General features: G+C 31.9%; 13 protein-coding genes across 18 annotated transcripts; 7 read left to right on the plus strand and 6 right to left on the minus strand.

The window, feature by feature from the left end:
* Window positions 1-10,886: 10,886 nt before the first annotated feature.
* On the plus strand, window positions 10,887-17,855 carry LOC130808844 (uncharacterized). The gene is made up of 7 exons (XM_057674362.1): window positions 10,887-11,542; window positions 11,945-12,031; window positions 12,162-12,371; window positions 15,523-15,687; window positions 15,967-16,020; window positions 16,409-16,555; window positions 17,235-17,855. The coding sequence occupies exons 1-7, from the start codon at window positions 11,198-11,200 to the stop codon at window positions 17,610-17,612; spliced, it is 1,386 nt and encodes a 461-aa protein (XP_057530345.1). The 5' UTR covers window positions 10,887-11,197; the 3' UTR covers window positions 17,613-17,855.
* A 3,060-nt stretch (window positions 17,856-20,915) lies between these two features.
* LOC130808796 (pentatricopeptide repeat-containing protein At1g60770) lies at window positions 20,916-26,055 on the minus strand. Its single transcript, XM_057674301.1, has 2 exons — window positions 25,678-26,055; window positions 20,916-22,545 (listed from the first exon to the last, which is right to left on the minus strand). Exons 1-2 carry the CDS (start codon window positions 25,903-25,905, stop codon window positions 21,298-21,300), a joined length of 1,476 nt encoding a protein of 491 aa, XP_057530284.1. The 5' UTR covers window positions 25,906-26,055; the 3' UTR covers window positions 20,916-21,297.
* Window positions 26,056-34,566: 8,511 nt separating this feature from the next.
* Window positions 34,567-39,625, plus strand: LOC130808644 (uncharacterized). Its single transcript, XM_057674097.1, has 8 exons — window positions 34,567-35,555; window positions 35,665-35,759; window positions 35,850-35,953; window positions 36,231-36,331; window positions 36,426-36,526; window positions 37,267-37,704; window positions 37,901-38,032; window positions 39,230-39,625. The coding sequence occupies exons 1-8, from the start codon at window positions 35,304-35,306 to the stop codon at window positions 39,405-39,407; spliced, it is 1,401 nt and encodes a 466-aa protein (XP_057530080.1). The 5' UTR covers window positions 34,567-35,303; the 3' UTR covers window positions 39,408-39,625.
* A 3,891-nt stretch (window positions 39,626-43,516) lies between these two features.
* Window positions 43,517-44,891, minus strand: LOC130808609 (chromophore lyase CRL, chloroplastic-like). Of its 3 annotated transcripts, XR_009040707.1 has the most exons (4): window positions 44,770-44,891; window positions 44,650-44,685; window positions 44,244-44,294; window positions 43,517-43,874 (listed from the first exon to the last, which is right to left on the minus strand). XR_009040707.1 is itself a non-coding variant. In XM_057674060.1 (3 exons), the coding sequence occupies exons 1-3, from the start codon at window positions 44,379-44,381 to the stop codon at window positions 43,600-43,602; spliced, it is 306 nt and encodes a 101-aa protein (XP_057530043.1). In that variant the 5' UTR covers window positions 44,382-44,399; the 3' UTR covers window positions 43,517-43,599. The 3 variants fall into 3 exon arrangements, 1 of the variants encoding a protein (XP_057530043.1); XR_009040706.1 differs by having other exon boundaries at window positions 44,650-44,873; XM_057674060.1 differs by lacking the exons at window positions 44,650-44,685; window positions 44,770-44,891 and having other exon boundaries at window positions 43,517-43,674; window positions 43,782-43,874; window positions 44,244-44,399.
* Window positions 44,892-58,880: 13,989 nt separating this feature from the next.
* Window positions 58,881-65,695, plus strand: LOC130807845 (tryptophan aminotransferase-related protein 1). The gene is made up of 5 exons (XM_057673206.1): window positions 58,881-59,061; window positions 60,321-60,648; window positions 63,722-64,002; window positions 64,683-65,002; window positions 65,116-65,695. Exons 1-5 carry the CDS (start codon window positions 58,943-58,945, stop codon window positions 65,295-65,297), a joined length of 1,230 nt encoding a protein of 409 aa, XP_057529189.1. The 5' UTR covers window positions 58,881-58,942; the 3' UTR covers window positions 65,298-65,695.
* Window positions 65,696-66,641: 946 nt separating this feature from the next.
* On the minus strand, window positions 66,642-75,841 carry LOC130807844 (AP-1 complex subunit mu-2). Its single transcript, XM_057673205.1, has 11 exons — window positions 75,318-75,841; window positions 73,614-73,760; window positions 73,407-73,469; window positions 73,152-73,328; window positions 72,970-73,073; window positions 72,778-72,885; window positions 72,571-72,667; window positions 72,383-72,480; window positions 72,125-72,266; window positions 71,872-71,994; window positions 66,642-67,219 (listed from the first exon to the last, which is right to left on the minus strand). The coding sequence occupies exons 1-11, from the start codon at window positions 75,444-75,446 to the stop codon at window positions 67,121-67,123; spliced, it is 1,287 nt and encodes a 428-aa protein (XP_057529188.1). The 5' UTR covers window positions 75,447-75,841; the 3' UTR covers window positions 66,642-67,120.
* Window positions 75,842-77,076: 1,235 nt separating this feature from the next.
* On the minus strand, window positions 77,077-81,089 carry LOC130808631 (protein POOR HOMOLOGOUS SYNAPSIS 1). The gene is made up of 8 exons (XM_057674085.1): window positions 80,746-81,089; window positions 79,572-79,688; window positions 79,146-79,211; window positions 78,942-79,042; window positions 78,654-78,835; window positions 78,426-78,487; window positions 78,290-78,317; window positions 77,077-77,583 (listed from the first exon to the last, which is right to left on the minus strand). The coding sequence occupies exons 1-8, from the start codon at window positions 80,989-80,991 to the stop codon at window positions 77,525-77,527; spliced, it is 861 nt and encodes a 286-aa protein (XP_057530068.1). The 5' UTR covers window positions 80,992-81,089; the 3' UTR covers window positions 77,077-77,524.
* A 6,516-nt stretch (window positions 81,090-87,605) lies between these two features.
* On the plus strand, window positions 87,606-92,417 carry LOC130809166 (uncharacterized). The gene is made up of 10 exons (XM_057674824.1): window positions 87,606-88,149; window positions 88,790-89,269; window positions 89,440-89,597; window positions 89,871-89,954; window positions 90,064-90,116; window positions 90,813-90,894; window positions 91,173-91,280; window positions 91,484-91,607; window positions 91,705-91,790; window positions 92,032-92,417. Exons 1-10 carry the CDS (start codon window positions 87,768-87,770, stop codon window positions 92,251-92,253), a joined length of 1,779 nt encoding a protein of 592 aa, XP_057530807.1. The 5' UTR covers window positions 87,606-87,767; the 3' UTR covers window positions 92,254-92,417.
* A 206-nt stretch (window positions 92,418-92,623) lies between these two features.
* LOC130809167 (ribose-phosphate pyrophosphokinase 3, mitochondrial) lies at window positions 92,624-98,030 on the minus strand. The gene is made up of 7 exons (XM_057674825.1): window positions 97,586-98,030; window positions 95,688-96,003; window positions 95,512-95,607; window positions 95,335-95,403; window positions 93,586-93,714; window positions 93,236-93,335; window positions 92,624-92,971 (listed from the first exon to the last, which is right to left on the minus strand). Exons 1-7 carry the CDS (start codon window positions 97,948-97,950, stop codon window positions 92,838-92,840), a joined length of 1,209 nt encoding a protein of 402 aa, XP_057530808.1. The 5' UTR covers window positions 97,951-98,030; the 3' UTR covers window positions 92,624-92,837.
* A 1,154-nt stretch (window positions 98,031-99,184) lies between these two features.
* Window positions 99,185-106,079, plus strand: LOC130809168 (glutamate--glyoxylate aminotransferase 2). Of its 3 annotated transcripts, none has more exons than XM_057674828.1 (14): window positions 99,185-99,273; window positions 100,597-100,794; window positions 100,953-101,018; window positions 101,120-101,237; window positions 102,100-102,181; window positions 102,300-102,387; window positions 102,495-102,653; window positions 102,989-103,162; window positions 103,273-103,404; window positions 103,926-103,991; window positions 104,090-104,154; window positions 104,643-104,734; window positions 104,842-104,998; window positions 105,722-106,079. In XM_057674828.1, exons 2-14 carry the CDS (start codon window positions 100,675-100,677, stop codon window positions 105,849-105,851), a joined length of 1,449 nt encoding a protein of 482 aa, XP_057530811.1. In that variant the 5' UTR covers window positions 99,185-99,273; window positions 100,597-100,674; the 3' UTR covers window positions 105,852-106,079. The 3 variants fall into 3 exon arrangements, with proteins under 3 accessions (XP_057530811.1, XP_057530810.1, XP_057530809.1); XM_057674827.1 differs by having other exon boundaries at window positions 99,200-99,273; window positions 100,636-100,794; XM_057674826.1 differs by having other exon boundaries at window positions 99,211-99,273; window positions 100,590-100,794.
* Window positions 106,080-111,817: 5,738 nt separating this feature from the next.
* Window positions 111,818-112,987, plus strand: LOC130809169 (cyclin-dependent protein kinase inhibitor SMR6-like). Its single transcript, XM_057674829.1, has one exon. The coding sequence runs from the start codon at window positions 112,153-112,155 to the stop codon at window positions 112,501-112,503; it is 351 nt and encodes a 116-aa protein (XP_057530812.1). The 5' UTR covers window positions 111,818-112,152; the 3' UTR covers window positions 112,504-112,987.
* A 21,125-nt stretch (window positions 112,988-134,112) lies between these two features.
* LOC130807929 (F-box protein At1g70590) lies at window positions 134,113-139,780 on the plus strand. The gene is made up of 4 exons (XM_057673334.1): window positions 134,113-135,008; window positions 137,697-137,830; window positions 137,947-138,129; window positions 138,855-139,780. The coding sequence occupies exons 1-4, from the start codon at window positions 134,468-134,470 to the stop codon at window positions 139,020-139,022; spliced, it is 1,026 nt and encodes a 341-aa protein (XP_057529317.1). The 5' UTR covers window positions 134,113-134,467; the 3' UTR covers window positions 139,023-139,780.
* Window positions 139,781-139,785: 5 nt separating this feature from the next.
* LOC130807930 (uncharacterized) lies at window positions 139,786-143,185 on the minus strand. 2 transcript variants are annotated; one of them, XM_057673335.1, is made up of 4 exons: window positions 142,893-143,185; window positions 142,086-142,195; window positions 140,675-140,942; window positions 139,786-140,066 (listed from the first exon to the last, which is right to left on the minus strand). In XM_057673335.1, exons 2-4 carry the CDS (start codon window positions 142,167-142,169, stop codon window positions 139,921-139,923), a joined length of 498 nt encoding a protein of 165 aa, XP_057529318.1. In that variant the 5' UTR covers window positions 142,170-142,195; window positions 142,893-143,185; the 3' UTR covers window positions 139,786-139,920. The 2 variants fall into 2 exon arrangements, with proteins under 2 accessions (XP_057529318.1, XP_057529319.1); XM_057673336.1 differs by having other exon boundaries at window positions 142,770-143,185.
* Between the last annotated feature and the right edge of the window lie 994 nt (window positions 143,186-144,179).

The following is a 144,179-nucleotide window of genomic DNA, read 5'->3' on the forward strand; positions in this document are numbered from 1 at the left end:
TTTATACATGGAGATAGCCCGACAAACTTGGACGTTTGTTACATTAGTCAAGCTACCATTAGTAAAATTGTGTACCCTTTGATTTTTCAAAGACAACAATTAAATGAAATGTAAATTCATCAAACATTAATATTTTATAATTTTTTAGATTATAGGATATTTGAGAAAAGGGTATGACTAGGTGATGTTCAATCCCAGAATTTTACATGGAAAAATAGTACTTATACTAACTGAGATAAGATATGATTCTCATTAAACATTAATATTAATATTGATATTTCACCTTTGATAAAAACTATTTTTCTATTTTATTACAATATCAATTTTCTAAGGAGTTTACGTGTTTTTATAAGAATTTTAATTATGTATAAGACAACATAATAACAATTGTATAAATAGTTGAAACCCATAAGGGTAGAGCTACTTTTGTGAAAGACCTTCTCTCGGGGACACAACAGTAAAATAACAAGTTCATATACTAATTGTTGTGCGACAGCGAAAGCAAAGATCGAAAACAATAACGAAACAATAAAGATTCAAACAAACAATAAAGAAAGTCACACCGAGAAATTAACGTGGTTCACTATCAACGTGATAGCTACAACCACCGGCACCGAGAATAAACTTTTCACTATAAACCGGGAGATTACAAGATGAACACGAGAAACCACAACAATGGCTCTCCAAGCTTTTCTCTCTTAGTTTTCCTCACTTTGTGTTTTGCATTGCATCTCATTCTAATTCTAATTCCATGGGGCCTTTATATAGTATACCTCATAATAAAAAGAAATTATGGTAAAAAAAATACAAAAAACCGTCAAATACTAAGAGTAACCGGCCAAAAACGTGCCAAGAAACCGCCATTACGCGAGCCGTGTAAAATTACGCGAGCCGTGAAATGAAGACAGAACGCACTCCGCACCCCGCGGAGGTCCTACTGTTCGAGTCACTGTATTTCAACACTAATAGTTTGTATTATCGACTATTTAACCATGTATGAGACATGTCTCACATGAGGACAAATTCATATGTTAAGAATCCAAATTAATAAATAAAAAAAAACAAAAGCATTTTAATATCTTAAGAGTCAATTTTAATCAGTTTAGTTAAACCTTTTGTGACATTTAAAATTGATCTACGATGTGACTGTATGAAATAAAAATTTGTGTATTCACAATGCCAATCCCTCTTTTTTCTAAAAAAATTTTATAAGTTTAGCCCAGCCCAATTATTCAAAGAAAACAAGTCCTAACCAACAAAAACTTCAAAATTTTATTCTAAAAATATTTAAAGTTTAGCCTAAAGATATAAAATTCGTATACATAATGAATAAGGAGTACATGTGAATTAAGATCATGATGGTGATGAATGATGATGATGTTGGTGGCAACATCCATCAACGAATGGCGTAAACTATGTGGATATCGTGTACTAAGAATGAGTAACATCATCATGATATACTTGATCATTTACATTTGGCATGGTACCCTCATTCTATGATATATTTTCCTATATCGTGCAAAACATGAACTCCTTGATTTTTGAAAAAACTGATTTAAAGAAATTATTATTTAATCTACCATTCACCTAAGTTAATCATATTTTCCTTTTTCTTTAAAAAAAGTTAATCATATTTTAGTACTATTAATAAGCTTGCTAAGTTGGATGGTTCTGAACATGTGTAAGATGTCCAACTCTACGTGAAATCTCCTAAATTTAATTGCATTAAATATTAATTGATGAGCTAGTCTTTTGAGAGACCATCTCTTTGAGAAACGTATTTCAAGCCTAGCCCCATTAAAGATTAATGTCCACTTACCGTATTTTTAATGACCATTTACATTATCTTTAATGCTTATTTTTCATATCCTTAATACCTACTTTTAATATCGCAAATGTCTACTTACGTCATTCTTAATGCCTACTTACAATATTTAAAAAATATATAATAAGTCGGCCCAATTAGAAATAGTCTCTTACAAAAAATAGTGTTATTGATTGAAATTATTTTACAATGTTTTTATTTTAGTTTAACTACTTATTTTAAAGTCTTAAATTTTCAAAATAAATGTAAAACAAACTAACCTTGAATTTCTTGTGTATTTTTGCCTTTTGGTGTAAGCTTGATTTCTACTTGGATTTGGTGATAATGATGCCAACAAATCTTCCCTTCTAGTAGTCTGAGTTAGTACTACGACGTCCTTAGGTAACTAATTGCACTGTTTTTTTTTTTTTTTTTTACTTTTTTTCCTTTATGTGTGATATATCTTATTAATATTTTGAGTTTTTTACAATATTTATTAATTTTGATCTAAAATTGAATTACAGTAGAAGCCAAAACTTTAAATTAAAAGGGACCAATATCTAATATCCTTCTGTTCACCTATGTTTGTCGATTTTGAGTTATCTATTAAAGATTAAATATGTATATTTTTGTGAGATCTTGTTAAATTAATTTTAACTTATTTTTTATTATACACTTTGTAGAACATTTTATATTGTGTATTTAGAAATATTAAAATTTTAATTTTACTTTAAAAATTGTGTAAAAAGTAAAATAGACAAAAACGGAGAAAGTATATTAATTAGCAAATAACGATATTTAGCAAGGGGGTTAAATAAAAATACAATAGGTTGTAGATTTGGAGCACAGCCGGATTGCTTCGCACAATTACGAATTTCATATAACCATCTCCGTCTCTCATAACCATCTCCGTCTCTCAGTCTGCCCTGTAAAAATAATAGAGCAGGGCTTTGAGATTGAAATGTAAAAGCTGAATATGCTTTGTTTAAACACTATGATGGCTGCACATTTGCCACATTCCCTGTTGTTTTCCATCTATGTATATGCTTTAATTAATTTTTTCCGTTTCTCTTTTTTTATCCTCTCTTTTCTTTTCTTTTCTTTTTTTTATAATAGATTCTTATATAATCTTGTATATGTATGGTTCACAAACATGACCAATGATTGTTATTAGCTTACCCTCGTTTGTAAAGCACAAGATGGATTCATCTATACAAAAAAGGCTGAAGAATGGAGTGTTTTTCAATTAGCCGTTAGTTGTTGGCGGTTGACTTTTTTAATTGGCTTGTTTGACCAATTGGAAATGTTGGCTGTTTTTGTTTGGCTTTTAAGTTTGTTGAAAAAATCAGTTGTTTGTGAAGATTTTTGGTAAATTTGAATATTGGCTGTTAACTTTTTAGTAGAGAAAAAATGGACTAACAAGCCAAAAGCCAACCAAAAAGCTAGTTGGAACAACTTTGTCATTTTGGCTTAAAATCCAGCTTTTCAGCTGCTTGAAAAGTCATTTAAGCTAAGCCAAAAGTCATGAACCGAACACCCCAATGTCTTATGAGTTTGTAAATCTAGGTAACTAAGTACAAATACTGTTCATTTCAAATAAAAAATAGAAATATTGTTACTTTATTGTATTTTATTGGTTATTGGGTTAAATAAGCAAATTAGTGTCTTGTCTTATCGAAAAATTTAATACTCTCAATGTTATTTTAAACAATGAGATACGCATAATCGTATTTTAATTTTAGCTCAAAATCTGTAAAATATATAAGACAGTCTTGTTTAAGTAGAAAGCAATAAATCATATATTGGGTCACTCTTACAAAGTACATATGTCAAAACTATTGTTAGACGAAATGAAACAACACCAAATGCAGATTTTCAACAAATAATGGCTATGAACTAACCGATGAACTATGTTTTCTTAAGAAAATAGTCCTAGCAATATGGGAAATGGGATCATATAATTATGAGAGAGCCAATTTGTGCTACCAATTAAAGGCCAAAGTCTCTTTTCACTGTGAATTCAAATTGACTAATATTTGGTCGAATCTCACTAATGTCTATATATTGATTTGTTTTATTTCAATATTTATTTATATGGCCTTCTATTTGTTTCACTTCTCGTAATTGGTTCTTTTGGGACTGTCTTTGTCACCTTCTCTAAGTTCTTATTTTCTTCAACACTTATTGTTTTACGGTGATGCACCATTCATTAATTTTACGGTTGATTTGATTGTGGATAATAAATAGTGAGAATAATAATAAAGGTAAGTGTAAATGTGTAAATTAATAAAATAGTTCATTTTTAAAATTTACATTACAAATTATTTTCATTATTATTATTTTTTTACCAACAATCAAAGGGCCATTAAAGTAATAAAAAAGATCTTAATTCTATAATCACACGTATAAATTGCAGACTTTTTATTTATTGATAATTAACTTTTTTAAATATTGGAAATTGACTTTTTTCGACCAGAAATTACAATTTAGACTAAAGTAAAGAGATGAAAGATGACAATGTATGCAACCCTTGTTTTAGTTTACAAACTTTTACATATAGTAATATAGGAATTCACCTGGCTTTTTGCATTCGAAAATCACAATTTACAGTAAAGTAAAAAGGAAAATAAACTCAAAATCTCACATTTGTACAGTTTTCAAAGTAAATTTTGACCATCAATATTTCTAAATATGCATAGTAAAAAAATATAAAAATATATAATAAAAAAGTATACATAAAGACGAATCTAACGACATCTCACATAGATATATTTTATCTATTAAATGTGTTAAAAAAATTAATTAAATTTATTTCTCATCAAAGTAAAATATTTTAAACGGGGATAACATTATAGAACGAACTACAAACTTACAAATAATACAAACATAAAAGTATTGTTACATTTTTAGTGTGTAGATTTGAAGCATTGTCAAAGCAAGAAGTAGAAACAACATAACACAGCAGATAGCACAATGCTGGTGTCACAAAGCAACAAGGTATTTTCAGTGTGTTGCTATCAAAAGCTAAATAAATTAAATTACAACAAAGTGGGCCCATTTCTACTTTCTTTCTTTTGTTGGTATGACTTCACTTGACTCCAAATAAACTACTTTTGTCATTCAATTAATCATTGTTCAAACAAAATCTAAGCGGCTTTGATCACCCAAAATAAAGGCATGAATATAAGAAAAAGCATTTTCCTGTACTGGAGTCTGCAGGTAAACACAAGAAAAAAAAAATTATTTTTAAGAATTTGAGAATCAAAAAAAAAATATTATTAATTTTGTTACAAAGTAAAAGATGATTTTTTTATGTGTAAAAATGATGATTAAGTTATAGTCAATGCGGCAAAATAAGGTCAAATTACACCCAATAACCCAACATTACACCACACCTCAATCATGTCTATCTATGCATTATCATGTTGAATAGTACTCTATATGACTATTAAAACGTGTAATCAATTCTTATTGTTTCATTTTGTTGAATAGTACTTTATAATCACAATTGATATAAATATATTTTTTTCGAAAATTATGAAAATTATATATATATATATATATATATATATATATATATATATATATATATATATATATATTAAAATTATATAAATCAACACAAATTATAAACAAAATTTCACATAAATATATTAACTTTTACATATCTATGTACTATGATTCCTGAGTTCAAAAGTTGGTGAAGTTTAAGAGGATAGAGCGACTGAGTATAACTTACAACATATCCATGAAAATTAAACTATACTTGAATTTCTCTTTTCTTATATGGAATATTTACAACGTAATCAATAAAATGATACGATAGTACTAATATGTTTTATTTTCGAAAATAATATATTATATCATTTGGTTGCAATCATTGACTCAGAAGCCCTTAGATTTTTGATTCACATTTCTATTACAAAAGAACTTTAGACTTTAATTTTCACAAATTCTTGTATGAGACGGTCACCATGAATCATCGTGAGATATGTCTCATACTTGGGTTAATAAATAGCCCAATAATAAAACTTTTAGCTTATGGGCTCTTGTTTTAAAGTTGTCTTACCGTGAGACAATTTCACATAAGACGGGCTGATTAATTTTTTATTATAATTTAGTTTCTTGACATTTATTATTGAAAATTGTTTTGTAGGATTATATGTGATGTATGGTTACAGACAATATAATTAGTACTAAGGTCTAAATTCTAGGCAGATCAATGATTAAACCAGCAAACACTCATTATGTTTTAGTCTTGGAAATACTCATATTATACTTCTTACTACAAAACAATTGTATAGATACATCTATTTACGTATTCATCTATGTTTGACTACTTTGGTATTATAGTGTATACCAAAGCAACATACACCAATTGAATGAATGCCCAAAATTGAGCGAAAGTTGCGTATGAATCGACTTAATCCACACTATTTTAGTGTACATTAAATTAAAAATAATACAGATTAAGTGGGATAAATATATTATTTTAGTATATACTTAAATAGTATATACCAAACCTATACAAAAAAGTCTCGTTAGGAAGATAATAATTATGAAGGACCATTGTTATATGGTCCTAAAATTGTAAAATTGTTAACTTGTGAGCAAATTGTTTTGACGGAATACTCCATTATGCAAATAGCACACAGAAATATATAAAGTTCAATTCTTCTTGAACCAATGTCATCCTAATATATCCTCTAATTTAAAAAGTAGTCTAATCTCACAATTTAAAACATGCCCGAGCACTTAAATTTTAATCAATTTGACCCACAATTGATCAAGCTTAAATCAACATGACATATAATACCCAACCTAATATAAAGCTCATCCCTAATTATCTAATTAACTTAAATTATAACTAATTCGAACCATAAACTGTATTGACCCAACTTGATCAATTAATCCAAACGTGATCAATCCTAATACTGATTTAATGTATTTCAAACCCGAAATGACCTGGACTCAATTTAACATGGGCATATTTTTAAGTTGACCCCCACATAACTCAAATTTAAGACCTTCTACAATATAAAATAATGCTTTATTAATTAAACTACTTGTTCTAACACAAATTATGTAAAATACACTTCAAAGTGAAAACAACTCTTTACTAATGCATGGAAAAAATGAATGCCGTAGTAGGAAAGTTTCTAACTTTCTTGCTCAATAATCCTCCTCCTAACCTTGGCTTGATTGTGAGTGAATTGTTAGCAATTTACTTACAAGACACACTAAGAAATTACGGCTGAAACTATGTTCATACAATATAAAACACTACGCATGCCAAAATGACAATAGCATGCCTTCACCCAACACAAAACCAATCTCTATTACCCTTTTCAACTCTTTGTCCCTTGAAAAAGACAGCTTCAAAGTCCTTTGCTCTTGCGTAATAAGGATCGTATTGTACGGTCTCGTCTCCAAAAAATTTTCATTGTTATATATTGTAAAAAGATTAAAAAATAATAATATATGTGAATTGTGTGAATAATATTAGAGGAGAGATGAAATGTGTGAATCAAAATATAAGAAAATAGTGCAATAATTTCATAAAATAATATTATAATAAAGTAAAAGGAACAGACTAAAAAGAAATATGCAATATTTAGAGACATATGGAGAATAAGCAAAGCATCCTAGTTTCGGGTATGTGGCAAAGTTAATAGCCGTTGATTTTTGCCTTTTTTTAGTTTATTTCTTTGAGCAACGGGAAAAACTGATTATTTTGTTGACTTTTAAGCTATTTGGATAAGTTGAAAAACCATTTAGCAAACTAAACGAACCCACCATTTACTTTGATTTTATTCATACATTTCAACTTTCTCTCACACAATTTACACAATTCAATCTCTCTCTTTATTCATTATCAAATATCTAACTTTTAATTAAAAATACTTCAATTAACGCTTCAAGGCTAATTCAAAAAAATAGAACTCCGCAGTATTTTTTTGACTTTTTAATCAATTAATAAGCTAAAAACAAAAATCAACTAAAAAAGAAAACAACTATCAACCAACTCTTTACTAGATCACTAATTCTTGAATAACACAATTTTATAGTGAAATTATTTTTGTTGGGCTGACCAATATATTTTAATTTACTAAAATAATCACTTATAATTTAAAGTAATTAATTAATTAGATAAATAAACTAAATTACATAAATACACCTCATATTAAAATGATCTTATATAAGACGAGTTGTTATTAAATAAATCATTATAATAATAAGAAACAAAGCGTAAAGAGTGAATAGTGATGAAATTGTGCCTGGTTTACCGTCTTGTTATCGTAGACGTACGTAACTTACATGTACTATATTTGCAATAAATTTATTTATTTTTGATTAGGTGAAAATTGACTCTACACCCAAGTATACCAACTTCAACCACATAAAGATCATATTGACTCCTAGTACATACTACACTTAAAACTTTTAAAACTATCCAAATCTAGCTAATTTAACAAATACAAAAAAACAATCAGAAATCAGACCGTCTCTGTGAGAGACGGCTCCTCAAGTCTAGGCCCATTAGCTTTTATAAATTAATATAAAGCAAAAAAATTAAATAAATAAACCGGTTGCCTCAACAACCAAACAGTCTCCAAGATAACCTTACATATTCTAAGGCCATTGATTGCAAAACTCATTGGAAATTGACAACACTTTTCTAATTTCTCATACATTAAAGGAAAAAATATCAAATTCAAATGAGTATTCTCTTTCCATTTCGTTTTTTTCATCTTCAACAACATGGATGATTCATACAAGAATTCAAAGATTTCGTGACACAGACTCAACAGAATTCGTCTTTTAGAGACAGTATAAGTATGTTTGATTCTCTCTTCCTTCACGAATTCAATCAATTAGAATTAAATAAAAAAATGTGATGTTCTTTATCTGTTTCCGTAGTTCCATTAAATGATGAACATATTCAGTTCGAGCATGGCGATGGAAGTAATATCCAATTCGAGCATGGTGATGGAAATAATATTCAAAGTGATATTTAATACTTAAAAGTTGGTATTAGATATTATTCATTATAGTTTTCAAATTGCTCACTGTAAATTGGCATTAAATAATTTTCATGCGAAGAAAAAAAAAACTAAAAAAAAATTTTACTATACCTGTTTGTATATGAAAGAACTAAACAGTCGTTGCTTCAAAAAAATGGCGAAAAGCACGAGTGTACATGAGAAATGAAACGAGAGGAAGAAAGATAAGCGAAATGACGACTTAAATGGTTGATTGAAACTGAAACAGGAAGTTTTCTGAATATGAAAGTTTTTTTTTTCTAAATGATGATTACAGTTTTTGAGAGGGAAAATAACGCGTATTACAAGGGGACAAATCAAATGATGAGTTTGCATTTCCCAAATACAATAACGTGCCATAATTACATTGAAAACTGCCATAATTAAATAATTTCATTTTATTTCCTTTTTTTAAAAAAATTTATGCCGGCCCATGGAAGACAGTGTCTTCCATAAGAATTTGTGAAAAACAATTTTTAGGAATCACTAACAAAGTAGGTTAACTTTGTTTTGTAGTCGTCATTATTATCATACCCAGAGTATTGCACTCATAGAAAACTATGGTAAAGATCTATGGAGGAAAAAAAGACAACAGCTTATACCCATAGAGGAAATTGCGGTCAAAGTTTCCCTCAGCTCGAGAAAGATTTTTGTTTTGTAGTGTTAACTTAGTAAACTTTGTTTTGTAGTGTTATTCAAATTAAAACACCGTGCTACTTTTTTCATTATTTAATTAGTTGTCTCTTTTATTTATTGCATTTTCTTTTTTTTTTTATGTTTCATTTCTTCCCATATGATTTCCCCCTCTAATTTATCACTCCCTTATATAACTATAAATAACTAAATATAACAAAACTCAAAAGTCAGATATTATCTTGATTGGAGGAAATATCACGTAACAATTAATAAATGAAGGATAAAATAGATTTTTTTTAGTAAGAAAAAATAGATTTTTAAACCTATTTGACTTATATTGCAATTTACATTTTGAGTTTGACATTAAATAAATATTTCTATTTGGATAAAAATTTAAAACGTTATTGAGTCGTAATTTTATTTAATATGATTAAAGATGCTTAATAAAAAAATTATTTTATTTTTGGTACAAGCCAATTGAGAAGATGAAAAATCAAACTTAAGTTATTTCTTAAAAAAAAAAATATAATCTAACTAAAATAAAATTTAATTCTCAAATATTAATACAATTATAAAATTTTAAAAAAAATACATACGCCATGATTCAAGTATTTGTACACGAAGAAGTATGTTTGAGTTCTACTTTATAAAGAAAGAATGTCTAGGGAAGTGAGAAAGACACAATCCTAAAGCAACAATAAACTTTAGAACTCCAGAAAATCCCACTGTAATTCCCATCTGTCTTCATGACCCAAGCAAAGAATCACAAATGTTAACATGCAAAATAAATCTAAAATAAAAACTAATTAATAATTTATCTCCTTAGGACCATATTGTTATTGCCCAAAAAAATAGCCACATAAAAGCTAAAGTTTTCAGTGTCTGTATTCGAGACTGGAAACATTACCCCACGCCCATTCTCTCTCTTTTCCACCTTCTTTACACTCTTTCTCACGTTTAATCACAAATCATAATCACGAATCTAATAACATTTATCACGTAAATATTTTAATTTATAGATATTAATTAGAATTATATTATCTTTATTTTGAAATATCTGTTATGTAAGTATTTTTGGTTCTATTTGTCATTTAAGCTTATTATATACTCATATATATATTATGATTAATATGTAGGAAAAAATATAGTCATTTGAATCATCTAATTATGTATTTTTAGAACATTTAATTTTAATGACTTTTAGTTATCGATACTCAAAATATAAATTATCCAAATAATACATTAGGAAATAAAAAGATAAAAAATTAATAATATATGAATTCTCACTTGTACAAGAAGTAATTTTTTTAAAAATTTGGATTGATCCAATTGAAACCATCTCATTATAAGACGGTTTCAATAAAAAAAAATTAGTGTACTTTTTAAACATTAGTATAAAAATACATGTTTTGATCATAACACTAAGTATTAATATCTACAACCCATTTTCACATGGTCATAACTCCAACAATAAAAACCAACCCATTTTTCAATTGGGTTCATACTTCATACCATTTTAATAACCCATTTCCCCTTCTCTCTAAAACCAAGAACAATTAAAGGGTACAGTGATTCAGAAGCAGTAGAATAGAAGCAAGTATTCATTTTGTTTGTCATCTTTCCCATTCAAAACCTTGGAAATGGTGTTTTAAACACAAAAATAATAAATACCCATTATAAATAAATAATAATTTTCCTTTTTGGGTTCTTTATAATGCAATTAGGTGGATTTATATTGGAAAAATCAAGCAACAATTTCTATACAAGTAAAGAATTGAGAAGAAGTAAAAGACAATATCAATGTAGACAAGAAGAAGAGATAAAACAGAGTAGTAGCATGGAATTTAATTGCTTATTGAAGATCTATTCAATCATTTATATCTTCTTATTTGTTTCTTCTTCTCTGGTTTCCCCTGTTTCTTCTTCAATGGATTCTGATATTGACTCTAAACTAAGCAATGAAACGCATCGTTTTCGGCCTGGTGAACAAGTTCAGAGGTTAAGAAGAATCAGAGAACATCTTAAAAAGATCAATAAAACTCCTGTTAAAACTATTCAAGTACGTATACTTCTAATTTTCCTCTTTTTTCATCTTTTTTTGGAGTCAACTATTTAAGTATTGGATTTATTGTTTTTGGGGTTTCAAATGAATAGATGGTTCATACAATCACCAGTTAAATCATGTGCACATCGTATTTATCTAATATTACGATAAAACACCAATCAGAAACAACATTTTATAAGCTTTAATACTAACAAGGATGGGGTTATGTATATTTGAACTCAACCCCGATACGGTGACAAAATGCAAATAAAGGTTAAGAATATTAACCTAAAAATGGAATATCAATATTAGCTTAAGCTTTGATTTGACAAAAATAACATTTATGTTGTAATAAATTTGTAATTATTTGAATGAATGCAAGTGTTAATGTTATTATTGTTGGCTTTATGTTAATAGAGTGTAGATGGGGATCTTATAGATTGTATATTGGCACATCAACAACCAGCATTTGATCATCCTATGTTACAAGGTCAAAAACCATTGGTATGTTTCACTCTTTTCTTGTTTCTATGGAATTTGCTACATTATCCAACTAAATTAAATTTTTATTGCAAATTCAAAAGCAAATAAATTTATTTATTTATATTTTTTAATTTTTAAAAACAATTTTCAGGAAGCACCAGAGAGGCCAAAAAGCCAGGAAAGTAACAGTATGTTTGAAGAAAGCTTGCAATTATGGCATTTAACAGGAGAAGCATGCCCAGAAGGAACAATTCCAATAAGAAGAACTATTGAAGATGATATGATGAGAGTTAATTCTATTAGAAGATTTGGAAGAAAACCCAGAAGAGTTAGAAGAGATTCTACTGGCTCTGATCATGAGGTGATTCTTTTTTACTGCTTCCCTCCAAATTTATTTTAAATAATTAATATTAGGTAAATTTTTTCAAAATTTAATGTAAATTCATATTTAAATAAAAGGAATAAGAAAAGAAAAGAAAAGGCAAAGTACTTGAGCTTCACCATCATTATCACCATAAGCCTCTTAGTGAACACTAGGCAAAGGGGTCAAAAGACACTGGAAAAGAACTTATTAAAGTTTCAGGTTGTCCCTCTTCTATTTCCTTTTTTCATTCACCAATAAATTACAATTTATAATAATTAAAAAAAAAACTATTTCATTCATATAGTTATGGGCTTTGGTTTTATAAGCTAGAATTACTATTTACAATTAAAAGTTAATTTTGATGATTTAAAATGGAATTTCATTTTTAATTAATATAATATAATTAGTGAATAAGATATTAAAATTGATGTGGGCGATTTGGTCACAAATTACTATTTTATCTTACTTCGTTTTAAATATTTACTAACTAGCATATTTTTACTAAATATTATTCTCATGTTTCATTTAATTAGTTAGCCACATTTCAAATTTCGACCTAGAAAAATTATTGTGAATAATTTAATTTATTTTTTGTTACCTGTTAATAATTCCACTTTTTGAAAATTTTTTAATAATTCAACATTTGATTTTAGTTTGTTGCCAATGGATCCTTTAAAAAATGACCTGTTATATCAGGTTACCTCTCATCTTCTCTTTCTTTATAAAAGTCCAAGCTACTTTCCATTATCTGCCATTGCTAATAATTCCACCTTTTTAATTTTCTTTAATAATCTAACTTTTACTTTTAGTTTGTTGTCAATGGACCATTCAAAAAGCTAAATGAAATTGCTATTATTTCTTAAGCTTATGAAGTTTTGATTATTGAATAAATAGTAATTGTCTTTACGTACATATCCCATCAACTAGGGGTGTTAAAAAAATTCAACCCGCCTGACCTGACCTGCTGACCAACATCCTAAACTACGGGTCAATATTTTTAAAAATAATGTAATCTGGGTCGGGTACCCAATCCGCCTTAACCAAGTTGAGTCATGGGCCACAAAATATATTGAGTCGGATACCCCCCACCCGTTATGTATTATCTTTATCAAAGTTGAAATTTACGCGTTAAAATTTTATAATCAATATAATTATAAAAAACTAATAATAGTCGTATGTTTTTCACTTCTTTTCAAAGTATACTAACCCCTTTAAATGAGTGGCAAAGAGAAATTGAGTATTTAAAAAATTGTTGGATTTTTTGTTAATAAAATTTAAACAGACTTAATATTTATGGATGAGATATGTTGGATTATTATAAATTAGTGATAAAGAGAAATTGAGTATTTAGCTTCTTGAAAAGTCCATTGGCAACAAAATGAAAACAAAAGTTGAATTATTAAAGAAAAATTCAAAAGATGTGATTATTAGCAGGTAATGAAAAATAGGTTGAATTATTATAAAGAACTAGAAGATGAGAGATAACCTGATATAACAGGTCATTTTCTAAAGTGTCCATTGACAATAAACTAAAAGCAAAAGTTAGATTATTAAAAAATTTTCAAAAGATAAATTATTGACAAGTAATAGAAAATAGATTAGATTATTCACACAAATTTTTTCTATTAGAAAAAGTAAATGTAATATCAATGCATTAATGGGTCAAATTGTGTAGTATATATCCATAACCTTTAGCAAAGAAGTAATATAAGTAATAAGCATAATTAGTGGTGCAAATAAAAAGTAGGCAATGTACCCTTTGGAAATCATAGTTAGTACCTACTCTTTTAAGTATTATTTATTAGTATAATCCATGCTTTGTAGAATTATAGTCATAATTCTGTTTTTCCTTTTTGAAACTTGAAGAAACTTAAAGCAACAAATTTAAACCTTACAATAAATTAAGTTTAGAACACAACTACCAACTATTTTGCTTTTAGGGTGCTACCTATGTTAAAAGGGGTTAGCCATTGATGACTTGCACTTTTTAATAAATTCTAATCCTAATACAGTGTCGTTTTGATGTTTTGGGAAACTTTATGTAAAACTATCAAATTACTAATTAGTATGTAATGTACCTATGTGAATAATGAGGCAGATATATGTTAAATTGCTATTTCCATCATAAAAATATAGGCAAAACAATATGTTCCATGATTTTTTATTTTTTTTTTTTTGCTTTGAAGGGTTTTTTTTAAAGTTTTTACATTTGTTTGGTAAATGGCTATTAGTTATAGCTGCTGTTTTGTTTGATCTACTAGAGCCCAAAAGTATCGGTTGATAAGTTAAGATGAAGATGGTTGGTTAACAATTAATAAAAAACCTAAAGTCAAAAAAAATTCTTAGCAAAGAGTCATTTAGCAATATTTAAGATATATATACTAATCACATTAGGTAACAATTTTTCCTTTAATACTTTCCAATTTATCAAAATTTTTGTATGCTCATTCATTTTCTTAATTATTTTTACCAATTTAATCCTTTTTACTTATTTAAGAATATAAATATGACTATTAAACAATGTGATATCATATCAAAATTTACTAACCAGAAAAAGTTTAAAAAAAAAAAAAAAAAAAAAAAAAAAGCATTAATGTAAAATCAGAAATGTTTGGTTTGGCAGGATTAGAGTTAAGCAACCTCAGTGAATGATTTTTATGACTGAAACTATAAGAGAAATATTTATGGTAGTTGGTTGTTCTTTAACTTCCCCCCAATTAATTTTGTACAGTTTATTGCTTCTTCTAGTAACTCCTTACTTCCATGATTTTCTTCATTTAGTGTTATTTCACTCACTTGTATTTAATTTCCCTGATGACATATTTCTGCTATCAAAATATTCCATGATTAGCATGCTTTTGGATTTTCTTTTTGTATTTTCTAATCCTCATTTGTCTTATTTTCTTAAAATAGAATACATGACATTTATTTTCTTATTACCAACGTTACCTCAAATCTAACTTTATTAGAAGGTTAGAGTTTAGACAACCCTTTAATTGATCACGGACTGTTTAGTTGTTAGTATTAAAATACTTAATTTGAGAATTTTTATGGTAAATTTTATAATCTAGTTTAAATTGAAATATATTTTTTTGTTGGACATATTTCTAAGATTTTTTTTTTTTTTTTTAATTTTTTTATTTAACAGCATGCAGTGGGATATGTATCCGGACAACAATATTATGGAGCAAAAGCAAGCATAAACGTTTGGTCACCTAGAGTTTCTAATCCATATGAATTCAGTTTATCACAAATGTGGGTCATTTCTGGTTCCTTTGGTGATGATTTAAACACAATTGAAGCTGGTTGGCAGGCATGTTATTTTCTTCATTTTATTAATATTACATTTTTTAAAAAATTATTTAATTATTAGAGTAATTTATTCCTAGGGAATAGAATTTATTAATTATTATTCACATTAATTTATGATATGGAACTATAAATAGAGTATCAATTAATTGCTTATTAAGTGTTGATTGTTGTAATTTATTGTTGGCTACTAACTAACTATTATTTCTCAGTTATTAATACTTGTATGAGTCAACAAATGTGGCTAATTTAGACTAACTAAATTAATTATTTTCTGTTTCAGGTTAGCCCTGAGCTTTATGGAGACAACTACCCTAGGTTCTTTACCTATTGGACTGTAAGTTTTTAAATACTAATCTGTCTTTTTAAATTTGTTATTTTTAATTATTTTATGTGAGAGTTTTTTAGTTAAATAATTTAGATTTTAAAAGGGTACACAATAAATTGTTGTGATTCAATTTGACGTATATATTAAGTCTTAATATTTTTAATTTCATTTAATTAATAGTATAAAAATTAATATATAAAAATATATGCTTAGAGAAATCTAATAAATTTCATATAATTATATATTTTTTAGAATAAGGGAGAATAAAATAAACTAGATAAATGAATGAATAGAAATTATGTTATAAGACTACGGAAGAAGTATTAAAGATGAATTAGAGAGTATAAAATAATTAATGCGACACTTAATTAATTAAATATTTTGGTAAATATGGCAGAGTGATGCCTACCAAGCGACTGGATGCTACAACTTGTTATGCTCTGGCTTTGTTCAAACTAATAGTAGGATTGCTATCGGGGCTGCTATTTCACCAACATCTTCATATAAAGGAGGACAGTTTGATATTAGCTTGTTAATTTGGAAGGTAAACTAACTCGTTGTTTTTACAGTTTTCAAAAGTAAATTTTAAAGCTCAATATCTATAACTACATATTATAAAGAATATATAATAAAAACTTTATTAAAACGAATCTAACGAAGTTTCAAATAGTTATATTTTATCTTCTATATAGTCTCAAAAACTAATCAAATTTCTCTCTCCTTAAGTGGAATATTTTAACCGTAAAGCACATGAGAAAACAGAAATAGTACGTATTTGTTTAAAAATATATGATAATTGCTACCAATAGTAAAGCAGAAATAATCTTTTCATTTGATTTATGATTAATAAGGTTGAGGTTATTAAAAATATAATAGATGAAAATACAAATTAATTTATGTTTATCACTTTAAGGTACGTATATATGGTACCTTAAAAGATACTCCGGATATAATAATACTGAAAACTTGCCTACTTAGTTTGTACGGCAAATCACCTTGATTAAAACATTTCTCACAACTTTGCCGAATTATTTTTTCCATATGCACATGGAAATGCATAAAAAAATAAAATTAATGGGATTACGTATAAGGATTAAAAATAAAAACATGGTCTTTTATGATAGAATTACAAATAATTGAATTAATTAAATGTTATTATTATTATTTTTACTTTTATATTATTCTCTAAAAAATCATAATTATATTTTTTTGGTACAATCCAGGATCCAAAGCACGGAAATTGGTGGCTCGAATTCGGATCAGGTATTTTAGTCGGGTATTGGCCCTCATTTTTGTTCACCCACCTAAGAGACCATGCAAGTATGGTTCAATTTGGAGGAGAAATAGTGAATTCAAGGGCACAAGGTTTCCACACTTCAACACAAATGGGAAGTGGTCATTTTTCAGGGGAAGGCTTTGGAAAAGCTTCCTATTTTAGGAATTTACAAATTGTAGATTGGAGTAATAGTTTAATTCCATTATCTAATCTCAAAGTTTTGGCAGATCATCCAAATTGCTATGATATTAGAGGTGGGATTAATAATGTTTGGGGTAATTATTTTTACTATGGAGGTCCTGGGAGAAATGTTAGGTGTCCCTAAAAATTAGGGCACCTAAATTTTCCATCACATATTGTATTTTTTGGGGTGCCTTAAGTTGGGGTTTGTCGTAATTGTTCATGGGTTTGGGTTATTTTTATAGTTTTTTTTTTCTCTATTTATATAAAAAATTTTGGGATCTTAGTCTAATGTGTGATCAATTAATTAATCACATTGTTTGTAGGAAGCCTTTGTATAAATTTTATCTCGGAAAGGAAAAGTGAATATAGTATGATTTTCTTTTTTATTTTGATTTTTTGTCTTCGTTTCCTCTTATTTTCTTTTCGTTATCAAACAAATGAACAATCCATTTTATTTATTACACAAGCCTAATATTTTATACTAATATTACAAATCTATGGAGCTTGGTTGTCAAATTCAACAACTACAATGAACCAATATTAAATACAATATATATTTTAGTTGGACAAATTTTTATTCCACAAATTTTGATATATTGATTAGCTTTGAAAACATATTCACAGTCACTATATTCGTCACTTTAGTTATATATATTTGTCACGTTAATTCATACGAAAAAATCTTATATTAAATTAGTACATGATCTTTTGTCCCTTGAATTTGTTATATTAATGTCTATATTAAGGTTAGCTAAGTTATGAAAAGAATAAGAAAAAAAAGTATGAATTGTTGATATAGTATAAGGGAAAAAAATATGAAGTTTGTTTGACAAATGGTTAGCTCGTTAGGGTTGTTGTCTAATTTGGTCAACTAGAAGTATTAGTTAATAATCTAGATATTAAAGCAAGCTATTGACTGTATTAGGGAAAAGTAAGCTAAAATTTAAAAGTCAATGTAAAAATTATTTTATTAATTGTTTGACCAACTAAAAAGTCAAAGATAGCCAATTAAAAAACTAACAAAAGTATTAATTGTCAAACACTGCATGAACAACAATGAATGAAAGTAGTGAACACATTATCATGAAATTTAGCAAGTTAAGTAAATCAGATAAATAAAAAAAATTTAATAAACTCGGAGGAACAAAAGAAGTATTACTTGAGTATGAAATAGAGAGCCTAATGAAATGATTGACCGTGCAGAACGAGCTTGAGTCACTTAGAAGTTGGAAAGTAATCCTTTATTGAATGCCCATATGAATGTGAATGCCAAGAATTTTGAACGTATTGTCCGAACACGATCATTATTGTGCATAATTAATGTTATTTTCAAGAGTACACTACTATAATAATGCATTTCACTTAAAACTTTTCAGGTAGATCAAGAGTACACATAATTAATTTTAAATTTTTTTTGAAAAAAGTATTACATACTTCAATTGAAATAATACGTAATTTTTAATTTTTGTAAATTTTCTCAAGATAGTTTTAAAATAGGAAGATGGGCTACGAATTTGAAGGTCAGCATTTGATACTAGCATGATGTGCATTAGATTTTTGTAGGGTTCATAGATAAAAATAACATATAAATGAAGGATGAATGATTATCTAAAATAAGAATAATTTTCCATATTCATTGTCTTACTTTTCGTGAGATGTTATGACTTTAAGCATCGCATTTCTAGCCACTCTTGAGAATCAATCTAACTACTAGTTGAGTTTAATCTAAATTTAGGTTAAATTAAAAAGTTATCTTGATATATGTTACTAATGCATGTATGATCACGTAAACGACCCCACTAATTATCTAATTAGCTAACTAATAATATAATAAAATGATTTCCTAAACAATGCTTTGTATGATCAAGGAGGATAAGGTTTAAGCTAAGCTTGTTGCAAGTGTGAAAAGAAGGTATAATCAAAGAGATAAATGAGAGAGACATGTAATGAATGCAAAGCAGTAGTATTAATTAATAAACCATGTTCATATTTGACAGCAAAATGATAATATCGCAATTAATTAGCATGATGGATCTTGGTGATCATAAATTGACGACGAATGAGATGGAATGAATGATTTAATACTTAGTAATTTCGTAAGTCAATCTATAGCATATTAGCACATGCATGAGTTTTAATATCTCCCACCAAGATATAACAAACTCTAATCGTCTGACAGAGCATACGTGATATTGATAAAATATATATTAAATTTAATTGCTATAATTATCAGCTTAAATTTTTAATTTAATTAGTGATTTAACATTAATCAAGATTTAGTATGAAATACAAAAATCTAAAAAAAAAAAAATTATAAATATTTATCCTTTTAACATATCATAATAAATAAGTTCAAATAGTATGAACACGCAAGTACATAACTTTGGACAACATCAAAGAATATGAGTATATGACCCCAATCGCATCTCCGTAACTTGGAAGCCAAGTTGCTCTTGAGTGCTAAAGTCTTCATCTAAGAATGATCTAAAGTCAACCCTTCAAAAAAAAAAAAAAAAACAACACTAAATGATAGATAGGTATGCTAAATTCTAATAATTTTAACTTAGATCCTAAGTTAGTGCATCGGATCATGCATGTAGTACAATTTATTAAAGGAATCCAATATAATCTAAATGAGATAAAAAGTAGATCAATTTACAATCTATGTACATGAATAAGCTCCATATATATATTTAAAAAAAAAAAAAAGCAATATATACAAGAATACAATACAAGCATTGGGATCAGATGATAATGCAGCTAGCGCAAAATATGGGTGGTACAATATTTTAACCGCGGCAAGGGAGATGTTTATTTTGGAATATGATGTGGTATTCACAATTGTTTTAGATCAATTCAACTTCTTGTCATCATAATTGTGTTTGACCAAAGCTACTTAACATTAACCAAGTAAGAAATGAAGTACTAAGCATTTCTCCTTGCCCTATAGGCTATAGCTATCTTCTCTCTCAATTCTAACTTTATGCTTAAATATTCGGTTTATAGTTATGACTATGACCGTAACCCACTAGATTATATATAAGTTATATATCTAATTTTTTAATGTGCAGTTACAATAATAGTTTTCCAACAGATTTCATGTTAATCTTCATTTTTTATTTCGCTATTGCTTTCTTTCAATTGTTCCATACAATGTGATAATTCACTAGTACACATTAATTCATCATTCAAAAATATATATTTAAAAATAGTAGTATTTCGAAAATATGACTTTGCCTCAATTAAAGCATGTAATACCATTTAGTTCAATTTTCAATTTCCTCATCTCTTAGTCCTCCCCTTCCGTCAACCTACTTTGTACTTGTCCCTTAAGATTGACTCGGTTAAAGCAAATTTTAAAAATAATAGTATTTCGATGATATGAACTTGTTTCAAATAAAGCAAACTTAAAAAAAAAAAAGTTAACTGAAAGTAAACTAAGAAGAAAACAATTAAAGTGGTATTTGATTAGAAGAAAAACGGTTTGCTTAAAAACTATTTTACACTTTACTGTTATTACTTGTACTTAATAAGACAAGGAATTCAAAAATGACATTTAAGATGAATTTGAGTTTTCCATCCCTTTCTATCCTCCCCTCTCCAATTCCTAACATCTTAATTTTTCCAATTTAACTTAACTTAAGGATCTTCCATCAAACCGAACATAGCAAAACTCGTTTACATACGAGAACTAAGGTTCTACCGACATCCAAGAGAAATACCACAAAAGGAGGCCTTAATCCATTATTGAAACATCAGTTAGCTTAATGATCAACTAGCCAAAAAATTTGTAAGAGCAGGAATCACAGTTGAAACCCAAGAAAAAATCATTCTGCAATAACCACTTCAAGCAACTTCTTACATTCCTCATTCACCTCAACATTTTCCATCTTCAAACGACGACCCATCGAAGGACTAGTCCTTCCAGCAGCAGCGTAAGTTCTTATCAACGATTCAAATACTTCAGCACCCAAGTTATCCATGTTTTTCTTCAGAAGCTCCAGAAAACCTTCAGCACCATCAACATCCTTGTTCTGTTCAAAGAGTTGCATCATTGCACTTACGACCTCGGCTTTAGGGATCCACTTTTCGGTTCCACCTACCCTGCCAGCGGTTATCGCGTACTCGACACAATCGACTGCTGACTTGATTTTCCCTTTCTTCACATGGTAATCTAAGAAAATATCCCATGTTTTAGCATTAGCTTTTGCCCCTCTATTGTCAGCACGCTGTTTGAGCTCTTTAGCCTTGTCAAATAGATCGTCTTTGATGTAAGCTTCGATAAGTGCGTTAACTATCCGAATATCATAAGTTAAACAGCCAGATTCCCATTCCTTGAAGCATTTCTCAGCACCTGGCATATCTTTTAAGTTGATCAACGCCTGAATCATATTCAAGTAAGCGATATTCGGAGTTTTAGGGAAGGCAAGCCTTAAAGAGCGCCAAATACGATAAATCTCGACCACATTTCCAGTTTTTCCATATAAAGTAATAAGGAATTGGTAAGGTAAAAGCTCTTTAGAAGTATTCCGCTTCTCGAGCTCCTTGAGAGCATTCTCAGCCTTGTCAGTCATCCCTGCATCAGCATAAATGGATGCTAAATTGCTGTATGTAGTCCAGTCTTCTGCAACCCGTCCATCCCTCTTCATCTCATCCAAAACCCTTTCAGCCCCATTAATGTCATTAACAGCTGCTAGAGCTCTCATCCATATATTATATGTGAAAACTTGTAGCATGATATTCGAAGCCTTCATTTCTTGTGCCAGACCAGGTACTCTTTCAGGCTGACCATTTTTTGCATACATGGTCATCAAGCTATTATAAGACATGGCTGTAATAGGGAGGCTGAGTTCCTTCATCTTCTCCATGAGTGCTTCAGCCTTATCAGAGATGGACTCCTTACAGTAAGAATTAAGAAGGGCACCATAGCACTCTATGTTTTTTGATGACTCAGGAAGATCAATGAAATAGTTCTCAGCAGCAGGAATGCCATGAGTCTTAGCAATTAGATCAAGGTGGATAGCTTGGTCACTTAAAGTCATGTTCATGCCTCTTCTAGCCATAGTGTCTGAAAGCTGCATACGATTTATCATATGAATTAACTGCTCAGTAAAATAGTTGACGATGGAAATTGTTGAAAACAAGGAAAAAAAGGGAAAATAGCAAGTACTCAATAAAAGTAACAAAAAGCATTGCCAATACTATAACAGGAGGTAATTAAGTACATCCTGCATACTGGAAAGCTAAAGGAAAGGAATGCCCTCCTTGGATACAATGTCAGAGAAATCTACTTATAGGGAGAGGATTCATGATTCAGGGCTCTCTCAAATTTACTACATTTTTAGGTCTTGTTGAGGACTAAAAAATTTAGAAAACCATCATCCACACATTCATAGTGTAATTTCTTAAACTGTACAATATAATCAAATGTATATGTTTGCACCTATCAAACACCAGGATAGCCAAACTTAAAACATTAGTACATTTGGTAAAATAGCTAGAGCAGAAAGCTCAGAACATCAGTCCCCAACTCCCACCACAATTAACAAAGAAATCCAAGAAGCGACACAAAACCTTATCCTTTAAACCATAATTGATAAATTGTTGACACTTCCTACTATGCTAAAGAACTCAACACATTTGAAAGGTAATTCAGCAGAGTGAAATGCCAAAGCTTTAATGCCAACAATATGAGGCATCTAAAAGTTTAATACATAGTGTATATACCATAATAAACACAAAAAATATTTTATCTCACAAACCCAAGTTTCAGTCAAGCAAATGTAATCATCAATTCTAATTTCAGAATGTTAGTCGGGTACAACTCACAAGTTATAGCTCCTAGCTTTGACATTACGGGATTGTCATACTTTTAGGCTTCAATCCAATAAATCCAAGAGAAATTCACGAATCATAGCTTGAACATGCCCCAAAACCACAACCCAATCACCCACACTAGCTAAATTTCTAGGGGAACATTGCCTCCGATTTATTTCAATGTCTTTTCAGCATTAATAGACTGTTGTGTTACCCGGACTTGAGAACTCGTATCTGACATGGATATGAGCCCAAGTATAAGACTCGGCTAAATTATAAAAAACACCATATTTTTCAGTGCTGAGAATTTGACAAGGCCACACGGATACTTCAGTTCATAAAGAGTCCAAATGATATAAATAAACAGTACAAAACCAAACAATTGTTCAAAGAGGAAGCAATTTTTAGAGGGATCAAACTACAATTATATAAAAAAAATCTGGAATTTTACATTCATAAAGAAGGTCGAAGCTTGTGCCCAACACTCCCTCACCCCAAATCTTCCAACCTTGCTAATAAGCTCATTTTCAGTTCAATCACTCATTTTAAGAACTCACAAGTTCAAAAAGGTTCAGCACTAACAAGTTCAGACTTCAAAATACCCCTAACTATGACTTTAGAACCAATGCATTCTTTACTAAAACAACTTGTACGCCAATGGAGAAATTTAAAACAACCTTGCTCTATTGAGTGATCAATTCATAAATCAGAAACAATATCATTTTAACTTGATTTCACAAGTTACTTAACCGTCCAACACAAAAAATAATAACTTTTTTACCGTAAATCACATACCAAGTAACACATTTATTGGAAATCCAATTAATAAAAGCTTAGAACAATCAAGTCATCAAGACCTAAAAAAATTAAGTAACAAATAACAACATCCATTCACAATTTTACCACTATTTAAGCTTGTTAAATCATTTCAACAATTCTGAAAAAAGATCCAGAAAGCCCCTCAATTATTGTAGAAATCACTTCAACACTTCAAAATGATTAACGATAACTAATAATAACACACATTTTCATTTTTACTACTATTTAAGCTTTTAAATCACTTCAACAATTCCAAACAAAAGGAAAGAATCTTGGACATTCCGATTGTGAGAAGAGGTGTACAAGGATGAAGAAAACGGAGCATACACACACAAGCAAAAACATCAATCAATGCTTCGACACAACAATATAAAAGGTGTCTTGAACACCTCCCACTAAAAATAGATTATGTTTCATTTACAATTCAACAACACATTAATAAAATACCACTACAAAGCTGAAATTGTTAAGCATATTGATATTAATAATGGGCATATTGTAAAAGATTCTGTTACGTAGGGTATTTCATACCAAAGTTTGTTTTAAGTTTGTTATGCACTGTGCCGCCTCATAGTTTGTTACTTCCCTCTTTCTTTCTGTTTTATGCACTGTGCCGCCTCATAGTTTGTTACTTCCCTCTTTCTTTCTGTTTTACACTGTGTATATATAGGACCTTTTGTCCTTTGTGTAATTCATTCAATTGCATTCAATGAAATAATACAGTAGAACTTTTCCTTCTGCTTTCTGTACAAAAGCTTCTCTTCATCAATGGCGTGCTTCGTTTAGCACCTCCTTCATCACCATTTTATCAGAAACTCTCACACTTGAGCTTAAAGTTCACTCCTTTAATAGAGATTTCATACTAATACAAGGGAGACACACTCTAGGCTCTCAAACCCCATTTCTCTATATATTAGCCACCACACGCACTTTCTAATACTACTTTAGGCCATTTATATAACCCACAATATCAGTAAAAGACCCTAGCAAAAGACATGGCGTGCCCCAAACCTCGCAACCAAAACAGGAAAAAAAAAAAAAAAAAAAGAACCCTAAAGGGCCTCTGACCGAGCACACTGCATTAGACTCTTTGATGTTTGTTGCTGCACACTGGGCACTCATCACCTTGTTCAAGGCGCCTCTATTGCAACCCTCTCTTTGCTTACTTGAAGCACCATGATCAAGCCACTCAATCCCTTTGCAGTCCCCCATCATCTCTCTCAATGAGAGATGCCATGGATATCAACATCACCTCCAACACTAGGTGATTTGGCTCTTGCTTTAACACCAAAACAAATTCCAAAAATCCCCAAATTATTGTTAAAATCACTTACACAATTCAAAATGATAAATGATCAATAAAAATAACGCCCATTTTCATTTTGACTATTTAAGCTTTTAAAATCACTTCAACAATTCCAAAAGAATCCAAAATACCCCAATTATTGCTAAAATCACATCATATAGCATTCAAATTGATTAATAATTGATAAATAACAACATTGAATCACTTCAACGGCTCAAAAAACAAAACCCCAAATTAATTTACAAGAATAAGAGCAAAAAATTACCTTGAGAGCAGCAAAATAGTGCTTGCGATCTCGAAGCTTCTTTATAGTATCCCCAACTTCCCATTTGTAAACTCTCTTGCGACTTTTGAGGAACTCATTCAAATTATGACGAACAGTGACTTCATCACCGCCATCTTTAAAGAGTCTACGGTACAGAGCTTCTTCCAGATACTTTTTAGACCTGTTTGCTATGTTTTTCGTTCTTCCTTTCAGTGAAAGCGAAGCCATTTTTGCAGACTTCTGAGTTTTCTTCTTGGATTTGAAACTCTGATTAAAGTTTTCAGTTAGTGTAGGGTTTTAGAGGATTTTCATTTCATTTCATTTCGTTTCGCTATAGGGCCATTCGAAAAGATGTTTGTTATTGGAAAATGACTTTACGCTTGGGTTGGGTTTCTTGACCGGCCCTAATTGCAGTCCATCTCGACACCCAAACTTCTATGAAAATTTGAAATAATTAAGATAAATTAACAACAAACTGAACAAAATAAGATATGTTTCAACTTATTTTTAAAAGTAAGCATAAAAATTTCAAACTTTTAATTTAGGGCTGTTCGCAATTAGTAACTGCAAACAGGTCAAAAAAAACAAAATAGTTATTCGCAGTTATAGCTGTTTGACTTTTTTTGACCTATTCGCAATTAGTAACTGCGAACAGCTAGCTCCACAAATATGCACAGCAGCTCACTTTGTGCTCATTTTCCCTAATTCTCAAAACACTATCTTATTCTACTCGACTTTCTCCCTACAAAACCAATATTAGACTAGCTTCAATCCATCAATTCTTGCGTTCCTCTTTCAATTTAGCACTTTAAAATTAGTCTAGGATACTCAAGCTTGCACAAAGGTAAACTTTTATGCGTTTTTTTGAGTATATGTATTGTTTTTTAGGGTTTTGATGAAGTTTGTTTATTTTCTTAAATGTAGGTTACTAGTTCTTAAATCAACATTCTTCTTAATCATCCATAACTATTCAAGATAATGTTTAATTGTTTTCATAGCTTTATGTTGTTTTTTGAAATATTGGTGTTGATGAGCATATTGAATTAGTTGAATTTGATGTGCATTATGTATTATTAGAAATGTTGATGTTGGTATTAGTAATATCATTTATGAACTTATTAATCGATTTATTATTTGAATTTTATGTGCATTATATATATATGAACTTAGTTACATTATGGACTTTATTATTTTGTAGACCAAAAAGATTATAACTAATGAATATAATATACTTGTATGGGCATGAAGTTGATGATGATGTTGATTTTGTTTGTATTCATGTAGAAATGACATCATTTCGCATCACTATAGTATGTTTTTAGAATGGTTGTATTCGAGAAAGTAGTGGCAAAGTTCATTATGTTGGGGGAAGACGTAGGTTGTTTGCATGCAACTCGAACATGGATTTGAATCAATTTAAACGTTTTATATGTTCTAAGATTAGATTGGACGCGACTAGAATTACCGTAAATATAAGCTTTAAATATGACATGAGTGGAGAATTGAGAGCCTTTCCTATTGAGGATGATGAGGCTATAGATGCTATGTGGGAGCATTCAAAGTCCACCTAAATTCCCTCTTTGGAGTTATACGTAGAAGAAGTACCCTTAGGGAATGTAGTTGCTTCTAATCCTACTTCTACCCCTATGCCTATATCAACTCAAGAAACTGTAAATCCTTTCGCTCCTTTCGCATCTTGTACTTTTTTTCAACCCCCTACGAATCAAGTTCCAATTAATTCAATGGTTAACTTAGGAGAAAGTGATGAGATGGGACCTAGGGATGATGGAAATGTGAGTAATGATAAACTTACAACACAAATGTATGATACATAATTACATAATAGTAATATTAACTAAAGTTACTGCGGACATAGTAGTAAAGAAGATGGATTCAGCAGCTCCAGGACCCCAAGACCCTAGTGTGTTAACTATGCAGCAAGAGCACATGAGCACTCCTCTTTGGGATGCCCAGGTTAGGTGTACAATAGTAATGATTTGCATTTTACTAATGATAACATACAAGTAACTTATTTATATGTCTGTATTCATAGGTGTCTGATACAGACACGTTAGGTACTAGACATCAAGATTTGGTGAATTACATACTAATTACATTTGCAATCCTTAGCCGTGGGCGTGAGAGCATATTCTTATCGGCCAACCTTACAGAAGCGTTGGTCGTGATGTTGCTCCTTTGCACCCCCATCAGATGCTGCATATGGTTCAAGGTGGAATTTTGCACACCGAATGCGCAAACATACCGGGACCGGTCTCGGATTCTACCGAGATTAGTTAGACCTGCTACGACCCAACCAGGTAAATATTTCAGTACTCATTAACATTACTGCAATTTCATTAATACATCATTTACATTTTCATAACATATATTATAGTTTTTGTGGGACCCATACCCTACCGAAGCCTACGCATTTGTTCCCGAGCACTCGGGGATTCAGTCAGGTGTGTGGAAGGCTTCTGTGCCATTCATATGCTTCGACATTGTCGAAGTACATCTACCAGAGCGCGTACTGCGCCAATATGGGTTGTTACAGGGCATTCCACCGCCTTGCGACACTGAACCCAAGTTACACCTGATTTCGCGCAAGAATCAGGGTACGGCGAACTGGATGGAGATCAACTGGCACCACATCGCTTGTAAGGATCATAGACTTGAGTTGCTGGCCCAAGGTGCGCCGATCGATGTTCATGGCGCACCTACTACACCGGACTACATGCCGGGGTTCCTCTCCATCACTCGCCGATGGATGACACCACGTGGCATCATCGCAACATCACATTATGCTCCTGCTGCGCCTACGATGATCCAATTGTAAGTCTTCATTTCCATTTAAATGATTAAGTTGCCTATTACATAATATAATATTACACTAACTAAATATTAATTGCAGGCACAAGGTGCGGTAGCAGTGATGCTGTACAGCCACGAGGAGCCGATGAGGGAGTTTGCGCAAGGCATGCTCGTCGGCACGTAGTTTCAGCACTTTATACCAGAAGTCACTGCGGATTTCTCACCGGCTACCGCCGATGCACACATCTCATCTCTTGCTTATGACTATCAATTGGAGGAGATGGACCTTTCATACCCCGTTGATGTTGCGGGGACCTCGCAGGTTGGGCCATCGCAGCCATTACAGTACCAGTCCCCTCCTCTGCCAGAGCGACAACCGAACGCCTCTTACTACCGTAGGAGGCGTAGGAGACCAACTCAATTGGATAGGGTAGATGAGGGTCATGAGCGTTAGCGTTTCGTTTTTGTGTATTTGGATTGACTATGTATATATACACCTATATGTTTATTTAGTTGTATATTTCAAACATTTGTTTATATTTAGTTGTATATATATGTTTGTTTACTTTATCATAGCCTCTAGGCTTTGGCTTACGAATGTTCGGAGTTTTGGCAATGAATCATCCCGCCTGAAACATACATTGACTTGTAATAACTTATTCTAATGTCTCGAATGCAAATACAACAAATAACAACTCAATAATTAGGAAAAAAAAAAAGTAAAGTAGTTGTTCGCAGTTCCCAAACCACAGGTTTGAGAATTACTTACTTTTGGAAATAAGTTGAAACTTATCTTATTTCGTTAATTTTGTTGCAATTTTGTCTTATACATTTCAATTTTTAAACTTTTGTCTTTTGGGTTAGGCCATATCTAATAAGCCTCTAAATTAGGAGTACTTTTTTAGGGTGGGAACTTAGATGAGTTAGCTTCTTTACAAATTTTCAAATGAGATGATTTTATAGTGATACAATTTCTATTGGATTAACTCAATATATACATATTTTTTACAATTAAGTAATTAGAAAAATTGGCTAATTATATCGACTCGTCTCATTATGATCAGTCTCATACAAACTTGTTGTAACTTGTTTCATATTGAAATATTTATTATTGCTCACCAGAAAATTGTTGAAATTTACAAAAGATAAAAGTAAATAGCATTTTTAAACTTTAAAAGTAAATAATATTGTTACCAATTGGTTTAAATAATAGTAGACCTTTTTTTGTTTTCATCCTTCATTAAATTACCCGGGGTTATAGTTTCAAAATCAATCACTTGTTAAAGTGTTCGAATTAGTGTTTGTTAGAAGTTAAACTTTTTAAAAACTTTTCAAAACTATTAGAATTTTTTTAGTTATTTGTTAAACACAAAGAAATTCTCAATACTATGCTAATATAAACAAAGGGTTAGTATGATAAATGAATTTCTCCAAAGTGCATAAAGTTTCACTTTTAATTTTGAATGTCGATTCTTTGACATTATAACGTTAACAAACAAAACTATACTACACCACTTTCCGAGGAATATGGAATTCATGTCTAGTGTTTTAGAATAATCTCAGTCTAGTCTAATCTAAAATTTTCAGACTTTAATTTTTAATCTCAATTTTTAAAAATGGTCATCATTCATTGTGTTGCCATTCATTTTAATAAAATTATAAAAATGTCTTTAAATCTATTTTTTATTATAAAACCAAAAACTATTATCATTAACTAAAATCATTAATAATAATTACATCAAATCCAAAAATATTAATTATAAAAAAGAAAAAAAAAGAAAAATGAACCTAATTGCATGTTTTGTGCTGAAATTTGATATATATTCACTTTATTGGCCATAACATTTCATAGAAAAATCACATTAATTCAATGTTTTTTGCATTCAAAACTAGACTTCAAGATTCCAACGAATGATTATATGCCCGATTCCGATTACCGAGCCAGAAAGGACGTGTAACACCCCGGCCCCATGAACCGTTGGTAACTACTCATGGAAACTGTAGACTGGCCCCACAAACCAACACAAGTCTTTCCAGCGCACTTTGGCTTCACTCGCGCGCACCCGGGAATACTTCTCAGGAGGTCACACATCCTAAGATTACTCCCCACCAAGCACGCTTAACTGTAGAGCTCTTAGCAAATGGGCTCCCTAGAAAAGAAGATGCACCTTGTTGATATGAGTAGTCTATCAATCCTTTTTCAAGCTAAATCTAGGGTATTATAGGACGATCATTTAAAGTTTGCTTGTGCTGAAATTTGATACATGTTTACTCTTTTGGCCGTAACTTTTAATAATCGCATTAATGCAAAGTTTGTTGTATTAGAAATCAACAATATATTATATGTTCAATTCCGATAACCGAATGAGAAATGACGAACGTTTAAAGTTATGGCTAAAAGAATTTTTAGTGCATCCAGTCGTACATAAGGCACGATTGGACTGCAGTAGAGTCGCGTAAAACACGCAACTGGGTGTTGTAAACTTTAAACGATCGTCATTTCTCACTCGATTATCGGAATTGGACATATAATATATCGTTGGAAAACTCTTGAAGTCTAGTTTCTAATGCCGCAAACCTTATATTAATACAATTTTCTTATAAAAAGTTATGGCTAAAAGATTGAACATATATCAAATTTCAGCACAAAAAAGCTTTAAACGATTTTCTCGCTCGGTTATCGGAATTGGTCATATAATATATCATTGGAAAAATCTTAAAATATAATTTCTAATACCACAAACATTACATTAATGTGATTTTTCTGTCAAAAGTTATGGCCAACGAGTGAACATGTATTAAATTTCAGTACAAGCAAATTTTTTTGAAATTAACGGTCGTTATTAATGCTTACCGAATTATTTTGGTGATCATTTTCATTCGCTAAGAGAGTTTTTTTAGAGAGAAGCTAGAGAGATAACGTTATGAAATTTCATTACGATAATATTTTGAAATTTTAATATATAAAAAACGGCGATACAATAAAAAAGATGACAATTTTTTAATAATGGCTTTTTAATTTGTCAAATTAGATTAAACTGAACTGTTGGACCATGTAGCCCTTTGATTCAAGCTCTGGTCAAATTTTTAAATTGATGCAATCCAACTCCAACTCAGCATAATTTAATTTGCTAAGATCACATAATTTTAACCGAAATTTAGAGGTAGAATTAAGACGGTGAACTTGTGCGAAGCATCATGGTGTTTACGTTTGCACAAAGATTGTTTTTTTCTTTATTCAATTACTTTTTAATTAGTATATATTCAGGATGCTTAACACACGTTTTAAAGACTAAGCAAACATTATAATTAGGTTATTGACTTAGATAATGATGACAATTGACATGTTTAATGTTTGATTAGAAGAATAGTCGTGCTTGTATATAATATGGAGTAATTAGGTGGTCAAATTTAATAGGCCATTGAATCTAAGTAGCATTACTGGTCTCACCCCTCTACAACTTTCTCGTTCATGACAACACGTTTTCTATTTTTTCACAAGAACAAAAAGTTGGAGCACGTGAGATTTTATAAAGAGGACGAGGAAGATCAAAAATAAATTAGGAATATAAATAAAAAAATATACGAAAGATTTAAATTAGACCTACAAATTAAGATGGTAGAAAATTAAAACGAATGGTGAAGAAAATTCATGTTGAAGACCATTGTAAATGATATATGGTTCATATAGCCAACTCCAATCTTTTGGGATAAAAGCTCTGGCATATCGTTTTCAACTTTAGTCGGTCTCGTAATGTCCAACCCATTAAAGTTTAATGTCTACTTGTTGTATCTTTAATACCTACTTATATAATCCTTTATACATACTTAGCTTATCATTCATGTCTACTTATAATATCCTCAATGCCTATTTATAGAATCCTTCAATATTGTGTGCCTACTTACCGTATAATTAGTCTATTTCTCTAATTGATTATTTTAAAATTACTTAATCTACAGGTATTATCATTTGTTTTCTCCCGTCGGTTTTGAGGTTAGAATAAATGTAAAGGTGGTTCAAATGGACCAAGTCCATATATAGTAAGAGTGACATGTCTTTATGGCGTATTAACTCAATTTGCCTAATCCGGGTATATTTTGTGGACTGCCTTCTCTCTCTTCCATGATTGTGCATATACCTACTCCTTTCCCCATGATGGTCGGTGGCGCGTTTGCATTTTCAACTTGTTAATCGTTAGAGCAAGAGATTTCAAAACAGATCCAACACTTTTATATTTATTCCTTTTTGTAATTAAGTTCAATTTGATTCGCCTTTAAAAAAGAATTCACAATTATGAAATAACCAATTTGGACAAAAAGGTCCATTTCAAATAATCTAAAACATCTAACTCAAAATCAATCTTATAACCCGAGTAAATGAATACAAGTAAACATAATCCAAGTAATAGTTATTAGAAAATAAGAATGATGACGCGTGACACATAGGAGTAAAAGAGTGTAAGTGTTTAAAAGTTATACTACGCCGAACATAAAAATAGTGATTATTTATTAGTGAGTAATTAAGGATATAATTACTCTTATAAGAGACTGATTCTTACTAAAATAGCTTTAAAATAATAAACATAATAACTCATATTAAATGAATATTAAATGAATTATTTAACTGATATATGAGATGATGTCACGGTGACCCTATCATCAATAGTTTGTGTTAGGGAACTTAGGTATGTAATCCAAAAAAAAGGTTATATTCATTAATCAAAGATTTGGATTATAGTGGTCAGTAATTAGCAAAGAGAAGCTACCACCTACCAGATTGCTGTTCAGCAAAAATCCAGCCCTCCGTCAATAAAAGAACCTCCTAGAATCTCTCACCCCACCCAATTATCTCCTTCTACCAACTTCTATTTCTTTTTAAAAGTTTTTTATTCTCCAGACATTTGGCTTAAAAGTATTATAAGGCAATTAAGAGTTAATTTTAGTAGTAAAAAGACTTCTTTTTTATTAATTTAATTTAATTCTCATCATCTAAAGAAGAATTAATTTCTCTCCTATTTGATATTTATCTACCCAGAGAAAATATATCTAAAATTTGAAATTAGAAAATTTCATTTATTTATATTGATGATTACGTCTCAAATATTCCGTACATAAAGAAAGATTTTAAATATAATTTTTTAAAGATATAAAAAAGTTAAAATATATTTATATAAAGTTTTTTTATATTTCGACGTAAATAATTTAAATGCATAACTTTTTAACTTTTATAAAGTGTACATACTAGCATTAAACATAGGAATTATACTTATAAATGTGGAAAAATATTCAAATGTACCTGATATGTGATAGGTAATACCTTCCATTTACTAAAGTTCTTTCCGTTTAAATATTTTGTTTTAAGCGTAGAAAAATTTGACTACAATTTTTGAGAGATATATATTATATAATATATTAATGTGAGATTTATTAAATTCATCTTAATGTGTATTTTATTATTTATTATTAGGTATTGTATATATACTCTCTTGTTCTGTATTGTCCCTCTCAATTTGCACCTCTTTTCATTTTAGTTAATGCCACTCATTTTGCACCTCTTTCTATTTTAGTTAAAGCTACTCATTTTGCACCTCTTTCCATTTTAGTTAATGCCACTCATTTTGCACCTTTTTCCTTTTCAGCAATCATGCTACTTTCTTTCTTTAAATCTCATCCACAAACTTATTTTCTCTCCCATCTTAATCACTCATTTTTATCATCCACTTATTTATTATCTTAATCTCAAACTAAATTTCATTTTGCACTAAATTTCACACAAAATAATTTTGATGAATTCTCATTGAGACAGAGATAGTATTTTTTATTATTTTTTATGATATTAAAAGATAGTAAAATTTAAAATTATTTAACCGTGTTAAAAGTAATTAAGATAAAAATCTTTATTTGGGATGAAGTATGCTTTTGTATTATCCAATGAATATTTATTTTTCAAAATCAATAGGTGGACACAGCGTATATTTCTCAATCAGTTGATTGCTGGGACCCACGAGAAGAATCATGCATTTCTTTCAACAAATGAAATAAGGCCACGTGTAATGGCTCTAAAACCCATGTTCGTCTAAAATGGATGAATTCAGAAGAGAATGAGAGGAAGCATTGGTTGGTGTCTTGGTGGTTGTGTTTCCTTTGTGTAAAAACTTGTGAGGTTGTGGTATGACTTTTCAAAAACTCATTTCTTTCCAAATTTTCTTACCAAAAACACCAAACAAACCTTAACAAAATCAAAGGGGAGAAGAAAGGAAGGATAACATTTTCAATTTCTTCATTTTAATTCTCTTTCTTTCCTTCTTTTCTTCTCCAAATTCCCTCTTTTTTCTTTAATCTTTTGGTATCTGAATCGTTCATTTCATTCAAGTGAATTTAGGCTTGAGAAAGTTTGAAACTTCAGCATTTTTTTGCACTTTTAAGGTAAAAAACAAGGAAAATTAAGGGCTTTTTATGAATTTTCCCCCTCAAATCCATTTAAGGGGAATTAAGAGGAAATTTGAAGCTTTTACACCTTCTAATCAATATCTTGTTGAGAAAGCTTGAAACTTTAGCACTTTTTCATTGCAAATTATAGGTGAAAAGCAAGAAAGAATTGGGCTTTTATGATTTTATATATACCCATCAAATTCATTTAAGGGGGAAGAAAAGGAAATTTGAAGTTTTTTAAAACTTTTTTTATCTTTATATTGTGACCATTCTTTTTCCAAATTAAAGGAGGAAAACAAGAAAGAATTAAGGGACTTTTCCCCCTTAAATACTTTTAAGGGGGGTATAATTCATTTTCTCAATTTACAAAGAAAAAGGGAAGAATGATAAGATTGTGGGTGAGTTCTTTGCAGTTAGTGGAGCTTTTTGTGAGTTCTTGGGTTCATTTGCTATATGGGTTTTACATATTTAGCACAGCTGTTGCATATGATTTGAATCAAGCTTTGTGTGATTACTTTAAACCAAATACCAATATTGAGGTCAAAGAAATGGTACCTAATACTCAAGAATCATCTTCTTTTGATGATTTACCTCCCATTGTTTTGGTTCATGGAATTTTTGGGTTTGGCCAAGGGGTGAGTACTGTTGTAATCTTTTGTGTTGTTTTGATCATTTTCAATTGAATTTTTGGTCATTTTAAGCATATATCTCATGGGTATTTTTTTTCTTTTGTTGTTTCTTCAGAGATTGGGAGGATTATCATATTTTGCTGGGGCAGAGAAGAAAGATGAGAGAGTTCTAGTGCCAGATCTGGGTTCTCTTACCAGCATTTATGATAGGTGTGAATTAATTCTAAAATCTTTTAAAATTGCATAATTTTTTTGTAAATATTGATTACAAATGAAAATTTGTGGGTGTTTGATTTTCAGGGCAAGGGAATTGTTCTATTACTTGAAAGGGGGTCAAGTAGATTATGGCGAAGAACACAGCAAAGCTTGTGGTCATTCTCAATTTGGAAGAATTTATGAACAAGGTATCACTGATAAAATTCCCATTGCAATTCTGCTGTAATTAGTTCATAGAAGTACTCCATATTTTTGAGTTATTTGTAAATAATATAATATCATGGCCTTGTCATCATCCTACCCAGAAATCTAGTATATACTGCTCATAAAAGCTATAATCAGGGTCTGAAGTGGGTAGGATGACTTTTTTCAACGGGGTTGCGGTCAAAACGTCTGTGAGTAGACTATAATATAATATAGTTACCTATTAAAATGGGAATATGATTTTAAAAATGTAATATGCAGGGCATTATCCTCGATGGGATGAGGATCATCCAATTCACTTTGTTGGACATTCAGCCGGAGCCCAGGTTGTTAGGGTTTTGCAGCAAATGCTTGCTGATAAGGTCAGTTTCATTACTGTTTTTCTTGAACTTCAGTTAGTGTTTGGAATTTTTTGACTTTTCCTATGTATCAATGTAGTGATTTTTGTGATTTTAGGCATTTAAGGGTTATGATACTTCTCCAAATTGGGTTTTGAGCATCACTTCTTTATCTGGAGCATTTAATGGGACAACAAGAACTTATTTTGATGGGATGCAGTAAGTTCCTTCACCCAAGTTGATTTTAATTGAAAATTCAGAACTAGTTATATGTCAATGTTTCAAGTTTCGACTTGTCAAAGACTTGATTTTTCCAACTGTTAATGGGAAAATAAGTCTATATTATTGTGTTGATGTGATAATTTGATGATAATTAGTCTAAATTTTGGCATGCTTGTCATTTCAACAATAGGGGCAGAGCAAACTTGACAAATAATTTGATGATAAAAATGCACTTTTCATATTTGAGGTCCCATATAGCTTTATATCAAATCCCTCTGTCCGTTGCTCTATCTTAATATACTCGAGCATATTATTTATCATTTCCTATTTGTGGCGCTTTATTTTAGAGACCTCAGAACCTTTCGTGGTGCTACTGTGCTCGAGTAAATTGTTAGGAGTTTCGAATTCTTATCCATAATAATCAACAAATGTCAATCCGTCATTGTCACTCTAGTATCTTTCCTACCATGCATTATTTGTTTGTAAATTGCAACGGGTGCCTCTCTGTAGTTTGAAGTCCGAACTACTTAATATGGTGGGTCGTAAAGGTATGGACTTTCTGGAGTTACTGGACCATCTATGTATATAATCAAGAATGATGAAAACACTATTTTGTTTATGATTCTTGTTACTAAATTGTCCATTCATGTTGGGGTTTCGATATGTCTATAGCCCACTTGTCGCGGTAAATTTAAATCCTAAATGCTTTCAACATTCATTTGCAAAATTGATTACAGGCCAGAAGATGGAATGAGCATGAAACCCATATGCTTGCTTCAGCTATGTAGATTGGGAGTTATCATATACGACTTTTTCGACATTCCTTGGCTGAAGGCCTATTACAATTTTGGGTTTGATCACTTCAACATGTCGTGGAGGAAGAAAGGTGTGTGGGGTTTAGTAGACTGCCTCTTGGGGAATACTGGTCCTTTTGCTTCAGGAGACTGGATCCTTCCCGATTTAACAATCCAGGGATCAATGCGACTTAACTCGCACATAAAAACATTCCCGGATACGTATTATTTCAGTTATGCTACTAAGAGAACTCGACAATTATTTGGGTTCACAGTTCCTTCTGGCATACTTGGGATCCACCCCTTGCTGTTTATCAGGGTGTTGCAGATGTGTTTGTGGCGCCACCCTTCAGATGTACCCCCTCCTTACAAAGGCTACAGGTATTACATTCTGGATTTTGAGTCATGATTTAAATTCTTTACGAAAGTTGGTTTCGTACAAGATGTTCAAGACGTTTTTATGAACTAGTCGATGTTTAGATGGGGCTTGGAGCCTTGTACTCCCTAGTCAGAAATGTCGCTTTTCTGTTTCCTTTGGAACACAACGAGGCTTGTGCTAAACGAAAGTGTGATGCAGGGATGAAGACTGGTGGGATAATGACGGAGCCCTGAACACGATATCTATGATGTATCCTCGAATCCCTTACGAACATCCCCATCGTCTGGTCATAAATGATTCTGATTGCCGGCCTTTGCAACCTGGTATCTGGTATGTTGGCATAAAACTTTATCTTTTTCATAGTAATTGCAGTATAAGTGTATAACCCTTCACTTTGATTTGCTGTCTGATTATTTTGAGTGTCTTATGATCTTGTTATTATTTTATTGCCTGTTTGAATCTAAATGGAGAAATAATCGAATTGTTACAAGTCTGTCATGAAAACTCTTGTCCAATGGTCTACAGTCTGCATCTGCCATTGTTAGGAACAAGGGTCTTGAAGCATATCGATTAGGCGATAATACTCAGCTGTCTATTGAAAGATTCCTTATTTAAATTTTTTTTTTTCTAAAAACCTTTACAATGTTCCCAATGTGATGCGACCTTGTTTTTCTGAAAACCTTTATACATGTGGATGATGCGATATAGAAACGGACATAAAATGTGTGTTGGATTCGACCTTGTGCATCTGGACATAGCTACCGTGTATATATATCGTTTATCTTGGACCCGTTTCCAAATAAAATAGTTTAGCAACCCTTTCAGGCCCTTATGTTAAAACTCTATTTTCTTTTAACTCATTTTGCAACATTTTCCATTTAAAATATGATCAAACTGTTTTTCATTTTTTCCATCTCATCTGATGAAGTTATTCAATGATTGGCAATTTATGGAAAGCTGGAAAGTTCTTAGTTGTTATGGTAGACCCTACATATATGCTGGAGACATTATTGAGTTTCGGTTTTAGAAGATAATGTTAATATTTTGTGCTATCATATTTTAATGGGCCGCAAAAGATAGGATTTAGTTACGTTAGAATATCTACTTTAATTGAATCTGAATCTGAGCAATTTTGAGATTTTCTTAGTTTCTTTTGTTTTTGCTGCATCATGCAAATTAGTTATAATTTCTTGTGTGATAAATTTAAAAGGACAGAGAAAATAATTAGCTTTTCTCGAAGGCAATTTGCAACCTTGCCCATGGTAATCCTAATTCTTCATTTGTATATGTTGTGATCTATATGCAAGACTTTTTTCTCGATTTGTCATGTTTGTCTATTTTCATTCAGGCCAAAAATTTATAACAAAATACAAATGATGTAAGGTTTAAGGTTAACCGAAAACAATCTCTTTGTTATCACGCAGAAGGGTCTCCTAAATTTGAGTTACGTGAATGTTTCTTAACAGTATCGGATCATGGGTTTTGTATGTCTAACTTGGTACCATGGATCAAATGAAAAATGTGCAGGTATTACAAAATTGTAGATGGAGATCATATTATGTTCATAGTGAATCGGGAAAGAGCAGGAGTTCAATTCGATTTGGTATATGATAGCATCTTTGAACGTTGTAGGAAACATGTGTTTAGAAAGAACCCACAAACTCTACCAAATCATGCACAATCACACCAAAATATTGTCACTTAGTTGATGTTTCTCACCAGATTTAGGACTAGTAATATTCTTTTTCTTTTTTATTTTGAATATTTTTAGACCAACTTCTCATGGTCTGAATCTGATGTAAATGTAATATGTTGAAGGAAAAAGAATTCTTCTTATCACTCATTAATCTGCATAGTGTAACAATTTATAGGGAAGCTATACAATTTTTCCTCATTTTTATTGTATTTTTTTGGTGGCTAAAATAGTGTGCTGCTTACTTGCTTCTCTCATTTTACTCTATTTATCTTCATGAGTGTGCTACTTAATATGGGAGTGAATCGGGCTGCGCACAGCCACCCAGCACAGCATGCACGACCTGACCGGTCTTATGGCTTAGCATGGCCGTTCCCATGGGATAAGTTGGACGTTGGCAAGCATTTGGCATGACTACTTCAACATGACCTATGACACGAGTTTTAGACACATAATTATTATTTTATTTATATTTCTTTGTTATTATTTTTATCATATTATTATAATTGCTGATATTATTAGTTATAAATAATTATAAGTATGATTGTTCAAGTTATAAACTACTTCGCATCGAAGTAAAAATATTTAATCGTCTAAATTATAAATAATATAAATATACTACAAATCTACAAATAATTACATGATACATATATATATATATATATATATATATATATATATATATATATATATATAATCATCTACTTAATGTAACTCAAAACGATACAATTTTTAGAAAACAAAACATGAATTATTAGAATGGCACGTGGCATGAACTGTGCTATGTGTATGACATGTTGGCACATTCATTTGGGCTATTATATGAGCCAAATAACTTAACACGACACGACACAACACAACATGACACTATCCAACAGATAATTATTTGACACAATATGATTTGAAACGAGATATAAATCTTTAACATACACGTAGCATGAACAACCTAACTTGACACGTTTTTCATGCTTATATTGTTAATAGAAGTATATGCTAGGAATACATGTAACAAGGGAAATTGTTATGTTGATTTAAACTTTACATGTTCACTAATTTTTAAATGAGACGGTCTCACGGTGAGACCGTCTCTTTTGGGCTGGCCCAATATACAATTTTTGTATAAAAATGATCGTTTATAACATTAAAGTGATTACTTATAATTTTAATATAATTATTTTTTAGTCTTAAAATGATTATTTATAACCTTAAAACGATTACTTATGATCTTAAAGTAATCAATTGAAGAAATAAGTTATTATATGGACCCGTCTTATAGTGAGACGGCCTCATACAAGACGAACTATTTGCATGTTTTATCAGTTTAGAATGCACAATAAAAACTGGGCCCTTAAATGCGGATTTGATTTATCAAACCATGACTGTAACCGGTACCAGCTACAAAGGCCTTTATAAAGGGCCTAGTTAATGGACTTTTGAATTTTTATTGCTGTACTTCGTGGATACTTCGGGTTCGCACTTTAAGGAAAATTTGAAAAAACTAAGACAAATAAACAACTTAATTCCAAAAATAAGCTTCGTAAAAATTTATTTCCCAAAATAAGCGTCCGTACATCCAAGCCTAGCTTCGGGTAAATCACTGTTAGTAACAGCGAAAGAGGAAAAGAAAAAAAAAAAAATAAAACCCCAAAGTCGCTGTTAGTAACAGCGACTGAAGGAGTTGACCAGTCAACTCCTTAAGTCGCTGTTACTAACAGCGACTTTGGGTGTTTATATATTTTTTTTTTCCTTCTTCCTCATTCTAGTATACGGCCTACCTTAGCACACAACTCACGACATTTGTTTGTTTTTTCCTCCATCAAAATCACATTCAATCCTTCAAATTAAGTGATAAAATTCGAAATTTGTACCACTAACAGCGATCTGTAAGCTTCCTACATCGACCTAAGGTATTTTTTTATGTGTTTTTTTTCAATTTTAGAAAAATTAGGGTTTATTTTTGAGTTTTGTTTTTGCTGAATTTTAATCAAATTTCACATTAATGTAGGTTCATAAACTTGCAATTTACTAATTCTTGTTGATCTACAGGTTATTGAGGTACGTTTTTACTATAAATTTTTTTATTTGGTGTTGATTTTAAAATGTATAGTGGTCATATATTTATGAACATGATGGTGATGTTGATTTTGTATGTGTTGTTGTAGAAATGGATTCTTTTCGTGTGACTGTTGTATGCTTTTGGAATGGTTCAATTCGATCAACTAGTAACAATGTTAAGTATGTTGGGGGAAAACGTAACATTTTGTATATATTGAACACTTGTACATATTTAGTATTTGTAACATATTGACTTTTGTGTATCATTTGTAATATATGTGTACATGTATATATTTTAATCGTATTATCAAACGTGATTTTGATGGAGGAATAAGGAAGGAAATGTCGTGCGTTGTGTTTTGTTGCTTGAAAATGTCGTATACTGCAATGAGGAAGAAGGAAAAAAAAAATTTAAACACCCATAGTCGCTGTTAGTAACAGCGACTTAAGGAGTTGACTGGTCAACTCCTTCAGTCGCTGTTACTAACAGCGACTATGGCGTTTTATTTTATTTGTTTTTTCTTTTCCTGTTTCGCTGTTAGTAACAACGAATTACCCGAAGCTAGGCTTGGATGTACGGACGCTTATTTTGGGAAATAAGTTTTTACGAAGCTTATTTTTGGAATTAAGTTGTTAATTTATCTTATTTTATTCAAATTCTCGCACTTTAAGATGCTAACCATTTCTGTAAAACGGGTCTACTTGAGGTCTTGATTCGCTTTTTGTTTAGAAGAATTGGGCCGGGCTACATTTAATGAGTCAAGCCTATTTGAGCATCCTTCCTTTCTTTATGAAGCCCAAAGCAACCCGACCTGTTTTTGAATCCTAACTGGTTCATAGGCTCATAGCCAACTCATTGATAGGCCTAGCTACTAATAGTCACAAGGAGCATGTATTTGTTGTTTGTGCCGAACAAATATTTCTGTATTTCTTTGAGTTTGCTGCTGAAAATAACATATTATCAATATATATCATTGATAGGCTTAGCTACAGCAAATAACTGGTTCATAGCCAACTCAACTGATATATCATGAGGAAAGATGTCATTTTCATTCAAAAGAACAAAAAGAGTATAACTCGATTATATTTGAATATATGTCCTATACATATATACATACTTATATACTTGCTAGGGCCAGTATGGCCATAGACATTACAGACACGACCTACTCACAGTCTAGAACGACACAACATGAACCGTCATTCTCTATGATGGGCCAAATTCACAATTTTTGGAAAATAGCACGGCATAGCATTGATCGTCATTTATAATGGGCTACTGACGGGCTACATTCACCAATTTTGGAAAATAGCGTGGCATTATATGTGGCCCATAGTGTATTATGAATCAATCAATAGTTGCTTTTAATATAAGTCAATCAAGAGATTATGTTATAACTGGAATGGATATGGAAAGATTGAAAAAAATAAGATAAATAAACAATTTAATTCCGAATATAAGATTCGGGAAAACTTATGTCCCAAAATAAGCTTCCGTACATCCAAGCCTAGCCTCGGGTAAGTCGCTGTTAGTAACAGCGAATGAGGAGAAAAAAAAAAAATTAAAAGGCCCTAAGTCGCTGTTAGTAACAGCGATTTAAGGAGTTGACCAGTCAACCCCTTAAGTCGCTGTTACTAACAGCGACTTAAAAAAAAAATAATAATAAAATTTTTTTTTTTTTAAAATTTTAATAGTACTGAACTTGAAGTCGCTGTATTATTTTGTTTTTGGAGCAACTTGTTTTTTAACCTTCAAACAATTATTTAATAATAGATGAACTAACTATATAAACTTGTTATTATTTGATTAATCTTCCGATGTGGGATTGTTTTCTGGAACACATCAAAATAAATGAAACCAAAAATTAGCTCACGAATAGAGCACCGATGTGGGACTGATACTTGTCTTACCAGTTACCACTTACGAAGGCACACTCGATAACAATTAGAAACTGCTCTACAGAACCATACAGAAAATAATTGATGTAAATATTAGTAGGTTTTAGTGACTAGCTGCACAAAAGGTTTTTAGGATGATGAATACAATGACATTGCAGATTCGCAGGAGTAAAATCTCTAAACAATCATGATAAACAGATTACTTTCAGCCAAGTGGAAATTTCTTTTCTTTTGTTGATCACAAAAAGGCCTACAGCTCCAATACCATAGATATAATTTTAAATCTACCATACCACTTCATAGAAATTAACATTTCAGCATGCTCCTGAAATAACAAAGCTTAAATTTTCTATTCAAGAAACTAGCATAACTCAAAGGAATTGAAGATTGATGTTCCATACAGAAGATTATATCATGCTAGAGCAGACTCACCCGAATCACTTCTTCTGGAAGTGGACGTTGATCCTTTGGTCGATCACAGAAATTCTTATACTCTTCCATGTCTCTAATAGCATATGTACTTAACTGCCATTGTCAAAAAAGATGGCATATTAGATCTAAACTTTTCGGAGGAAAAAAGTGATGGTGACATAAGTATGAATTGTCGCCTTCCTTCCTCCTTAGACCCCGATCATAGTTCCTATGAGCATGATACATTGGGTATGATGATGATGACAGAGAAACAAATTCTTCCAGCTTCCAGTAAGAGAAGAGGATATGATGATGATTTATTTTGGGGTCACAAGTGGTGGAAAGAATAGAGCTAATATACCAATAGATCTCTACTTTCTGTCAACTGTCAATTTATCGATGTCATCTTCTTAATTTACACAAAGTTTTATCACTTGGCTTGCTATGACAGAATTCTCGATTTACATAAGCTAAAAAACTTACCTCCACATCACATTTCATCTCCTTGGAACAAGGTTTGACCATATAAAACCTCTGTAATACAATGCCCACAATTAGCAACATGGGAGAATCACCATCAGCAAATTCTAACAAGGCAATATCTAAAAGAGTAATCAACATTGAATGTCAATGAAGATTGACGCATTTAAATCCACATCCACACATTTAGAAAAAAGTATTTGTTTAGTACAGACTGACAGAGGGTAAGAAGGAATCTTGTCTTCTCCAATCAGATATAGTAAGTTATATCTTTCGACAAAATTTAAAGTTCCAGACTCTGAAAGTGCAATGAACAACTTGAGCAAGTAACACAGGTCATGGAGAATAAATGAAATTAGACAACTTTTGATGATCTACTTAAACTTTAAAAGATATACGTGAGGCATACCTGTCGAAAGGGTTTCTGAGGAGTTCTCCAGAATGCCTGTTGATAGATTATAACAGCTCTTAAAACAAAATGTTATCATATGTGAGTCTAAAGCCAGATAATACACATCATATATATTACCTGCTCAAAGTATAGTGGATTACATAAAGTTCTAATGAATCACTACTGATGTGTTTTCGACTTAAGATTGTAGCAGCACAACAGTGTTGTGATACATATCAACATCAACCCATTGAAAAGACAAGTATCGTGCATCCTAATGCTGCAACTTTGTAATTGAATATGCTCCACAAAATGGTGTACCTTCGTAAGTGGTAATTGGTAAGACAAGTATCAGTCCCACATCGGTGCTCTATTCGTGAGCTAATTTTTGGTTTTTTTTATTTTGATGTGTTCCAGAAAACAATCCCACATCGGAAGATTAATCAAACAGTAACAAGTTTATATAGTTAGTTCATCTACTATTAAATAATTGTTTGAAGGTTAAAAAACAAGCTGCTCCAAAAACAAAATAATACAGCGATTTCAAGTTCAGTACTATTAAAATTTTTAGGTTGACTGGTCAACTCCTTAAGTCGCTGTTACTAACAGCGACTTAGGGCCTTTTAATTATTTTTTTTTTCTCCTCATTCGCTGTTACTAACAGCGACTTACCCGAGGCTAGGCTTGGATGTACGGAAGCTTATTTTGGGACATAAGTTTTTCCGAATCTTATATTCGGAATTAAATTGTTTATTTATCTTATTTTTTTCAATCTTTCATGGATATGCGGAAGCGAGGAGGCATGAGCTAAGAAGGATTGTATTGAAAATTGTGGTTTTAAAGGTGGAACAACGAACTAATAAACAATTATGCTATTAATAAAATGAAATGCAAAGTATTAATAAATTAATAAAAAACACAAGATTAATAAGGTGTATATGCCTACAATCTCCCTTTGGTTAACAATTTTAAATTTATATGTGTTTAGAGGATAAACAAGAACATAAAATTTAAGCTCCTCTAAAATATATTAAGACCCTATGATTTTGATATTCATAATTAAGGTTGGTCATGATGTAGTATTCAATAGAATTCACCATAATCTTGATTCATAATTAGCAAGTGATAAAATAAAATACGTAATTATTAATATGTACTGCTTGATGGTGGAATAAAAACTGTAAGATAAAAAGTTCATTTTAGACCCATACTAATTCAGATTTAGATATAAATTTAAATATTTTAAACCTTAAATGTATCGATTAGGTTTAGATTTGCTCAAATAATTAAACACAAATCTGGATACGATTGAAACTAATTCAAATTCAAGTGATGATCATCCTTTTTCATAACATTTAACTTTCATCACTATGCAAAAATGGGAAATTAAGGGAAAATCCTCGTATACAAAAACCTTTGGCATATGCATTAAGTTGTAAAGCATCTGTCCAGAAGTTCATCCATTTTAATGACACCACACTTAGCATACATGGCAATTATCCACATTTTTGTGGATTACTCATTTAAACCTTTGTTTTTTAGTACTACTATAACGTAAGATCCTCAATTTTAACTTGCACATTGCTTACCTAATCATATTATGTCTTAATTTTTAGCTATTTCCAAATTAATACAACATTTGATTATAATGATTTGATTATCAATATAGTACAACTAACAAGTTTTCATGCACTTCCATTACTTACTAAATTGAAAGTTCGATTCTCATCACTATTCGTTAGTTAGCTTATTTCACGTATAATACTGTACGTATTGATATATTTGTTACGTTTTTAAGTGAAAATTTAGATTTTTATCCTTAAAAAAGTTTCTTAATGTCCTCAAACGATCATATTAACTCTCTTAAACATCTTTTAATAGTTAATATTAAATGTCAATAACAATATTGTATATTACTGAACACATAAGAAATATGATATATCATTCGAATTCAATTTTTTCCACATATTTCATCAATCGTTATAACATTTTTAGGTGTTAATCAATGAATAATAAATAATTTTATACTTTAGACAAAATTAAATGATTGATGAATAAACATCAATATGTCTTATGATTTTTTATTTGATGTTTACTTTCTTTTAAAATTATAATCATACGAATTAAAGGGTTAAGACATTGGCACCTTTGATGATTAAGAATTGAATTTTATTTAAATTAAATATAATTTTTTCTCAAGCAATGTCTTGGATTTAATTCTCACTTCGTATTCTTTCTTTCTTCAATCTATCATTTAAAAAAAAGAAAAATTGTCCTGAATAATTCGACCTAATGCCCATCTGCTGTGAATAATCTCAACTATTGATTATTTCTAAATAATCCAACATTTGTATATTTTTTGCTGATAGCATCCTTTGCCACATTTTAACTGAATATTGTAGGTACCTTCTAGCCGTTACTCTCACTTCTTCTTCCTCCTTATGTATCTTTGTTGGTCTACCCCAACTCCTATTTGGTGATAAGTAGCTATAGTAGTCGGTTAAAATGTGAAAATGGGTGCTGTGAGCAAAAAAAATTCAAAGGTCGAATTATTTATAAATAATCAATAGTAGGAATTATTCATAACAAATTGACAATAAATTGTAGTATTAAGGATAATTTTTCCTAAAAAAATTATTTTTTTTAATAAACGGTGCTATTTAATTTGATGGGACAAATAAATTGCCGTTTGGAAAAACAATAAAATGAAAACGGAGACTTGTGTTGACCAGAAAGGTGCAATGGCCTACGAAGCAATCACTATTCACATGCACTCCACATGCATCATCAATCGTCGTTGACTCGTCGGTTATTTCATTCAGGAGTTCTGCATGAATTTCTTTTCAATTAATATTTTTGAAATACATGTAAAACAGTAACAGTCCATGCATGACAGCAGATTTCAATGTGAAATTTCTTCTGTTATTACTTATTAGTGGATTTAAATACAGAAAGTGGTTTTCCTTAATCCTTATTACATTAATAAATAAGTATCACATAACCTATTTAATAAAAATTTAACTGATGCAGGTTGTAGGGTTAGTGCCAAACTTAAAAATTTAACAGTTACTCCCTGTGAGAAGGCGTTAGCCGTGCAACTAGCTCAAGCCCAATAATTTTTTAAAAATATTATAACATATTAATTTTAATACTTAAAAGGACAACTTCAAGAGTTAAAAATCTAATTTTAAGACTTAAATAGTCAATTTCAAAGTTTTTAATATCAGATTTAATGTTTGAGTCATTCTGTTTAAAAGTTGAAATGAGAATTTAATGTTCTGTAATTGGTCTTTTAAGTCTTAAAATTGGTTTTTTAAGTACTGAAATTGACCTTTCAATTCTTAACTCTTAAAATTGACATTTTAATTTGTAAAATTGGTAAAAAAATACAATTGAATCGGCTCAATAAGACACGTCTCACAATTGAGAAGGTATCACCCAAGTTTTTGTGAAAATTTAATGACAAGGGTTTTTAACATTAATTATGATAATTAGATAAAAATAAAATAAAATTGCGTTAGAGGGGATAAATTTTTAATATTTAATATTTTTTCATAATTTTTCTCTAGAAATCAATATGCAATTTCTCATTAACGACGATGGGGACTAAACACTCCCAAACTCTTTAATAGATTCACTAATGGATGTAGGCTTGTAGCCTAATACAAATTAAATATGTTACTATCTCATTACATAAGAACGCCCTTTAGACTAAAAATTATTATAAATTCATTACAGATTTCCCCCTTAATAAAACGATAAATTGTGAGAGAAATAATTATTTATTGATCAGCTCAACATAAATTGAATAGTAATTCAAATTAATAGAACACCTGAATTGAATATTAATTCAAATTAATAGAACAAGCCCTAGTTAAACGAAAATATAATATTTATTTAATTACTTTGGAAATTTCTAGAAATATCATGATTTGAAGTGTATAATAGATCATGAAGTGTTGGACTTTTGCCTACCTTTGCCAATTATTTGGGTGTTAAATAGAAGTTAGAACAACATGAAGCAATCGAATCCTGTCTCCATGATCTAGTCAATTATTTTTAGATGTCAAAAGTTTACAGAATCATATCATGTAAGTAAAATATTTATGATTAATGATATTTTTTGAAATGATTTTATGATTAATGATTAATTATTGGATAACAAGACTTATTAGACAGTGACTAACTATTAGTTAATCATAATCAACTAAACATGTTATGCTGACAGATTATGACATAAATACATGAAACATGTCTATAATCAAACGTTCTTTTAATAAATTTTTTTATATAATTTGTAAGCGCCTCAAATTATGAAGACCAACACTAATTGGAATTTAGTATTAATCAAGTGAAAGTTTAATTTTGCCAATACAATTAAGGAGTTACTTAAAGAGTAAATCAATTTCCTTGTAGAATAATTGAACCAAAATCAAAGCAATATAGCAGGAGTCTTTAACTGTCTAAAATGGTTTCAGAGCAATTCTAATTATTCAGTTGGAGTGATGGAGATTTGAGGAAACAACACAGTGTTTATGGCCAAAAACTTTATCAAAATCTTTAATTTGGGCCTATCTAAAGAGCCATCAGACTATTTCTAAATGACTTATCTTGGAATCAATATACTACCTTTTAAAATTAGTTAATGATTGAATAAAACATGAACCCTAAAGAAAATGTTAAAAATGACAAACAAATCAAATTGACTTATTTTTCTCTTCAGTTACACACCCATTGTTAGGATTCGTAGCCTTGATTGTTTGATGACCTAATTTAAATTCGTATATTTTGGACGTGTAATAATGATTAATGACGATAGCAGTATTTATTTCACAACACTATATATCATAAGATATTCACTTCACAACGTATATATCATCTAAAGTGCTCGGTGGCGCTCTCAAATCGCCAGGTATAATTCTCCCTAATTACCTTATATTTCTGCAAAGGTATTATTTTTTAATCACTTATCTAAAAATAATGCCATCTCAAATTAATTAATTAATTGAATAACAACATTAATTAACACAAAGATGATGAGATTACCCACAACTATAATGAGGTCAATTGTAATAAATAAAGAAAAATTTGTGATAATCATCCCAACCGTGGATCATTCGCTGATATCTGTGTAGATGCATTGATTGTTTGATGACTTAAATGCGTATATTTTAGACATGCAATAATGATTTATGAGTAACAGTATTTATTTCACAACACCATATATCATAAGATATTCACATCACGACGTATATGTCATCTAAAGTGCTCAGTGGCGCTCCCAAATCGTAGGGTATGATTCACCCTCATTACCTTATATTTCTACAAAGATAATAATTTTTAAATTACTTATTTGGAATTAATAATGTCATCTTAGATTAATTAATTGATTGAATAACAACATTAATTAAGATAAAGATGATGAGATAACACACAACTAACTATAATAAAGTAAATAGTAAAAAATAAAAGAAAAATTTGTAATAATAATCCTAACTATCAATCATTCACTCAAACTAATTCTTAATATTGATTAATTCATAATAATCTACACCATTGTAGTAACCTTCTCATAATAATAAAATATCATTTATATTTCAACATACTCTCAATTTTTAGTTAAAACAATTTTGAATTATCATGACTTAGAGGAAATTTATCTTAATATTAGTACATATAATCACTAGTTAATCTATATTAGAGATTATTTTGAGTAATTAAATCATAATTGAAATTATTTTGAACTATCTTTTTCCTAACTACAAAACTTTAAAGTTGAACCATAGTAGATTTTGACTAGCCTTTAAACTCAAATATACTTATTACACTAATTAAAAATCAAATTCAAGAGCATTCAAATGCCAAGAATTATATTAACTTTAGTTATTGAAAATTAATTTGGAGATGTATATTTAATTCTAATAACTTAAATAAATCTTGTCTAATAGTAATATACTAATTTATATAGAAGTATGAATGGTGAAAACAAGAAAATAGTTCAAGCTTATCACAAACAAGGAATTCAAGAAATATATGTAACCTCCACTATAAATGAACAAACAACTAGAAATATATTATATTGGAGGAAGTTACACTCATCATAAACACCATGAATCCATGATTTTGACAATTGGATGATGGTAGAAATAAAAGGAAAAACAACCATTGGAGAACGAATTAAAATTTATAATAATAAGAAAATAAATTATAACTGTCCATTTCAAAAAAAATAATAATTTATAACAATCAATACTTATCATCACAAAAATTCCCTTTATATAAAAAAACCATAAACTTCAGTCTCCTTGTCCAACACTAGTAGTCTAGTAATTACTCAGTAAAATGAGAAACTTCTTACCAATAATCACTCATCCCTCTCATTATTGAAATTCCTATATTTATTTTCGTAATTAATTATCAATTTTAATTAAATTTAATTGGATGACAATATATTTATACAGTGAAAATTGTCATTTTTTAAATTTATTGTCATTTTTCAAATTTATCAAAACAAGTAAAAATATGCTAGAAAATTAAATCTTATTACTTGTATGAAATTAACTATTCACAACTTTTAGTGTTTTATGATTTTTTATGCAATAATTAGCCTACAAGTAATTGATACAAAAAATCAACTCAAGATATATAGTATTATAACTTGACTTTATTCAAAATAACTCATATATATAAATTAAGTTAAATTCTCAAAAAATTAACATACGCACAAAATTTAAAATTAATCGACTTAAAATATCATATCTAAAACTAATATATATGAACACCCTGTTGAACATATTAATACAATATAAATAGATATTCTTTTTAGATTCAAAATATATTCATATATATACATGTATTTTGTACAAATGTGTAATAATGTTTTTTTCTGATTTCCTTTGATTGAAATAAGACAAGTTGTTTTTCCTTTTCTCTCTTCTTCCTCATCTTTCCTCTGCATCTTCTCTCTCTGCTCCGTCCTTTTTTGATCATCTTCAAGACTTTGTGGCAAGGTTTAACATGGTATCAGACTAACCTCTTGATCCTTCTTCTTTTCGTCTCTTTCTTCACCATTTTTTTTTCTGCAACCCTAATTTTCTCGATATCTTGATCTTCTTCTTGATTCTCGATCGGCTCGTTTCCAGTATCTTCATACATCCGTAAGTGTTTCTTATCCTTTGTCCCTTGTTTCTTTGGTATATGAAACTGTTTTTCAGACTCTTCCTCTACTTCAATCTATTATGTCTTCTCATTCTGAAACTCAACAAAACATCGACCCTATCACTAATCCAACCTCTCCATATTATTTACATCCTAGCGATGCCAGTTTCATACTCGTTTCTACTCCTTTTACTGGAAACAATTTCATTGATTGGAAAAGATCTGTTACAATAGCTTTATCAGCCAAGAACAAACTCGGCTTCATCAATGGCAACATTTCAAAACCTGCTGATTCTTCTTCTCTCTTTCCGGCCTGGGAAAGAATCAATAGTACTCTTATCACCTGGTTCATGAAGGTGCTAGATCCAATAATCGCCAGAAGTGTTCTACATTTTGATTCTGCTTCCGCAATATGGTCTAATCTTCAAGAAAGATTTGGACAGACTTCTGGTACACAAATTTATTCCACTCTACAGCAACTTGCTGATATGCAACAAGGAACAGATAGTATTTCTTCGTTCTACACAAAAATGAAAATACTATGGGATACACAAGATGCTACTCAACCTTTGCCAATATGCACTTGTACAAATTGCACATGTAGAATCACTCAAAGAGTCTTGACTCTTCAAGAAGAACAACGAACTATTTCTTTTCTAATGAAGCTCAACCCTAAATTCTCACATGTCAGGGCCAATATCCTTATACAATATCCTCTGCCACCTATATCTCATGCTTACAGGCTCCTGGCACAGGAAGAAGAACACAAGGCTATCTCTGAAAATATTCCAGAAGACTCTCATGCCATGTTTGCCAACAAAGGGAGACCTTCTGAACATAGAAGTAACTCTGGCATAATTCCATACAGACCTCCTCATTCTAGTGAAAAGTCCTCCTCTCAAAGAAAATCATCTTACTTTTGTGACTATTGCAAGAAGACTGGTCACACTAAAGATAGATGCTACAGATTGCATGGCCTTCCTTCAAACTCTGCTACTAAGTCCAATTGGAAGAATAAAAAAGTAGCTGCTTTGGTTGATTTAGAAAATCCTGATCCACACAAGCTACAATCTACACCAGCTGGTTCCAATTCTTTCACCACTGAACAATATAATATGCTGCTACATTTGATCAATCAACAAAAGAAAGAAGCCTCTCCAATTCTTGCTGAAGATTCAAACACTGCATGCTTCTTAGCTGGTGAGCAATGTCTTTTTTCAACTAATAATGCTCTTTGGATAATTGACAGTGGTGCTACCAATCACATAACATACAACCTTGATCTTTTTGATTCTTTTCAACCCTTTCCTTCACATTTTCAAAATCACATTACTTTACCTGATGGCTCTCAAGCTTTGATAAAACACCATGGCAACATTCCACTAAATTCTGAAATTATTTTTCAAGATGTGTTGCACGTTCCTCAGTTCCACTTCAATCTTATCTCTGTCACTAAACTTTGTAGAGATCTATCTTGCACTGTTTCTTTCTCAAATAACACATGTTCTATACAGGGCCCTTCTCTTAAAACTCCAATTCAGCTTGGTAATCTCAAACATGGATTATATTACTGTCAATCTACACCAGTTCTTTCCAAGCCATCTGTTCAAGATCAAGCCTCCTCACCACGATCATGCTATTCAGCTATATCAGATTCTAATAATGCCAAATTATGGCACCTCAGACTTGGTCATCCACCTTTCAATGTAATAAAGAATGTCTTGCCTACTCTAAGAACTTCTAGTTATGAACATAGTTCCTTTTGTAAAATTTGCCCTGCAGCTAGACAAAGTAGACTATCCTTCCCCACCAGTCATATCAAAATTATAGTTCCTTTTGCGCTTCTTCATTTAGACATCTGGGGTCCTTATAAGCATTGTACTCATAATGGTTGTACTATGTTTCTCACTATAGTTGATGATTTCACTAGAACTACTTGGATTTATCTTATGAAATACAAAAGTGATGCTGTGTCTATATTCAAATCTTTCTATTCTTATGTAAAAACACAATTTAATGCCCTTATCAAAAGTATCAGATCGGATAATGCACCAGACCTTTGTGAGGGACACATGAAAGATTTTTTGCTTACTAAAGGTATCACACACTACAAAGCCTGTTCAGCCACTCCACAACAAAATGGAGTGGTGGAAAGAAAACACAAACATCTTCTTGAGACTGCCAGAGCCCTATCATTCCAATCCAACTTGCCTAAACAATTCTGGGGTGAATGTGTGCTCACAGCTGCTTATCTCATCAACAGAATGCCCCTACAATCTTTAGGCCTCATTTCTCCTCAGGAAAAACTTCTTCAAACTAAACCAAATTTATCACACCTCAGATCTTTTGGCTGCCTCTGTTTTGTTTCAACTAAGAAAATGCACAGAACCAAGTTTGATGCAAGGGCACAAACCTGTGTTTTCATTGGTTATCCAAACTTACAAAAAGCATACAAAGTATATGATTTAGTAACAAAAAAGGTTTTGATATCCAGAGATGTAATTTTCTATGAAAAACATTTTCCCTTTCATTTACAAACAACAACATCCTCTCATTCCTCTCCTTTCTATCCATTTTTTTTACCTCTAACAACTAATACCCTTGATTACACTGAGGATGATGTTCCTCCTTCAACAAGAACACATCACATATCTACTACTACACCTACCTCTTCTTCTAACCCTTCTGACCATTTAATAGACATTTCACAACATATCAGCCATCAAAATACTACCACTACTCAACCTTCATTACAACCAACCAGACACTCAAGTAGAATCAAACAAACACCTCAGTATCTAGCAGATTATGTTTGTTCTCATGCTACCATTTCCTCTACTTCCCCAAATTGGTGTAATATTCTAAGTTTCTCTACTTTACCTGATTCACATAAGTGTTTGATAGCTTCCATGACATCTCTATTTGAACCACAATCATACAATGAAGCAAACCAATATAAAGAATGGCAAGCTGCTATGCAACAGGAATTACAAGCTTTACAACATAATCAGACTTGGGTTATGTTTGATTTGCCAAAAGGTAAAAAGGCAATTGGTTGCAAATGGGTATACAAGATCAAATTACAAGCTGATGGATCACTTGAACGATACAAAGCCAGATTAGTAGCAAAGGGTTATACACAAAAGGAAGGAATAGACTATGAAGAGACTTTTTCTCCCGTAGTAAAAATGACAACTGTAAGATGCCTTATTTCCTTGGCTGTTTACAAGCAATGGGATATTTTTCAATTAGATGTTAATAACGCCTTTTTACATGGGGATCTAAATGAGGAGGTATACATGAAAGCTCCTGAAGGTTTACCAAATTCATCAAAGAAAGTTTGCCTCCTAAAGAAGTCCTTATATGGCCTTAAACAAGCCTCAAGGCAGTGGTTTGCAAAACTTGTTTCTGAACTTCTTTCTCAAGGTTTTTCTCAATCCAAAAATGACTACAGTTTATTCATAAGGGATCAACAAAACTCATTCACAGCAGTAGCAGTTTATGTAGATGACATCCTTATTACAGGTAATGATCAGAGTGTCATCTCAACGCTCAAAACTCATCTTCATCAGGTATTCAGCATAAAAGATCTGGGTAAACTTCACTATTTTTTGGGCATTGAGATTGGATACCTGCCAAATGGCATTGCTCTTACTCAACAAAAGTTCACCAAGGACTTATTACAATCTTCTAAAGTTGATATATCCAAACCTGCTGTTACTCCTCTCCCTCAGAACCTCAAACTACATCAAGATGAAGGCGAACTTTATTCTGAACCCAGCTACTACAGAAAAATGGTTGGCAAACTTAATTTTCTAACTCATACCAGGCCTGACCTAGCCTATACTGTGCAACACCTTAGCCAATTCATGCAGACACCAAGACTCCCACACATCAATGCCTTACACCACACATTAAGGTATGTGGCAAGCACTTCAGGCCAAGGCATACTAATACAAGGATCAGACAAGCTCACTCTACAAGCATTTAGTGATTCTGATTGGGCCTCATGTCCTAATTCCAGACGTTCCATAACTGGCTACATTCTTCTACTAGGTGGCTCACCAATTGCATGGAAATCAAAGAAACAAAGCACTGTATCAAAATCATTTAGTGAAGCTGAATATCGTGCAATGTCTTCTGCAGCAAGTGAAGTGGCTTGGGTAGTTAGGCTCCTAGCAGAATTACAAATACATTCCTTACAACCTGTAACATTGCATTGTGACAATCAAAGTGCAATACACATTGCTAAAAATCCCATATTTCACGAAAGAACAAAACATATAGAGGTGGACTGCCATTTCACAAGAGATAAAGTCCTTGAAGGATTGATTCAGCTTACCTATCTCCCTACTTCCTCTCAATTGGCAGACGTCCTGACCAAAATCCTTCCATCCTCACAGCACAACACTCTCATATCCAAACTAGGCATGTTACACAACCCTAGTTTGAGGGGGGGGTGTTGAACATATTAATACAATATAAATAGATATTCTTTTTAGATTCAAAATATATTCATATATATACATGTATTTTGTACAAATGTGTAATAATGTTTTTTTCTGATTTCCTTTGATTGAAATAAGACAAGTTGTTTTTCCTTTTCTCTCTTCTTCCTCACCTTTCCTCTGCATCTTCTCTCTCTGCTCCGTCCTTTTTTGATCATCTTCAAGACTTTGTGGCAAGGTTTAACACACCCAAATATATCCCTCATCAAGAATTACCTATTAACGGACTGATAAGCTCAACAACACAAACAAAATGAAGTTGCAACATCACTTAATGATTTCTATAAAGTATGACCTCTACATTATTTCTCACTATACTTGTGATTATTGGTGGATAATTATTACGTCATCTTTTTAAACGGAGTATAGATATAGTCTGTTATTTTTCTTCATTTAAACTCTATTTTTGACTGTAATATTAAATTGTTGATGATAAATAATTAATACTTTAATAGAAAATTATAATTCACATAGATTAATCATTGTTTTTTAACTTCAAAAATTTACTTAGAATTAGTTTACCTTGTAATCGTATAAGATCAACTAATTAATTTGCAATTTAAATTGGGCATCCATCACTAATGCCATGTTGTGATACCTTATGGATATTACTAATAATTTTATCATTCACACGCATTGAAAGTTTGTATTTGTGCGTTTTTGGCAAAAGGAAGCTAATAAATGTACACATGAAATCATGTGAACAACTAAAATAAAGATTTAATTCGTAAATTTTCAATTATAATGTCAAGACCAAAGTTTTATATAAACATATATATGTACCTTTTTTTTTTAAATAAAATGGCAATTTATTTGAGAATTTATTCTACAAGGAAAAGAAAATTAACTTTTTTCTTATGTGTTTAGAATCAAACTCATATCACAAATGGAAAAGTCCCTAACTTTATGTGATAACTATATCTATATAGAATTATCAATGAAATTAATTGTTTAATATCAAGTCAACATTATTTTACTAATTAATGAAATTACTTAATTTTGTAATTAGATGAGCCAGATGTCTAATATGTGATAATTATATCTATTGAATAATCAATGCCTTTTTTTTTTTCAAAATTCACTAGTAAATGAATACTTTATTGATTTGTAAAGGAAAATATAGATCAATTTTATTCAGGAAATAAACTTAAAATTACGAAAAAGTATGATATATATCAGAGTCATCTCCTACATTTTAAAGGCCCTGAGCAAAATTCAAATTATGGGCCACTAAATTCTAAATTACGTTCTATATATTACAATTTTGTATTTATAAATTTGTTTAATACTTTAATTAGTACAATTATTTTTTATTAATATATTAAAATTATATTGCTAAATTTTATAATTATATGAAACCTACAACTATTAATCTTAAATTTCAAATAGCCATATAAGTTTAAAGTTTAAACCACTATTATCACTTATCTTAATTGAACTAATAATAAAAGTAGTAAATTAAAAATTATCAAGAGAGATTATATTGCTCACCTAAAATGATTTACTAATATATCCCAATCATTCAATACAAGTTGATAATACAAATTAACCAATTTATCTAATCATCCTTTAAAAAATAGATTGGATGTGAACTCAAATTAAAATTTAGTACTCTCCCTATTTATTTAATTTTACTACACAATATACAAAAAGTCTTCATTTTAATTTTAAACATATAGAAAAAATATAAACCCCTATAAATCAAAGCCCTAAGCACTAACTCATGGTGTTCCCCTTATAGCTAGCCTTGATAAATATCACTAATAACATCTTGAAATAGTTGTTAATGAACTTACGTAACTAAACATTTAAATGGATAGTTAAAACTTACGAATATATATTATATATGTATTTAACGATGGCTAAATTTTCAGTAAATTGTACATCATATTTAATAGTAGCATATTTGTCTTGATGTTATTAAAGTAAACAACTTGTTTTGTATATGGTCTCATCATGAGACGTACCCATATAATTAGTCAATTTTTCAATTGATTATCGCAAAAAAGCACTTTAGTAAATGACTAAATGTACATAAACGAACCCAATAAAAAATGTCACATTATGAAATCGTCTCCTTTGAAAATTATATATATATATATATATATATATATATATATATATATATATATATATATATATATATATATATATATATATATTCTATAAAATATTTCGAAAGTAAATAAAATGGTCACTAATATTATCTTATTCTAATACTATTTCGATTCATGTACAAATATAAACTTTGAATTTCTTCAATAGTAATAAATCCCACTGATCTCTTTCATATTTACAAGGGTTTTTTTTAGAAAAAGACTTGGTAAGATTCACTTTATGCCTCAGTATTAACGTGGCAAGTAAATCACGTGAGATACATAAAACAATTAAGCATTAATAATTGTTTAATTAAGGTAATAAATAAATGAGAAATAATAATACTAAAATTAATTAAATGGTTTAGAAAAAGGCCAAAAATTGTTGATTTCATAAAAGTTTACGAAGTAACTGACTGTGTTCTTGATATACACCTTTTCCCTCTTATAAATAATGGAGAGTTTCCTCTACAAAAACATCAATAAACATTGAAAAATAGAGAGAGAAACAGAGAGAGAGAAAGAGAGAGAAAGAGAAAGAACACAAAAATGTGTATTACAGAAGTTAAGCAGAATTCCAATCATAATAATAATGGTGATGGCGTTGTAAAAAGCAATGCTAATTGTAACAATGGTACTGTTCATGATGCTTTCATTAGCCTTGATAGGTGAGTGTTTTTTTTTTTTTTTTTAACATAACTAACAAAATTGTTCGTGTACATAGTGTTTTAAAGTTAGATTTCAAATGAGTGTAAGGTAAAATCACGATAATATATAATCCATGTTAAATTTGATCAAGAGTATATGGTTAATTACAATAAATAGAAAATTTTTTGTGTATAAACTGGAAAGCATGTACGTTATTTTGATGGTAATAAATTCATCAATTTTTTAAAAAAACATACAGTGAACAAAATTTTTTCACATTCCGCGTATTTTTGACTAAATTTTAAACATTTTATGGGTTTATTAAAAATGATTTGAAAATCTAATTTTATGTCAGTTAACGAACAAAATCAATTTTCCATATAAGGTTATGAATTTGATTTTCATCTAACTCTCTCCTTAAAAATTACTTGTAATATAAAAGAACATACACTAATTTCACCAAAAAAAATTTTGCAATTTTTTGATTAGGTTTTTTTTTTATCTTCATTTGTTTTCATCTCCCCCTTCCAAAAAGTTCTTATAATTATTTAATTAACTAAAGACACTTTTTTTGAAAAAGTAAAATTACAAAAGTAAATACTTATATATACAAAGACTCAAAAGAGTCCACTTAGTTAATATACATATACATATAATATGATATTTAAAACGTTTTATAAAATAATGTATATTACAAAAGAAAAGCTTCCATCAATTCCATGCATCTTTCAAACCACTCACAAGTCACAAGTCACAAGTCATTCACAACACCTATATAGAGAGAATAAGTCACGTGCATGCACGAGATCTTCAATCAACTCAACTTTAAAATGAAAAAAACTATTTTTAGATATCCCATCAAATAATTGAAATTAAAGGAAACTTTTTTTCTTAAAAAAATTAACTTAGGGCATAAATTTCTTTTCTTTTTCGATCATTCCATGCATTAATAGTATAAATAAATAATCACTCAATTCCAAGCAATAATTGAATGATCTTGTATAATTGAAATGCTTTCAACATATTTGGAAATTAATAATTCAATTACCAAACAAGAAAAAGAAAAATAATTATTTTGCAATAAATTAATAAGTAACCGTTACCATTTCCCGCTTAAACAACTTTTTTCAAAACAAACAATAAAAACCCTAAAAATTAATTAATTGAAGATTTTTCCAATTCTCTTACGATATTAGTTAAAATCATTTTTTGTTTATCATTTTTGTAACAAATTAAATTATCTTTATTCTAAATTTTGATTAAAAAATAATTTTTTCAGGGGTGACCCGAAGATGTACTACATGTATTGGAAAAATGTGGATGATAAATGTTCAGTGACAATAAAAGCGTCAGACCTAATGAGTTACTTTGCTGATCATGACGAGGGCGGTGTGTTCTACCAGTTGCCTGAATTCAGTAAGGCTGTCCATCGGATTCATAACGTCGTGGGAAACGCCGTGACCAAAGGTCGGTACATCATCGGAGGGACGGGTTCATCTCAGCTGTTTACGGTCACCCTTGCGGCGTTGGCTTCTCGTATCAATTCTTGTAATCAAATTAAGAACAAGCGTCGTATTCCGGTTGTTTGTGCACAACCCTACTACTCGGTAATTATCTTATACCCCTATTATATAGTTTTGCATGGTCAATTCATACACTTAAATATGAAACTAAATATTTATATTAATTATATATATATATAAACACATAATATCTTTTGCTTTTTAGTTGATGTTTTTATTTTTGTTTGTTTTATATATTATTTTTTATTCATTTTTACCTAGTTTCTATTTATTTATTTATTTATTTTTGATTTTTAGAGGTGCTTTTGTCTGTTTAGGTTTTTTTTCTTGTGATTCATCTATAGATCTATTTCGAGCTGAGGACTCTTTAAGCACACTTTTCTTTTTTATTATGAGTTGTCACTGTCTTTTTTCTTCACAAACCCTAATTATAATTTATTCTATAAGTGAGATACACTTAAATATGATGATTATGACGATGATCTAATCACATAATGTACTATAAATAAAGTACCAATTGTTGACTAAAACATATAAGATTACCATTTGGCTTCCACTTGTAATGTCCATAATATTACATTTTATATTATTGTTTTAATTTTGATTTTACATGATTAGGAGTTCACCTTTAACCAGTAGGGTCACTATATTTATGATTTTCTACAAATGACTTTCAATTTAATTAATTTATTTAAAATTGTTTCTATTAATTAGTATTATTATTTTTGATAAATACAATATATATTGATTTTTAATTATATATGGACCTTAAAAATTAAAAAAGTTGTTTAAGATTCTCATAAAGTCTTTTTTCTTGTATATCAAGTCCTTATAGTTAAATGGAGTGTAATCCTAGTAGTAAATTTTTTATTAATTTTAATAATAGTAAGTTGAGGAAAGAGATTTAGAGGAGAGTGGTAAAGATTAGACTCTCCCTATTTATATAACTTAAATTAAAAATTAATAAGTCAATATGGTTTATTAATTATGAGAAGGAGAATATAGGGTTTATGGAAAACTAAAATTGAAATTAATTGATGGAGATCATACGTGCAACAGGCCGTGTTTGTTGCTGGCACCTTTGCTTACTTTATTCTAAACATTTTCATCATACATCATGTTCCTATTTCTTCCAACTTTTTGCGTCAAATATAAAGGAATTAAAATTTTCAAAAAAAAAAAAGAAAAAATAGATATAGTAGTAAATAAATGAATATATATAAAGGAATTAAATTTTCAAAAAAAAAAAGAAAAAATAGATATAGTAGTAAATAAATGAATATATATAAAGGAATTAAATTTTCAAAAAAAAAAGAAAAAATAGATATAATAGTAAATAAAATGAATATATATAAAGGAATTAAATTTTCAAAAAAAAAAGAAAAAATAGATATAGTAGTAAATAAATGAATATATATAAAGGAATTAAATTTTCAAAAAAAAAAAAAGAAAAATAATAGATATAGTAGTTAATAAATGAATATATATACAATATAAAACTTCTAACTTTTGAGTCAATTAATTTCTCAATTATTCTTCTAATATTCTCTTTTTAGCTGGAACCCAAAATCATCCACCAAATAATTATGAGAAAAGTTCATTTGATTTGTTTTACCGAAAGAACCAAACATTAAGCCAAATTATTTATTAGATATGAAATGGAAATTAAACTACCACCACACAACTAAAGCAACCCCATACACCCAAAGGAATAAAATTAATTTGAGATTAGATTGAGATTAGTTTGAAATGATTTGGTGAAGAAGAATTTATGTGGATGACGACATTGGAACTGATATATTGGTTCATGCAGTTATCTTTAATCTTTTAGGGATAAGGCTCTCGCATTGTTGTTGATGTGAGATTCAATTAGATTAGAAAGAAAAAATAATACAGTTTATAATAATGTGTTAGCGCATAAAACATTTTGAGGCTTCAACCATTAGCATAATTTTTTAATTGAATTGGTTCCCTAACGTGGTATCTGAAGTCAACATGACATTAAAAGCCAAAATGGTATTTGAAAGCAATATATTATATCTAGTGGCGAACCCAAGATAGTAATAGTATAAAGTTTTGAGTTGAACACTAACTTATGTACATATAATGAACTAACACTAACTTATGTACATATAATGAACTAATTAATTCGACTATCATTTTTTGTGTTAAATGTTAAACAATTTAATATTAAGTTTATTTATTTAATAATCCAGATCATGTTCCAAGCATACTAAATCTAGATTCTCGAATTATGTTAGATGGGTCCAAAGCATTATACAATATATTAATGCCTTGTATTGTGTAAAATAGACCAAAAATATATATGTTTTGTAGTTGTTTGTCTAAAACACCACACTTATGTCTGATGAAATAAATATATTTTGAAGATTAAGAAATTAATCAACAGAAGAAAATATTGATCATGAAATTTTTTCTTCAAAAAAAAAAAAACACATGCAAATAACGATGTGTGCTATCCTTTTGAACAACCATGAGCACATGGTCATGTGTATAGTTAGACGAAGCATTGATGGTCATTATGCCAATGGCAACCGACCCACCTCCTTCTAATATATATTTTAAAATTTTTAGTTTTTCCTATTTTGTACACAAACTTCCCACTACAAGAAAATTAAAATTAAATTATAGCCACTAATTAAATATCTTAATTTATGTGATGGTTTTTAAATGAATTTGATGCATAGAATAATTTGCCAAGACTTGTAGAGTATTATTCAGTTGAATTCACTATTGATTAGTTTAATTTAATTTCACTAATTTACTTCAGTATCATCAATAAATTTTCTTTAGCTCAAACTGAAACTAATAAATACCTAAAGTTTGAATCGTCCCTATAAGAGGGTAAAAGTAGTGTATATCCCGGGTCCATCCAAAAGAATTAAAAGTAGGACGTTTTAATTTTTTAATAGTTATTAGTCAATTTCCATAATAGAAATATATTTTATAGTTCACAAATTCTGAGACAACTATACTCTTATACGACGCAATCCTAATGTTAATTTTTTTATTGAGTCGGTTAATTAGACACACATGTAGAATGACATGTTCAACCTGGCTTATACTAGTATCGTGGATTTCTCCCTTAGATAGACCCATAATTAACAAAACTGTTCCATTATGTAACAATATGCAGTGCTATGAGGAAGCGTTAGAGGAAGAGAAATCAGAGATATACCAATGGAGAGGAGATGCAAACAAGTTTAATGAGGAAGGGCCATACATAGAGGTGGTGACAACACCAAACAACCCAGATGGTAGGCTCCGCGAGGCGGTGGTGAAAAAGAAAGGTGGGGTTGTGATATGTGACCTTGCTTACTACTGGCCTCAGTACACACCAATAACTGCTCCTGCTGATTATGATGTTATGCTCTTCACCTTATCTAAGGCTACGGGCCATGCTGGTTCTCGTGTCGGGTAACTTTCTCTACCTACTTCCATTGTCTCCTTATTTTATTTTGCATCATTATTGCTTCCTAGAGTTCCTACACATGAATACATGCATTTAAGTAGATCGATACAACATAGGGATGACCGAGTCGAAATTGCATCTTAGGACCCTAGATTCTACTTGAACCCAAACCCTTTTTTTTTTACCTTAACTTATATCTAAACTCAGATGTTGATCCAAACCCATATGAACTAAAAAATTAAACCCAAACCCTAAAATGAGTCATTGTACATTTTAGTATATCAATCACTAATATATCTTTCTTTTGTGGTGGAGATATTTCGACAATTAAAACATTCACCTTTTAGATTTTGTACCTACTATTTTAATCTAATTGAATTTGCTCTATTAATATTTTTAGATATAACTCCACCTATAATATCTAACTCACTAAAACTTTTTCTCTTTCCTACATTTACACTTATATTTACCCCACTAGTATACACACCCACTAATTTTTTCTGATTTTTTATGCCATCTTTCGAGGACGGAGGAATACTTGATAAAGAAGTTTGCCAATTATTGCATAATAATTCATATGGTATCAGCTTAAGCTTTAATATCATAAAATCTAATAGTAGTATGTTAAATAAAGTCATTATCTCAACAAAAATGATTAATTGTAGTTTTGTTAATAATACTGAAGGTGGGCAATCGTTAAGGACAAGGAAATAGCACTAAGGATGATAAAACTTATGTCATTAGTCACCATTGGAACTTGTCATGAAGGCCAACTTCGAGCAACAACCATACTTGACTTTGTTTCTGATAACTATGAGCAACACCTTCCCAATGGTAAGCTTGTGGTGGAACACCAGGAAGGGTTCTTTGAGTTCAGCCACCGCGTGTTAGCTGAGCGTTGGAAGAGGCTCAGAGCTGTTGTCAATCGTTGTGGTATCTTCAAGCTACCGGATTACTCTCCTGAGATTTGTACTTTCATGAATAAGTCCACTCCTCCTAATCCTGGTATCTCTCATCTAATTATATACTATACTCTGCTTTTTTTTCAATACCTAAGCTTTACTTAGCTCATGCAAACTTTTTTGTTTGTGTGTTTCATGAATGTGCTCTTATCACAGCATATGCATGGATGGAGCTGAAAACGGGTGAAGATGCAGAAAAGGTGATGAACAAGCTAAAGATTCGAACAAGGGCTGGACCGAGATTTGGAGTCTCATCAAAGTATGTAAGGGTTAGCATGATGGAAAGTGATGAAACCTTCAACCAATTCCTAGAAAGGCTCTCTACTCTTCAGGATTAGATTGACAACTTCAAGCAACAAAACTAGTAGGAGTATATAACATATCCCTAGGCTTCATCCGATATGTTAGGTATTCTATCAAGAATAGTATAATAATATGACAAAACTATACATCGATGGACAGAAAATGTAGCTAGAGAAACCAGTAACCGTCTGCTATGTTTCTCTGTTAGCCTTATGGTAAGAACTAAGAAATAGTGTTAAGAAATATAGTACGAAATATGTTCATCCTGCAGTAACAGTGATGTCTAGTATTAGCCTCATGATAAGGAGCAAGAAATAGTATAAGAAATAAAATATGAAACATGTTCATCCTGCAGTAGAAGTGATGTTTAGTTATAAAGTTGTAGTATGTATGTACCAATGTGTTAAACTTGAATTAATAATAAGTTTTATGGCCTATATCTTTTCTTGTATAGCTGGGAAAAGGGAATTCTTGAAGAAGACAAAAGAATGAACATCAATACCTAAAAGTGAGTAGAAGATGAAAGAAAATCGTTTAAGATGGCATTATGCATATGCAACGACAGAATATCATTGAACCAGAAAGAAAGTTAACAAATTGAAATCTATTAATTTATGTAGAAGACTCAAATACTTTGGAATTAAATTCATTAAGGAAATATTTAAGATCATGATCTTAGAACGATGAAGTGGAAGTCAAAATAATAGGTTGGATTGAGTTACAATTAAATATGTGACCCACTTTTTCCAAAATTCCGAGTCATATTCATAATTTGGCATGGGACTAGGGTTAAATGATGTTGGGTAAAATTTGCGATCATCAAATTACTCAGCAACCAAAGTCACATTCTCGTCAAAATATTAAGCTCAGATTGAATTTTGATAATTCAAACACAGCCTATAATGTTAGGCTTTAGTCGAAATACCATCGTATAAACCAAACTGTAATAGTTTTACACAAAATATATTTACGATTTTATGAATATAATTTAAGCTAAATCTTTAAAAAGTAAGATGTGCGCGTCAGCCCTAAAGTCATATCGTGGGAAGGGTCGATTTAAAATCAAACCAAAATTTGACTATTCTAGTTTTAGTAATCGAACAAAAAAGATTTAAGATAGCATTACTCAAGTTTGGTTCAAATCATCTGGGACTTTCAAGCTTGACAAATTTCTTGTCAAGTCTAAGCAGAAGAACTGCTCGAGTTAGAATTGACAAATTTATTTCAAGTAGTCTAGTCAAGCTTAGCTTAAGCATGACTAATTCGGTTGATTATCACCCTTGAAGATGAGTGATGACCAATAGAAGCATTCTTCTGTAAGGATTATAATGTCCAAAACAAAATCTAGTTTATAACTAGTCTTTAATATGAATGAAATGTGCAATAATAGGCCCTCTTTCTCTTTGAATCAACAGAAATGTTCACATTATACTGCATTTTTCAAAAAAAAATCATCTGTTTGAAAGCATAGAACATAATACAGGAAACATACACAATATCAGATAAAACTACAAGTTTCAGAACGGGAAATTCTCTTACAGCCAAGATTCATCAGTCTTGGTCTCTTGAAATCAATAATTTGAAATCTAAGTGCAAAATTCATTTCAGAGTAGAAACTACTAACACAGCACAGTTTTCACATTAGTAAAGAAAATTCTGCACATGAACTAAAAAAATTCATGCCACATGAACTGCAAATGTAATGAATGTTTAACAAAGGCTGGAGAATGATGACATGCCACAAGAGACTGCTTGCCCATAAGAAACCAAAAATTCATGAATCACTCTTGTTCAATTATCCAATTTGTCCCTGAAGTGCAGATGAACATACCTTTTGGCACTTGGATCACTAATTGAGTTACATTAGCCTCAACTCATACTCGCCAGCCATTGTTATGTACCTCACCCATGGCAGAGCCTGGTACCCACTTTTCTCAATGATCTTAAGATAGCGAACCTGCAGATCAAATATTACAATTCATCATCATCTTATTGTCTAGAGTTTGAAAAATAAATCGCAAAACAAATAAAGAAAATTAGGCACACTCAGGCACAGTACACAGGAATGAACACAAGTAGAGCATTGGCCAAAATATGAATCATACTAAGGTTCAAGGTTTACCATCAAAATTTCAGGTCAATTAATGAAGGTAACTTTAAAAAATACCAAGGCCAAAATTGAAAAAAAAAAATGCCAAGGCCAAGCAAATCAATGAGAAGATAAAAGGCCAAGGCCAAAGACATTATTTTTTAGAGAAAAAGCATTATATACTACTTGAAGTAGCCAAGAGCGGACTCATTATTCTCTTAATTCTAGAACAAATGTCTGCTTGCAAAGCTCTAGAAGATTCCTTTAACTTTTGCTTCTCAACAACTAGAAGTAATTATCCTCTTCTTATCTTCTAGGGCCATCAAATTACAGAAAAATCCATACGAGGGAACTTGTGATTTGTGAACACTTGTTTGGAAAGATGGACATAATCACTGGGACTACACCAAATGGAACAGAGGACCTTTGCTGGGAAGGGCAACAAAGCTAAAGTAGCTATCACAAATCAATAAATCGACATGAATGATCCACCATACAGCTAACAAATCCATAACAAGAAAATGTACGATTTCCATTTCAGTTGGTTGTCTAAGCCCACCCTTCACAGGATCTGCACTAATTTATATTACATAGTCATTTTGTATAGCGTACCTGCCCCGCAGTAGCAACTACTACAGACATACATTTATTGATCACATGCCACATTAATTCGAAAACTATCCACCTTCACCAGTCCGACCACCACACTTCCACAATGGTGTTCATAGAAAACCTCTTGGTTTCAACCAGAAATATCAGCATAAAAATGACCATAAAATCAACTAATAAGACCGCCCTGAGAAAACAAAGGTTTTTGAAGAACATTTCTACATTGAAACGGTGAAACCCTCAATTATGCCAACACAAACAAGCAAACTGGAGGAAGGTGGATAGAGTCGCAGGATGATGATGGGTCAGAAGTCATCTTCATGTCAGAAATATTCTAATTTTGAAGACAGGACCTCACGTATATGCCTAGTTGTTCTAAATTGTGGTTACTTTGATCAGCTATCTATTTTGTTATGGATCTCTACTAGCCTTGAATATTCAACTTGAATTAAATAGTTTCAGAACAACCCATCTAAGTCGGCATAGGTTACATTCAACGAGGACTCACTACCTTCACATTTGTCTTGTACGTATAATCAATAATTTATAGTTCGGTGCGGCTAAAATGTAAAAAGATGGGTTTCAACTTGATGGATCACCCAAAAGGCTGATATCATTTTTAGCGATTTTCGCTATAAAGAAACCCAACTCAAAAAACATAAAACTGGGATGTGAGAAAACCTTAACTAAAATCTTTGCCAAACAATTTTCTTAAACATTGTACAACTAAGTTGAAAACAGAATCAACTTCGACATATAAGATTCTACTTTCAATAGATCTCTTCTGCTTGCATGCCTCTTGAAAATCTTCGATCTTACCTAATTGTTTTACTCAACAAATACAAACTACTGATTCTTCCTTTGCACAACAGCAAGTACAACCAGTTTACTTCTAAAAGACATAATGCCTTGTAGAAAAACATAAGACAATGAGAAACTCAAGGGAAATAGAGAATAATTCAATCTTGAATGATATCAAACCATAAGTTGCTCCAAAAGAGGAAAAATTCTCCCATTAAATATTTTTTTCTCTGTCTACTTGATCTCTAATCTTAAGGAAATAAGGCTTTTGGCATAGTAGTTGTGTATTGCTCTATCTACTTGATGTCCACAGCTCTAGCCAAAGACCACCTAAAACTCCACGTGTATTATTTGAGCAATCGTCGGAGTATCTGTGTTCTACCAATGGCCTACATTTCCATTGACTGCATATTTGTGGCTCAATCAATGATAGAGAAAAAGAGGCCTAATTGATATACAGGAGACTTCTTCATTGCATGAGACTAAAGACAGCGTTATAGAAAAATATAACAAGGGTGAGCAAAACGAAAAACCTCTGTATCTGCCACTTTAATCTTCAGGGGAAGCTGGAACAGGAAGAAGAAAGAGGTGCCTTGAAACAAATGGTGTAAACATAAAGTACAACAGTATTCATTTAAAATCATGACACCTAATACAGGATCAATTTAAAAGATAGAATCATAGTGCAAAGCTGAAGTAATAGTTGCGATTCCGCATTGTGGTAACGGAATGGTGAGGAATGATGTGGGTCATCATACCGAAAGCATGATATATTCCTTGAAACGACCCAAACATGGTTTTTTACACCTTTACAATGCGGGAAATATGAGTTTGATTTTTTTTTTTATGTAAACCTTTACAAGGCGGCCGATGCGATGCGGCCTTATTTTTGCACTATGGATAGAATGAGGAAGACAGCTTCAAAAAAGGAGAATCAATGACAACCAGGTTGGCATCAGAGGATTACTTTTAGTTATTTATTTTTTGCAAGTCTATAAACAAGTTAACAAAACAACACTTTTGCCATTTATAATGTGCATATTATAGCCATTTTATTAATTTATAATCAAAATTATTTTGACAAGCTCGCTGAACCATATAACTTCTTTCAAGAAGCCAAAATGTAGACACACAGTCCTCCCAAAAGAGAGGTTCAAAACTATTATTCCTTTGTTTTATAAAGTACAACATATTTCCCATGAACCTCTCACATCTTTAGGAGATATGGTGCAATAAAACGACAGAGGAAGTATTTATAAATTTCCCCACTAGTTAGCATCAAGTAAACTGAGTTTGAGACTTGAGTCATTATGGTCAAATGGAGACTCTTAGGGGGTCTTTGGTATAGAATTTTTAACGCTTGGAAACAGATTGGATTAAGTGAATCCGTTATTCTTTGATGATATAAGACCTAGGAAATCCAATCCATTACCGAGGTGTATCCTAAAACGTTACTTTGTTACCTTTCAAAACTCACTATAAAACAATTTTCATTTCCATATTACTCGAGCCAACTCTAAAATGAGTAGAAGCTTGACTTTAATTGTTCTCCATTTCTTCCTTCACCCAAACTTCTTCATCTTTCCATCTCACATCTTTGATTTTACTTTTGTTTCTCTCTCACAACAATGCAACTGCAAAGATCAAACATTTGTTTTTTCCAGAAACCATTGGTCTTTAATGGTGGATTTGCTTTCTATTTTGCAAATCATTGACTATCATTTTGAGACCAGCTTTTCCCTTCATGGAGGTAAAACAAAAGACAAAAAGATAACTTTGCCAAAACAACTCACATGTGTCCAACATGTGTAAACCATGCTAGGTTTTTAAAAGTTTGTTAAATTTATTCAATAATTTTTTGTTGTTTTCATCCCATTATTTCTCTTATACTAATAGACTATAGTATTGTACTACACACGCCATACAAAGAGCAAAAAGATGAAATTAAAATAATCGTTTCCATTTCTTAGTTATACCAAACACTTTATAACAATAACACTTTACATTACCATTAGCTCTTCTTATTTGTTTCCTTTCCATTACAATTTCACTCTTCATACCAAACATACCCTTAGTCTCCGAGTCAAAATCAATCCGAAAGTACTTGTGTGTTTGTGAACGTGTACATAATTTTACAAGCCAAAACGTCCCACCCTACTGCCAACATTTGCTATCCCATGCAACCTAAGTAAAACATATTATAGCATGTACTCATCCTTGGGATTCATAGACCTCCTTTTCCTCTCATGTTGTTCAATTACACTCTAAAACTTTTTCCTCTGTTAACTTATATTGACTTTTATGGACAAAACTACATATATTGTTTCCAACTCATAGATACACCATAATATCAACGTCAAATACCACCACAGAAAATACACAGGCTTCCATCAACTATCTGATTAACAACAACTTGATTGATTTAATCAACTCTGCTGAGGTTCAGATCCAGATTTCCAGCAATTTAACACTTAACGTAACCAGAACATATCTAAAGTTCGATATGGCAGAGAAACGAAAATAGGCGAAAAAAATAGTAATTTGGAATTTTCATTACGCATATGAAACCTTGATGTATAAGATTCAAGATCACAAATACGAGAGAAAATTTTCAAATTCCAATAAGCAGAAACCTATTGGCTAATATCAATTCAGGACATGTGAAAGGATGGATAATATAGGATCCAACAGTCCTAACTATAGAGTATAGACAATTTGGACACCCTCGCTCATCCAATTCAAAGAGGCATGAACGCTTTAAGACGGTAAAGTGAGGCAGTTAAAGTCACAGCGATTACGTAGAGCTATGCTAGAAAAATTACAAATTTTATAGATGATCAATCATAACAAGAAAGGAAACTTTGTAAAAATCATACAATTGACTAGTATGTATTTAAGTCTAACTCATCCAAGTATACTGGTAGTCACACACGTATAGCCCAAGTAAATCCCACAAATACCCCCCATAATATTATACAATATTCAAACATCTCCTTCAATTGTGACAAAAGTAATAAGTGATCACATGGCAAGCTAAAATATAATAAAGGCCAGAACACAACATAGATGGAAATTTTTGCATGCAATTTTCAAAGGATAAGAATCAATACCTGAATTCCTGACACAGTAAAGTAAGGGATTTCAAATTTCACCCTTATAGGAGCTTTTCTTTCAGGAGGTGCCTCTTCACTTGTAATGCTCGGAAGACTGAACTCTGCCCTCAACATGTATTCCTATCAAAAAGTTCATTGTAGAAATGAAGGACTAATTGCAGAAGAATTACAAAAAAATTGCAAAATTCTATACATTAGATGTATCATTTTTGTGATAATAAGGCAGTGCGAAATTCCGAAATGTTTCTACCTTGCCACCAGGGAAAGATTTTATCTTCCAAACTAAAGCATCCTTCTCGGGTGCATAAGCTGCAGATCCCATTGATGTGCGAATATTTGGATTGGTGGCATCAGATGGCACTGGCAATTCAATCTCAACATTTGTTGCAGTGCTACAGAATTCAAGCAAAGAAGACAAAACAAGATAGCACATGAATGACACTAATATAAAGGATAAAATAAAGAACAAGATATAATTGGCTAATAAAATCCATCAGCACAGTTATACCTTCTCTCCTTAAACTGGCTTCTAGATTTCACCATTAGCTCAATACGGCTTCTTGAGTGTCTCTCAATCTGGGCTTCAACCCAAATCAAAGGCTTTACCTAAAGCAAACAAAATCCCAACCACTATTATAAGAGTTGTCTCTAGAGAAAGAGGTAAAGGAGATACGCAAAGAGAACATTGAAGTGAACCTGAGTGCTGAGCCTATATGTCATGAGATCAAAGGATCCATCAGGAGGTATAAATGATATGGTCCTATCATTTTCAAAACGAGCTAAACGCACACACCTTAGTAACAGGAAAAGCAGGAAACATAAGAACACCACTGGCTTCCAAGTTTCAAAATGAACAAAACTCTAGTAGTAGCAAGAAGCAAACATAGCTAATCTTAAACATACTGGTGAAATTTGATGTCATCCAGGTCGATAGCCTTCCCCTTAGATGTTCGTCCTTGAGCCTCCAACAATACTCTATCATTCAGGCCTAGTTTACATTCAGGCATCCCACTGAGACAGAGAACATATTATTCAGTATGGTAGAAAAACCTAAAATCACGAGCAACACAGTAAATAAATACATTATATTTATACCTCAAATATGTTCTCATTTTCAATGCCCCAACAACATCTGATCTAATTATTTGTCCATTGCTGTTTACAAGTATATTGACACTCTCAACAACATCTAAGAACACCTGCAATAAAAAGGGTGAAACACTTCAGTATTTGTAGATAGTAAATGCTGATAAAAAAACTCGAAAATTCCATTTCACCTCATTCTTTTTATAATTTATTCCTTCACTACGCCATGAAACGGCATTTGTCACGGCCATTGGAGGCCTCTGTGTGACTTCCATCCTATAAGCATCAGTTTTGATAAATTCACTTAGGATCTTTGCCTCTGTGAACTGAGGGTAACCAAAATCCATAATTTCATCGAGTAACTCATACTGCAGAAGACACATGATATCAGCGCATCAATCTCGACTATACCAGTATTGTCTAAAGTAAAGAGAAATACCTCTTACCACAACAACAAAGTTATCCCTAAGCGATTCCTCTTCTAATTCTTCAAAATAATGCTTGAATACCTGCACAGGGAAATTGTTAAGGAAGATAGAGATCAACTAGGAAAGGCAGAAGTTTTACATTGGATGAAAAACTTACAGAGACAGAAGGAATGAGTATACTCAAAAAAAAAAAGGCTAAGTACAAAAATTACCAAAGGAGCTTACATCAACTACACGATGGAGGAAAAGAAGAACACTTGCAGCATTGCAGTTCTGCCGTGTAGCAACAAGTAAATACACATTGTTGTGTTGTATAAACATGTATGTAATCCCATTATCATAAACAACTGGATCTTGTGATTGTGGATCACCCTGAAAAAAAAATCAATTGAAAAACATAAACAATGAGATTCATGAATCCATCTAACAGGGATACTAAAGACAAAGTACATAATCCAAGAAAACTTGAGCAGACAGTCATTTACTATGACGTAGTATTAAGTATGAAGTAAAAAGTGCAAACCATTGTAGTTTATCACCACATGCAGAGAAACTCCATCCAACTCTTATATTTTACTTGGAGAGAATGAAAGGACAGAAAATACGAGAAGGTAAGAAACTAGAGTAAGCAAAATGCCTTGTTTGAATCACAAAGTAGGAGAGGGAGGGAAATTGACAATAGTTGATTCAGGAAATAAATTCGACAAAAATCCCGAGATTTGAAAGGAAAACGAGAAGGAACTGAAAGTGGTGCAGCATCAGCGGACTGGTTCCAAGAAGAGGCTACATTGAATCGGAACGATTACGGCCAATTGTCAAGTACTTAGATTTGATGTTTTAAAAGCGGAGGACTTTTTTTAATATATTACAGAGCAGTAAAAAGCAGAAAAATATCCAAAAGCTCCCCCACCCCTTCTCCCTTCATTTTCCTTACTATCCTAATCGAAGGAAACATGGACTCCTCCCCTCCCTTCCCTTCCCAAGCCTTCACTCCTAGTCCAATTCTGGATAAAATTCAGCATTGCTGAGCATTGCTTAAGTATCAAGTGCTCATCAATAACCCCAAACATATCTCATATGCTATCAGAGTAGAAATTTTTCAACAATGTTATAAGTACAAAAGTAAGTCTTTGCAAATGGGCTTGCTGGAACTTGCAAAGAGTCCCACCATCACCATGTCCCTCATCCAAACTAAAAGTAACATAGAATACTACAAACCTATTACTCGAAACTATTCATTTTACCTCAAGTACACGAGCCAGATTCTCAATGATTTCACATGGGTATGCATTTTGGTCGAATACAAAATAGGGTTTTCACAAATTAGTCGAGTGAACATTTGAACAGTGTCTGACATGGGTAAACAACTTCATACCTACACCCAACTCCTCATAGACCCAATTTCCAGTAGGCTGACACTTCAAACGGTTTCAAAAGCCAAATCTACATCTTCTAGTGCATAATTATGCCTGAACTTGATGAACATACCACCCTATGACTATTCTGATTATCCCAACTATAAGTGAGATAGATCACTACACATAGTACATAACCCCCAAAATCTAAGCATAACATTGTTCACAGTTCGAGATAAAAAAAATTATCCAACAATGAAAATTTGCTCTAATCAATCAATCAAATTTCAAATTTATCAAGCTCGGACAAACAACAGTCGGCGGCACAACCAATCAAAAACAGTGAGCACACGAAAATGCATGATCAAGATCTTACCACCTTATAAATTCAGTTTGCTATTCGAATTACACCATCACATCTCAAATTTTACATAAATTCCAGTGAAACAGATTTAGATTAGCGATTTCATCTCAATTAAACCTCAATATATTCAGATCAAGTAAACAATGATGCTAAAAATCAAAATCAAAATCAAACTTTAAACAATAATAAATTAGAGAGAGATCAAAAAACCTCTTTCTCAATGAGTTTAGTAAAGAATCGCTCAGCTTGAACAGCGGAAACATCGCCACGATAATCGCGCCATATAAGAACTCTACCTTTAATGTCGAGAAGGAACAGCGCTGAGGCCGCTCCCGACATTGTTTCTTCGATCGGAGAAACTCAGTAGAATCCCTAAAAAATCTTTCTACTATTATTATTGACGATTGAAAAAATTTAGATCAGTGGAGAACGAACGAAGAGAGATCTGGTGAAAATTGTGAATTAGTGACTGGTAAATTAGGTTAAATTGATGATTAGATGGAGATTTTCTGATTTACGCCATTAAAGAGTAATTGGAAGCTTTTGGGTGTGATCGTGAATATAGGAAGTTTTAGAAGGGAGTATATCAAGCTTTGCGATCTGTACAGAATTGCTTTGTCGGGATGATAAAGAGAAGAAAAATGGGAATGGCCGAATGGGAGGTATAAAAAAACGAGGATTTTAGCCTTGTCGGAATTGGAAGGTTTTCTCTTGTTTTCCTGCAAACCGTATGATTTTGATCCTCTTTTACGATCCGTTTCGTAGGCGATAATTTGAATGAAAAATTAGTGTGATTTTGGTTGAAAAATCTCTCACTTATTTTGATGGTCAAATTTGTCTAACATCAATTATTTTATTTTATTAATAAAATTCATTTCAAATTCCAATGCATTATCATTGGGAGGGGTGATATTAAGTGGTAATAGAAATTTGTAAACAAAAAAATTTTTTATTATAAAAGTTTAATTACCATGGGAATAATATGAAACTTTTAATGAAATTTTACACTATAAATTATTATCATTACCACCCTTTAATATCACTAACCAAACGGGTCGTTAAGTGTTTGGAAATTTACTAATCTTACTTTATATTGAAAAGAATGTCGGGAAAAAGAAAAAAATAAAATTAACTGACGAATTTAAACATGAATTTTAACTTTAAAAATAATTTTATTGAGAAAATTTTAAAATTGAATTTAAACTTGAATTAAACTCAAAGATATGATGTTATTTGTAATTCAAATTGACATAACTCAATTCATAATCAATTCAAACCAGATTGAGTTGAGCTTGATATGAATAAAAATTTGCCTAAAAAAAAAACTATACGAAAAATAATTTTAATATTATAGGTTAAAGTACTCAACATTATTCAACTCAATTTAAATTGAAATGAAGAGACTTAAAGATCATATTGCCCCTCATAATTTATGGACGATTGTATAGTCCAAGTAATTTATGTAATCAATAATTTTGATTATATTCAACAAAAATTTGTAAAAATAGCACAAGGGTGTTTTTCTAGACATTTTAGTCAATATTATTGTTTCATGCTAAAAAGTGTGGGTTACTATGTGGAATTAAAATACTTAAATAAATGCAATTAAGATTACTCTATTTTTTATGTAATGCAATTAAGATATAGCTTACTTAAGGGAGTATACTTTATAATTATCAAGATAACATTGATCAATATGCACTTAATATATTTTTTCACATGCTTTTAATAGTTGCTCCCCTTTACAATGTTTTTCACACTTCATTAATCACCAAATCGTAACTCATTACTTTTTAATTAAATACTTTATTGCCTTTTCTCCTTTCTTTATGCACCATCTAGTGGTGTTATTGCAAGAGCTATTAATTGTGTGGTAGAATCTCTCGATAGTTCTTACAAATTTAAAAGAAGCAGAAGTATTCTAAAATTTTATGAATTGATATTTTGTATTGATCATCTCTGAGTCAAAACTTGTAAAGCCCAATTCAATCATAGTACTTCCAGTTAGCTTACATCGAAGTTTCTTTCATTTGCCTTACAAAGTACTCCTAGTACAATGCGAGCTAAATTAAAAGTAAACCTAATCAAAGTATATGGTAAGATTCATTTCAAAAAAGTATGTAAGGTAAGATTTGGGTTTTAAACCCAACTCCTTGCATTGAGAAAGTTGGATACTTCTACTTTGAGACTCAGTTTCAGACCAAAGCGAACATTGTATTTTGTACCAAGAGATGTATACAGCATGTGATTATAATATATGTAACGATATATAGAGTATAGAATCGATTTAATCCACTTTTTCCAAGCATCATCTATAGTGATATCATACTACTGCATAAGAATATACTGCTGCTATGAGTAAGGTTGAGGTCATATTAAGTATATAATTTGAGCTGTTAAAAACTGTGCAAGTACTTCTAGATCGCATAGTTGCCTCCGAGTTCAGTGATAACATCATTCACCTTATTCACCATATCTGAAACAAAACAATTGGCACAAACAGATTTAACATGACTTGGGTTATTGATCTTCCTTGGCAGTTTTAAATCATGAGATGAACTTTAAAAAGGAAAAATGTAAATAGCCATGGATTCATGGCCAAGATAGAAATCATGCCTAGTAACATACTAACATCATATAAATATATGTATTTAACACTCTTTTTAAAACTAGAATACGGAAACTTGTCAAGATGTCATTATCCCAATGTCAATTGATTTCCACCTAGGTGATATTTGAAGGTCAAATGTACGCAACATTATCATTGTAATAACAAAGTTGTTTTCAATTGACTCTTGACTGCAAATATCATCAGCAACTTCACATATAAAAGACATGCTAAGATCTAAAAAAGTACAGGGACTGGAGTACATGGAAACTTCAAGAAACTATGCTTTAATATGTATAAAAAAAGCCCGAAAATATGAATATCACATGAATAAAATTTTAAACAGAAGAGAAATAAACTACTAGGGTAACATAAAAACACTGTCAATGCTCAATTGCTTACTGAAGCCAAAAATTAAGAGGCTCGAAGGTTACACAGTGGCTCAGGAAAATCATTGAATATATAACAACCACAAACTGTGTCTTTTGGAGAAAGTTCTACTAAACGATCGGATGCTGAGCAAAATCAAATAAGTTCAAAACCAGCTAAAAGGCATATAACAAGAGTTACTTACCAAGAAAAGATGCATCTTGCATATATTTCTGCAAGACATAAGTTGACGAAAACAAAAATATCAGGAGCCATAATGAGATAAAGTAGTGACAAAGTTTATCAGGAAAAGGGTAGCAAACATGTTCAAGAAAAAGTACCGCAATTTGAGTTTTCAGATCAGCATCCTGCTCCCCAGCTGCAAGTGCAAGATCTAAACTACCTATAATATAAAGGAAAAAAACAGCATATTCATTAGTACATGGATAAGGTTGCGTATGTGCAACCACTTAATGGCACTGGGATCATAGATGTTGTTATATAGAGGAAAGATACATCATGCACTGTCGAAGGAACATGAAGTGCCATCTCTAGGAACAAAGGAATACCTTGTTCCAAATCAGCAGCGCAACTGGACACAAGCGATGTGAAGGCAGGAGGAAGTGCTTCAACTTTGCTTTGAGAATTGGCATTTGTTTCTTGAATCTGTGAATCCGGCTGATCTTCCTTGTTCAAGTTCCGTGGGGAGATAGAATCATAAATGGGGGTCATAATGCTTGATGTGTCAGGTCTGCAAATCCATTTCATATTCCAGTCAATATTATATTTGTGCAGAAATTTGTTGATCAATCTGTCTAGTCTTTAGAGTAAATCTTCAAAATGTATGGTAGCTTTACCTGTATGTAGGAATAAAGTCAGAGTCAGAGGATACTGCAGAATGTGGCGATATCACATTAAGCGCTTGAGGTACATAGGAGATTTTATTTGAAAGCAAATCCTGCAAGTGGAATATGGAAAAGTTTGTAAGAAAAGATAACTCCTTCAAGAGGTTTCCTCAACGCTAAAACTCCATATTCAGAACACTCAATTTAGATTTTTACCTGCAATGAGTTTATGAAGTGTTCTACTTCTGAGAATTGAGAAAAGCCCAGTGCAAACTTCTGGTTCTGCAAACATTCAAAACCTTTCAAAAATAAGAGGCAGACGCACTATCCCAGCATAAGCACATTCATTGATGGGAACATATCAAACTGAAGCCACAACAAGTTTCCTTATGTTTATTAGTACTTTTAGCTGTGGCTAATGAACGTATTCTATCTTTTCAATGTCATTAATATCTCGATCTTAAAAATAGATGAGTGAGAAGCTATTTTCAGATGCAAACTCGTATTTCATGATCAAAGAATGCAGCTCCGTGTTACAAAACCTAGAGTCTAAAAAATAATCAATCAACTCAAAAGAGCAATTTGTTTCTAGGAAAAGAACATCGTCTGAGGATTTGGGGAGCAATTAGATAGTTAGCATACCTCGTCAGAGCTATCAACATAGCTTGCAATGACTACTAAGCTACCACGAGTAGGAAGCCCTGACAGATATGTCACCTGAGGCCAGATGAACTGCAGCTTGGAGATGAAATGCTCTTCCTTCAAAAGGAAAGGGTGATAACCAATTAAACTACGTGATTCAACCAATTTTTCACAACTTCTAAAGCAAAAACATATAATGCTTTAATTACATGTGGCTTGAGTAACTTTTGATACTCAACTTAGCTTGCAGAAACATCAATAAATGTGAAACCAATTGATTTAGCTAATCTTGTGATCTTGTCATGAACTTTAAAAGTTCATCATTAGAGACCTAAAACGAAATTGGTGGCAAACTTCTGAAATCCATCCTTAACAGCTTTAGAGGTTTACAATTTGTGTAGCTATGACATGTTTGTAAATTCCTAGACGAAATTCCCTAGTCTCTCCTACCTATTCCATCAGGAATTTTTATAATTTTCATCCAGAATTTTCAATAGCAATGAAAATCGAGGAATCAAATCATCAAAGCTCAAAATAGCCTTTTGCAATGAATTTTTCACACAGTTCGAAAAAAACATAAGCAAGAAACTTGAAGAAGCAAAAATTACACTGGAAACGTTTCTCGAAAGTGCGAGTGTGCGTGACTACTAGCGAATTTGATCTTTATTATAAAATGGAAGATCAAATTTCAAATATCAACAAGAAGTTGAAAGAGATTAGTATTTAATCAGTCATCACTACTAAGCCTTTTCTCAAACCGAAATCAAAACCATTACTCAATAGTTAATTTAGTACTACAAAATACAAATCATAGAACAAACATATTCTCGAATTACAGCATCAATAATCAATAAAATTGAACAAAAACCCCCAAAAAGCACATCTAAATTTCTAGTAATCAAAATCAACAGTATTGACATTGCAAAAACGGCAACTAAATTTGACCTAAAAAAACTCCGAATAGCGAACAGTAATCACCAGCAAACACCAAGAAATATTCTAACAACAAAATTTTACTCAAATATTAGCTTAATCAACTTCAATAACATAAATCAAGTTGACGAATACACGAAAATCATCATCAATATCAGAATTGCAAAAAGAACTACATCTTAATAAACCTAGCAAATTAAATTTCAAAAACTCATCATTTTAGAGAGATAAAGAGGCATACAATAATAGTTCCTTGTAAAGATACAGAGAGAACGGAATCAACAGAAGAAGAGACATCAGATGAAGGGTGAATAGAGACGGTGGAGATTCCAGAAGAAGGAAGCCAAATCGGCCTAAATTGATTTCGCTTAAAAGGAGAGAGACGCGAAGGAGAAGAAGTTGTTGTTATAGATTGGTAATAAGAAGGAAATGTGAAGTATCGAGCGTACTGAACTTTCCATTGCCATTGATCTCGTGCTCTTTCCATCGCCAATTTAAAATTCCCTGTTTCTCTCTTGCAAAGTTTTTGGTGCTCCCGCCATTTTTGTTTCTGTTTGTATTTATAGGCAAGTAGTGACTTTTTCATTTCCGTTCCGAGTTCAGGTGATGTATGAATTTGTTATACTTCTTTAGTTATTTTATTTGGGTCAAAAATCAGAATTTTAATTTAATATTTGTAACGGTTCAAATTGATTTCATTTTGACCCATGTATCTCACTTATTGTTTTTTGCTTGAATTTAAGAGTTGTTAACAGATTATATCTTACTTTTAGGATTTAATTTAAAAGTTTTGTTTATAAATTATCTATTTTAAATTTACTATGAAATATAATAAAATATTAATTGAATAAAACTTAGGTTATATTGATTTAATGAAATCAAGTTGTTTAATTAATTGGGTTATATAAGTTTGTTTTAATTTTTATATTTTAACCTTAACTTAACATATTTAACAATAAATCAGATAGAGTCAACATATTTGGATTAAAAATCTCAATCCAAACCTACTTGCTTTAGTTAGATTCAATTCAAGTCGAATTAGGACAATTGTAATTATCCTAAATGCTTAATGATATTTACTATCTTTGTGACACAATTTATTCTCACCAATTAAAATTTTTTTTCTCTCTTTTTAATGTTAAGAATTAAGATATTTGTGCCAACAATGTACTCTAGCCTACCTCCGATAAGTTCTTTTTATTCTAGTTTTAGTATTTAATTCTCTAATTTTTTCGTCTTAAAGGAGTAAATTTCAAGGAAAAGAGAATCTAACTCTTATTTTGGAATTTGGATAAATATTTAACATATTATCAAAATGTAACGAAAATTTGCATTTTTTCTCTCAAAATATTTACCCTGAGTATAATTATAATTAGTACCTATATTAGTTTACCTAATTTTTACTGCTTCACTTCTTCAACTTTAATACTTTCTCCGTTCCACACTAATTACTACATTTGAATATAATACTTCATTTGTTCCACATAACTTGTACATTTCAATAGTAAAAACTTTTAATCACTATTTTTGTTTCGGTAATTCCAACTATGCATTGCATTATTTCATGTTAGAAATTCGAAATTTTTTTTTTCAAAAAATATATATACATCGTCTCGTCTATTCAATTTTTCAACATTTAAAACTTTGTAAAGTTTTTTTGCTGAACATAGGGAGTACATTATTTGATCTAGTACATGATGTACCTAGATCAAATCCCAACCGACTAAATGAAAAATGAATAACTCGAACAACATCTGAATCGATTGATTAGTAAGTACCATATTGTACTGGAGTCTCATACAGGACATCTAAACATATAAACATATAATCCATAGCCTTATATTTCATTAGCTTATAATATATACAATCAGATTACAAAAAATATATTCCCTTACATTCCATTAGCTTATAATATACACAATTATGTGCAAAAATACACACCCTTGCATTACATTAGCTTATAATATATACTATTACGTGCAAATAAACATATCCTTGCATTACATTAGCTTATAATATATACATTAGGTGCAAATGAACATACCCTTGCATTACATTAGCTTATATATACCTTAGGTGCGAAAAATTATACCAAAATATACGATAAAAGGTCAAGTTTTCACATTCCCGTAATGCCACATTCGATAACAAAATAAATGGCCAAAGTCGTATATGGTTGAGGTTATGTATATCCTTTTTAGCTTAGATTACGATATATAAGCATATTTTCACCATAAGTAAAATTAGCCCGATTTTCTTCATTTTGAACCTCTTGACTATTTCCATATCCGTATGAGCTTTTAGTATAATACATAGGCTATACATATGGCATTTGACATTGAATACCTCCAAATAATTGGAAATCCAAATTTTCCATCGATTGTTGCACTTGGGATCTTCCGACGTTCTTGCCTTTAGTGTTCTTAGCACCTGTAACACCCGAATACAGCACCCTTCTCGTGAGCACCTTGTAGTTGATTGGTCACAAGCCTACCTCTTTTCTTTTTATATGATGGATCCTTTAGGTGGTTTGTACTAGTGTTAACACTTTATATACCCATTTGATGGTTGTTGACAATGAATCCAACAGTTGAAGAATTGACTTCTGCAACTAATGATTGCACGGTAGCTACTGGGGTATCAAAGCTAGCAACAGAAGATGGGATATTATCCTTTGCCAAAGTACAATCCCTTTTCCCTTTGATCTCAATCAACTTCATATGTAGTTCTTTTAAGGCATCAATGACTAGCTGAACTGTATCATCGCCATCATTTGCTTCATCACAAATTGGCTCAAACGCCAAATGCATTTTATGATGTCGCATGCCCTCCACGGTGTTGAAAGGATCATGGTACGGAACCTTAACCAGTGTGTGCTTCCTACGGATATCTCGCCTCCATCGCTTAAGAACATACATATCTGGAAGACTGGAATTATAGAATTATCATACCAATCTAATAACCTAATCATATGTCTACACATAATGCCATGTGTCACAAACAATTTGTAATCACAATCCATCACAAGACTTTGGTGGTTAAAAGTTGTATCCCGTGGCTAGGTTTCTATGTCTCATGGCTGTAACGACCCGGTTTAAGTGACCCGAAAATCCATATGAAAATACAAATTCCGGTTCACTCTTTGGACTCTAGAGAAAAGTCTTCTCTAGGATCGTCAATGTTCCGTTGATAAAGAAATATATCTAAAACAGAATCAGTACCAGCGTGAAAGAAAATAGTCAGTAGAAGTTCTTAGATACAACTCGAGATCCTACTGGCCTCTAGATCAACTAAAGGAATTTGACGAAAGCGAAAAGAAAACAACTCTATCTCTTGTTACATAAATTCAGAGTTTCTTTCTATTCATAATCTAAATACAAAAGACAAAGCATAGTCTTGATGATTATGGATTCTAAGTCGAGATCTCACTCCAGTCCCCACCTGCAATCAACCTACCAGTCGTCGTAGGACAACACGCAGTAGGTTCCAAAGAAACAATCCAATACACGTCAGAGACTTCATACAAATGTAAAACAGGTTGAAAACAAGCAATATGTTTATCCTAGCATGCATAGGCTCTAATACATTCATTATTAGTTAATCTCCAACTTGTAACGTTGCCCGTCCTGTTCGAGTCGTCCAAGTATAAATCCAAATCTTTTGGAGGAATACACTTGGGAGAACTAATCCCAAGGCGACCACCGACCTAAGACGTTGCCCGTCCTGTTCGGGTCGTCAAAGGAAAAAGTATGCATACACCCATGGTGACCGTAATGATCAAAAACTGCCACGGAAATAATATTTGTAATAATCCAAACCAAAACGTTAACCCCTGTGGGTAACATGATACAAACCAAAACGTTAACCCTTTTGGGAAACAAACACATAAATTCTCAATTTCCAATTATCTTCTTTCAAATTATTTGAGATGTCTAATCCTTATGTGATTTACAGTGCCTCGATTAGAAATGAAACAACACTACTTGCACAACCACATAAACAATATGGTCTAAGCGTGTACCTTTAAGCGCTGCAACGAAACGATGTTTATTCACGATAGAAATTTCGTCCTCTTATGAATCGAGGTCCTAATAACACACACAAAACGATCACGTATCATAATGTGTTTACACATTTAATCCATTTCATACTACTAAGATATTACTAAGACTTGATAATTTTAAATGTTTTCATCCAATACCCAATAGTTCCAAACTTTAAATTCTAACCAGACGCTTAAATGGAAAATCCGACTTCATCATTGCGTCCGGAACGCGTCAATTACCTTGGGTACCAAATTTCATAATTTCTAACCTCCAATTACTATTTTTAATTATTTTAAGCGTTTAACGAGTTTTTTTTTTTTACGCATCGATACATAAAACAACAACGGAACATGACTATGTTTCCCGATCAGCACCATTACCGAGACAGAACTGCTACTGCCCGACTTTTTTTATTTTATTTTATTATTATTATTATTATTATTATTATTATTATTATTATTATTATTATTTTATATATACATTATTCTAATTATTAACCCTTTAAATCTCACGACCAAAATAACTCTAACAAAGTCACATTCACAACTACTAAGATAACAAATAAGACCAATTTTTTTCTATCACACAACCACTTAATATTTCCACACATATATATTAATCCCTCCGTTCTTTTTTTGATCTTTCACTTTGGATTTTTTACATATATTAAGGAAGATAGAATCTTTGGGTTGTAGTGGGTATTACTTTAATTAAATAGTATTGTGAAGTAATGATTGTATTGAAAGTATGAGGTTGTAGTGGGTATTATTTTAATTAAATAGTAGTATGAAGTAATGATTGTATTGGAAGTATGAGGTTGTAGTGGGTATTATTTTAATTAAATAGTAGTGTGAAGTAATGATTGCATTGAAAGTATGAGAGAGAAAATAATTATAAATAAAAGAAAAGGGGTAAATTAAAAGATAATGAGGGTTTTAAGGGGTAAAAATGGGATAAAAACTTTTCAAAAATAGAAAGTATTCTAAAGTGGAAGAACTTATGAAACTACCCGTTATAATAAGGTGGAAGAACTTAAAAGAACGGAGGGAGTAATACACAAAACTCCATCAACAAAGCATATAAGTCATCAAATAAAAAAAAAACATACCCATCCACAAAAATCCTTCAAGAATTTAAAATTTCATAATTTATGATAATTAAATTAAATACTTAATTCTCTTAACAAATTAAAATTTTGTAGAAAATCATAAAAACAAATCACCCCTTTTTTTTAAATCAAGACATATATATAAACACAATCCTTCAAACAAATCAGTTTTGCTAAAGGATTTACAAACTCTTGGATGATTACGTAACTTGATCCACACCCTTTGATCAAAAGATTGGATGGAACAACAAAATTTTTTTTTTTTTTTGAAGTGAGCCGAAACAAGAGGAAAGAAAGGAAGAATTTTTCTGGATTTTTTTGTAAGCTCTTGAAAAGTTAGAAAGGTGACGAACGCAAAGGAAGTTTAAGGATTAATAGGCAACTTAAGGCAATGATCATTATTGTGCCATAATACACAATTATGAGAGGAGTTACAAGACTCCTCCCATGCCCACACAACCGGCCACCCCCTTCAATTTCCCTTAATTTTTTTTAATCAATTAATTAATTAAGTAATTATTATATTATTGTTAAAACAGAAAAGAAACACCACGTGATAACATCGTACGCGATAAAACTCGTTACCGTTAAAATTTAACTTACTTTATTTCTTATAATTATATATGTAAGATAATATAATTTAATAATTTTATTTATTTTATCTTATTATATTTTCTTTTTAAACCCGATAAATTACGAGGTGTTACAATGGCACTCAAGACATCAGCAGCCTTTTCATCCTCTACCCTTTTGCCCATTGCTGAACAATAACGTGCTACAAATTCATATAGCTTGGTTTTGCTATTAAGGAAACCATCAAAGAAAGCATTTCCGCCCTTTGTGTGGTCATCATACCAGCCCAAAATGTATCACGCATATGAACCAGAGCCCACATCATACTCTCCTTAAATAACACCTCGAGCCACTTAACAGACTCAACATTGTGAGTCTTAATTACATATGCCCATTGTTGTTCAAACTCTTCTACGATAAAACTATCATAGATTGCTTGCTTCAATTGTTCCTTCAAAATTTCATAATTGTAAAAAAACTATAATAGTAAAATAAAAATACGAAATATAATGACATATGCAGCAGCTTGGTCGGTCAAAATTGCATGAGGTGCCTTCCCACCCATACAAATAAGCTATTGCTTGAAAAGTCACTTAAAGGTTTCACAATTCTCATGCAAAATTAAAGCACAACCTAACAATAAAGATTGTCTGTGGTGGTTTACCCCAACAAAATTGGCAAAATTTAAGTCATAGTCATTTGTTACATAAGTGGTATCAAAACACACCACATCACCAAAATCTTTATAGGCAACACGTCTTCTAGCATCAACCCATATAACATCCGTTAAAGATCCATTCTCATCGCACCCATAGGCATAAAAAAAATTTTGATTATCAGCTTGCATTTTTTCAAAGTACTCATTCATGGCCTTTGCATCTCCATCAACTATTTTCAATCTCTTCACTTGTTGTACATGATTATACACATCTTTTTGGGTGATACGTAATTTATCCCAACCACCAAATTCTTCAATTAAGCAAGCAAATGATTTAGCGGGCTTCACACCCGCACTATAATTGCTTATTAGTTTTCTCTTTGTGGATTTCGTGAAGTGCTCCTCCCGATGTTGCCTAATGTGTTTGAATTTACTAGGAGATGGGGTTATGGTTATGATGTTCATGTTGACGTCCCATAAATTATCTCCAGTCAGATGTGCATATACCATGACAGGGCATCCACACCTTTTTGACTTCCTACTTACAATTTTCTGGGATACACCCCCACCTATCTCCATTTGCTGATCAACAAGCTTATCTTTGAAAAGAATTGAAAATGGGTATTTTTAATTAAGAAATACTGCAAATAAAGGGTGAATTGCAGAGAAAGAGATAGAAATGGAGAAGCAAAAGGGAAAGTTGAGTACACTGTCTGTACTAATGTTTTCGATTTTGTTGAAGTGCAAAAGTCCACTCAAATTGGGTATATTAATATTTAAATCTACTTTACCAAATTGCCCCTGTAATTTGTAGGCAAACATATCACGGTTATCAACCTAGAGACAACCCCACCAGAGGGCGGCACGCTAATCCCGAAATGAAACTTCTGCTAAACCCCGACCGCATACACTCGCTGACCTCGCCGGCGCCGGCGATTGCGAACATTCCTTCCATCCGAACGACAAGGCTTCATTCCACCCACTTTCTTCCGGCTCATATCTACCGTCCGATTCGCCGGAGATGCGGGTTGACTATAAAATCCGTGATGATTGATTCAATTAAACTAGAGGATTTAGGGTTCACAACGGAAGAAACCGGTAGAAATCCTGCTTTATCAACGGAATATCGTAGTTCGGAAATTCCGAGGCCAAATCAGGCGGTTCTAGAAGCTCAAGCTAGAGTTTGTACTGGTCCTACTCAAACCAAGCCTCTTTCTGAAGAACAAGCTTTCAAAGTCTTGGATGTTATTTTGAAATCAGGTCCGTAATACTGCTGTTTATTATTTTTTTTGACTATGTATATGTGAAAATGCATAATTTCAGGAAGGTGGATAATTGTATCTGTTGTTTTGGAAATTGCACTGTGGAATTGCTAATGTAACTGCTATATCCTTTGTTCCAACCATTGCTACACTTCTCATTTCTTATGATGGTATTTGGTTACTGGCTGTTGGCTTGAGGCTAGAGCCGTAGCTGCCGTAGCTACCGGCTGGTTTGAAAATATTGGCCAATTTATCTTATTTTATGTCAGTAAGATGTTTGGTAAAATTTAGGGGTTAGTTGTTCATTATTATTATATTCCAGCGTAAGGCGAGAGAATCCCCGCATGAAAATCCCTTACCGGCGAGAATCCTTCTGTTCTCTTTTTATTACATAAAAGTGGGTCAACAGCCAAAATTTAATAAAAAAACATTATCGTAGCTTTTGATTTTGGCTTAAAGATAGTTTTTCCGCCGTCAAAAGCCATTTACCAAAGAGTGACTACACACAATACATCATTGCTTCAATAGGATCCTAGGGAGTAGGGTCTTGTGGTATGGTGATTTGTATAGTTGGATCTTTGAGTTTTCTGTAAAACATCTTGTGAAGTTACTGAACTGTGTTTTCTGTGGATGATCAGCTAAGGGGGAACTCAAAGATGATGATAAAGTTTCAAACGCACAGCTTGGTGCTTTCTTTGCGGGAATGACTATTAGAGCCAACACCTTTCCTGAAGCTACCCAATGGAGTGAAGGAGAAAGGCGAGCCATGAATGCTTTCTGGCCAGAGCTAGTTCAAACTCTTCCGCATGATGTACTATTCATAGCTGATCCTGAGGGCTCTATAATGGGTCTTGGAAGCAGTATTGGACCACAATACACCGGACATGATGCCAGGGAAATGAGACTAGTTGGTGCTCTGCGAGAAGTTCTTGCAGGAGGTCATCTAGGATACGAGGAAGTTCAAGGTGTTTTAAGAGATGTTCTACTGATGGGATTTGAAGATAAGTCAACAGCGGTGAGCGAATCATTGCTTTCAGCATTTATGATAGGTCAACGCATGAACAGGGAAACAGATCGGGAGCTTAAAGCTTATTGTCTTGCATTTGATGATGAAGTTGGTAATGCCTCTTATTTGATAACATATAGAGCTGATGTAATCTTGGCATATCATTATAGATTGTTATGATTTCTTTTTAAAGGGCATTGTTTTAGTCAAGTCATTAAAGGTTGATTTGGTTCATCACCTAGAAATTAAAATGCTTTAATGATTCTTTTACTCAATAACCAGGTCCTCCTTTGGTTGCTGATGTGGAATCCTTGACGCACTATGGGGAACCTTATGATGGCAATACACGCTTTTTCAGGAGCACGCTGTTTGTTGCTGCTGTGAGATCATGTTATGGTGAATCCTGCTTGCTACATGGGGTGGATTGGATGCCACCAAAGGTGAGTTTGTAATGGAATAAGGAACAGTAGGGGAATCCATGCAAGTGTCATTCAACATCAACATCAACATCTGAAAAAACGTTATATAACTTAGATAAACTATGTAGTGTGTAATGATCTCACATTTTTTGTTTCTATATTTTTTGCTTTTAGTGATGGATGCATTGTATAATAGTTTAAAATGCATTGATTTTAATTGTTTTACTATTTATGTGATTTATTCGTTTTCATTTATACTGAATTGAGATACAAAAGCTTTATAAATTTGTTTAGGGTGGTGTGACTGAAGAACAGATGTTGCAATTCATGGGGGCAAATACACACTTGACAACGTTGCAAGCGAAACAACTTATTGAGGTTAAAATACTTTTTGTATATAGTTTGCAACTTATAACAATAGTCAAGTTTCCAGCTCTTTTCTTGCACTTAAGTTTCATGGTTTTGATTTTTCTTTGTTGTTTATCAGGATGGAAATGTGGGCTTTGCATATGCAAGTCTACGAGAAGTTCGCCCATCTCTGTAAGTGATACGACTCGCAATTTGTAACTTGTTATATGCATGTTGTCTGCTTGGAAATACTAAGGACACCTTCTAAAATTTTGTGACTCATCACCTTGAGGCCTGAGTGTACTTTTTGGTATATATAAGCAAGAAAAGAACGTGTAATTTGGATGACTATGCTGCCTGAAGTTTATCTTACGGATCTATACCTGCTCTAAATCTTGGTTATTTGAAATATCCTTGGACATTGTAAGATGCATGTACTAGAATAGTTTTGGTTCGATGTTTATCTTACTTGAGTGTTTGAAGTTTCAAGAATTTCTTTTACCCTATGTTTAGTTAACATTTTGGGAAGGATGGGAAGGAAGGGGAAAAAGAAGGGAAGGGAGATTGGTGTCCTTCCAAATCTTCCCTATGTTGGAAGAAATTGTTTTGTTAAACTTGTGAAGGAACTCCTCCATCCAATTTTGTTCTCTCCATTTCCCTCTCTTGACCTATTGGTATTTAAATAATGGAAGTGCAGTCTCTCTATTTCCTCCCCTTCCTTTCCACCCATTTCCTCCTATCCAAATATAGTTTTAGTGTTTAACCTATTTAATTTGTTCTAATTAGAGGATGTTGACCATTTGCTTGTTCTGTGTTTAATCATGATGTTACACAGCTTTCCAATCAGGTGGCCTTGTAACTAATGACAAAACTTGCAATTTTCTTCAGATACTCATTGGTTGGAATGAGAGAACACATAAAGAAGCGTCCACCTTTGGCAACATCTGAAAAGGTTCAGCAGTTTGTGAGGGTAAGTTGTAGCTGATAGAGTTATATTCTTGCTACTTTGCTTGTAGATTATGATTAAGATGTAAGTGTACATTTTTGTGATTTTGGAATTAGCATCCTCTGATATGTACTTTGGCAATTGATTTGGGCTTGTTTTACACGTTACTGAGTCTCATTTTAGTTATATAATTGTGTATTCAAATGTTGACTGCACTCAACATATTTCATAGCATTTTGACGTCGTAAAGGATCTATAAGTTTGTAATAAGATCATTCAGAAAAGTGTGGATACATGAGCAGGCGCGAGGAAAGGAAGCTATGGTAGCAGGATTTTATCATGAAGGATATGAAGAACCACTTTTGATGCTTATGAGGAGACGAGGCGTTCATGCTGGTTTAGTTGTCAAGGTGAGGGAGTCTCTGTCTCTCTCTCTCTAAAAAAAACTTTGTTCAGTATCTTTTTGGCTTTGGTTTGTTTGTTTTCCTTTCTATAGCACCATCTTTAAAATGATGCCTTTACATTTTGGTTTCAACTTTTTTGTTGGCAGATTGGTGTACTATCGCAGTTCAAGTAAAAGATCTATCTTTATAATTCGGCTTTTTGTGTGCAGGGTGAAGAAGGGGCAGTTTCAATGACAACCAGATTGAAGCAAGCAAATGCATCAAAAGGACTTCCTGTCAACTACTGTTCAGGATTTCGCTCATCGGTCAATGGAGCTGGTTTAGAAACTGATGGTCGTCTATAATCCTTTGAACTTTTGCACTTGTGATTTTGTTTTTCTTCTGTGATAATGTTTGTGTGGCAATTATAACTGACCTGTTTATGCATCAGGTGTGTCCCAGGAGACTTTTTGTGTGGAAGTGAACGCAAAAGACTATGGTTTTGAGGCATCTGATACACCAAGGACTGATAGATCGGTAAGGGAACCCATTTTGTATTTCAATTATCTTTATATTTTATTTTTGCAATCAATTTGTTAATTGTCAAATTTTCTTTGCAAACTTGAAAGCTTGCAATGGTAAAGTACATTGCATATTCAGCTTTTCTGATCTTTAACAATTAGTTAATACAGCAAATTTGGTCTGAGTCTGATACAACGACCTTGTTCATTTTCCAACATTACAGTTACGAATAACCTGAATTGTTGAGGGTGTGCAGGTAGCAAAGAACATAGAGCTTGGTATAGCAGCACTTCGAGGGGAGAAAGGACCTGCATATGACCGTATTGTCTTAAATGCAGGAATCGTAGATCACTTGTTAGGTTGTAAAGGCGCTGAAGATGTTATGTCAGCTCTAGATAGAGCTAGAGAGGCCATTGACAGCGGTGAAGCCCTAAAAAGGCTTCTAAATTACATCAAGATCTCACATAAAGTAAAATAAAGAGATTTCTGTTAATGTTGTCGTTTTTATACTAGAAAGTTTTAAATGTGTAATTTGATTCTTTTATTGTTTCCTCACTTTGTATTATGATATAATTGTGATAGTTGTTGTAAGCTTTCTTTACCAGGCTGAAGGTTTTTTTAAATACATGGTTTTTTTTAAAAGAATTATTATACTGTCAAAATATTACTACATATTTTATAAGTTAATTTCTATTTTTTAATTTTTATTTAGCAATAAAACAAACACAAATCACCGTTAGTATATTGGTTTTAAAAGTCCAATCAATATGCAAATAAAGTACATTACACAAAATAAGTTTCGAGTTGCTAAATAGATTGAACGAGTAAAAGCTAGTCAGCAGCAAACATACGAGGATCTCTCAGTGCTGATTGTTGAGGATGATCATCTCTGTAACAAACTTAATAGGTACAGAGAAAGTATGTGAATGTTTAATAGTTTCATACACTTATTGTTGTTTATACAAAAGCTCAAATTCCGCAAACAATTTACAAAGCTCTGATAGAACACAATCTCCAATTATCTAACTGTCGGACTCTTTTCTGTACTACTTTCTGCTAATTTTAAACCTGAAGAGCAGCAGCAATGGACCCAGCAAGGCTAATGACTTGAAAAGGAGGCTTGTTCTTGACCTCTTTCACTGTCAGGGGACACGAATCCGTTATCCAGAAGTACGCCATCCCTTCCTCCGGCCGACCTGTGAAGGATTTGTACACCCACAGTACAGCATGAGAAACATTATCTTAACGATAGTCTTAAACGAATTCTGGGGAAATTACATTAGTTACATGAAAATTTGAAGTGTATGAACTAAAATTCTATGATGTTGCAGCATGTTAGCTATATTCCTTAAGGAATGAATAATCAAAAGTCCGCTTATTATTAGTTTCAACAGAGTATAATACTCCAACATTAGTATATGCCAGGTAGAATAAGTTGGTAACAATTGAAAAGCACGTACCGTTGGTGTCAGGTTTAAAGCGTTCCCATGATCGGTTTGGAAATATTCCGTGTGTGACGTATGCACTAATCTTTGCAGCTCCATGAGCAGCCAATACTTTCTAGAACAAGAAAGATACAATATGAACACCTCATTTATCCATAGTCCAACATAAGATACCATCTCTCCGTTCAATTACATATAAATTCACAAACATTTTAATATATTTGACCTGTATACTGAGATTGTACTGAAACAGTATGCATATTACTATATTAGTGATGAGATAAAAACGAAAGGTCAAAATGAGAGATGTAAGTAACAACGACTCAGATCTGAAAAGCAGCCAAGAGAATAATAAGAAGAAATACCTGGCATTCTATAAGGGTACCACCTGATTGTACTAGGTCATCAACAATCACAACGTGGCGTCCTCGAGGGTCACCCTCCTTCAGACGAACAATACGTTGATCACCTTCTCGAACTTTCGCACAGACAATCTGAACATGGATTGTATAATCAGCATCTGACATGCAGCCAATTCTATTGTGATTGGAACTCACTAACGACAACTATTAACTTACGTATCCAAATTACTGATGTTTATCAGTTATCATCTTTTTATCTAAAAGTAATTTCTTGCGGTTAAACTATACACCACAACATTTACATAACTTGCATTTTTTTTACATGGGGTCCATTCTCGACGAAGGCTATGGTTGCGTATATCCGACTCTACCAAACCTCATCTAGGTGAGACCCACTTGATGTTATCAAATGAATTTTATTTACATGATTGAATACTAACAGCTCAGAGATTGCACAATTTAATATACCCACATACCCACATACACAAACAAGCATTACACAGTTTAACATCACAAAATTTATTCATTTGGTAGGAAATAAACGACCATAATCATCACTCACTAGTATAGAGGTACGAAATAAATGACTAACGGCCCGTTTGGTAGGTAGTAATAAATGGTGGTAATGGGAATGAAAACTAGTGTAATTTTGGTTGAAAAATCTCTTGGCTACCTTGATGGCCATGCTTATCCAACTTCAATCATCTCATTTTCTTCATAAAATTCATTCCAATGCATTACCATTAGGAGAGGTGGTAATGAAAATTTATAAACAAAAAAACTTTTGTGATCAAAGTTTCATCACCACAGGAATGACATGGAACTTTTGATGAAATTTTATACTATAAATTATTTCCATTACCACCATTTAGTACCACTAACCAAACGAGCCGTAAGAGTTAAGACCATCAATCTAACTGCATTCACGACTATCCTTTCTACTCACTTGGGCATAAGCAAAAATATTTTTCCGTGTGTTGCTGTGTACTGTGTTAGCCATAGTCTGACATCCTATTCATCAAAAATGACATATATCATGAAGACTGAGATAGACAGTAAATGACAATAAAAAAAACACGGAAGAACGCTAAAACAAAAATAAGATTAAAGTCATGGTTATCAGAATCTCAATCTAGATCAACGATTCTACGATCCTACGATCCAAAATTACGCGAACGATCCGGATCGTAGGTAGGATCTTAATGTTGGTAGAATCGTACGATTCTACATAGCTCCATGATTTGAGTGGTAGGATCATAATACGATTCTACGATCTTTCAATCCGATCCTACAAGGGTAGTTTCAATCGTAAAAAAATTTCATATAATCCTAGTTTTACTTATATACATATATGTTTATATCTAAACAATTATATCAATATGACTAAAATTCAAGTTTTCTGGATTCGCATTTTAAAAATGATTATTAAGGGTATTTTTTTACAAAATTTAATAGCTGAAGTCAAATAAGTTTTAATTTAAACCTTAAAACTTAAAAAAAAAAGAACAAATACAAATGAAAATCAGTTATCTAAAGCATATTAATGCATATTTAAAGGATCACACGATCCTATGATCCGATTCTACCGATTTCGATCCTACCCCCTCAACGATCCTACGTAGAATCCCGATCCTAAAACCTTGATTGTAGTAGTCGATAAGCATGCCTTAATAACTCAAACTGCATTTCGTAATAAAACATTATTTCGGTAGGAAGACAATATAAGAGAGTGGTGCTTTATCAGAAAATTACCGTAGGGAAGTGCTGCAACTGCTTATGAAATCTTTTCCAAGCACCATCATCAGGAAAAGCAATAGAAATCTGAAGGAATAATGGAAAATGCAACACAATTACAGATATCGTGTGAGCTAATCACTCTTAGTAGATTTTAAAATTCATTATCTACCAGGATAAACCATAGCACCATACATTGTCGGAATCAGGCAGTTCTTGCAGCCTCCTTTTGAGCAAAGGAATTCCACTCTCAAAGTATGGCAATATATTGTCACCAAAGTAAAATCTTTCCTGACATATGCAGGCAATAAATAGAGGTCAGTTTGTATGAGATAAAAAGGGCATAGAGGTGAGTGAGAACTGCTGCAAACCTGTAAGGCATGTATATCGAATGTCACCAAACTAGTAGGGCCTCCCCTTGAATTTGGGATATTTGACAAAATCCTAGCAAGAGTAAAAGCAGTTGCAACATCCCCTTCATCTTCCATTCGCTCAGAAGTGCCAGTAGGAAAAAAAGGCAGGACAAGGGTGAAGGAGGAAACAAAAAGCTTTGGAAGAGCATATATCACAGAGAGTTGCTCAAATATTACACTTGGAGAACTAAATGATGCTAAGAAAGCAACATGCTGCCCACGTATGCCTTGAGCGTTTGAAATGAACAGGTTGGGGAACCCATCTTCAAAAGTCCTGAATATAAGATAGTAACAAGATCTTACTAAAATGACAGCAAGACTTACTGGTACTCCAATCAATGAAGTCAAAGCAATCTTCAAATTTTGGAAATCTATCAGGGAAAATTGAAAACCACCAAGTTCATCCCCTTAGATCCTTGAATAGATTCTTAATTCGGCAATTTTGACTGGTAAGCTGACTCAACTAAACTATGCCCTAGACCTCAACCTCACCTAAAGATCCCACTTGCAAAAAAAAAAAAGGTTCAGCTAAACTAAGTATGGGGTCTAATATACAAAAGCTTGCAAGCAGTATGTTATCCCTGTGAGTAGAATCAAAAAAGATCACAATTGCTTTGTCGCAAAGGGCTATCAAGTATGGATCACAACATTACAACTTGCCATTACTCAGATGCCAAGTACTCCAACCTAGACGGTGTTTGGGGGTCAGAAGTAAATAAATTTATCTTTGTAATAAAACAGAAGTTGTGCAAGTGACCTTTGATTGCAAATATCAGCAACAACTTCACACGTATGTAAAGCGCAAAATGATTTAACGAATCATTTTACCATAGTCCAATTTAACTCGAAACCAAAGAACTATAAATCTTTGGCTCCATTGAAAATAAACATTACAAAGCATAAACATCAAACAGCCAAAAACCAACCCAGAAAATCCTTTAGGACTTAATGAAGTCATCTACAACATCACAAAAAACTTGGCATCTAAATTTGGTCCAAGAAACTTGTATTGTAACTTGCACGAATCCAAATCTAAAATAGCAAATTCTTCTCACTAACACTCCAATATCAAACCTAAAATATTCAACTGATTAAAACAGGACCATGTCTAACCCTAACTTTTGACTTGTAAGCTGCTAAATTGCCTTGATCTTTATTTCTTCCAAACCAAAGTTTTTCATCATTAACTAATTTCGAAACGTTCCAAGAAGTTACAATTCCTTCTTATAGATTACACTTTAATTTTGGGATGTTCAATATACTATGAGATTGCTATTTTCTAACCTTTTTTGAGGAGACCTTTTCAATTAAAATCAATAAACTACTGAATTATTCTTACCTAAGACTATCATTTAAGAAAACACATTTTACAAAGCCTTCATCCACTAGTTAGTCAATCATATTGACTAGGTTTAACAACTTCGTAGTTGATACAGGACATCAACTCTGACCCACCAACCAAGATTAGAACATTCTTAAGCAAGTAATCTCTTTTCCACCAAAAAGAACATTCCACAAAAATGTTCATCTGGGTTCTACCAATTGTCAAATCTTTTGAAAGTTCAACATTACACCAAACCAGAAAAATTCTAATTGTGGGGGTAAGGGATGGTACCTTTACCCCTATACTCTAATAACAAAGAGGTCCTTATGATAGACTATCCATTGCAAACTCCATATAAATCACATGGCATCATATAGGAAGCACACAATTTAATTACCCATATTACTTTACTCAATGATAATCCAAAACTAAAGAATTATGAATCTTGGCCCCGGCATCATGAAACGTATACTTCAATATAATTACAATCATTGCAAACGAAACACGGAAAGATAAAAGACTAAAAATTCACCTCCAAGTAATGGTACGAAGTTGAATAGCATCAGATTGAGCCGCAATTCTTTCAGCAAGAGCTTTAGTTTCAGGGCAATAGAAAAGACAGACTTTCTTGGAATACTTAACAGATTCTGCTGCATTTGAACTCATTGGTAGAACAGGAGAAGTGGGTATTATATGAATTGGATCAATTTTGGAGATATGATAATCCACAGTTGTCCAATTTCGAGAATTCTGTGAATCGCATCTGAATGTGGGTATTTTATTAACGAATTTGGTTGACGGGTTCAAGGAAAAAGAAGAGGGTTTAAGCAAAGAATTAGCAAAAATGGCGGAGTTCTTGCAAGGATGAATGAGATTGTGATTGGGGATCTTTGCCATTTGGCGGGGTTGATGGTTGCTAATTTGTTGATCCAAAAATTGGGCTTTTATGTCAGAGTTTATATTGGAGTTTATTTATTTTTACACTATATACAATTATATATATAGTAGATTAATTTGTAAACCAACGTGTCAATGTGTCATGTGTGCATTGAATATGGGATGGTGGCAATTGGCATGGTCCTAATTTTATAAACCTAGGTTGAGATGCTCGGATATGGCCCCGGTCCGGCTCAAGTAAAATGTTAGGACCAAATACAAGCAAAATTTAAAATGATTAAGATAAATTATCAACAAAATAAATTAAATAAGATAAGTTTCAACTTATTTTTAAAAATAAGTGTAAAATTTTCAAATTTGTGATTGTTCGCAGTTAGTAACTGCGAACAGGTCAAAAAAAACACAACAGTTGTTCGTAGTTAATAATTGCGAACAATTTTTGATTTTTTTTAACCTGTTCATGGTGGAAGCTGTTGTGCGTATTTGTGGAGCTAGTTGTTCGCAGTTACTAACTGCGAACAGGTTAAAAAAAGTCAAAGTTGTTCGCTGTTAGTAACTGCGAACAGCCCGGGTTTGAAAATTTCACGCTTACTTTTGGAAATAAGTTGAAACTTATTCTTATTTGGTTCATTTTGTCGATAATTTGTCTTAGTCATTTCAATTTTCATAAAAGCAACTAAAATCATCAAGTAGGTAGTCCGAATACGCAGCTCGACCCATTTTTACTTAAAAAAAAAGTAGAAAATAAAAATTTTATTAAATAAAAACTATAAACGTAAATTATTATTATTATGTTTGTTATTTTAAGTCTAGAGGTATTTTCGTTATTTCATTAATATAGGGGTGACAATAAAATAAAAAAGTTGGCGTTTAGCAATACCCAAAAAAATAGTATGAATTTTAAAAGTTTGACTATAACATATTCAAAAGTGTCTTTTGCAACTCCCTGAATAGTAAATACCATACTTCCTCTGTTCCAATTTAAATTTTTGCAATGAGACGAATCAAACAATATTTCATTTGACTATATTTTAACCTATAGATTAAAAACTAATCACAAATTAAGAGTGATGAATAAATAGTGTCGTTTTGTATCCCAAAATGAATACGTATGTCAATGTGGATAGTTTTAAGTTTTCACCCTTTTAACTGTTTTCACTTGATCTTACCCCTAATGCCACTTGCCTTCTAAGTTGCCTTCTTTTATGCATAAAACGACACTTCTTTTGCCGTTTTATAAAATAATTTTCTCACTTGTAATATTTGTACAGTTGACGACTCGAACTTATCTTTGTTGCTTCACTCTAAGCAAGAATTCAGAAGGTACCCTGCTTCTTCTCTAATTTTATGGTTTTTTTTTTTTTTTTTGGAATTTTCATTTTGAGTGGAGTATTCTTTTTTATGATTAATATGGTAAAGTTTTGTTCTTTTAATTATAATTATTTGTTTATTTGATGGGTTTTGTTTATGTTATTAATAATTAAAATTGTGATGCTGTTTTGTTGGGATTAATAACTAATGGGGTAAGCAATCATATGTTCATCATCATCAATCGTAATTCTAATTCCTTTTTTTATATAGTGAATGATATGAATAGATGATTGCTTCAAATGGTGTTTCTAAGTTATATGACATTGTTTGTTGATGAAATGCATGAGAACCCCTTTATAGTTTATGTTTTTATTGACATTCAATTGATTTATGTGCTATAGGTTTAGGTGATTAATCATATGTTTTAAGGGTTGGTGGGTTGTCCTTGTTGATTATGGTTTATTGATTGGTTCAATTGCTGTGATAGTTGGTTAATTTGGTTTTATTAACTAACCCTAAATGTCAATTGAAAAATTGAAGGGGTTACTCTAGAACAACAATAAGAAGAGAAGTAGTAAAATGCAATTTGAATACAATAACATGGCATCATCCCTATACCAAGTGGCACAGCCTAGGCGGGGTTTGAGAGATTGGATGTACACGTTACAACCTTACCTTTGTCATAAAAAAGTTATTATCGATTGACCCTTAATAATTAATTGCTTAATATTTCTTGATGATAGAAATACTTGCTTAGGGTTATAAAGCTTGGGACTAATAGTTTGGACTTTGGGGTCCAAAATGAGATAATTCTTGTTACCTATATTTTAAATATGTTATTAGACTTTGCTTGGTCACTTGATGAAGTTATGTCAATATGAGTATCATATTTGTAAGAATTCACACTTATTACAGTATATATCTTTGATCATCATGTTTATCGATTTTTTATGTTGACATTGTTTTATTAATGGTTTTGGGATGTTTGAATTTGTTCAAAGATGCTACTTCTGATCATTATAATTGAGGGCCGGATTGTGTACTTTTGTGTAGTTGGCCAGAGGGGGGGGGACTCATTTTGTATTTGGTTTAAGATTTTTGATTAACGGTTTTTTTTTTTTCCCGGTTCATGTATGGCTATGAGTTCTTGAATGTGTTTATCTTCCACCAACCAAAAAATTACTTCTATATTAGTTCTGTAGTTTTTGGAATTGTTGCATGGAAATGTTTTAGTATGTTTGTGTTATTTGGCTTGTGTGACAATAACTATATACTTTCATCGTTTTTGAAGTATATTTCTTGTTGAATCATATGATTTCCATGGTTAGATTTCAGATTTATGACCTGAGCTCCTATTTTGTTACTGCTGTTTAGTCTCTCTTCTTTTAATTGAGGGACTTCTGCTTGCGTATTATGAGAATGTCAAAGGGACTGGACTACGAATTATTGAATGAAAATGTGAAGAAGTGCCAATATGCTGTTAGGGGAGAATTGTATCTTCGAGCTTCTGAGCTTCAGAAGGAAGGGAAGAAGGTAAATCGAATAATATTTCTCTTCATAATTATATAAAATGATGAAGATCATTCGCACCAATCCTTTGATGTGTGCTTCTGTTCGGCATGCATTTCTCTAGTGTTGCTGTTGCTCACAAACTTAGTCTTGGTTCTGAAGCCATTCTTGTGATATTGCAGATCATATTCACAAATGTTGGGAATCCTCATGCTCTAGGGCAGAAGCCGTTGACATTCCCGCGCCAGGTTCATCTTGATAGAAGTTATATTACTTTTATTTTTGGTTCTATTCTTTCGCAGTATGGGTATTTAAGCATGTCTACTAAGATAGTAAATGATTCTTTCAGGTGGTTGCTTTGTGTCAAGCTCCATTTTTACTGGATGATCCCAATGTTGGACTTGTATTTCCGGCTGATACAATTGCAAGAGCAAAACATTACCTTTCACTAACTTCAGGCGGTCTAGGTACATCTTTAGCTTTTATATGCCCGGAGCTACTGGCTACAAACACCTGAAAACATAGAAAGATTACTACATGATGACTATTCATTGTTTTTTCAAGCTACTTGTTTGATCTGTTGTCCCTTATCTTGACGAGGCCAAAACTTTATAGTTATTTGGTTTCAGATTATGATGGCTAGACTCTATAATATAGTTCATTAAGCATGTGCACTTTGTATATATGTGATGTAGCACATGATCTTTGTTACCAAGAGTCAATTGAAAACTATCTCTTTGCTGTCATTTATGAGGGTGGGTTGCGTACATCCAACTCTCAAAGAGTCGAAACCAGGCCTAGGTAGGAGCCACTTAATGTCATTGGAGTAATGACATGTTGCATCTTGCATTGTTTAATCTAATAAAGGCTGAGGTTGCATGTGTTTGACGAATCTAGATCTCTCGACCATTGGGGTCTACATTAGTTTGTAAATTAATTGCCATGGGACCTCGCCAAAATCTTTTTGCTTCCAACCCCTAAAAGCACCTTGTGTGTAGCTATTAGTAGATAAGATTTTTTTTTGTTAGGTAAGAAATTGACATGCTCGAATAGAAAAAGCTTTCTCTGGTGCTAATTTTTTCGATATGTCGATATTAATGGATATTTTTATTGGCTAATTGAACTACCTTCTTGTTGCAGACGCAATTAGTTTCCTTGATTCTTTTACTTCGCCTTACCTCTTTCAAATTATCTAACATTTGCTTGTCTCTATTATCCTAAAAACCTCTAGTTCGTTGTAGTACCCTCCAAGTTGCTATGCATTGTTATTCTGTGGTTCACAGAATGGTGTATATAACATCTGAGTCTGACACTATGTTAATGAATTAGGTGCTTACAGTGATTCAAGAGGCATTCCTGGTGTAAGGAAAGAGATTGCAGAGTTTATTGGAAGGCGGGACGGGTATCCAAGGTGATAAAACTGTTTGAATCTCATGGCAATGTTATTTATCATCCAGCATATAAGTCTCAATACGTCTCAAATTATTTTTCTACTATAAGGCTAAATACTCTCTTTACTTGAATTCCAGTGACCCGGAACTCATTTTCCTAACTGACGGTGCCAGCAAAGGAGTTATGCAAATTTTGAATGCTATCATTGGAGGCCAAAATGACGGGGTTAGATTTTCAGTTACATAGGAGTAGTTTTTACATTGCCACTATTTCCACTTTTTTGGTTAGTAGTATGATCTTAATTGATATTGCCTTCTTCCTCTTTCTTTCAGATCTTAGTTCCTGTTCCACAGTACCCGCTTTATTCTGCTACAATATCATTACTGGGTGGTTCTCTTGTCCCATATTATCTGGAGGAGTCAGCAAATTGGGGTCTTGACATTGATAATCTCCGTGATGCAATTCGACAAGCCTCGTTCAAAGGAATAACTGTGAGTATGCATTTGTGCAGTATCTTGTTTAGCCTTTTGGGAAGATGAGAATATTTTTTGAAAAACTTCAATTATGAAGTAAATTTTAGCAAACGGTGCTTGATTTCACAACATTTTATCAATTCTAGGTAACTAACATAGCCTTTGGTTTAGAAGTACCTTGATTATATCCCTAACTACTGATGACACGCTGATCTTACTGCTTCTGCATTCCTTAAACATACCGGATGATTATTGGATGCACTAGTCTCTTGCAAATGTTTAACTTGTCAAATTTGGCTGATGTTTTAGCAAGGTAATGCTGCTTGTTTTAAACCCTTTTGTTGTTCAATCAGGTACGTGCTATGGTCATTATAAACCCTGGAAATCCTACAGGACAATGCCTTAGTGTAGCCAACCTAAAAGAAATAGTGAATTTCTGTATCCAAGAGAACTTGGTGCTTCTAGCTGATGAAGTATATCAGCAAAACATATACCAAGATGAGCGCCCCTTTATAAGTGCACGAAAGGTATGTCCTGCCATATCCCTCATCATTTGAAAAAGATAGTCTTGTTTTCTTGTTTTTCTTTTCCCCTTTCTTCAGGAACTTAAATTTACCTAGTCTTCTATTCCTGGAAGGTTTTGTTGGACATGGGTTCACCACGGAACAAGGAGCTCCAACTTGTGTCATTCCACACTGTATCAAAAGGATACTGGGGTGAATGTGGACAGAGGGGTGGATACTTCGAGATGACAAATATCTCCCCAAAGGTTTGTCTTTGTCTCGGCTTTTTGTTTGAGTCATGAGTCTACCCTAACATTTACTAAGCTTGTGACATAATTTTGTGGTTGAAGTCATTGATTTAGTAGAATTACGAAAAAAAATATTAAGTCTGAGTTAACAGTACATTCTTAACTATGTAAGATCCTCTTCTCGACTGACAAAGGTGATACTCAACCAATGCCGTGTTTTGTCAAATATATATGAAATTTGGCATTGGTTAGCTGAATCGTTATTCTATGTGACCAACTCTATAGAAACATTGTTCAAACAACTTTAGCTGAGTGTCTGGCATGCATTTTCTAATCAATCTATTTGACCCAGGCCCGACCCGGCCCATTTAAAATTTGACCCAGCCCGTTGAACACCTCTACTGCTGAGTATACTTTTACTATAGTGTGAACCTAACACCGTCTTGCTGGTTGCAAATGAATGGACTTTCCGTTTCATGCCTAATTAACTTATCATTTTACTACAGTGTTAATCTGATTTTGTTGGTCTCTTATTGCAGACAGTTGACGAGATATACAAGATTGCTTCAATAGCACTAAGTCCTAATGTACCTGGGCAGATATTTGTAAGTTTGTTAAACACTGTTACAGTTTCCATGCTCTTATTTTGTCATGGTTCAAGTTATGGATCCTGTATGCATAAAATGTTTGTTTCTCTTTGTAGTTAGGATTGATGGTTAATCCACCAAAGCCTGGAGATATCTCGTATCCTAGGTTTGAACAAGAGAGGTAAATGGTCTAAAATCTTTTTGCGTCTCCGTTCTATTTTGCTATTTTAAATGAGAGAATAAATTTTTTTGTGATACTGTAAAACAAAGCACAGTTCTCTTGGTACGTAATCAGATAAAAGAAGAAAATCTAATAGTTTTTACGTCTGGGTCTAGTTTGAGTACTTGCGGGGCGTTTGGTTATTGGAATCAAATTGTGATAATGGGAGTGAGTTTTAACTTTTATGTCATTCCCATGATGATGGAGCTCTTGCCCTTAAACATATGTTTTCCTTTGTAATTTCCCATTAACACCTGATAGCACCACTCCTGTGAAATCCGTGAATGGATTTTGTAAAGAAAAAAATGATTTGGAGTAGGACAAGGATGATCATAAACCTTGTCAATTAAGTAGTTTTTTCAGCTAAATTACATTAAATGTTTATTGCGATTCTCATCATTTAATACCATCAATCAAAAGGGCTGTTTAGTAATGCAATAAATTTGCAGCAAAGGGATCCTTGAATCATTGAGGAAGAGAGCGCGGATAATGACCGATGGATTTAACGGCTGTAGAAATGTTGTGTGCAACTTCACAGAAGGTAAAAACTATTTCTCCTCAAGATCCTTTTAAAAGATTATTTTGTTTCGGTCCATATTTTGATCTTTATTTAACCGAGAAATGTCTGTGAAATAAATCCTGATGTAGGTGCAATGTACTCATTCCCTCAAATATGCTTACCACCAAAGGCAATTGAAGCCGCTAAGAAGGCCGGAAAACATCCTGATGTTTTCTACTGTCTGAAGCTCTTGGAAGCTACTGGAATCTCCACTGTTCCTGGATCAGGATTCGGGCAAAAAGAAGGGTACTCAAACATTACTTTTGTCTTTGTAAAATACTATGCAATCTTCGGTTTCAAAGATTCTTTTCCTTGTTTTGAAACTCAATCTTGCAATAGTCATCATATCTTTCTTGTTCGCACCTTCCGTCCTTCCATGGCTCACACTTATTATTGCTCGTCAAGAGTATCTTCAATACACTATCATGGTTTTCGATAATTATGGTATAAAATATACATCAATTGTTAGAGTATATACTCATCATTTAAAGTGGAATATTCAGCGCCTATGCGCATCCACACTTCTAGCCCAATGAGCTTTCGTGTGAGGGGCGTGTTAGAGTATATAACATATCCTGGAGCCTCAACCATCAGCTTAAGCTTTTGGTTGAGGCTCCAGGATATGTTATATACTCCAACATCAATTGTAGCCATAAATGTTAGCCTAAAAGCGCCAAATCTACCGTCAACAATAGAATTCTGGATTGTCTATCTAGGGAATCTCATCCTTGATCGGTATCTTGCATAAGTTATTTATAACGAAATAGTGTCGTTAGTTAGCAAAAGGGTCAAACTTGTGAGTTACTACTTCTTCTTAATTGCAATCGATCGGTTAAGTTTGAGGCTCTTTGCAGTCCTTTCTTAGGAAAATTTAGTTACCTGAATTCGGAAACATAGGAACCTTGTTCAATCTAGCAAATAAGATGTGGTAATGCCGTTGAGAATAAGCGTTTTTCAACCATGTAACAGGGTCTTCCACATGAGAACTACCATCCTACCAGCTGAGGAAGATATGCCTGCTATCATGAACAGCTTTAAGAAGTTCAATGATGCGTTCATGGAGCAGTACGAGGACAACCGAGGATACTCGAGGATGTAAATATCAAAATAAAAAATGTGAGATTTATTTGAAACCCCTTCGTTGTTTGCTCTTAACAAATGAACTTTGTATACCCACTCTCCATCATCTCACCCCACCCCACCATGCTTGTAAAAACTTAAATTTGAATAATGTACACTCTTGCAAATCAAGATCGCAAATCGAAATGTTTTTTATTTCAATTTGAATAATGTAGCAAATTTAATGTCACTGTACATTGCATGTGAAGCTGCTGTCAAGATGTGTTCAATGATTAGTTGGCATTTCTGACATGAATATGAATAAATTCAGCTGCTATATATTAAATGGATGACAACTTAGATTATCTGATATTTCACATGGTGGGAATATTTGGATTAAGAATATACACAACAAAAAGGAAGCATTGTTGTAAAACTTACATCACTTGAATTGCAATATTCTTGTCTGGTTGGTCTGTTTGTATAAGGAGACAGTAATTTGTAACTTGTTCGTTCAAGCACTTTTGTTCTTTTGTATTGTTGAGAGGCACAAATAACTTCTCTGAACCCGAATTTTTACATCTATAACTTTGTAATTTGGTTGCTTCTGTTTTATCACATTCGGTAACCAAATTGTTCCTCAACTATTTTTCTGATCCTTCAAATTGAAATTTTTTTAGATATGTTATTGCAAATTCAAAGGACGGAAGAAATACATATAGTGAACCAAATGGGAAACACATTATGTGGGTTGATTCCCAATTTAGAGAGCATTTGTGCTTTTGGTGGTTGTGATTAGTTCACTCCTGGACACTATATTTGAATCGCTAGTCAAAATCATCATTATTATCATTCCAATGAGTTCCGTCCAAGTGGAAAAGAAGGCATACCAACACCCTCATCATAATGAGGTTGCGATAGAAGAGAGCTGCTCAACTGTACTAGAGTATTGTCAGCATATGAGGTCACTGCAAAGGAACAACCTGCAAAAGAACATAGAAAACCTCTTTTGCAAAAGAAAATAGAAAACTGAAGACAGAAACAACAAGAACGTACGAACACAATCCCATCAAGAAAAACAAAACTAACCAGACTATAAGTAGACATAAATGGCTAGTCAAAAATCTAATATGGATAATAATAATAATAATAAATTAAGGGCATTAGTGTATTCAACAAGTGGTAGTATATTTTATAACAGATATTCAACACATGGCAAGAATACGAAGTAAGTGTCAAAAAGAGTTGGCTAGTTGAGTAAAGTAGTGGTCCAAAACCACAAGATTTTACCACAAAACAAGAGGGAATAGGGATGCACAGATTGAAGTAAATGCATGTTATGTGATAGCTACAAAGCCTACAAGAGAAATTAGTAAAAGAATTGGGAAATCCTCATGAAAAGAATTCAATGCAAAATATCATGGATATTGGGTGTATAACCTTTGTACGTCCGATTTCTTTGCAATATTTTCAACTGAATCCTGCCATCCACTTATTCTCTTATGTGTTTGTCCTTTTCTTTTCAATTTTTATTTATGTCACATAAATGTTCTACTTGCCGTAATTTCCATACATGCACTTGCATTTATGAATGTATGTCTTCTTAAATCCTGAGCCCTGAGGTAAAGGGTTAAATGACACTTTTTTTGGATAAAAAAATGTGCAATATCATGGCTATTTGTATGTGGAAGAAGTTCACTTCTCTTTTATAGAAAATATTTTGGTATCAATTCCTAGGACTAGAATTTAAGATGTGAAGTACTGTATTTGGTCCCTATTTTGGAGTTCATCTTCCTTTCATTCTACACTTTCAATAGCCTTTTGAAAGAGTTATCATTCTCATAGTGTGCATAGGTGAATTTAAAGTACATTATAAAAGATTTGTGTTGGTCTGTAGAGTCAGTATGCAACCTTATTAGTAGTGTCACTCATCTTAAGACGACTTCACCTACACTAAATATGCTTAGAATTCTTTTGAAATGGACTCCCTTCAACATAAAATGCAAGCTCATTTATTTCATTTCTGATCTGAATGCATTATTTTTTGGAGGTGTGGTATTAGGTGGTAATGCAAAATAATAAAAAAAGAACTTTTTATGATCGAAGTTTCATCCTATGGAAATGATGCGATATAGTTCATGAAATTTTACTCCATAATTTATTCTTATTATCAGCATTTAATACCAACAATCAAACACATCGTAATAACCAAGAAAGATAATAAATACAACTCAATCATGGAAAATCACAGTCTATAATTGTTTATTATAGAGGTGATCAAAATCAATTTGACCCACAAGACCGACTTGATTTGAAATTCAACCAAACGAGTCAACCTGCATGAGAAAAATTTCAAACTAATATTTGAATGTTTATCATGACTAAAATATTGTAGAATAAACCTAAATTCAATCTTAAAAACTAATCAATTCTAATTTAATTTATCATTATCAATGGTTATCTATCTACCAAGTACCAAATCAACTAATCAATATCCATATTTGCATGGTGAAATAATGATCATATTTATTGATAAGATAATTTATACCCATGAAGTCAATGTTAAGGGTGGGGGGACAAGAGAGGTATATATTTCATTATGGAGTAAGTCATGCAACACTAACACATGCACAAACATCCAAGATATTATACTTTTTGGTGGACACTCCTCGTTTTGTTGTTTGCTTATGTCTCTTACATGTAAATCTATTTATATTAAGACTTGACTTATAGCCAAAGACAACAACAATATTGAATTCAACTATTATTCAATCTAATGTTTGTTCTCCTTGGACTTATAGCATGTCTAAGTTTAATTTATAATAATATCTTGGCAAAGGGATTTAATTGCCTTTATGAAGAAATGGTTTATGTTTAAAAATTCTATGATAGTAATAAATAAGGATTTATAATATTAAAAGCTTGGTTATGTCTGATTCGATAAATTTTACAGAGATTTAATGATAATCGAGAGGAACGATAAAGGAGATATAAAACATGTGAACTAGCAATCATAAGTTAAATTATTCTCTATCACTTTCATCAACAAACACTTGCTTGCTCCTTCATAAAAGCTTATTTCAAATTTCGTACCAGTTAATATATGTTAAATTGATCTAAATATATGAGCAAACACTAGTTTAGGATACTTTTTTCAGATGGTAGTACATGAAACCCTATAAATAGGATTATGAAACATTATTTTTCATTTTAAAATAATTATTTCTATGTGAAATCTTAATTAATCTCTAACTATTAAGCATATTTTAAATTACATACTTCTATAACATTTAATTCGAATGCAAGACAAAAATTCACTTTTAACAATGGTACGATATATACTCCTAAAAGTTAAATTAATGCTTGATATTTTCACGTTTAGCCTTTTATTTGCAACTAGCTTTGATACGGTATATGGCTTCCAAATTCTCATGTATTCTTTAATTATAATAATACTTGTAATAATCACATAGCCTACGAAGCAAGCTTTTGTAACAAATTAGTTTATTCGTACATGGTATCAGAGTAAATAATATTGTCATGTTCAACGTCCTTTTCAATCACTTTTTTCGTGCTCATTTTCATCCAGCACAATATCAAATATATAATTGTTTGTCAATTAATATGTTTTATTTTCAAAGATTTTAAAATTATAATTACAAAATAATTTATTTTTACGTACATATATTACTGTCATACACAACCTTTTTATATATTTTTAAGTTGAAGGTACTCTTCACTTCAATATGCAACTTTGATTCTTTGCCATACGACAACAAATTTCATCTATTTTACCATCCATTTTGCACCAAGTCAGGTATGCATAGCCACTTAGTGCGAGCGAGATTCCCATTTCCTTTTTTGAGTGATCTCAACACTCTCTTTCTCATAAGATTTTTATATCTCATGCCCTTGAATGAAAACTCTTCTAGTGCACATTATATTTTCCTATGTCATTTCAATGTAAACTAGCACAATTCACTAGACTAAGCGATCAAACTTTAAGATTCATACAGATCATTTACTAATTTCAATGTGTATGAATTAATAACCTCCTTTTTAAGAAAATTTTAGGGTTAGTTTGGTAGTCGATATTTTATGGTAAAAATTAATAACAATTAAAATATAGAAAAATCTCTTAATGAGTTTGATTAATATGCTTGTTTAATTTTAATTATCTCATTTTCTTCACAAAATTCATTTTGATAAATTACTATTTGGAAATAAAAGTATTAGGCAGCAATGAAAATTAGTGACTAAAAGACTTTTTTTTTTTTATAATGAAAGTTTTATTACGATGAGAATGATATAATATATTTTTTAAAAGCTTACAAAATAAATAATTTCTAATTCTATCATTTAATGTCTACTTCCTCTATCTCTCATTTAGCATCATTTTTCATTTTGAATTGTTCATCTTATTTAGCATTATTTTTATTTTTGAAAGTGATCTACAATTTTTTTTTAATATCATTAGGGATGCAGGCGGGGCGGGTCTAATAGGAGACCCACCCCATCCCCGCCCCGTGGGTCCCGGTTTGATGGGTCATGGGGCGGGTACGGGTATAAAATTCATACCCACCGCGGGGATGGGGATGGGGATGGGTTTTAGGTGTTACCCGCCCCATCCCCGCCCCGCCTCACGAAATGTACAAATTTTGAAAATTGGAATACCTTAAATTTTTTTTCAAATTTCTGAAAACCTTGAATTATTTTCAAATTTTTTAAAAACCCCGGTTTATATTTCTTTTAAAAAAAAGTTTCAAAACCCGGTTTTAGGTGTTATTAGTAGCATTCTGTGCGCAACATACACTGATTTGGCCATTTGGGTGTACTAATTTGTATAGCATACAGTAGCATTCTGATTCCATAAACATTTTGATTTTGTGTACATCAGTAGCGCCATTCTATGCACAACATACACTGATTTGTATAGCATATAGTAGCATCATTCTGATTTCATGAACATTATTTAGATTTATGTGCACTAATATTTATAGCTGATTTGTCCATACATACAGTAGCATATTTGACTCCATATTTGTATATACTCAGTTGAAAAACATTTTGAGGTATTATGATTTTTCATATTGAATTGCGTTAAAATTATTAGTGTTTTGATGTTATAATGAAGAAGAAGAAGGTAAATGAGATTAAGAACGGTTTGTATATTGATTTTAGATATGTATATTTGTTTGAAACTTTGATTATGTGTTCGTTTGGGACTTCGGATATATGTTTGTTTGAATTGAGACTTTGGATATGTGTTTTTCTTTGAGACTTTGGAGTTTGGATATGTATTATGGGTTTTAAGGCCCAAATAATTGAAAATAAATATGTGACACAGATGGGTATTAAGCGGGGATTTGACGGGTGGTGGGGCGGGTAAAATGGGTATTAGACGGGGATGGATACCCAGGTGGGGATGGGGATGGGGATGGTATTAGGTACAAACCCATCGGGGCGGGGACGGGGAAAAAAATTATACCCGCCGCGGGGATGGGGATGGGGATGGGGATTAATTTACCAGATGGGGATGGGGATGGGGATGGTAACGTCAATACCCGCCTCGCCCCGCCCCGTTTGCATCCCTAAATATCATCTATACATTCTAATAACTCGCTTTAAACTTCTTTTAAAAAAAAATAACTCTCTTTAAATTACTTACACAATTCAATCTCTATTTTCTTTTATTAGCAAATATCTAACTATTTTTCTTAAAATATTTAAATTTCTTTCTGATGCTAATTCAAAACGATAAAAGAGTAGATACCAAACCAGCCATTAGTATAGTAAGTAACAAGTTTGAAGTGAATGAGAGGAATAACAGGAGTGACAACATAGAGTTGAAGATCCCGGGGTCGTAAAATCCAAATGCCGCCAAAATTGTCCTAGTCAATAAGGGTAGACTGCCCGTTCGGTCAGCTAAATTTCCGGGCACTTACTCTCCCAATTTGCAATCCCCTTAAATTGGAGGGAAACTCATTTCCACTTTTACCTTTTCCTTACCTCACGAGTTTCCTCGGGTTCCCTTTCTCTTTCTTCTTTCTCTCTCTAGTTTGCCCTTTTTTTTCTTTATTAAAAACTCAACCCTTTATTCTTCTTCTTCTCCTCCCATTAAAACCGCGTTTACTCCTCTTTCTTCTTTCCAATTTTTCAACCCTTTTTTCAATTTCTCATACAACTTTTCTAAGATGACCTCATAAATTCAATCAATCAAACCCTAAAAAGATTACCAAATTAAAGCCAAAAATTCTTGGATTCCCTCCCCTTTTTAACCCCTTATATAAGATTAAATAAAATTCCCATTAATTAATCCACAATTTCATCTTAATCTACTAATGGGTTTTTCATCAGAAAACAATGGCGGAGGAAATAATTTCAGTGACTGGGTTGTTCCTTTAAGAACTCCTCTTAAACCCATTTACACCGGATCATCAGTATCAGACGATGAGCGTGAAACGTCTTCGTCTTCGACCCCCAAAACACCCACCTCAGAAGGTTCTAGAATCCCCAAGAAGCTTCCATGCCCGCCGCCTCCTCGAAAACGGAAACCATCCTCCGCAGTTAACAAAATGAGGTGCAAGAACAGCAATAGTAGTAGCAAGCTGTATAACGGTAAACGGGAGTTCTTTATTACTCCTCCTGATTTGGAAACCGTTTTCATTCGCCGCCATAATGTTGGCTGTTAATCTAAAGAAAACTTAAATCAGGTTCATTAATTATATATTTATATAGAATTAAGTATATATCATATTGTTATTATTATTGTTTAGTCTAATTTTAGTATTTTTAATATTTAATAGTGTTGATGTAATGAATTATGATAGATATTTTACTTAAGTATTGGTGGTGTAATAGAGGATAAATTAAGCTCTTAAAATGTGTTATCTACTTGTTGTAGTTGTTGTAAGGAGTTTTAATTTTATGTAGTATTATAATGACATTTTAGATAACTATTAATGTTATGATATTACATGTTTTGATTTCTATTTAATGCTTACTTTATATCATTGGCATTAAAATTTGATCTACATTTTGATCAAATTATAACAAATAAATTAAAACGAAACAATTTTAGTCTTGAGTAGTTTGACTGCTTAACTTGTTGTGCAATCTATAATTTATTACAAATTTTTGTGAAAGATGGTCTCTTTTTTTGAGAGATCGCCTTTAATTGGGCCGGCCTATTATATATTTATAAAAATATTATAAGTAGGCATTAAAAATGATGTAAGTAGACATCTAAGATATTGAAAGCAGGGATTAAGAATACGGTAAGTGAACATTAAAAATAATATAAGTAGGCATTAAAAATACGATAAGTAAACATTAATTTTTAATAGACTAGGCTTGAGATATGTCAATGAAAAAACGATCTCTCAAGTATACCAAAACTTGGTGCAATCTTATAGTACTATATGTGTATGGCTTTTATATATATATATATATATATATATATATATATATATATATATATATGCATGAGAAATTTTTTGCAGGCTTTTTTTATGTTTAGAGTGCAAGAATTTGAAGTACAACTCATAATAATATTAGTAAATAAGGTTCGATCTAAATTAACCAGTATCCATATATGTTATTAATTCAACTTCACTGTAGGTTAAATAGTATTTTATATATGTCATTGAGAATTCAACTTAATTATAATTTATTTTAAGTTAGTTAATAACTAATTAATATCTATTATACGAAATGTCGGAGATTTTAGTTGCGCCACACTCAAAAAATTAAATTGGTGATGTATTGAAGTAAGTATTACGATTTTATTTATTTTTATTAAATCAAATTGATTTTTCTAAAAAAATAACTAACTCCTATATATCGTCATGAGTAAATTCATCTTGAGAAGATATTGGTTCATGTACATGGAGGATGTGGGAACATGCAAGTCAATCACTACAATCCTAGAAAAAGGGTTTTTTCAAAAGATAAGTGAAAGTGGGAAAAAACTATAATAAAGGCTAAATTAAAATTCCCTTCTAAGATCTTTTTATTATTACTTTTTTATGGAATTAAATATATTTGACTGAGATATATATATATATATATATATATATATATATATATAAGTATTCATCTTCAATTCTTCATGAATGAATTAGGCCCCCCCATACACAAAAAATTTGACCTCTTTTTAGTTCTTTTTTAGTTTTCCCTATTTAAGGTTGAAGTTGACATTCAACCATGGTCCAAGATGATAATAGCAACTACCTCGTAAAATTTTTGTTTTTAATTTGCAATAATGTTTATATAAAATGAAGATAATATTACATGGAAATTTTTCTCCATTTTCATGTAAGATGTGAAAGTACAGCATATAATTTATTAATAAAAATAATCTTTGTTCTTACAAAGTAAATTTACATAAATTTAATCTGGAAATCTAGTATAATCAAATTGTCTCACTATGAGACGAGTTCATACAAACAACCTAAATCATTTATATCAAAAAAACTTTAATACTGTATTTTTTTAAAATTTTTTGTGATAATTTAGAATTTGAAAAACTCGTATCAAGCTGTCTCACAGTGAGACGATCTTAATAAAGAATTTGTCAACATTTAATTAATCTCTTAACTTTTGCTTGGTAGAAGTTACAATATAAGTTAAGCACTATTAGTTTGAAAATATTTTAAAAGTATATGATTAAACGATTTAATTAAAAATTCACTTGAGAATATTTATTTTTACCCATTAATTATAATATATAAAATATACTTTAATGATAAGTAATATATATTTCAAAAGTAGGTAAGTATGAATTCAGACCGGAACAAAAGCATACAAGAACATCAAACTAACACCAATACTGCATTGCAATATGCATACGCTATGTTTGGGAAGAATAAGGGTCTAAAATTCTCTCCTTGAAATAGACCCCACGACACATGTCATGTTTGAATACCATGGATAAAAGGGTGTTATGAAGCCATGAAGCTTCTTTTTCTTGAACCCTCATGCTTTTGTCATAAAGTATTTTAATTTAATATTTTTATTTGAAATAAAAAAGGACAAGACACATATGGATGGGGGAGTAGATTAGAATCCTATGTGCGTATGAAATGTACCCTTTATCTACTTGTATTTACTCCATTTCAATACATTTTTTATTATTTAAAATTTTTAAACCCCTTATTCACTTAGACCCGTTTATGGAACCTACTAGCCGCACTCATAGCATAGAGTAGCTCTTATTTATTGAGTAGTGATGACAATATATGTTGAGATTATATTATATCCATTAGTGAATAATTATATGTTTTGATATAGAAAAGAAACTAAAAAAAAAAAGTTTTAGTGGAATAATAGCAAATTATATAAGACGAACTAAAATAATATACGTAGTAAAATTAAAGAGATAGAGAATGTATTTTTAAATTATTTCCTATTAAATACTTTTATTATTTCAACATAAATAAAGTTGAATTTCAAATAATTTTTTATGTATAAAATTGTAGTCAAATGAATCTTAATGGATTTTTCTCCATTGACCAATTTCATAAATATTATCTTTCTATATTTTTTAGTAATGCATATAAGTTGATAACTATGGTAAATATTAAAGAGAGTATAAGTGAGCAAGTAAATTAGAGCGTAAGGCAAGCATATCTATACAATTGAATAAATCAAGTACATTTTTATTTCAACTAATTAGATATTTTTTGACCGAATTAAGATATAATATATGAATATACATCTGTCTGGCATATGGTCAAGCCTATAACAAATTTCTAAACTCAATCTAGCTTAATATTTTTTAAATGATATGAAATCTATGATAATAACATTCTCACCATCTCTTTCCTTTAGTAAGGACATACAACATTCCTCAAAGCTGACATTTGAAACGAGGTATAGGAAGAATCAAGCACATCAACAATAGAGAAAAGTCACTCTATTCTATGATGTATTTAATAAGTGATTATTTAGTTGTCTTTTGACGCTTTGATTGGTTGATTAAAAAAGTAAAAAAAAATTATTTAATAAATGAATTTTCAGTGAACTAAAAAGCTGAATTTTAAGTTAAAATGAAAAGATTTGGTTGGCTTTATTCATTGACTTTGACTTAGTAATTAATTTTTTCTCTATTAAACAGTTAATAATCAATATGTAAATTTATCAAATATTTTTTAAAAGCTCAGTTAGGTAACTAAGTTAAAATAAAAAAAAAAAACAAGACTTCATTCATTCGACAAATATGAAATTTCTCTACATGGATTACAATGAAAGATCCAAATAAAAAGCGAAGCAAAGTGATACCATGAGTGGGAAGTGGGAAGTGTTAAAAGATGTGACAAAGCATGGGAAGATGGGAGGAAGCTAACCTAATCTAGGCATTTCATTCTATTCCTCCTATTTTTAAACTAACACCTTCCTTGGGATTGGAGCCTATCTCTTTGTTCAATCATTTTCTAACACCTCAATATATCTAACTCGATTTTCATTTTACTTTAATTGCTATTGGCTGCTTATGGTCCAAGACTCCTAGTGATACCCGATAGATTGTTTATTTTTATTCTCCCTTTTATTATCTTTGTTTATTTTTATTCTCCCTCTTATTATCTTTATTTATGCACGTTTTTAATAAGACAAATTAAACGAGATTATACATGATTATATTATAACGTGAGTATTTTTTTATAAGAGCTTAAAGTATATGTAAATTTCTCTTTTAAGTCTTTGAAATTGTAGGAGTATGCAAATTAAATAAAATTGTTTTAATATTATATTAATTTAAATGTAATATGATAAAAGTAAATATTATATCATGCGTAAATATTGTATCATGTATAGTATAAAACACATATCTTTGTCTTACAGTTTCGTTACACTCCATAGATACATGATTTTTTAAGTGGAGATGAATGTTAGTAAATAATGAGATTGAATTTATGGATGATATTATAAAACAGAATATAAAGCATAACCAAATAAATATTAAGTAGAAGTAGTTATCTATGATATATTGAATAGTTTTAATTATAATAAGCATATTTAGATAAAGATTATGACTTATGTGAGGGTATAATTCATTTAATTGGGTCAACCTAAATTTTAATTACTAAGTAGTTATTACATATTTGTACTTTCAGAGTTATAGTTATAGTTATAGTTATAGTTATTAACCAAGTATTCCACATAAGTCAAGATCTAGAGAAAAGGAGATAGCACTCAATTTAGTCACAAATCATAACTCATGCGGTCGTGCTCCCTTCAAAGAGAGGATAAAAAGAAATACGCACACTCAATCTATTTACAACACAAATTATTCTCAATTACTTACATAAATTTGAACAAAATAACATTAATTATACTATAATGAACCTTATTTATTACTAATCTACTTCTTAGAAAATCAATTATATAAATGATAGTCTACAAAATATATTATCTTTTATTCGTCAAATTTATTATCATATATATACTCATATAAATTTGAATCCCTATATAAAAATCATTTTAATTATAGTAATCCATTGGATTTTGATAATGCTAGTAATGATCTCAAAGTACACAGTAAACAAGAATAATAGTAGTACTATATTGGAGACCACATGAAATAGGATCATACAAAATCGTATATTTTATATGTTAGTTGTATCATTATTGTACTTGTATTATGATATCATTTGTGAATGTTTAAAATATATGTACGTTGCTAATTATTGGCCTCATACTTCCATCAGTGGATAAGGACAATTCATTTAATAAATAGATTAGGATTCGAATAATCAATTATATGTGAGAGTATTTACTGGAATCAAAGAAGCATTATGCCTAATGATAGTTAAAGAAAATACAAGCTACACACATATCATTAGTTTATGAGTACATGAAAATGATTATTTTTTCAAAAAAATTAAGATATATTATATCCATTCTTCCTAACATATCTTATCTTAAGTTGATAATTCTAGCTAAATTATAGTTAGATAAGCTCATTAACCTAATATTGTCAAGGAACCGATCAATCAACAAACCAAATAAAAGCTTAAGGGTGATGGTTGAGGCCCAATATATATTATATACTCTAACGCGTCCTCTTACACTAAAATCATTTCGCCTAGATGGTGTAGATGCATCACAAGCCCTTGTTATAAATCGTGGGATCCACTTGATATTAATTGAGATTCGAACACGTGACCTTTTTGTCATTTTAGCTTTTGATACCATGTCAAGAAACCAACTCAATCAAAAGGTTAAGCTAATGATTGAAACTCAATATATGTTATGTACTCTAATAAATATCTATGCTGAATTTAAAGTTAATTACTTATTATAACATTATCAAAATTGAAATATTCACATTTTTTAAATTTTAATCAAGCTTAATTTAAATATTAGTTGGCCTTAGCTTATATATCATTTTTGAGCTTTAATTTTGTTTAATTACTTGTTTCATTTTTAGACTTCAAAATTATTAAATAAAATCAAAATAAAATAAGTATAAAAATTATTATACATTTTTGTTGCAGCGAATGCTAAATAATCCAAATCATGTTAATCTTTGCAGTAATGCATTAAACATTTAACTTCAATGAGCACCTTTAACTTTAAAGGAGATTAAAAACCGGCATATATATACTCCTATGTGGCCATGAGTTTTCTAGTTCGACATGACACAAAATTAAGAAATTGAGTTTAATAAGTCATTATTTCTTTTTTTTTTTTTATTTGATTGAGGAAATAATAGAAAGAAATTAATAAGGAGCAAAGTTATATATGTTAAAGTAGTGGATCAGAGTTATATAAAAAAATATAATAAATTAAATTTAATAGAATAGATTAAAATAAAAAGGTGAAACAATATAAAGAGGACAGCTAGGGAGTATTAATATTGCACGATTTTAACGTTGCACGAAGAGCAATAATAAAACTCAATTGTGTCATTATATTAAGATTAAATCTGTAGATCACAAAACTAATTATGTAACGACATAGACGTTGAATTAAATACATAGTGCGTGTAAAATGTTCTATAAAGTACTCTTGGGAATTTGACGTTAAAATGTTGAGTAATTTTTGAAATATCCTATGAATTATGTATTTAAGTTATTTAACTTGATAAAAATATATTTATTGTTGGTGAGTTTGAATTAACTATTTAATGATTTTTATTAGTAGTGATTGGATAGATGAAGCAATGTCTGATTTAGGGCATCCCAAAAGATAATTGTATATATACATAAATTTTTAAATGAGACGGTTTTATGGTGAGACCATTTTTATTGAACTGGTTTAATGTAAATTTTCATTCTTAAAATGATCACTTACAACCTTAAAATGATTAATCATATGAATAAGCTTATTATTTGAGCTGTCTTATAGTAAAACTTTCTCATACAAAATAAACTGATAAAGATGTAAGAGTATACAGTTAACCTAAAATCACAAATACGCCAAAAGTAGCATTGTGATAGCTAGATTCCTCTAGGCATGAATTTTAGTGACAAAGTAAAATAAATTTGATTAGAATTTAATTTATATATTTTTTTGGTTTAGAATTAGGGATAGTGACTTAATATTGGGTTACTCCGTACACGTACATGAATACATATGATATAACTCGAGCAATAACACGAGACAAGGCTAGTACGAATTAACATGTATAATGTGTCCTTGGGTTGTGGGTTTAATTTGGTAGACTTTGATATTTTAAACAATCCTTATATTAGCACGACTTTTGACATAAATATATTTGAACTAACAAAAAAAATCACGATAGCACTAATAATTATATTTGTTAAAAATAATTATAATATAATCATAAATTCGACACCAAAATCAATTAATTAAAATTTATGTGAAATTTCTCATTTAAGAACTTTAAAAGAGTATACCAACATAAAAATTCCAACTCAAAATAATGAATAGTATGAACGACTTGTGTATGAGTTGTGTCGCAGACTCATAAATAACAATTCAAAACTTTTGACATAAGCACAGGTGTGATTCGACACTAATACTCGATCTATGACTGTGCCCATGAATTTACTTCTATTTATTTTTTTTCCTTTTAATTTTGCAATATATTTTTTATGATATGTCATCAATACTTTCTTTAAGTTTCATATTTATATTTGCTATCTTTATTTTATTATTTTTATTTTTATGATTTAGAGCCAAACTTGTGTGGTAAGATACAAGCTTGCGAATTTAGTTTCACTCAGTTCTTTTAATTGCATGAATCTTTGTATCTGAGTAACTTTCTCGAGCTGAAGGAGCCTTTGCCACATTCTTCTTAATAGGTAGTATAAATGTATGGGTTGTCGCCCTTGTTTCCTCCCAGAACCTAATCATAATTTTATATGAATGTGATATATTTAGCGGGGTACACCGAGTATGATGATAATAACATTTTCAATGTCTTTAATTATCATTCACTTAGTGATCTATATATATGTCTCCGCCATTTAATATTTATGTCATTCCCTCCCATTGTAAATTCATTGAGACAAAAAAGTAGGTCATGTCTAAGCCTTACTTTTCAATGGTGGTGACGGGTGAAAGAGGGAGAGGTAGTAGGGTTCCATATAGGGGCATGCCACCATTATTTATACTTAATTCCATTACTCAAAGTAAGATGTGGCCCCAGGGAATGTAATACTTAATTCCATTACTCATAGTAGTTAGATTGTCCATGCGTAGTTATGAATTTATGGCTAATCCGGTACTATATGCTCTTTCTCCACTTAGATCACTCTCTTTGAAAGATATAGAAGTGTTATGTACTCTTTAAGTTGTAAGGAGATACGAATCTCTTTTTCAAGGACAGTAACAAAACAAGTATTTGATAATTGAAAAAACCCTATCTAACTCATTACTAATAGGTTAATTGTTCCCGTATAAAATAGAAACAATCTAGGAAAAAGAACAAAGGTTACATTTGGGGTTGTTGTAGTGGGAATATTGTAGTCGGAATACAAAATAACATCAAGAACCCCAGGTGCCTTCATAGACAGTGCCTCTAATGTTCAAGTTAGTACCCACAGATTAATATATGATGTAGTTACTAATATATTACTATCTCATTCAAAAAAATTATTATAGTCTAATTAAGTAGTGAAAGTTAGAGGCAAACTAAAATCGTCTTGAATGTTGTATTTTAAAGGTGTGACAAATGACAATGAACAAGACATACAGAAGAAACAAGACGAAATGCCACTAAATAACAAATAACAACACCAAAATAAATGAGGTTTACCAATGTCAGTGAGCATCTAGAATTTGAACTATGGAGAGTCCTCGAAATTGATTATAATAATTGCAAAAAATAGTCTACTTATTTTGTCTATTCATTATAACCAATTTTTTGCAATTTTTCTTTTGAATCATCATCATCATCCTATCCAGTGTATCCCGCTCATAGAAAAACTATAGACATGGTCTAGGGAGGGAAGGACGGTGGCAACTCATACCCATAAAGGAGAGCGTGGCCAAAGGAGTCCTCCGACTCGAGAACGATAAAGAGACGTAACTACACAGGAAAGATAAATTAAATGCCTATAAATAAAATAAATAAGTAAAACCAACTACAAAATAAAAGAAAACAAAAACTAATAATAAAAGAAGCGAGAGAAGCAAGAGGTCAAGAACACCAATAGGTAATCTAAGAGGACATTAGTAGTCTAATACATGGATATGGCGTCTCTAACTACTTCTATCACTAGTCAGGCCTTCAGAGAGGTTTAACTCATGCAAGTCAACTCTTATTTGCTCATCCCAAGTTCTCCTGGGTCTTCCTCGACTCCTCTTACCCTTTACTATAATGCTTTCTACCCTCCTCACAGGGGCGTCGAAAGTCTTTCTCTGCACATGTCCAAACCACCTCAATCTATTTTCGCTCATTTTTCCAGAAATAGGGGCTACCCCTAGTTTGTCTCTAAACTCTTGGTTCCAAATTCGATCCATCAATGTGTGCCCACACATCCACCTCAGCATACGCATTTCTGTAACTTCCATCTTATGTTCAAAAATCTTCTTTACAGGCCAACATTCGGTCCCATATAGCAGAGCAGGTATGGTTGTCGCCCGGTAAAATTTTCTTTTTAACTTGCTTAGGAATTTCATATCACATATCACTGCAGTGGCTGCTCGCCACTTAAGCCAACTCGCATGTATACGATGATTTACATCTCCATCAATTTCCCCATCCTTTGAATGATCGATCCCAAATACTTGTACTTGGTCGTACTTTTAACAACTGCTTCATCAATGGACACCTCTGGATCACCTGCCGGTGATGTCCCACTAAAGTCACAGCGCAGATACTCGGTCTTCGTACGACTAATGCGCAACCCTTTACCTTCTAAAGCTTCCCTCCACTCATCCAATTTATTACTAACCTCCTCTCTAGTTTCTGCTACTAGCACTATGTCGTCAGCGAATAACATGCACCACGGTACCGTTTCCCAAGAGATTTAGAAATCTCTTCCATAATGACAGTAAAAATGAAAGCGCTTAGAGCCGATCACTGATGTAGTCCAACTTTAACTGGAAAAGGCTCTCTTATCCCTACCGGTGTTTGAATGTTAGTCGAAACTCTATCATACATATCCCGTATAGCCTCAATGTACACTGCAGAAATACCTCTAGCCTTAAGGCTATTCCAGATGACACGTCGTGGTATGCTATCATACGCTTTCTCCAAGTCAATGAACACCATATGCATATCCTTCTTTCGCTCCCTATATTTCTCCATCAGTCTCCTCAAAACATGAATTGCCTCAATGGTTGACCTTCCCGGCATAAAATCGAATTGGTTCTCTCTAATCACCGTTTCCTTTCTAATTCTCCTCTCTATCACACTTTCCCACAATTTCATTGTGTAGCTTAGAAGTTTGATACCTCTATAGTTCCTGCATACCTGCGCATCGTATTTGTTTTTAAATAGAGGTATTAGTGTGCTACTCCTCCATTCTTCTGGCATCTTATGTGTCCTCAAAATAATACTCCCTCCTCTTCTCTATATTAGTCTCATTTTCAAATAGGGTTAAGTCACCCTATTAGTCCCATTTCTATTTTTAGTATATATTTTTTACCTTTTTACCCTTACTCACATTGCTTTTTTTTATAATTATACCTTCATTAAAGTCTACCAACTAACCCTTATTAATCCTACATATATTTAATAAACGAAACACATTAATTACATTTACCTACCCACCCAAAATTAACACTTTCCTCCCTTTTTATAAACCTAACCCTAGAATTCCTAATACTCATGTTCTTCGAACGCCCTACTACCAACCTAGTACTCTTCTTGAGTGTTCATCCAACTTTTGTATCTTCATTAATTTTGTTCTTCTGGGTTTCTTCATCAATTTGTGGGTTCGGTTGGTATTCATTTTGTGGGTTTTTTTCATCAATTTGTGGTTTTGTTTGTTCTTCGATTTTGTGGGTTTGTTCTTCGAAATCTGGGTACGTAATTCTAGATCTGGGTTTATTTCCTTTTTTTTTCATGTGCATGCTTAGTTTTTGTTTGGTATTCTTTTGGTTCTGGTTTTTTCTTTTTGTTCTACATTTCTGGGTTTGCTCGTTTTTCATTGTGTTTTTCTTGTTTTTTTGGTTCTTCCATTTTGATGGTTTGTTCTTGATGATTTTTTTTTGTTTTGGATCCGGGTTTGTTCTTTTTTTTTTTTTTTCATTTTACATTTTTGGGTTCATTACATTTTTGTGGGTTTTGTTGTTTTTGATTTTGGGTTACTAATTTTAGTTTCATCTTTTGTTGTTATAGTTTGATGAACACTGGTAAGGTTCTTGATGATAATAACCCTAAAAGGGTTGATGATGATTACTCTAATTATGTTGATGAATCTGATGATGACTATGAATCATCTGTTGAAACTAATCCACGTTGGGGTCGAGAACTGGATTCTGAGGGTGAACCCATCTACACTCCAGAACCTGACGATCCTAACCATGTGTATAACTTGATAGATGCTGTATTTGCTGAAAGTGATTGTGAGGAAGAATGGCTTGATAGCCTTGGTCTATTTACATGTATTTTTATGGTCTTTTGATTGCATATTTTTCTTGACTAGTGATGAAATGAATTTTTTGCTTGTTGTTTGAATATGAATACATGCCCAATGAACTTAAGTGAGGGCAAATATTCTGGGCCACATTCAAAGCATTATTGTATTTATTTATTGATTTCAGGAGGCTTGGTATTGCCACCAAATTTAATCTTACAGGCTACCAATTGCCACCAAAATCAAATGTTCATAAAAATAAGGTTTTAACTCAATGATGAATGAAAATTAAACCTGAGATTAACTATTAAACGACCATTATTTTCATTTCACAATAATTTCAATACAATTGTTTCACAATAAACAACATAAATTTTTATACTTGTTTTAATTTGAAACAAATGCTTCCCAAAATGTATCCAAAAACTGTGTGGTTGATTGCTGTGTTGTTGGCTGTTAGTTACTATCCAAAATGTGCATTCCTCCCTTGCTGCTTTATGTGTTGCTAGCTGTTTGGTTGTTGTTGTTGTACATGTTGATTCTGCCTTGTGTGATTTCAATTTGTGGTTCACTCACTTCAACTACCCCTTGAAACCCAATCATTTGAACTAATTCATTAATTGTTTCAAAGCTCACCTTAGTAAGTAAGTGTTGAAGTGATTCAACAACTAAGACTTTGTCCACTGACAAATAATCCGATAATGTTCCTTCTCTTGCTTGTTTGGTTTTGTTCATGTGTGGTATGTGGTAGTCAAAACCACCCTTTCTTTTTATGACTTCAATCATGTAAGCTTGTAAGGTAATGAACACAAATCTCAAAGACTGAGGATTTAAATTCTCAAATGCCAAATTCACAGCTCTTAATAATTGTCTTACATTGTATGCCTAAATATATCTAAAGAAACCAAGATCTAAGACATTCATGTCAGGTGAATTTGATGGTTGTTGCACAAGTTGAATATTAAATCCATCTTTTGTTGCTTTATCAACAAAATCCTTGTCATTGGGTGCTATGTGAGACTTTGCGTTATCTTGTTGAATGATAATGTCTTTTGAAAGTACACTAGGCCATTTAGCTTTGATTGTTGGTATGACATTGGCTATGAACATTGTCCTCATATGCTCTTTGTTGATTGATTGAATTGGTTTAGTTTCTAATTCTCCCCTCCTCCTGTTCTTTGAGCTCCTCTTTGCAGGTTCCTGAATTATAAAAGGCCACATACCTATCTTCCCATCAAAAATCACATCACCATTAGATGCATATATATTGGTTTTGCTGCAGCACACATGAACATGATTTTAGGAATAAATATTTTAGATTGAATTTCTCTATGTGGTTCTACTTCACCCGGAGCAAGATAGTAAGTCTGTGTTTCATGGGTTAGATAGAAATTCTTTTCATCTATATGAAAAATGTTATCTTGCGATTTGAATTTATATGCATCAATGTGTTCATCATAGTGACACTTTACTTAGAAAGTGCAAAAGATAACCTGTGCAACATATTTTTCTCTGTAAGGGCAGGTTTTAGAGGATTTGTGTGCTTCCTTATGATTTTCTTCTTCTTCCATCTAAATACAGTTGATTGTGAGACCTCCATTTGTTTTGCCATTGAATGTTGCGTTGTCTTGAGTTCACATTTGATTGCTTTGAAATTTTCATCCTCAAATTGAATCTTGTTACATGGTTGTCTTCCAATCCTCTTGTTCCCCTAGTTGATTATTGTGGTGTTGTTGTTGAATTGATTTTGAACTTCCTTCCATAACCTTGTTATGGTTTTCTACAAAGTTAAAATTCATTAGCTAGCTTGTTGATTGTGCCAAGCTCTGGCCTTCCTTTTTTGTTTATGGATGACATCAGTTTTTGCATAATTTGGATTTATTGATGTGGAGTAACATCTTTTGTTTTACCCATTGTGTTTGTTAGGTGTGCAATAATATGTGCAATTAATAGAGTATATATAGAGGACGTTATGTTTTGAGTTTGGATATTTTGGTTGTTTCCTCCCAAATTCTGTTTTGAGTCTTTGGTTGTTGCCTCCTAAATAAAGTTTCTCTCCCATGTTACTGTTTTTTTATTGTTCCCTCTCAAATTGTGTTTTGAGCATTTTGGAATTTGATTTTTGCCTCCCGAATTCTGTTTTCAGTTTTGAAAATTTTGAAATTTGATTTTTGGATATTTTGGACTTTTGGATGATGAAACAAAAAGATTTGAAAAATGTGCTTGATTGGTTTAATTTTGTGACCTAATTTTAATACATCGGTTTATGTTTTGATTTTTTTGAAGTTGATGAAAGAAAAAAATACGCAATCACATGATCAGCAAAGACTGCGACTACCCCATAGCTGTTGAAGAGTTGAAAAGGCTTGGGGAAATTATGTAGTCGATCTATGTAATTTTATTTTTTCGTTGTTGGAACAGTTAATTGTAACGTATTAGTATTTATGAATTTTAATCAATGGTTAATTAAGTAATATATAAATTCATGAATGTATTAGTTAGGACTTGTATCAGATTTTCAATATTATTGAGCCATTTATGAATTTTCTGATTTTTTTTATCTGTTTTCAAAAATTAGAAGGGAAAATTAAAGTTTTCGAGGGAATTATTAATCTAATAAGTAGTCAATCATTAATCTAATAAGTAGTCTTCACTAATTCACTCTCTCTCCTATTTAAGTGGTCCCATTTGACCCACCTAAAAATTGGTAAAAAGTCAAATGGGACTAATTAGAGGAAAATAGGAGGGTGTGTTAAAGAGGTAAGTCAGCCGACGAATGCCTTATTCTCTTAAACCCCTCCACACCTCAATCGGGATGTAATATAGCTCGACTGCCTTTGTTATCCCCATCTTTTTGAAAGTTTCTTATACTTCTTCTTTTGAAAATCGGTATAATTTATAATTCATGATAGGCTCTGGATACTTTAGTCCTCCTAAATCGTAAAGAATCCAATCGATGTGATCGCATTTTCATGATGATTTTGCGCTTTAGGCTAATCGTTGACTTAATCCACTCTTTAGGTCACAAATAAGTTAGCTCAAAGGAGGACTGTAATATTAATGCAAAATTGCCGAAATATTAATCACAAAAAATTAATAGCACCGTTGCCGGGGATTGAACCCGGGCCACCCGTAGGACATGCGGAAAAACTTACCACTATACTACAACGACCTTATTATCATAATTAAAATCATTTTGTTGAAGTACGTGTATTGTCGGAATATTGTACTTGATGTTTTCCTTCATGTGGGTAGATGATTTTTGAATTAGTTATTTTAATTTATCTTGTTCAATTATTTGATAAATAAAATGACTCTAGCTAGTCTCTATATTATGAGTGTTAAGAAAATAACATATATAGATAAAATTTAATAGATTAATGTAAATAATATATTAATTTTCTTATATGTAGAAATTGACTATTGAGTATTTTTGACTTCTATATAACATTAATGCGTATAATTAGTGTTTTTTATTGAGAGCCTCCCAACCATATTTCCTGAACTTTTATTACATTAATGTTGGAGTGGAATATTACACTCAAACCTCTTTGTAGATCAACCATTGAATCACATCTAATTTATAGTAGAATTCAAGCTAGAGAAGAGTTTCCTTAGAGAGAGCATTTGCAAGTGTCGTTGGCGTGATTATGAGAAGTGGTAACTTTATTATACGTCTAAAGTAGAGGTGTTTAAAATACTTTCAGCAATTCGATATTTATCCAACTTTTGTAATCGAATTCGACTTGACCTGACTTTAAAATGAATTTAAATTATATAAAATCCAATATAAACACAACACCCGATTTTGAATTGATTCGAAAAATCTGACCCAAAATCAACCCAATGATTCGAGTAAACACATCTAGTCTCAAAATCAATTAATATTAAGAGTTAATTTATAAATTTATAAAGTGATTTATATTCTTCTCAGTGTGTCCGATTAACAAATGAGATTTTTTAACGTATTAACATAATAAAGGAATAATGTTAGCAAGAGAGAATAGTGGACCCAGCGTAGCATCAAGAATGGGGGTCGGTGGAGGTGGAGCCGTATCGACGATGCCAAAATGCAGAGTTTGGCCAGAATAAGATAAAGCCTAGTATTGGGCATTGGTTATTGAATGTGGGTTAATTGTCTGCTACTGAATTACTCTATTCTGAAACCAGGATTTCAGAGGAAAAACAGTTGGAATTCAATTGAACAGATGTGATGGACATTTCACTATATACCAATATTCCATAAATATTCCAACCTATTTTTATTTTTACTTTCCTTTCAATATTCATTGATAATCTTTTATCACTCTATATTGCCCTAGCTTAGCTTATTCAAATTTCTATCCCTTGTCACATTTGCATTGGATAGAGGGAATAAAATCTAAATTCTTAATAATCAAATCTCGTTTTAGTTGGAAAGTAACTATTACTTTTTTAGACGATGTTCTAAATTCGATTCTTATTTAGTCCTCTACTTTTCTTGATTTACCATGTGAAAAAAAAACATAAAACCATTTTTTTAATTGTTGAGACTAAGATTTTATCGATATTGTCGTTGCGTTGTTGCTGCTAATTATCATAAGAATTAAGCAAAGAATTTGTATTTCAAAGTGGACAATAAAGACTCTACTAATTAAATTATATTTATCATAACTCGTAAGAGTCAAGTCTAGTATTAAAAGGGTTATTTGGAACGCGGTTGATACTTGGTAATTGATTGCATTGGCTGATTAGACTAAGCTGATTTTATAAACTGATTTTGCCATCTGATTTTGAGCAAACCAGTTGGTGGGAGAAGCTTGTTTTAATTTAGTTGATTCAAGACATCAATTTTACTAAATACAAGCATAGATGTTTTGAGCATTTAACCACCATTTGTACCTTACCAAGCTAATTAAAATTGTCCAAAAAGTAGTTTTACCAAACATCCAAAAATTCGTTTTTACTGTTTATATGCTACTTTGAAGGAAAGAATTATGAATTTTCACTTCGAGTTAGTATACAACGCAGTTAAAATCAATTTAATTAAAATAGGTGGTAAGACGTCTAATTTTAAATTTAATATGGACCAATTGAAATTTATCTATGATAATGATCAATCATATGTGTTATCACAACTTATTTATTATTATGAATATTAATTGGCCTAGTCTTGTTCCCTTATGGTCCCCTAATATCATTGGCCATCTCTATACATTATTGGCCTATCAAAGTTCTCCTAGCAATTATTTATTACAAAGAGTACTAACCCTACAAATGATTTATATGTTGTTTTGCTAGCTTTTGTAGTTGATTTCTATAAAGAAAGTTTACATATCTTAATCTTGTCATATGTAGCTAGAAATGTCAAAACACTTTGAATAACTTTAGACAATCCTACAATATTTTTAGATGTAAAAGTACCTTTTGTAACACTAAGTTAGGTGTCAAATATGAACTTCAAACATGTTAAATGCCAAATCACTTTTAGAAAAGTTCATATTTGATGCATCTTCATATATGTTCTATATTGGAATAAGATTTAACTTGAAAATTATAACGTAAACGAAAAATTTTATTGCTGCTATTAGTTATCTTAATATTTTGGTACTAACTTTTTAAGAGTCTTCTAATCATAACTTTGGATAAAATTGAATTATGTATATAGGGAGGGAATAATTATAGGGAAAAAAATCCAATGAAATAGTTGTTTTTTTTTTTTTCAAAACAATCTTTTCTAACATTAAAAGATTTTGAAGATAAACACAACAATCTTCCTTTTTCTTCCATTTGCTCTCGAACTCTCCCCTTCCCTCCACTACACTTCTTTTCAACATTGAAAAGATGAGTATGATAAAAGATAATCAATTGATTTAGAGTCATGATTATTAAATAAACACATTTGAGAAACATTAATTTGACCATGTATTAACACCAAAATTCTGTCATTTAATGTTGTGAAATACTCACTACATTTTAGTTATGGGTACTATTTATTATTCAAGTTGTTTTATATATTGCGGTTAATATGTAAGTAAAAATATAGTCAAGTGGAATCTTGTTTAAATCGTCTAATCGTATACTTCAATAATATTATTTTTTTATAATTTTTAGATGTGTAAGTTCAACATATAAATAAATAAAATAACACATTAGATTGCGTAAAAAGTCAAATAAATAGAGGAAGTATAATTTTTGAAAGCTATTTTCTCTCCAACTAAAAATTCATTTTAGTTCATCTTATATGATTTGATAGATTTCTAGTTTTGCCTATGAGTAGAACCTTAGACGCTGTTTCAACTCATCTTATCTTTTAATACTTATTTGTTCACGTTGAATTATATCATAGAGGAATAGGTGTATTTTTAAGAAAGTGGTAATAAATGAGGAGAGATAATGAATTGTGTGGATGAAATTAAAAGTGAATTAAAATGTATGGATGAGATTAAAAGAAAGTGGTGGACCATTGTCCAAAAATAAAAATAATGCAAATTAAATGGGACGGGTTAAAATGGAAAATGATGCAAATTCAATAAAACGGAGGGAGTATCATATAGTCATTTTAAATATTGCTGTATTATATTTAAAATTACGTAACAAAATTAATGAAACAAAATTTGTACTTATTTCAATATTAATGGGCTGGAGTAGTATAACAATAAGCAAAATCCAATTTAATGGTCCATTGAGTAGTACGAGAAGTGTATTATCGCCATAAGCGAACCAAATCAGCTAACACAAATTAAATAAAACGATTTTATGATGAGACTTTCTCGATTGGTCATACTGATCCATGTACATTTAATAAGTTAAAGTGGTTAATGTAAGAATTTGACTAATTATAATTTATCTGGTACTTAGACGGTCTCATACAAAACGAGCTAAATCAGCAATGGAGGATGTCGGGAATTGGATTCATGTATCTTCCATGTATACTTTTTTTATATTGGGCCTTGTTAATCAGATCCATAAAAGGGTGTTCCAAATATAAAATAAATGGGTCATAAGGCCCAGGTCCTCATATGATCATAGATTTAACGAAAATTATAAAAAAAAAAACTACCTAATCTATAAATCTATTTGCAAAAAACTATCTTATGTATTTTTTTTTTGCAAAAACTTCTTAATGATATTTTTTTTGCAAATGACTACCACTTTACGGAAAATGTTAATTGATCGTTAAGTTTGAGGGTTTGACCAATTTGAGAGGTTAAGTTGTCTATGTGGCAGTATTTCATTGGTCCTCGTTTTTTAAATAATTAAAATTAAAACACATAATTTAACAAAATAAAAAAACAAAAGATATTTGACATCATTTTTACCCATCATAATGATTTTTTTTCTAAAAAACGGACGTCGTTATTACCCTTATGGGATAACTCTTTCAAAAATCCGGTCGAAACAAGTACTTATTCGCCATTTAATTTTTCGAAGCAGCATATTTTCGATTACCCATAAGGATGTTCCGACTGTATTTTCGAAAGAGTTATCCCATAAGGGTAATTGCGGCGTCCGTTTTTTTGAAAAATCATCGTTATGATGGGTAAAAATGACGCTAAATTTCTTTTTTGGTTTATGTGTGGGGAAATAGGCAAATAAGTACTTATTTCGACCGGATTTTCGAAAGAGTCCCATAAGGATAATCGCAACGTCCGTTTTTTGAAAAAAATCACTATGATGCGTAAAAATGACGTCAAATATTTTTTTCGGTTTACGTATAGGAAAATAGGCGAATAAGTAATTGTTTCGACTGGATTTTCAAAAGAGTTAGGCACATAAGGATAATTGTGACATCCATTTTTTGGAAAAAGATCGTTATGATAGATAAAAATGACGTCAATTTATTTTTATTTTGATAATTTATGTGTTCTAATTAAATTTTTTAAAAAAATGAGGCCTAATGAGATACTGCCACATAGACAACTTAACCTCTCAAATTGGTCAAAACCCTCAAACTTAACGGTCAACTAACGTTTTCTGTTAAATGGTAGTCATTTGCAGAGAAATATATCAGATAAAGTAGTTTTTTGTAAGAAAAAAAATACATAATATAGTGTTTTGAAAATAAACCTATAAGTTAGATAGTTTCTTATAATTTTTCCTAAATTTAAGTATACTCGGTATATAAAATCATATATGGTTCATAGACAAATATCATCCCTTATTATATCATTATAATACCTATAAATTTGTTAATACCTAGATTTCATCATGCAAGTACATAGTATTTACATATTAGAAATTAAACATTTTATTTTAAATGTTAAAAATCTTGAGTAATATGAAGTATTCCTATTCCTTTGATGTTATAATGCATGATTGATATCTGTTGATTTATTTTCTTACATAAATTATTATATAAAACGATCTTATTATAAGATACGTATTATACAAAAATTAAATACGTATTATACAGAAATTAAATATTTCAATTAATGAGAATGAGATTTCTTATTTTGACTCAAGAGAGCAATTGATTTTCTTATCACTAATACTCTAAATAGGGATGGAAATTTTATCACCTTTTGGTGGTCAAATTGATCATCACTTTAGTTGCTTTGAGATATTCGTTGTAGCAATTGATGGCTTGCAATTGCATCAAGGTATGGTCAAGTTTGTCTCCCACAACCCCTTTGATGTAATCTCTAAACTGCGTTCGTTTTCAATTCATTTATTTGTGTCGTCCTAACTCGAATAGTATTTGCTATGGCAACATAAGGGCAAAGTAGAGCTGTTCATGGGTGGAGTTGGGCGGGTAGCGGACCGGATATTTGCTATAAAATCTACCCGCGGGCACAAATATACAAAATCGCGCCCGCATTTGAGGGCATAATTTTTTGTCGCTACCCGCCCATTTTTAAAGCGGGCGGGACCCGCGGGTAGGCAGGTATTTATTACATAAATATCAAAAATATAATACAAAATGTAAAGTTGGGTTTTAATAATAATTAAAATACAATACATTGTCCAAATTACTCCAAATACATAAAAAGTCTCAAAATACTCGAATTACATGTATATAAAAATACATAAAATGTTTCAAAGAAATGAAGAAATTACAAAAATTATGCTACATCAAATAAACGAAAATCAGAAAAGAGGCGGCCAACATTCTGCTACAACATTCAACAGAAACAAAAATCAGAAATTACATAAAAAAAATTCTGCTACATCAAAAGGGTAACTTAAATTTACAAGAAAACAAGAATTACAGTCAAGAAAAACAAAAGGAATTACAGGAATTTACAAGAAAAAGAAAAACAAAAACAAAAATCAGAAATACTACCTGAGACAGCCGCAGTTCTGGAGGACAACCGCAGCAGGCGCCAATCGCCGGGAAGCTTTAATGGAGATTGGAGAATGGAACTGTGAAGCCGTGAGGGAGGAATGAAGAAATGTGAAGCCGTGTGCCCGTGAGGGAGAAATGAAGAAGGCAAGAACTGAAAAGCAGGTTTTGAAATTTTAGGGTAGCTTAAAACATTAAAAGAGACGCTTCCTTACTTCCTTTTTTTTTCTTTTTTTTTCTTTTGGGTAACTTAATATAATTGATTATTAAAAACTAAATATATATTAAACTAAGCAGGCGGGCGGGTATACCCGCGGGTATTTTTTTAGTGTCGCTACCCGCCCATTTATCTTGGCGGGCGGGTACTACCCGTCCAAACTTAAATTTTTATAAAAAAACGCTGTCCATGCCCGCCCGTTTTTCGAGCCGGGCGGACCGGGCCTGGCGGGTAGCCCGCCCATGAACAGCTCTAGGGCAAAGCAGCCTCTTCAATGTTTTTTTAGACTGATGTAGAATTAATATTAGGGACGTTATTTGATCACTGATTAAGGGTACCATCTAAACATGATCTTATCAACTAAGTAAGTTGACATTCACAGAAAATATAGTGGTAGAGGTGTTTGGCAACAATCGATAGCTAATAAGAGTGACTGATTTGAACAACTGATTAGACTAACTGATCTTAAACACACCGGCGAGAACATTTTGTTGTAATTAATTAGTTGATTCATAACAACAAGCTATTTCAACCAGCTTATTTATTAGAACTAGAAGTGGATGACCACCTAATCATCTAATTCCTCGCGAATAAGCTAAAATTGTCCAACAAGCTATTTCGAAAAACACATTGGCCCACGACGTGCCACATTTACCTTATCAAATTCACCATCTTATAATCAATTTTGGAGTTATTTCTGCATACATAATCGTATCGTGTTATAAACTATAATTTGAGAATGAATTTCCACCTCACAAAAAACACATTATTAATTATATATGACTCACAACTCACAAATTACAATTCGTGAGGCATGACCCACTTGGCTCCTCATGTCACGAATTCAATGTCTAGCCCTAATTTCTAATGCGCCAAAGATATTTGGGAGGCTTTGCAAGGAATGGAGGTGTAGTATATGCCTGGGTCCCTTATTGGTGCACTAGTGGTGTCCAACTGCCCAACCATAGAGCCGGTGCGCAAAACTAACAATATAATTCCACCACCAACTAGGGAATCTCGATCAATTACCCAACAACTCCAATTCTTGAGCCGCTTCTCAATTTGGCGGTCACATTTTCTTCATTACCTAATTTATTCTTCCCTTCTTGTTCTTCCCCAATTTCTACCGTTTTCCCTATCTTCTTCAATCTTTACTTTACTCCATCTTCTTCCTCAACATGAAGCAGAAAACATGGCCTTCTCAATCCAGAACTTCACCTTTCTCCGCACTTCCTTTATCTAAACCCCACCAAATTTCCAAACCCCACAATCCCAAATCTTTCATTTTTAACCATCCGATTATTCCCCACCTCATTTCTTCACCATCAGAGCACCATCATCAACACCGTGATTTCTCATCCTTACCGTACGATCTCCTCAACAAAGTAGCATCTGGGTTCTCACAACGCGACTTAAACGCTGCGTCTTTGGTTTGTAAGTCATGGAATGATGGGTTGAGGCCTATGAGAGAAGCTATGTTGCTTTTGAGATGGGGTAAAAGGTTTAAACATGGACGGGCCGGAGTTCGGGCCAATTTAGACAAGGCTTTGGATTCTTTCTTGAAAGGTGCAGCCCGAGGCTCAAGTCTTGCTATGGTGGATGCAGGGTTAGTTTATTGGGAAATGGGAAAAAGAGAAGAAGGGGTTTCTTTGTATAGGAAAGCTGCTGAACTTGGTGATCCTGCTGGTCAATGTAATTTGGCTCTTGCTTATTTACAAGGTATAATCATTTTGTTTCTGGGTATAGTATTTGTTATTTGTGGAATTCAATTTTCTGTGGGTGATTTCAAATTGTTATGCTTGTGCTTGTGAATGGTAATGTAGGCTCTTAGGACTTAAATTGGGTGTTTGAAATGATTTTCCTTGTTTAGTTTTTAAGTTATATGAACAAAAACATTTCTAAAAAGAACTCAACTTTCTTTGTTTATTCATTATACTTCATTAGGAAATAGTAGCAGTAGACATTTGTGAACTAATTAATACTAAGTGTATGTATTAGGTGTGGGTTTTAAGTCGCATAGTGGCAATAATATAACATTGCCTCAGCCCTCAAGGTCACTGAACTGGATCTTGCCTAAAGGAGGTAAGAATCTATGAATTATTTCCATCGTAAATTTGTAATAGTAGAGAAGCTATTTTCTATTGTCCGAAGGAACAACCACTTGAAGCTTGACGTTAATTAAAAGTGCATATGTAATTTGTTAACCCAGGAGGACTGTAAAGGGATTAAACTAAATATGTCAAAGAGGATTGTTCTTGTAGTGGAGAAGTAGTGTTACAATTGTTTCCAGTATTATTTTGAATGAGGTAGAAGAATAGAAACAAATGATTAGTTTTTGTAAGAGCTTAGAAGAGTGTATATGATTGGACTTGATATTCTTGAAGGAAATGCAACAATAGGATGGTGAGAGTGAGAAAAGAATAAATGTGATATTTACCTTACAGTCATTTCATGGAGTTCATACAAGTTATGTGTAGAGATGGTTTTTAGTGGGGGGCTTAAGATTATTGACGATTGAATCTTGGATGGTATGGGTGTTTAATATGAGCCACTTTGCAAATTTTGTGGAGTTTCATGTGTAAATATATTCATGGGTTAGCTTTTATGTGGATGTCTTATCATGAGGCCCTCGAAACATTGGGAATGCTGAGTAAGTGAACTTTTAACTCAGACCTTGTTGTGTGTGCAGTAATATGATGTGCTGAGTAACCACGTTATTGTAAGGAGAGTGCGGATAGTTAGTAATATGAGTTTATTTTGGGTGCATGTGACTCATTGGGGCAAAATATGGAATGGATGCACCGGGAGTTTTGTTTTAGAGGATCACAACCGCTGTTCATTGAAGAAGAGCTGTGCTGTAAAGCGCAAAGAGAAGGGGCTTGCGTTTAGTTGAGGGATTATGAAGCCCGAGTCAGAATTGGATTTTAATGTTTTTAGCCTTTGTCAAGATTAAGTAGTTTAGACTGATAAGGAGACATTATGGCATGGGTATTTAGTGATTGTGAGTAGCAAGAATTCTGTTTTGGTAAATAGTGATCCAATGTAGGGAAGGATAAGGATATTTAGTGGCTGAAGATGGATACCAAAGGTTTGTGATTTAAAGAGCCTATCAAACTGTCATTAATGCCGTCGTTTTGAAGGAATAGGGTGTAAGTAATTTCCATCTTGTTGTTGATAATATTCTCATTTGGGGCTTGTGGTTCGAAATTCTCCGTTCTTTGATTTGGAGAGAGTAGGATCGGGATTTTTGTTGTTGCCTTGTGCTGTCATTTATTGCTGATGGGCTTTGTACTTCCACTATTGAGTAATTTAACTTCTGCTGCAGTTTATAAAAACAAGCCGAGGAGAGGCACAATTCTGCTACAGGAGACTTGTGACTTAAAGTTGCTGACAATTGTCTTAACTATTAGCTTTGCAAGGAAGTAGATATTAGTGCCTTAGTGATTTCCATCTTGTTCCTAAATCCTAATGGTATACTTAGTTGTAGTTCTTGGTTTGTGATTTCCCTTTTTTTGGTTAAGTGAGAGGATATTAAGATTAGGATATTTATTGTAGCCTAGTACATTTTGTTAAAAATTCAATAAGAACAGGAAATCAAAGGTGACACACCTTTCAGTGTAAGTCAGAATGAAACTTTTGAAATAAGTAAATCTGGTATTTTTTTCAACTTGAAACAATTAGGTAGACCAGGGCTAAAGCGTCTTAGCTGGACGTGGATTATACTTTTGATACTGAAGGGTTAAAAAGCTTATTAGTTCGAGAATTTGGGCTTGTACATTAATGGATGTAAGGAAGGTGGTTACTCGTGCTTGGTCATCAAATGGCAAGTTGAGATGTTGGACCTCTTCTGGTAACAATAGAAATTAGGTTATACCATTGGCAATGAAGTGTTGGATTGGTGATGAATTGATGTTGGCGAGGCTTTACCAATCAATCTGTGTTATTGTGTTTTAGATATAAGATGCTTACTTTGTGAGTTCAGAACATTCTCATTCTGTGCATTTAAGACTTATTAATATTGAAGTGGCAGAATACTAGAGTTAAGTGTAATGAGAAGAAGAGAAACATCTTTCACCTTTCACCTTTCACCTTTGTTTTTAAAGGCGCCTTAAACGCACCGCTCATAGGCGCAAGGGGAAAGCGCAAGCTTTTCGTAGGTGAGGCCCACCTTTGGGCTCAAAAGCTTATAGAACAATTCTAGAACATATTTGATGATCTATATCATATTATAATTGCATCAAAGATCTAAAATATTCTTTATCATTGCGCTAAGCTACTTATAAGCATAAAAGTCAAAGATATTGGAATACTCTTGAAAACAATAGTGAGAGGAAGAGAGAGAGCACAAATGTTTGGAATGGCAAACTGTTACCATGTTGATTTATGTGTGTTCTTGTTTGTCTGCAGCTGATTTTGCAAATCCTAAGGAAGCTGTCAAGTTGTTATTGCAATCTGCCTCTGCTGGTCATGTTCGTGCTCAGTACCAATTAGCCCTTTGTCTGCATCACGGTCGTGGAATCGCTCGAAATATACAAGAAGCTGTAATGTGTTTAAAGTTGATTTCACCTTCTGGTTTACTATTTGCAACGTTAATGGTATTAGCTTTGTGATTACTAGCCATGGAACTGACTGAATTTTACATTTTTCTTTTGAGCAGGCCAAGTGGTACCTCAGAGCTGCAGAGGGTGGTTATGTGCGTGCTATGTACAATGTATCACTCTGCTACTCCGTTGGTGAGGGGTTTGCAAAAAGTCATCCACAAGCAAAGAAATGGATGAGGCGGGCTGCTGATCATGGTCACGGCAAAGCACAGTTTGAGCATGGTCTCAATCTTTTCTCCGTATGTTGCATATCCATGTCCCTTAAATCTTTTCTTTGTGTTTTTCTGGTACTTTCTTTGTCAGGAATTGATAACATACTCTATTTAGGATGTGAAATAGTTAAGATACTACATTCCAGTATGCCACTGGACTATGGCTGGCCCAGGATTTGAACTATGGGAGGTCCTTAAAATTGATTATAATAATTAGATAAAAGCAAGTCGTGGGACTCTGGCTGCGCCCTCTTTTATAGGTGTGAGTTGCCGCCTTCGCTCCCTCCTCATACCCTGATCATAATTCCTATAAGCGAGATACATTGGGTATGATGATGATGAGGAGGAATTAGATAAAAACAAAACAATGGAGGGGCTATGACATATTTTACTTAAGATGTTTAACATTATTTTTTTTACTGCTTTTTCTTAGAAAAATAATATAATATATACGTGAGTCACCGTGGGGCCCGCGCATTCACAAACCCCTTAATGGGTCTGCCAATGCCATTGGCGCACTACTTGAGCCAGTGATGGGAGAAGATAGTTACTGTGCAACTTTTTTGAAGGTTATTTTTGTGTAATCGTGTCATATCTTTAATTATGATGTTCGGGGCAATGTTAAAGAGTTCAGAGTGAAGACTGCTAGCTGTTTTTCTAAAATTGCTTTACGTGAAAATTGAAATATTTGCTTTTATGGCCTATGCGATTTATTTATATCGAGAATTCTGATTTAAGTGTTCCTATGGCAGGAAGGGGATTTGTCAAAAGCTGTTGTTTACCTGGAGTTAGCTAGCCGTGCAGGCGAGACTGGTGCCTCTCATGTCAAGGATGTAATTATCCAACAACTATCAGCTGCTTCTCGTGAGCGTGCTATGCGTCTTGCTGAAAATTGGCGTGCATTGCCTTCATCACGATGACTAGATCTACCCATACAATCTATATCCTCCTTCGCCCCCTCAGGGGTGAGGTGTGTCAATATTTCACTGTATCTCAGTGTAAGTCATGCAAGTAGGTGAAGTAACTAGTTGTATAACTTAAGTCGAATGGATGTTTAATGTTATGAGCCCCAATGGTTCAGGAAGCTATATTAATGCTGCACTCTGTTGTTCCCATGTTTTTATAAAGTTTGATCATCAGTTTCTCGAATTCAACATCCTTCATCCCGAAAGTTGGATGTATAACAGGCGCTTCTAATGTACAAGCTAAAAACTTTGTTGGTGTATGAAAGCAGGAAGTTGGACTGTGATGTCACATTGAACAGAAATGCAAGCCAACGTTAAAAGGGTAGGCAATTCGACTACAGCACTAGAAGCGACTCACGCATCATCATCATCAGCAGACCAGCGGCAACAAAAACCACCAATGTCATTATCCGAATATTTAGTGGCTTATACCATGTGGATTTAGGTCTCGAATATATGCATCCATACCCTTACAATAACCAAATGGTTGTAACGCAATTGACCTGCAACTGCAAATATCAACTACAACTTCAAATAAATAAGTGTAAATGATTTTGGGTAATACTATAACCTGGATCATTATAAAACCCTATTTTCCAAAATGCAAGCCTTTGTACAAGTATTATCGAAAAAAAAAATAGTCATAATAATGTAATAAATGTAATCGTCAAGGTTTAAAAGTATTTAATTCTTTTCTATTCTACACAACAAAATCATAGAATTAAAATTGAATTACCAAAACCCAATTTAATTATATTCCGTCACCCAATAATCTCTAGTTTTACATCAAAAAAACTAGACAGGTACAAAACCAAAAAAACAGGGCTAAAAACCGTTAAATTTTGTACAGTGTTTACTTTTTGTCAGTTAATGAGACTAACGACCTAAGGATCCCTGGGCTAATCGTGTCAGCAAGAGCACCCTTTTCCGATATTATCAGAGACTTCTCCTTGACAAAGTTATGCAACTTCTTCGAGTCAGCATCAAGCCGTTCTTGATCTGCAACAAGACAATGAATAGTACTTCAGCAAAAGCATCATTGTTTATCATTCAAGCGTTGCAAAAAACTGGAACAAGAAAAGTAGATCCTCGTCTTCACATAGTTAGACAAAGGTAAATTTACAAGGTGTACGAAATTAGTTGGAGCTTATTTATCGAAATTTCCAGCTTGCAAAAAATTGGACCAAGAGACTATTAAAGCTTTAACAATATGTCAACTTTTTATTTCAACTAAATATACAACTCGAAATTCAAACATGGGTATGAATGCTTGATACTTCAAATGTGAATTTCTCCCAAAAAAATTAGCATAATCGAGACCTGTATAGTTGTATATACACAATATCTGTCACAAAACTGCAAGTCGGAGTGTAGGTTACAGTATTCCACTAAAAAATTATCACAAGTAATTCCATACTTCGGCAAAACAAATGAAGACAAAAGAAAGCTTAAGGATGTAAAAAAGGTTGTCACCACCTGACGAAGCTAATTGTCTAGTGGACTATTTCAAGAATATAGCTTGCTTTGATAGAGCTCACTTAACAGGACAATAAAGAGCATCATGGCTAAGAATGTTAGAATACCAGAAGCCGAGAAAAATAACACACCTTCCTCTAAAATGGTATGAGCCGCATGAAAGGGCACCTGAGCAAAGACATCAGTTCCAGGAAATATCATCCATATGTTCTCCGTCACGTCATGATTCCCACAGGTTGGACAGACTTCTTGAACTAAAGTCTTGGAACCATGGCCCCCAATTTCCTTCATAATAGAATCAAATGGAGAAGGAACACTAGTTTTTGTTGTACGGGCCTTCTTCCGAAGGGCTGTTAATGCTTCCCTGTTCCCATTTCTTAACTTGTCATTTTCAACAACCTGCATCTTCCCAGTTAGAAAAGAGCTTCTTCTTTTTGTTGGGGGGGGGGGGGGGGGGGGTGTGGAAGACAATCAATTCCATAATAATCTTTCTTAATTTAATTGAAACAATGAAAAGGTGTACAGATCAACTGGCGCAAACTTCTGTTTTTACAGAAAAATTAAATTTGAAGAGCATTCCCGTAATAATATAGAGATAAGGCAGTCAATTCAATCAAGAACAGCTTTATTAGATACTATTCCCAAATTCATCACTTCGAAAGACAGAGTTAAAAAAAAAATGCTTCACTCGAAAAGACTAAAGAAAGAAAAAAAGTGAAAAAAGCTAATTTAAAATAATTTTGACGAGAACCTACATGGCTACATTCGTAAAACAAAAGAGTAGTGATCTTTGAATCTGTTGAAATGCTTACAGCCACATTTCAATGCTTGTTTCTTCTAAAAACATCAGAGGCATAATGCTCCCAGGATAAAAATGTTTCTTCTATATACATAAGAAGCATAATGCTTGTTTTCTCTATGAATATGTATACTCCCTCTTTCCTATAGGAATTGCAACAAGTACTACTCAGGTGTTTTTAAGGGGTGGGGCAAAAAGGTGTACTTTATGAGCAAATTCTTGATTCTTACTTTTTGGTAATCCAGTTTTCCTATTTTACACTGGCCTTTTGTTTCCACATCCATTATAGGTTTGCTGCATTATGTTTGAGCTTTAATTACAGTGCAACTCTTTAAAAGTTGGATAGTATAGGATGTTCCAGAACTCCAGATACAAAAACTTGCACACGCAATCAAGCAATTGTAGCGGCAAGTGGTCTGCCTTTGAATCAAACAAACAATTCCATAAAAGAGACGAGTAATCTAAGAAACTCAATAATCAAAATTCTGAAACCACATCAAAAGCAACCATAACTGGCTACCAACAGCCATTGTAGAACCCAATTTGGTGGTGGTGGAGGTGGAGGTGGAGTTAACATATCCAATATCATAATACAAAAAAGAATGAATATAACACATTACACACTTAACAATCACAAAACTAGATACAAATTACAATAGTGGAGTAAACACAGCATACCCCATCCACAATGTATATATGTTTGATTCCAACGACAAAGGTGGAGTTTGAATAAGAATATTGACCTGATGACGTGCCAAAAGAAGATGTTCAGCTTCAATTTCAAGGTCGGTGAGTTGTCGTTGGATCTGTGCTGCATTTTCTCCCATATTCAGACTCTTCCTCCAGAAAGTACCTGAAGTAATAAATGAGGAAAATGGACTTTACATTATCAGTTGTTCAACTAAAGCAAAAGATTCAGACGCAAGCATCTCATTTGCTGGAGATATTAGAACCAAAAATTTTTGAAAGAAATGAAGGTTTTGCAAGAATAGCCAAGAGGTTAGTAGCAAGAAAATATGGTGAAAAGACACATGAAACTATTATATTTAACACAAAAAACACTAGCTTACCAATCTGATCAAGGTTCAAATCAATAGTTTCCCCAAAATAATTAAAAGAATAAACCTTCTCCATGATGAATAAATTAAGTAAACAACCCATATGAAGAAAGTCAATAATTCATCAAAGAACCTGAAACCCAGTGGAGCTTTCAAGATTTAAGATAAACCTATTTACCCATCGAATCAAATTAACAAAAGCCCTAAATTTTTGGAAAAAACGTTAACTTACAAATTTTTTATTTAATTCTATGAAAAATATAAAATACACACCACTCTACCAACCTACTTAACTTACTTTCTCACATTGTAAACTTCAACTACTCCTACATAAGAAAGTCCAACAATCTTACAAAAACAGATTCTCACATTAATGAAATATCACAGAAAGATGTAACAATATCTTAGAGAAATGGCCCAAAAAGTAGATCAACTTGAGCCGGTGGTCGAGATAATCTTCCGTTGCTCTTGATTTAGTTAACAAATGTGTACCTTAATAAATAATCGTTGATGACCTGCTTCCAAGCCGCAAATCTCAGGTTCCTCTTTGCATTGCAATCACGAATCACAGTATGAGTTGAAGAATTGGGGATTAGGGTTTATTCTTGGGAGTTCGGGAAACAAAATTGGGGTTTAGGGTTTATGTTGGGAGTTCAGAGTTGGGACTTTGCAAGCACGATTATCATTGAAGGAAACTCCACATCATTTAAATAATTTTCACAAATTCTTGGTATATATATGGACTTTCATTTTAGGGTGATCTCTTACGGAGAGATTGTTTTTCGCAAGACAATAAATTCTCGTTCTGATTGATGTAACCACACAATGAATGTATTGTCATGTGGATTTATCTATCCCTTGCAATAGTATTACATTTGTTCATTTTCCCTTTTCTTGTGCTATATATATGTGTAAGGGAGTGTAGTATTGAGTTACAACAGATAATAAAATACAAGAGAAACTGATATAAATTTATCTCTTATACTACTTTTCTCCTTATATTCTCCCTACCTTTTAAATTGGTTTTGGACGAGACAACCTCATAATGACATCTTCAATTTGAGCCGACCCAATTCGCGCGTGTAACAACCTGAGTATCTTTTTTATTTTTTGGGCATTTTTCAATTTTGATCTTAAAAGATATCAATTTTGACTTTAAAGGTACCAATTCTGAAAATTGAAGTGTTTTTGGATAATATTAAAAAAGATTTAGTAAAAGGACTATGTTTATTGAGATATTTTACATGGTAGACAAGAACTTTTGTAAAAGGCCAATGGTAGTAAATCTTAAAAAAAATTCCACAAAATAGTATTGTACTTTTGAAATTTCACAACTTAACATATAATCTAATGTTTTTTGAGCATTAATGTTAGATAACTTAAATTCCGAAAGTACAATGCTATTTTGCAGAATTTTAAGGAAAGAAGGTTACTATATTTTAATGAAAAAAGACAAGGGTAAAAATGGAATTTCATAACTTAACTTATAATCTAACGTTTTTCGGGCATTAATATTACGACAACTTAAAATCCAAAAGTACAATACTATTTTGTAGAATTTTTGTTCGACCACTGGCTTTTTACAAAAGTTCGTGTCTACCGTACAGAATATCATTCATTTAGTGTATTTGTTACGAACTTACGATTATTATTTCACAAAATTATTTTTTTGAGGCAATTTTATAGAAAAGTCGTCTCAGTTTGTATAATTTATATGTATAAACTCTTAGTTTCGAGATCGTCACACTGAAAGCTGATTTTTAGAAAATAGGTTTTTAG

The sequence above is a fragment of the Amaranthus tricolor genome, chromosome 3, assembly GCF_026212465.1.
Source record: "Amaranthus tricolor cultivar Red isolate AtriRed21 chromosome 3, ASM2621246v1, whole genome shotgun sequence".
Lineage (NCBI taxonomy): Eukaryota > Viridiplantae > Streptophyta > Magnoliopsida > Caryophyllales > Amaranthaceae > Amaranthus > Amaranthus tricolor.

Coding starts and splice junctions, on each gene's coding strand:
- LOC130809168 (XM_057674828.1), top strand. CDS start 100,675: ATGAGAATGTCAAAGGGACTGGACTACGAATTATTGAATGAAAATGTG. Junction 101,019..101,119: donor CGTTGACATTCCCGCGCCAG/GTTCATCTTGAT, acceptor TGATTCTTTCAG/GTGGTTGCTTTGTGTCAAGC. Junction 104,735..104,841: donor TGTGTGCAACTTCACAGAAG/GTAAAAACTATT, acceptor ATCCTGATGTAG/GTGCAATGTACTCATTCCCT.
- LOC130808644 (XM_057674097.1), top strand. CDS start 35,304: ATGATAAGATTGTGGGTGAGTTCTTTGCAGTTAGTGGAGCTTTTTGTG. Junction 36,332..36,425: donor AGCAAATGCTTGCTGATAAG/GTCAGTTTCATT, acceptor TTGTGATTTTAG/GCATTTAAGGGTTATGATAC. Junction 37,705..37,900: donor CCTCCTTACAAAGGCTACAG/GTATTACATTCT, acceptor AGTGTGATGCAG/GGATGAAGACTGGTGGGATA.
- LOC130807929 (XM_057673334.1), top strand. CDS start 134,468: ATGAAGCAGAAAACATGGCCTTCTCAATCCAGAACTTCACCTTTCTCC. Junction 135,009..137,696: donor GGCTCTTGCTTATTTACAAG/GTATAATCATTT, acceptor GTTTGTCTGCAG/CTGATTTTGCAAATCCTAAG. Junction 137,831..137,946: donor CTCGAAATATACAAGAAGCT/GTAATGTGTTTA, acceptor TCTTTTGAGCAG/GCCAAGTGGTACCTCAGAGC.
- LOC130807930 (XM_057673335.1), bottom strand. CDS start 142,169: ATGGGAGAAAATGCAGCACAGATCCAACGACAACTCACCGACCTTGAA. Junction 140,943..142,085: donor TTCTTTTGGCACGTCATCAG/GTCAATATTCTT, acceptor GGGAAGATGCAG/GTTGTTGAAAATGACAAGTT. Junction 140,067..140,674: donor TCATACCATTTTAGAGGAAG/GTGTGTTATTTT, acceptor GTCTTGTTGCAG/ATCAAGAACGGCTTGATGCT.
- LOC130808631 (XM_057674085.1), bottom strand. CDS start 80,991: ATGGAAAGAGCACGAGATCAATGGCAATGGAAAGTTCAGTACGCTCGA. Junction 79,043..79,145: donor ACTTCATAAACTCATTGCAG/GTAAAAATCTAA, acceptor TTCCACTTGCAG/GATTTGCTTTCAAATAAAAT. Junction 78,488..78,653: donor CGCTGCTGATTTGGAACAAG/GTATTCCTTTGT, acceptor TTTATATTATAG/GTAGTTTAGATCTTGCACTT.
- LOC130809166 (XM_057674824.1), top strand. CDS start 87,768: ATGAAACTTCTGCTAAACCCCGACCGCATACACTCGCTGACCTCGCCG. Junction 89,270..89,439: donor TGCATTTGATGATGAAGTTG/GTAATGCCTCTT, acceptor CTCAATAACCAG/GTCCTCCTTTGGTTGCTGAT. Junction 91,281..91,483: donor ATGCTGGTTTAGTTGTCAAG/GTGAGGGAGTCT, acceptor TTTTGTGTGCAG/GGTGAAGAAGGGGCAGTTTC.
- LOC130809167 (XM_057674825.1), bottom strand. CDS start 97,950: ATGGCAAAGATCCCCAATCACAATCTCATTCATCCTTGCAAGAACTCC. Junction 96,004..97,585: donor CTTCGTACCATTACTTGGAG/GTGAATTTTTAG, acceptor TCTTATATTCAG/GACTTTTGAAGATGGGTTCC. Junction 93,715..95,334: donor AGTTGCAGCACTTCCCTACG/GTAATTTTCTGA, acceptor ATCCATGTTCAG/ATTGTCTGTGCGAAAGTTCG.
- LOC130807845 (XM_057673206.1), top strand. CDS start 58,943: ATGTGTATTACAGAAGTTAAGCAGAATTCCAATCATAATAATAATGGT. Junction 59,062..60,320: donor GCTTTCATTAGCCTTGATAG/GTGAGTGTTTTT, acceptor TAATTTTTTCAG/GGGTGACCCGAAGATGTACT. Junction 60,649..63,721: donor GTGCACAACCCTACTACTCG/GTAATTATCTTA, acceptor AACAATATGCAG/TGCTATGAGGAAGCGTTAGA.
- LOC130809169 (XM_057674829.1), top strand. CDS start 112,153: ATGGGTTTTTCATCAGAAAACAATGGCGGAGGAAATAATTTCAGTGAC.
- LOC130808844 (XM_057674362.1), top strand. CDS start 11,198: ATGCAATTAGGTGGATTTATATTGGAAAAATCAAGCAACAATTTCTAT. Junction 11,543..11,944: donor CTCCTGTTAAAACTATTCAA/GTACGTATACTT, acceptor TTATGTTAATAG/AGTGTAGATGGGGATCTTAT. Junction 16,021..16,408: donor GGTTCTTTACCTATTGGACT/GTAAGTTTTTAA, acceptor TAAATATGGCAG/AGTGATGCCTACCAAGCGAC.
- LOC130808609 (XM_057674060.1), bottom strand. CDS start 44,381: ATGTTGATTACTCTTTTAGATATTGCCTTGTTAGAATTTGCTGATGGT. Junction 43,875..44,243: donor AGATGAAATGTGATGTGGAG/GTAAGTTTTTTA, acceptor TGACAATGGCAG/TTAAGTACATATGCTATTAG. Junction 43,675..43,781: donor TTCCAGAAGAAGTGATTCGG/GTGAGTCTGCTC, acceptor TTGTTATTTCAG/GAGCATGCTGAAATGTTAAT.
- LOC130808796 (XM_057674301.1), bottom strand. CDS start 25,905: ATGGCTTCGCTTTCACTGAAAGGAAGAACGAAAAACATAGCAAACAGG. Junction 22,546..25,677: donor ACTATTTTGCTGCTCTCAAG/GTAATTTTTTGC, acceptor AATCGTATGCAG/CTTTCAGACACTATGGCTAG.
- LOC130807844 (XM_057673205.1), bottom strand. CDS start 75,446: ATGTCGGGAGCGGCCTCAGCGCTGTTCCTTCTCGACATTAAAGGTAGA. Junction 73,761..75,317: donor CTAAACTCATTGAGAAAGAG/GTTTTTTGATCT, acceptor TTTTTTTTTCAG/GGTGATCCACAATCACAAGA. Junction 73,329..73,406: donor GGGATAACTTTGTTGTTGTG/GTAAGAGGTATT, acceptor TGTCTTCTGCAG/TATGAGTTACTCGATGAAAT.